Raw genomic sequence first — 144,179 nt, 5'->3', positions numbered from 1 at the left:
CCTAGGACCGATCCCTGCAGTACTCCATTGACAACCTCCTTTTCTTCAGAGCAAGCTCCATTGACCACCACCCTCTGTCTCCTACCATTCAACCAATTTTTTACCCAATCAGTTACTCTAGGTCCCACACCGAGGGCACTCAATTTATTTATCAGTTGCCTGTGCGGAACCGTGTCAAAGGCTTTGCTGAAATCCAACTATACCACATCAAGCACCCCTCCCACATCCAACTGTTTGGTCACCCAGTCGAAAAAGACAGATTTGTCTGACACGACCTGCCACTAGTGAAGCCATGCTGCCTCGGGTCTCGCATTCCATGTAGTTCAAGAAATGTCACAATCCTCCTTTTTAGAGGTGTTTCCATTAGCTTACTCACCACCAAGGTCAGACTGATAGGTCTGTAATTCCCAACCTCCTTCTTACTTCCACTCTTGTGCAAGGGAACCACATCCGCTCTTCTCCAGTCCACCGGGGCCACTCCAGTTTCTAAGGAATAAGTGAAGAGGTCCATCAGCTCAAATCTAATGTAGACGTTATATATATAGAGAATCACAGCACCTGCTTTGGAGGCTATCAATGGTTGGACTAAAGTTGAACCATAATGCCATAGTTTACCAGACTCACTCAATCCTATGGTGGTTATTTAAAGTCCATAGATAAAAGATTTCTCACATTCGTTTGAGGACTTATGTTAATGAAAATACAAACACAAAGGTCAAAAATGTCAGTAGTACCATGTCTTTACCACGACCAACTTTCTATGGGATGGCTGAAACAATGTTAACTGGCCTAACTATGACCAAACCTAATCAGATTGCTAATTGTGATCAAACTATTCCAGAAATGGGGTTCTATATGCTGTTTGTCATCAGGAACTGGGTTTTTCAGGAACTATTTCTTAAAAATATTCAAGATTTTGGGTTAAGTAGAGAGAAGAGTTGCCACAATAGGTACTTGATACTGTGTGCTCCTGCTTGGTGCTAAGATAATGGTTTGTTAATGGATAATGGAGAAGAAGAGGACCATATCATTGTATACTAGCATTTCTTGGCTGCAGTTTGGGAGAAGCACAAAGGCAAGTAGTTTCGGTGGCAGTACCCCTTGCTGCTTCCAACTGCTTGGAACACTGCAGCAGCATTTGTAATGGAGGACCCTGATGGAGGGACCAATGATGCATTGCCAGTGACTTCATCTGTGATAGAAATCTCCGGTGTGTTGGTAGCACCAGCTGCTGCTGTGGATGCAAACTTGCAGCAGTCCTCAAATCCCAGGTCAGCAGTCTAGGGTGAATATGAGCCCTGAGGAATCCAGGGGGTGTCTTATTGAAACTGACTGATAGCAGATTATAGTGAGAGATAATTCTACTCAGAAAAATACGGTTCTCTCGGTTTGAAGAGGTGACTCATGCCAGTGACTGTTTCTTCTCAGACAAGCAGGGGAGATGCAGGCACACTTGATGATGTCATCCTGTGGAGCCAACGGGCCAGAGCTCTCTCCTAGCAAATTCAAATTTTGCAGTTCTGGGTATCTGCAGTAGTTGCCTGCTGGCGTAGAATGAGGTCAGTTTACCTCATCCTCACTTCCACACTGGTCTCGGCTCTCCCTTTGCCCATCATGGTACCTAACTTTCTGAGGAAAAAAATCCACCTTCGCAACTGCTAGCAACCTGCCAAGCAATTTTCAACAGCTCCAGTACAAATCCTCCCAATGCACACCGATCCACCATTCAGTAGCAATTCTCCCAACACCTCTGACACCTCCCCCCACCCCATGGCTGCTCTGTGGCCCAACCCTACCTCTCTGTATTCCCCTGCTGTCTATAGAAAAACTTCATTACAGTAAGCAGCTTCACTTTCTCCACTTTGACCAAGCAGGAACCTCCTTGTCTGTTCCTAAGAGCATTACTCTGGTAGATGTATGGAGAGTGATCACTTAAACTGAAAACATTTTACTTAACGTAATTACCCAGTTTTGTCCATTCTCTAAGGCTACAGCAGCCAAGCTAGAAGATCACTAAGAGACTGAGTGAAGTGGAGGACCTTGTACTACTATGGGAAAAGAGGTATCAGTCGTACAATCATTAGGGATAGTCTGTTAATCGAGAAATTTTCTAAATCTCATTCTCAACTAGATGTATGTCCAGCCACACTCATGAGGTGTGTTTCTCCTAAATTCAAACATATGATTTATAAGAGGTTAACAAGTTCCCTGCCTGGGGCCTTTTCCCATCTTCATTGGGGAATATTGTTCTTACCCCCCACTACCAAAAAATGAGCAAGAATCTTGGGCCAAGGTGAATAACTATTGACCTGTGGCCTCCATACCCTTTTAGACGAAGTTAATGGAAGGTTTGGTTACCATACAGTTAACGGAATATTTGGAGAAGTCTGATATTCTACACTGCTGTCAGGGTTTCCACTTTGTGTGCTTTAATATACAAGATAAACATACTACTGGCTGAAGGCAAAAAAGGCACTTATCAGTGCTTTTTTTGTAGAAAAAAAGGTGCCGGTACTCATTATGGGCGGGGTCACCACATATGGCTCCACCCCTATGATAGCCACACCCACATTAACCACACCCCCTATACCAGACATGGCGCATATAAACAGACATCATTGAAAATATTATAGTACTATAGGAGAAAAAATAACGTGATTTTTTTTCATGATAAATAATCTCTGTAAGCTCTTACAGCTCCAGTATACCCAGTGCAAAATAAGACAGCCAATGTAAATTCTCAAATTGGACATATTACAAACACTAAAATGAAAATAAAATGATTTTTTTCTACCTTTGTTATCTGGTGACTGTTTTTCTTTCCATATTGGTCCCAGTCTGTGATTCTGCTTTCCTTTGTTTTCGCTTAACTCTTCTGTGCCATTTGTCATTTTTGTCTCCTTTTCTTTGCTTTCTTCAATATTTTTCAGGCTCTCTCTCTGTCCAGATTTAATTCATTCTTACTATCCATTCTTTAATTTACTTCATCTACCTGTGGCTTTTCATCTTTTCCTCACCCTTGTTCTCCCCATGCCCCTTCCTCTTATTCTCCAGTCTTTCTCTATTCCCCTTTTCCATCCAGCAGCTCTGCTTTCTCTCCCCATCCTTCCAGTGTCTCCCCTATTTCTTTCTGCATTCTTCCATCCAGCGTCTTCCCTCTTTCTCTCCCCATCCTTCCATCTGTTTTTCCCCCTCTCTCTCCCCATCCTTCCATCTGTTTTTCCCCCTCTCTCTCCCCATCCTTCCATCTGTGTTTTCCCTCTCTCTCCATCCTTCCATCTGTGTTTTCCCTCTCTCTCCATCCTTCCATCTGTTTTTCCCCTCTCTCCCCATCCTTCCATCTGTTTTCCCCTTTCTCTCCCCATCCTTCCCTCTGTTGGTTTCCCTCTCTCTCCCCAATCCTTCCCTCTGTTGGTTTCCCTCTCTCCCCAATCCTTCCCTCTGTTGGTTTCCCTCTTTCCCTCTCTCCCCAATCCTTCCCTCTGTTGGTTTCCCTCTTTCTCTCTCTCCCCAATCCTTCCCCTCCCCCCCCCCCCCCCGCGACACTCCGGGCGAGTCCTGCACTTAGTTTTTTTTTTTTTTTAAGACTCAGAACGTGCGAACGATGCAGCCGGCAGCGATTGAAAGAGGCTGTCTGGGCTGGCGTCTGCGTCGGAGCTTCCCTCACCCTCTGCGAGTCCCGCGAAACAGGAAGTTGTAACAACGAAGGCGGGACTCGCAGAGGGTGAGGGAAGCTCCGACGCAGACGCCAGCCCAGACAGCCTCTTTCAATCGCTGCAGGCTGCATCGTTCGCACGTTCTGAGTCTTAAAAAAAAAAAAACTAAGTGCAGGACTCACCCGGAGTGTCGCGGGGGGGGGGGGGGGGGGGGCGGGCAAAAAAAGGTGCCGGTACGCCGTACCGTTGCGTACCGGCACAAAAAAGCACTGCTTATCATACAATTCAATCTCTCAGGTGCCTTTGATTCAGTAGATCATAAGCTATTAATAACAATTTTCAATAATATTGGCTTAACAGGCCATGTTTTGAATTAGCTTTGAGGTTTCCTCAGAACCAGATCTTATTTTGTAAAAATGAATGGGATCATATTCAGAGAGATGGACAGTGGATAGTGGGTTTCCACCATAGGCGGTCGGTGGCCCAACTGTTTGGGGAGGCTAAAGGGGGTGGGGTTAGGGGTGGGGCCAGGGGTGGAGCTTAAATCCATAATTGTCTGATAACACACAGAAAAAAAAAATAAAAATAAAAGTCACAATTAATACCTTTTATTAAATTTAGATATTAGATATGTATCATATGTCAAAGAATAAAGTGGCTGCTCAAAGCATATTCTAACCACAATTGCTCAACTGCAAAACACTATGCACAACTTTGTGCAAAAACACACTCAGAACCTTACTGTACCATAAATATTACACTGGGCAGAACCTAATACACCAATATACCACCCATACGGAAAATGCAGACCGTCAACAATATGAAACAAGGGATCATATCATCACAGTTCTCAGGTAGAGCCACAAAACACCCTAATTCATGTTTAATGTGGGATAAAATGCCATAAATAAGTAAATAAATATAAACTTTTAATGTTGAGCACCTGATTCTCAAAGTGGGCATATTCCAAACACTATAATGAAAATAAAATGATCTTTTCTACCTTTGTTGTCTGGTTGTCCGATTCTGCTGCTATCTGTTCTCAGTGCAGGTCAGGAAGTCATCCTCGTTAAATATCTCCCTGGCAACCCAGCCAACCCCCCCTCCCCCTGCTCTCCCAGCAGTAAGGTAAACAAACCATAAACCAATTTCTACAATTGGTTACACAAGGCTAGAGGGCTTTCACTGCAGCTCCTGCTGTGAGGATGGAGGTAAATCAACAATTTAAACCTCTCAGAGCACAGCAGGGGAGGCTTAGCCTGTCCAAGCTTCTTATACCGGGCGCCTATGGGTTCCACAGGGTTCTCCACTTTCCCCTTTTCTTTTCAGTGTACTCATGGCCTTGTTGGGTTATACTTTGGAAGCTGTGGGTTTCCATGTTTTTTATATGTGGACTAGCCGTTGATGGGGGGGTTTCCGAGCCCTCCCCCCCCCGGAGTCGCCGCCGCCGCTCCTCCACCCGGCCCGAGCAGCACTGTAAACTTACATTAGCACGCAGCAGCAGGCACATCAGCAAAGCTGCCGTCGGGCTTCCTTCTCTGCCTGTGTCCCGCCCTCGTGTGACGTAACATCGGCGAGGGCGAGACAAAGGCAGAGAAGGAAGCCCGACGGCAGCTTTGCTGATGTGCCTGCTGCTGCGTGGGGATGTAAGTTCACAGTGCTCGGGCCAGATGGAGGGGCGGCGGCGACTCCGGGGGAGGGGGGAGGGGAGCGGTTCTGACGTCTGCAGCATGCCAGTAGAGACTTCCCTCTCTGTCCCGCCCCCATCACACGTATTGAAGCGGGGGCGGGGCAGAGAGGGAAGTCTCTACTGCGCATTTGCGAGTGAGTATGGTCACTCGCCGTTTATATGTTTGATATTACGGTCTTAATTCTAACTCGAGACGGTATTCATACAATAAAACACCGAATAGAAGACTGTATTTCTCAAATCACCAGTTGGATGGTTGACAATTGCCTAAAATTAAATTGTGAGAAGATAACATTTCTTCTGATAGGGCAAATGCAAGTCAGAATTGCTCCTTTGTAGTAAATGGTTTACCTTACAAACTAGAATCCTCTTTGAAAATTGTGAGTATTACAATAGATCAGACTCTATCTTGGGAACCTCAGATGAATGGAATTGTAGTAAAATGTTTCTTTTTATTGTATAATCTCAGATGACTAAGGAAGTATTTTTCACAGGAACATTTTAGATTGATAGTTCAGGCCCTGATTTTAACTAAACTGGATTATTGTAATAAAATTTACTTGGGTTGCCCTAAAAACAGGGCCATGTTTACTAAAGCAGTGCTATAGGTGTGCTAGTGTTTTTAGCGCGTGATAAAAATTAGCACGTGCTAACACTAGGAACACCCATAGGAATATATGGATGTCTATAGCATTTAGCGTGCAGTAAAAATGCTAGCGCACCTTAGTAAACAGGGCCTTTATTGTGGAAATTACAGACAATACAGAATAACGGCTATAAGGCTTATCTGTGGCCTGAAAAAGTTCAACAGGGTTTCTCATTTATACATTCAGTTTCATTGGCTGCCCATAGAGGCACAAATTATTTATAAGCTTCACTGTTTTGTTTTTAAAATTGTTGAGGGATTTCTTCCATCTTTTATGTGCTCTTTAATTTCAGTTCTAGATTCAGGTCATGGCACAAGAAACGCTTTCAAATTACCTTTTTCATCTTTTAAAGGATTTCGTTCAAAGAGGGGTTTTTTTTTCCCAGCTTATTCCCTTACCAAGCTGCCAAGATCTGGAATATTCTGCCAGCATTTGTGTTTAACATGACCTGCTATGCTCAGTGTTGTAAAGCCATAAAGGGAAGCATGCCATGTCATAATCTGGAAATTGGTTTTATATTGTTAGACCAGACTCCCGTGTTAAGTTTGCTCTACTTTGTATTTTTTCCCAATTTATTGTTACTGGCTTTTTATCAAAATTACTAATTAGGGGATAACTCTTTTAATTCCAGAGTCACTTTTAATATCTATTACACAAAGACTCCAGTATTTTTTTTGTATCACAAAAACATTTTATTGTATTGCAATGCCCACTAACCTCACTAGCACTGCTACCTAATGTTAAAACCTCACACATTCATTCCTCCACTCACCTTGCACCACCTGTATTTGAATACAAACCAACTGTTTTTACATTTTAAACTGCATACTTATGCTGTTTCTTATTTTACATATGTTTTACAATACTTATACATTATATCATGCACAAAGGATCAGAACTCAGTCCTGCCAGCTAGATAGTCCTTTTCCTACAGACGCCACGCCTTCCGCTTGGTCGCTGTAAACGTGTTTACACGTAAACGCTGGATGACTGCTCTTCGATGGAAAAACACTGTGTGTCTATTGACCCTCCATTGGCTGGTTAAATACACCACCTCCAATCATCTGTATGCATCAAAATACAAGTGCTGTGTGCTCGATGATTAACTCAACAGTCCACCATATCTGTTTCATATTTGTGCCGATTCCCCAATGCAGGACCGCATTTCACAACTCTCCCTCAGGAGGAACCACCATCACATTTCTTCTACGCATCAAATGGCTGCATGCCAGATTGAAACTCCCTCAGGGCTGAGCCACAGACGCCGCTTTTTATACCATAATCCACTTTGAACCTTTTCAGGTGTGAGTGGAACATAAATCCTAAGTAAAAGTAAGCTTGAATTGCTGAAGAATTTAGTTAGGGCAGGGAATATGTGCATCTAGGGTATTATCTTCCCCTGAGTACCTGACAGAGGTGTTAAGTGTTGTCAGTTAAATAATATTTAGGTTTCTAAGCTGTGAGAAGGGAGGAAAATGTGGTGGAAAGTGCTTTTGATTCTGTTATATCTGACTGTTTGCACCTGTTGATATTTTTGGAATCTTGCCAAGATGGCGTGTCACGTATTCCTGAACCCTGCAAACTCTAGGTTCTTGTGTTTCCAAAATGGATATGGATTTAGAGTTCAAACTTGACTTTAAATATGAAGGTGTTCCCTGATGGGGCATAATCTACCCAGCTCTGAAGGAGGCTTTTCTTAGCATGTCATCACCATTGTGATTCTTCTTTTTATGAAGTTCCCCTGTAAGTGCATTATAATGCATCAGTGGAATAAATTCACCTTTATTGATCCTTTTCACTTAATCACACATTCCTCAAAAGATTCTATGTCACTCTGATAGGGCAAACTCTGCTGTTTTGTTTGGGGTTCATGTTGTTCAAGTATTTCCATTGTTAATTTATTTTTTTGTGTATTCTCTGTGTAATAATTTGTGCTCTCTATATTATGGTTCTGTTAATAGGCAAAATTTTCAATTAAAAACAAAAGTAGAGAGTTGTTAAGAAATTGTTGAAAGCATGAGGTACTACATAGAGGAGTACTTTCCTGTCTGTGGGCTTGAGTCGTAGCACAGACTATCAGTGAAGATCGCTGAGTCGACGGAATGCTGGAAAACAGGGTAGAACTGGTGATGAGGTTGTGGTATAGTGAGTGATCATAATGGAAGGCCATCTCAACAACTTTGCCCCAGAGTGTTGGGAATAATAGTATCGGACAGCATTAAAGAAAGTAACCACCTTCCCCTCCCCCCAAAAATTGTATCCTTCATTGGCATTAAAATGGAAACAAGCCTATATTCTTTCGCCATTATTTATATTAGCAGAAGCTATGTGTTCATGGCTCCAGCCATATGACTATCATGATGTTCTGAGTATGATGTGTCTCGTGAAAGCCTGCCCCTGCCAAAAATTCTGCGGTAGAGACTAGACTACATAGGATCTCTGAATAGCCTGGATCTAAGAGACAATATGCACAGGCCCTTATTTTTATGGATATGTAATAGCATCATTGGCTAGGGCTTGCACCTAGGAAAAGATCAGTTCAGTGTAAAATCTGAATCCCTATGCACTGTTGAAGTCATAATAGTGTTTGTACCGGTCAGCATATTGTGTCTGTGGATGAGAGTGAAATTAAGCCAGCTGGGGAGCTGGGTTCAATTCCCACTGCAGCTCGTTGAGACCCTGGGCAAATCACTCAACCCTCCATTAGCCCAGGTACAAAAGCTTAAGACTATGAGCCTATCAGAGACAAAATACCTGCATATAAACAACTTTGATTGGACCACTGAAAGGCAGTATAACAAAGCCTTTATCCTCACTTGTGCAGGCTATTCTACAACACCAGTCAACTTTGCACTTTTAATGTGATGAGTGTGCCCTGAGGGGTCCTTTAACAAAGGTACGCTAGCTTTTTTAGCGCAGCTAAGAATAAGCAAGCAAGCGCTAAACATTAACAAAGCTCATATAGTTCTATGGATGTTGTTAGTGTTTAATGCATGATAACCAGCACACACTAAAAATGGTAGCGCACCTTTGTAAAAGACCCCCTGAGTGTTTTTAAAAATTTTTTTAGTTTGCTACATTTTGTGTATTTAAAAATGAAAATAAAGGCTGGGAAGAATGAGGAGAAGGCCTGGTAGAGTGAGGTTTTTTTTCTTTTTTTTTTTTTTTTTTTCAGGGGGTGGGTGGCGCTAGAGGGGTCGGGACATGTGCAAGAGTATTGGACCCCCCCCCCCCCTCAAGTTTTAGGTACCCAGACTGTCGGCTCCCCCACCCAGGATTTTAATAATTAAACTTTATAATCATGATTATTCTACAACTGTTCTATAAAAATGTTTAAGTGGGCATCATACTTTTAAATGTTAAACTTTGTTTTGCTGATAAAATTAGGCGTTGATGGTTCTTTGTGTGGCTATCAGGACTTGTTTAGCTTTGACTGCAGCTGCCGCTTGCTTCCCCCTCCCCTCCCACCCGCGAAGTTGCAACCCCAGGTGACTGCTAATGGGTAGGTGGTAGGCTAGCCCTGGGAGGGGCCAAATTCTGAAGCTAAATGTTTCATTTCGTAATTAAAATGAAATGCTTGGATACTGCTCCTGGCTGGCCACCCAATTGTTCGGTCAAAAAGCCAAATACAATAGGAACATCATTAGATGGAATATGCGATCAGTGATTAAGGCCAGAGAAATGCATCATCCTCCTAAGCAAAACATTCAAAAAATACAGCATTGAGGTTGTAGCACCACATCTGCCAAGTTACCCAGTTCAAAGAGTGAGATTGTAAACCAGGCCTGGTTTTCTGACAACTGCATCCTGGTGCATTATGCGCTGTGCTGATTTGAATAGGTAGAATCAGTGCTTCAGCTATGGAGATGCCAAGTCTCACTCATTAGAGTGTGTGTATCATGCTCATTTGAAAACTCGTGCTGTCTCACACTCTTTGAGCCCCTTTTTTTTGTACTTATTAGCATGTCAGAACAAGAACCCTTGTCCCCCTATCACTACTTTCGTTAGAGGTAAGCTTAAGAGGAGAAAAGCCTGATGCCTGAACCAACAGGAAGAAATCTGATGCTGCGCCAGCCCTCCCCCCTCCGGCACCCATGCTTGGTTTTTGTGAAACTGAGCATGTTTGGAGACTTGCTTCCCATGCATTCACGAAAACTGAGCATGGGCAGGCGACAGGTCTCTCCTCTGTATGCTCAGTTTTATGAAAACTTGCATGGAGGCAAAAACACCATCAACCGCTAGGCTTTGGCTGAAAGAAGGCTTTCACTGGCAAGGCCTGAGGCCCCCCGCCAGCTCAGGTATGTGGGGTTGCAGGGGACGGAAAGCAGGGCAACATTTTGTGCCCCCTCAACTTTAGGGTCAGCCCCACCTGGCCATGCACCTGGTCCAGAGAAATTGCAATGTAAATTTGCTGCAGAGCTGAGCTTCAATTTCACAGTTTGACTATGAATAAACACAGCATGGAAAAATAATTTTTGTGGTGTCACCTGCTCTGCAAGTGCTAATGTTCTTGACTGTGTCAAAATGAAATATCAGGATTCACTGGATCAAATTGGCATTGAGACAGCTGAAGTTCTACATAAGGTTAGGAACTATAGACCGGTACCATTAATCTGACCTCTATGGTAAGTAAATTAATGGAAACATTTTAAGAGCGAGGGTGGTGAGTTTTCTGTATTGTAGGACCTGAAGCACCATGCTTTTTACTAGAGGTAGGTCTTGTCAGACGAATCTGATTAATTTCTTTGACTTGGTGACCAGACAGTTGGATCGAGGGATAGTGCAAGATATGGTGTATTTAGATTTTATCAAAGCCTTTGAGACAGTTCCACATAAGTAACTTATAAATAAACTGAGTTCCTTTGGTATTGGCTCTAAAGTGACTGACTGAATTAGAAACTGGTTGGGAGATGAGACAGGGTACTGGTAAATGGAGTTCATTCTGAGGAAAAGGAAGTTACCAGTAGTGTGGCACAAGGATTGTTTTTTACTTCTTGGTCCAGTTCTTTTTAACATTGTTGTGAGCAATACTGCAGAAGGGCTGTTTGGTAATGTTTTCCTTTTTTGTGGAAGATACCAAAATCTGCAACAGGGTGGACACTTCTGATGGTGTGAATAACATGAGGCGTGATCTAGTGAAACTTGAAGACTGGTCTAGAATTTGGCAGGTAAGAATACTAAAAAATGCATGGTTATACATTTGGGCTGCAACAATCTGAGGGAATGGTACAGTACTAATGTGCATGAATAAAGAATGGCACTTCAGGGCAGTGGTACCTGATGATCTTAAGGTGGCCAAACGGAGCAAAAGCCAGAAGGATGCTTGGATATATAGGGAGAGGAATGGCCAGCAGGAAAAAGGAGGTGATAGTACCTCTGAATAAATCTCTGGTGAGGCCCCATTTAGAGTATGGTGTACAATTCTGAAGACCACACCTTCAAAAAGATATAAACAGGATGAAGTCTATCCAGAGGGCGATTACTAAAATGGTCAGTGGTCTTCGTCATAAAGTGTATGGGGACAGACTTAAAGATCTCAATATGTATTCAGTATTCAGTCAAACTCCGAAGCAACCTTAACTTCCAGCTTCTGTTATTCCCAGGGGGAACACATTTGCCACTATCCTCTTCAGGTGTTTCTATAGGGGAATTCTCATTCAGGGCTATTTACATATATACAGCTTCTCCAGTCCATCCCACCTTTGGTCCACCTGGTTCTGGGATGAGCTTTCCCTGCCTCTGGTTCCCTGCTCCTGGACTGGGTCTTCTTCTATCCACCCGTAGCTAGGGTTACCATACGTCCGGATTTCCCCGGACATGTCCTCTTTTTGAGGGCATGTCCGGGGCGTCCGGCGGATTTTGCCCCCGCCCACGTTTGTCCGGATTTCTGGACAAACGTGGGCGCGGGTGCGGGCAGGCGCGTGCGTGCGGTGGGCGGGCGATCGGCGCCGTGGGTCTGGTGACCTGGTCTCCCGTCCCCTCCCCTCCCCTTCCTTACCATGTTCCCTGGTGGTCTAGTGACATCTTCGGGGCAGGAAAGAGCCCCCTCTTTCCTGCCCGGAGCGCTGCCTCCCCTGTCTATCATCCTTCTCGGTCTGGCTGGGGATTCAAAATGGCCGCCGAGAGTTGAACTCTCGCGAGGCCGCTTCAACTCTCGGTGGCCATTTTGAATCCCCAGCCATACCGAGGAGGATGCAGCAGGCAAGGGCAGGCAGCGCTCCGGGCAGGAAAGAGGGGGCTCTTTCCTGCCCCGAAGAGAAGACGCTACTAGACCACCAGGGCTAGACAGTAAGTGAGGGGGGGGTATGTGATGGGGGGGAGGGGACTATGTGACGGGGGGGGGAATAGGGGCGGAACCCGGACCTGAAGGGGGCGTGGCAGGGGCGGGGCCTGAGGCGTGGCGGGGGCGGGGTAGGGGGGCGTGACGTGTCCTCTTTTTCAGAGGACACAAAATGGTAACCCTACCCGTAGCACACTGCAACCTACCTCTCACAGCCAGTGGATGCCTCCAATTTTCAGGACTTCCCCTCTTTCTCCTCCTGGTCATTGGCAGGGGATCTGAAGGCAACCAAAGCTCTCCCCTCCCCCTCTGTACACGACTCCTCCTCCCTGTCACTCTTCAGTACCAGGGCACTATCTCTCTGCATTCTGTTTCAAAACTATGCCCCATGGGCTGGGTTTCCTCCAACCCAGGGACATCCTACCACTCCAGCCCTGTAGCAGGGACCTTCCTCCCCCCAGGGCTCTGGAAAAATTTCACTTTAGTAATACCCATTCCACGTGTTAAGCAGCTAGTGTGGGTTTTGTCTGGCATTGTTGGTTTTCACGTGTGACAGTTGCTAGGGTGGGTCTGCGCTAAAGTTTAGCACACAGTAAAACCTGCACTAGGTGTTTTTCAGTAGTAGCTCAAGGTGAGTTACATTCAGGTACACTGGATATTTCTCTGTCCCAGGAGGGCTCACAATCTAAGTTTGTACCTGAGGCAATGGAGGGTGACATGTAGCAGCAACAGGATTTGAACCGGCCACCTCTGGATTGCAAGACCAGTACTCTAACCACTAGGCCACTCCTCAGCTTACTGAAAGAGCCTCACAATCACACTAGAATACAGGGCCTTCCTTTAAAGGCTCCAGGCTTCACTAATTTTTAGGTCCAGGCCACTTTGGATCCAAATAAGCTGAATCAGAGGCTCCAAATATCTTCCTAGTGGGGGCCGCAACACTGTTGACCAGCATGCATCAATGAAATCCATCCCCACCAGCCCAATTCAGACTTTTCAAAGGGGGTATCCTCAAAGAGGTGAACATTTCCAAATGCATTCTTTTTGTCTATTGAGAAATTGTCTTGTCCTTCAAGCATGTGCCTCTTTCCCCATCCTCTCCCCCCCCCTTTTGTCATGAACTTTGTTAGAGAGGCAGACTGCAAAAAAGAAACAGAAAGATGAGGGGTGTGCCCTAGAGGCCTCCAGGGGCTGCCATTGCCCCCCCTCCCCGGGCTTTGCATTGAAAAATACTGCTTTAGGAGATAAAACATACAATAGCACAGATTCCAGCAAGGAGCAGATAGTGTTAAAAACTTGAAAGAGCCATTTTTTCCACCCTCAAGAAAGTGATGAAAGATCAGCCTCTAGCCTGAGTCATCTAGGTAGATTTCTACAATTGTGCTATTACTGAGAAAGCCTGATTCTGGGTAGCTGCTAGCTTCATGTGTTCAGCTAGTGAAGTCAACTGGAAATTCTCTTGAACTCAAATGCCCTGGATCATGCAATACTAAACAATTTTGCAAATACTCTGGCTATAAATGTTAAGTTGACAGGAGAATTTAACTGGCAGCCAGTGCAACTGGAGTAATGTGATCTCTAAATTTCGTATTACTAAGGCATCTGCTGCATTCTAATTCTAACACCTATCCCAAAGAATTCCAAGGCTAGAGAAAGCGAAGCATCTAATTATAGACCTGTGGCCTCTATTCCTTTATTGGTAAAAGTGATAGAAGGTTTAGTAGCCAGTCAGCTTATGGAGTTCCTACAGGCCTTTTCCATCCTTCACAGTACACAATCAAGATTTCAACCATCCTTTAGCACTGAGACAGTACTCACCACCCTTATTGCAAATTTCAGAAAAGAGCTGAGCACGGACAGAAAAACCATAATTTTACAATTTGATTTGTACAGTGCCTTCAACACCGTTGACCATAATATATTGTTGTACGTAAACCACTTTGGTATTAGTGGGACTGTCTTAAAGTGGTTCCACGGTTTCAAAGTATCAAGATCCTACCAAGTAAAACAATCAGGTCATATATCCTCACCCTGGGACTCTATATGTGGGGTTCCACAGGGCGCTCCTTTGTCACCCATATTATTCAGTATCATGATGGAACCACTGGGTTACATACTGGAGGCTCATGGATTTAATTCCTTCATTTCTGCTTATGATGTATTTATATTCCCTTCAAAAGTGAATTACTAGAAATTATAATGAGATTAAAACCAGTTTAGATCTGATGGAATCTTGGGCATCCAGTTTCAAACTCTAATTAAATTGGGAAAAGACCAAATTCTTCATATTTACCAACCCCTATCAACCCATTTTATTAAAAAAAACTTCATTATTGACAACACATCATATGCCTTAGATTGATCGATGAAAATCCTGGGCATCACCATTGACCAGCATTTAACATATGAAACTCAGGTCTCAAAGGTGGTCTTGAGTGTCTTCCATACACTATGGAAATTTAAAAGTTTGCGGCTTTTCTTCCCAAGCTCTACACTTTGTACTATCACCCAATCTTTGGTGCTATCCAAATTTGATTATTGTAAAGCCATATATGCGGGTATTAAAATCTCACTCCTTAAAAAATTATAAACAGCACAAAATACCTCTGCCCACCTTGTATGCAGTGCTCCTCGCTTTGAGAAGGCTTCCCCTCTCTTAATAAAACTTCACTGGCTTCCCATAAATGCAAGGATCACCTTTAAAATATATGTGACTGTTTACCAAATCATATATTGTTTATCACCCTCCTACGTGCAACAACTCATTGATTTACCTTCACGTAATACAGTAAAAACCTCTAGAGAATACCTCATGCGCCATTATCTAAACTGCAAAGGTCTTTCTTACAAATCGATCCTTGTCACAGGCTTCACATATCAGAGTACCAAACTTTGGAATTCGCTACCCAAGCAATTAAGGTACTTAGAAGATTATCTGAGATTCCATAAATTACTAAAGGCTTTTCAATTAAGTACATATCTTATCAAAAGACAATAAGCTAATGTTCCCTTCTCTCTCTTATATGTTTCCACATATCCTAACTTCATAACAAACACACAATTATTCCTAATATGTGAAATGTTATAATTATCTGACTGTATCAATATTGTCTCTGTTTCTCTTGATGTAAGCCACATTGAACCTGAGCTTGTTCGGGATAATGTGGGATACAAAAGTAATCAATAAATAAAGTCATTCATTCAATCTGAACTCACTATAAACATAACTTCCTTTGTGGAAGATCCACATACAGAGCATTGCAACAATCTTTAAGTGATACAGTGCCTTCATTACGGTGGCCACATCAACTGGATATAAAAGGTGACTTTGTTTTAATAACTATCTGAAAGCTTTCTTTACCGCCCTTGAGCTTTGCCCATCCATTGTTAACATTGTATACTAATGTCAATGTAATAAACATTTTAAAAACTGTTCTATTTGCATTTCTAATTAGAATGGGGCCCTTTGACTAAAGCTTAGCACGTGCTAACAGAATTAGCATGTGCTAAATGATACACGTCCAATGTTATACCTATGGGCCCACATGGCACTTAACGTACACTAAGCTTTAATAAAAGGCCCCATTCTTAGGTATAATACCTTGAAAAAGGAAACTTAGATCATTTAGGGGCCCTTTTACAAATGCGTGCTGAAAAATGGCATGCGGTAGTGTAGACGAGTGTTTTGGGTGCATGTAGAATCATTTTTCAGTGCACCTGTAAAAAAATGCCTTTTTAAAACTTTTGCCGAAAATGGACGTGTGGCAAAATGAAAATTGCTGCACATCCATTTTGGGTCTGAGACCTTACCGCCAGCCATTGACCTGGCAGTAAGGTCTCACACAGTAACCGGGCGATAATGGTCTATGCGCGTAAAATGCCCATTACCGCCCATATGCCAGAAAATAAAAATATTTTCCAGAGTGCATAGCAGACTCGCATCAAAAATGAAATTACCGCAAGGGCCGCAAGGTAGCGGGGTGGTAACTCAAAATTGATGCACGTTGGGCACGTGTAGATGCCTATGCGGCTTAGTAAAGGGGCCCCTATAACAGGAAACAGTAAACCCAACTTGGGAGATATAACAAAAAATAGTCCACGAATGAGAGGATCAAGAGTCACAATCCAATGAAAGTTGGAAATTAAAGGAAAAGAAAACAAATGATATTCCTGTTACATTAATTAAGTCTTGAAATAACTAAATGCACAAATGGGTTGCCATAACATTATAAGCTAATAGCCTTATAATGGGGCCCCTTTACCTTTCAAAAAGAATCTTAATTATGACATCATAAAACTGCAGAAATTCACATGTTTGCTGCACACTGGAGAGCTCCAGGCATTATATACAATGTCCAGAGATGTTTGTATCCCCTGAAGAGGCTGTTGGTGAAACAGAGATCCCTGTTGGGATGAAGTTGCAAATTTTGGGCTCCTTTTACCAAGCAGCGATAAAAGGGGCCTTGCGGTGGCAGCATGTTCAGTCTGCTGCAGAGGCCCCCTTTTACTGCCAGGGGTAAAATGATTTTTCGGTGAAGGGGAAGGAAATGACCATGTGCTAATCAAAGGCATTGGCATGTGGCCATTTCCTGAGGGACCCCATACCACCTCCTGTTTAGGAGGCCCAGGCACATCCCCAGCACTAGAAAATAGAAAACTTTTCCAGCACATAAATGGCGTGTGGTGGGAGCCAGAAGGAGGGAAAGCTTTGTTTTTGAAACTCTGATTATCAAGAATTTGTGCAGCAGCTGAGAGCAATTCCTTGCTACTAGACGCTAACCACTGCTAGGTGTTTGTGCCCATAGGGTCCCTAGTAGTGTAAAGTAAATCCCCTGGTGCATCCTTTTGGAGTTGTATTCTAATTAAGTTTGCAATGGATTGACATGTTCTGTTGTAGCAGGTGGAAGGGGTAAGCATGCATGGTTGAGCTGTCTCTAAAGCTCTCTTCTTAAGCATTGGGGAAGAATTCCTACCTGAGGTTTCATCAGATGGCATCGCCCATATGTAAGGACTTATGTCCTGCTGTTCTTGAAGAACACTTGCTACTGGCAAGTAACTGTGTTTTCTGATATAACCCGTTGCCTTCAAAAACACACGCCAAGTGAACTAGCACTATTTGTGTTAAATTGTACTGATTCACATGATGACAGGTTAAATTCAGCAGTATCTCTTGGTTCCCTCTGCTGGGCAGTGCATTTCAAAGCAAACACCCAACCATGAATACCAAAGGCTGGCAAAAGAACTCTAGGACAAAGTTGTGAAAAGGCATGAGTCGAAGGATAGATAAAAGTCCTTGAATATCTCTCAAAGCATGGTCAGAAAGATTATTACGAAGTGAAAGGTATGTAATACTGCCAAATCCCTACCTGGATCAAGCTGACCCTCTAAACTAGACAACCGAGTAAGGAGATTGATCAGGGAGGCAACCAAGAAAGAAAAGTGAATTTAGACAAAGCTACAAGCTTACAAAACCAAGACTAATTAAAGTGTATATGTTACAATAATCCACTGCACTGCATAAAACTGGCCTGTATGATAGGGTGACAAGAAGGAATCTATTACTTGAGAAAGCCCACCATGACTCCCATTTGAAGAATGGAAAGGAACACTCAGGAGATACTGTAGCCACATGACAAAAGACTTTGTGGTCTGATAAAACTAAAATACAGTAGAACCTTTTGGCCTGAATGCAAAGCATTACAGTTTATGCAAATTCAACACAGTACATCACCTAGAGAGCACCATCCCTACCATGAAGCACAGTGGTAACTGCCTCATCATATGGGAATGTTTCTTGCTGGTAGGAACTGGAGTCATTTTCTGAATAGAAGAGACAATGAGTGGAGAAATGCACAAAAAACTCCTTGAGAAAATCTTGATACCCTCTGTAAGAAAACTGAAACTGGGACAGAAGTTCACCTTTAAGCACAGTTAACCCTATAGTAGAGTGGCAAAGAAAAAATAAAGTGAATCTTCTTGAGTGACCAGTTAGAGTCCTGACCTGAGCCTTGAGTCTTGACAAACAGGCCTGTAGTCTTCTGTTAGTGTTGCCTTCTGCATTGGACTAGATTGCTCCTCTGAAACCGTTCAAAGAACCGTTCCAAGTCCCCTCCTCCTTTAATTAAAAAAAACAAACTATGGTGTCATAGTGGCCTATGCTTACTAATGAGACAATTGAGTAAAGTTAAGTAGAGCTGGTTAAAAATGAGAGCTGAAGAGGATCTATCAGCTTTCAGACTTAAATTCAAAGATTATAATTTTAATTTGAGGAAGACTAAATCACTTTATTTTAAAAATTATATTAAGAAAGTCCCTAATCTATCCAGGGAACTCCCCCCCCCCCCCATCTTTCCCTAATATTAATAGGACTATTAATAGCACCCTCTGTCCCTCTGAGGAAGTTCTCTCTCAGTACTTCTCCTCTAAAGTTCAGGATTTGTTGAATACCTTACTTACTGCACTTTCTTCTCCTGCCCTGGTACCTCTATTATCAGATTCCTCCGTGAGTGCTTCAGATCCTCCTTCTTGTCCAGGCCTATCTTCATGGTTCTCTTTGAAGCTTCAGACTCTACACTCTCTATCTGAAACAATCTCAGGAATGCGGCTTACTTTTTGCTCCCTTGACCCAATTCCGTCCACTTGTTTAAAAATTCCTCAGCTGCTATTATTACCCAAGTTCCTATCAGTGATAAATACTAGTCTTTTATCTCGGCAAGTACCATCCTCCAGGAAATCTGCAATAGTGTGGCCCATTCTGAAGAAACCCTCACTCGATCCCCAAATTCCAGCCCACTATTGATCCATGTCTAATTTGTACTTTATCTCTAAAATACTGGAAAAAATAGTGTACGTTTAGATGTCCTCCTTTATCAATAAATCCCTTGCTTTCCATCCCTGACAATCTGGTTTTAGGGCTCATTTTATCACTGAAACCATTTTAACAACTCTTCTGAATGAGATTTATTTTCACCTTGATAAATATAATATTGTTCTTGCCATGTTTCTTGATCTCTCCACAGTGTTTGATTTGGTTAACCACAACATGTTATTATCTCATCTATCTTCCATCAACTTTACTGGCCTAATTCTTGCCTGGTTCACTTTCTTTCTCTCTAACTACTCATACTACATCAACTGCCTCTCCCTGCCCTTTGACCTGTGGGTTCCCACAGGGTTCAGTGCTGTATCCTTTTTTATTTAATTTATTCATGCCCTCTCACAACACTTATTCAATTGACTGGCATCTCTTTTCACTTTTATGCTGATGATATTCTACTACTTTTTCCCATGAATCCGTTTAATCCACTTATCGGCCCACTTCAAGATTGTCTTGATCTAGTCTCTAGCTGGCTCTCTGAACACAAACGGGTCTTGAACAAACAAAAAACAGTAGCCTAGTGGTTCACTGGAAGTTTCTCTATTCCTTCCATTGCTTTGAAACATTTTGGTTCCCCTAACTGTCCAGTTGATTCCTTTTGCTATTTGGGAGTTATTTTAGATTCCCATCTTACTTTCTTTCCTCAGGTTTCTAATTTATGCAAAAACATTTTTTTCCTTCGCCAACTCTGATTGGTCTGGCGATCTTGTGATCAGAATACGTTCCATTCCCTTTCCCTATTGGTTACCGGACTAGATTACTGTAACATCACATACTTGGGATGTTCTCATGCAAACTTTAAAAAACTTCAGTCAGTACAAAATATAGTTATTAAATTAATATGCCATGCTTAGAAGTTTGACTACATGTCTCCACTTTTCCACAAGCAGTGGATAATATTCAAATTACTTGTACGTACTTTCAAGGCCCATAGATTTGGCCTTCCCCACTACTTAGCCACTTTAACCATTCCATACTCCCCTTCCCGTCTTCTTCAGTCTATTAAAGACCATCATTTGGTCCTTCCTGGCCCTAAATCTACCCAATTGGAATTCACTAGGTGCCATGCTTTTTTCTTTTCTGCCCCCTTCTTTTGGAGTTCACTCTCTCTTGCTACTCGGGCTGAACCGTCTTTTAAAAACTTCAAAACAGTTATACAAACATGGCTTTTTCACCAAGCTTTCAATAATACATGAATTAAGCTTTTCACCAAGCATTCGATACTACTTGATTTATGCAGGAATTAGTGCACTCAGATTCACTGTTTTTCCTTTATTCTTCTACTGCTCTTCTCCCTCTTTTTCTCTTTTCTTCCTCTTTTATTGCTTTGGATGAGTCTGGTTTCCTTGGAATGTATGAAAGACCCTTTTCTGTCTTTTATTGCAGTTCTTTTCCTACTGTGCAATTATATTTTAGTTTTGTAAAACTGCCTAGATCTGCAAGTTAGCTTAGGCAGTATAGCAGGTTTTAATAAACTATAAACTAATCAAAAATTTGCGGCATGACTTGAAGTTTGCTATCAAACACCTCCCTAGAGAATTTGACAGAGTGTAAACAGATTTGTATAGAAGAATGTCTAATACTGACAAATCTAGATGTGCAAAGTTGATGTCCATGTATCCCAACAGACTCATGGCTGTAATTACTGCCAGAGGTGCTTCCATCAAGTGTTGACACAGGGGACTGCAGACTTTATCCAGTTGCGTTTCAGATTTGTTTTTTCAATATATGCTTTGTCCTCCAATAATGCAGGGTAACTCAGGAGTAACGCTGAGAAGTAATTTTCTCTATAGAAGCCCCCTTTTGTCTTGTATGTCTAGGCAGCTGTCTAGTGTAAGTGCGGGATGGTGGGAAGAAAGGGCACACAAATAATTTCTTTGGGACCAGGGCTAGGCTCAGGTATAACCTGGCAGGTCGATGCAAGCACAATACTTTATGTTCTATGAATAACTTTGGGGTTTCCAAAATTAATAGCAAAGTGGGAAATATAAAATGCTAGAAGTATTAGCAGAAAGGCAGACAACCAGACAGCCAAGTCTGTCTGGCAGGCTACAGTGATAAAATTAACTAGCAACTGATCTGTTTGTATAATGACACATAGAAGTACTAGCTTAAGAAGGAGCACAGAACTCCTGTGAAATAGTGTTCTGGCCTAATCCCTGACACATAGAAAACATTGAAGGGTTTGCTTGCATAAAAGACTGTGACCTGTCTGGAGCTGACTTGGAGAGGATTTGCAGTTGAGATCTGGCTGCCAGCCTGTGACCAGAGGTGTTGTGCCCTGGGAAAGAGAACCTGCAGGGCTGTTTTCTAAGGAGTTGGTGCATGATCACAAGAAAAGTGATTCCAATCTTTCCTTGGGTTCAAGGACCTATTGTAAGAGAGTGTATTTTGTGAAAAGGTGTTTTGTAGACTCATAGCTGAAGACAACAAAGGCCTGGAGAAGAGTTCAACACTGCAACCAAGTGTCTCAGCTTTCTAAGCTTTTCTGCTTTATATTCAGCAGGTGAACTTGGTTAAAAGTTAGATTCACACAGTAAAGACTATTTTTACCCAATAGACTACTTGAGTGGCATTGCCCTTCTTGAGACTGAGTGGCAGTCTGCCTGAAATAAAGGTTGAGAGACATGAGACTTGATGAGTGACCATCCAATGAACAAGGGCCTTAGAAAACATTCCTTGCCTCGCCCCTCAAGATTCTTAACCTAAAGTGAGGTAGGGTCTCTCCCTCTGTCTTTCTATGGGTCCTTGGATCTGCACCTCCCCAGTCCCATAAGAGATGGGTCACAGAAGGGAATGCAATACAAGAACAAAAACACTGCAATGAGAGAAGTAAGACTGGATTTACAACTTCATTCACCTGTATCACCTGTGGTCTCATTGTGAGTAAAGGGTTGGTTTTATATCACATCAACAAATTTAATAAGAGAGTTATGGAATGTTTCTGCTTCATTATTGATGAGAGGCTGAGAACAGAGCTTCACTCCTGTCTCTCACTTCAACAGCTTCTCCCTAGGACTTGTCAAACAGAGTTTCCCATGCTCTTTCACCCTTCCCACATGGAGGGGCATTTTTGAAACAACGTCCAAGTCAGAATTGGGGCTTCCTGCTCATAATGTCTAAAAAAAACCCATCTTGGAGAAAAGACGGCTGAGGGGAGATATGATAGAGGTCTATAAAATAATGAGTGGAGTAGAACGGGTAGACGTGAATCATTTGTTTACTCTTTCCAAAAATACTAGGACTAGGGGGCACGTAATGAAGCTACAAAGTAGTAAATTTAAAACGAATCGGAGAAAATAGTTCTTCACTCAACATGTAATTAAACTCTGGAGCTCGTTGCCAGAGAATGTGGTAAAGGCAGCTAGCTTAGCGGGGTTTAAAAAAGGTTTGGACGGCTTCCTAAAGGAAAAGACCATAGACCATTATTAAAATGACTTGGGGAAAATCCACCGCTTATTTCTGGGATAAGTAGCATAAAATGTATTGAACTTTTTTAGGATTTTGCCAGGTATTTGTGACCTGGATTGGCCACTGTTGGAAACAAGATGCTGGGCTTGATGGACCTTTGGTCTGTTCCAGTGTGGCAATACTTATGTACTTATTTCAGTCATTTTCGAACAGGAAAAACCTTGGGATTTCCTGTTTGAAAATATGTGAGAAGGATGTTTTTGTGCTGAAAATGTCCAAATTGAACAGCCATTTTCCAAAATGAAATGCTATTCTGCACTTATCCGGCTATGGGTTACCTCATAAAGATAGGACTGACTTTTATGCAGTCTTATTTATGCGATTAACTTGGTCAGTTAAATGTTGAATATCGGCACTTAACCGGCAAAGTGCTGACTCCACTCCCGAATGCCCCTAAAATAGCCAGTTTGCAGTTCAGTCTGTTAAATCACTTTGAAAACTAACCCCTTCATTTTCAGATCCATAAAGGTTGTTTTCATTGACGAAATACCTGCACCAAAAGCAGGTTCGCATGTTTGTGTGCACTTTGTACCCATAGCAAGTTTCAAAGTGAAAGTACATGGATACTTTTCCTTTGAAAATTAGTGCAAAATGCATGAGACAAATGCAAAGAGTTTGAAAATTGCCCCAATATGATTAGAATGAACCTCAAGAAGTCAGGTATAGCACTGGTGCTTAAACCAATTTTCAGATCTCCTGCCTCCGCCAGTGGGGTTTTTAGGATATATAATGAGTATGCATGATATAGATTTACATATATTAGAATATCTGTAAAGCTGACTTGCAGGGAAAAGAGTGGCCCAAGGACCAGGACCAGCACCACTGCAATAAGATAATAGAAGGATATTGTTGAAAGCGATATAAAAAGCCATGTACACAATCTCTTCCCTCCAGGTAGGAACCACTGTACCTAAACCATCTCAGATAGATGGACGTCCAACCTGCTCTTAAGCACCTCCATCTTATATGGTGAAACAGGGTAACCATGGTTCATGGGTTCAATGCTTAACTACTCTAACATTTCAAGGAGGGTATGAGTGAGGAAGCTTTTACTGCAGATATCTGTGCCGTACCTGTTCTTTGGTGAAGGTTGTCTGTTTGAGGGAAGTTTGCAGTGCTGCAAACCGTGCTGTGATGGGGCAACGTATGAGAGAAGTTTGTATTGCTGTGGTGGGATCAAGCTTTGTGTATGAGGGAGGCTTGCATTGCTGCTACCTGTCTGTACCTGTGCTGTGATGGAGCAGTGTGTGTGCATGCATGTGTGTGTCTCTGTATGTGTGCATGCGTGTGTACGTGTGTGTGTGTGTGAGAGAGAGAGAGAGAGGAAAGTGTGTACTGCTGCTACCTGTGCTGTGATGGAGCTGTGTGTGTTGAATGCCTGAGGTCACTCTGCCTCCCTGTCACTCTGCCACCTCTCACCAACTAGATACTGATCAGGAAGTGGAAAATGAAATGATAGAAGAAGCATTGCCACATGGTCAGCGGATTACAGTGGCTGATAACGGTGAGATGATATCGCAAGAAGATTTTCTCTGAAAGCCGGAAGAGTCCCCTCCAACTTTTCACCACCACTGTGGTGAGAAGGAATTGTGGCTGGGTGTAAGTTGTCTGACATAGGCTGTGTGCTACACTTTCAAAGGGGCAATGTGCCAGGCCTCTCCCCAGTCAGCACTGCCACCTGTGATTTTTCAGGGCGTGGTTTTAATAGAAAGCAGCTCCTTCTATACACTACTGAATCATGAGGAAAGACACAACATGAGCAGCTAACAGACACTTTCTATTCTCTCAAAGTTTTATCAGTGGCATTTTTGAAAATGATTTCAGCAGATTGTTCTCCTGAGTCACTGGTGAGAAGTGGGAGCCATACTTGTTCTGAACAGCATTATGGTACGGGGGATCTGATTGCCTGAGAAGAAGAGAGAATGGGCTTATTTGACATTATGGCCGACACAGGCCACGGGGACCCAGGCAGGCCTGAATTAAAGATTTTGGTGCCCATAGACAGGATATGGAGGAAGAAGAGGGGTAGAATGAAAAAGCAGCATCTTTTTGAAGCAGAGCTTATCAAAATTTAGTATACTCTAAGCTCCTGTACATAAATGCAGTCTCAAGGCCTAGGGAATGCATGTGATCACCCAGGATTTTTTCCAAGATGTTGATCTCTGTTCCATGAGAACTATAGGAGGAGAAACTCAAAAAGTTCCACTAAAAGCAGTAATATGCTGAACTGCCACAGCTGTTTATAGTCAGAAAATGCTACACAGATCCGGATTTAGAAACAGACAACATAAACAACTCTCTCACACACCACACCTTCATAAATGTTGGAGTGCCAGTGTTATTGCTGCCATGTGTCTGTCCAGGCTTGCCTCTGCAATGCCACTCATCTCAGAACTGCCAAGTTACCCACTTCTAGGAGGAGACATTTAGGCCAGGTCTGGCTTTGAACTTACATCATAAAGCATGATGGTATTTGGAGTTCCTGAATCTACCCATGGAAATCAGTGCTGTAGACCCCCATAATACATTGGGATGGGCATATCAGAAATCAACAGATATCTGAAAATCTCCCTTCTGGGACTGGGTAGCTTGGCAGCTTTGCTATCATGGATGGTCCAAGAAAACAGCAGGGTAATCGATCTGCAAACTCCAAGATGGACACCAAACGAAGCAGATACATATGTGGAAAACAATATTTAATTTTTTATTGATCCATATCAATTAAATATTGTTTTCCACATACGTATCTGCTTCGTTTGGTGTCCAGCTTTGCTATCATGTACAGAAGCATTGGTCCCACATTAGCAACAACTTCTGTTGGATAATTCAGTGTGGGGGGGGGGGGGTAATTCACTGCAGTAGCCCTGCCACCTTCTCTGTATGGGTTTCCAATTACCACGCAAATCTATGTGAGGGAGGACCTGTCAACACACATCAGCTTACAGGCTTCACACTGAATTATCTACCAGGAGATGCTACTGCTTCAGGGTTCATACCCTTCCAAAACAAGAGGCCTGTAACTTAGAGAGAGAATGAAATGCCAGGAGAGAGGAGGAGCTGGGAAGGGAGGGAGAAGGGGGGTCTATCCCTCATTTGATGATTATTTCTGGGGTCAAGGAGCCCCCACTTCCTATAGGCATCCTCATTTTAAATCCAGCTCTGAGAGTATAGCTTTCTGTTGAGTTTTGCTATCCATGGTCATTGATTCCTGCTGGGGTAAGATACAGGCTACAGTGAATGGCTGAAAGATATTATGTCATTGGTTCATTGGCATTAGGACTGGTGTTAAACATGCTGGGGCCTTAATCGGGGGCCTCAAAGCCCACCAACTGACCATATCTCCTTCAGCTTTAGGCAGGCATAGGGATCCCCTTAGCATGGGGGCCCAGGGCAGTTACCCCGTTTGCACTCCTCTAACACAAGTCCTGATTGGAGTTGCTTCAGATATCATATTCATATTGATAAGGTCATCGTTTGTATTACAGCACAAATGTCTTTAATAAAAGTTTCCTTTCCTAAGTCCTGCTCTTCAGCTGTCCGTGCTGTATTCTTGCTTTATATGTGTCAGTGAGGCCTGCATTGAGGTCTGATGAACAACAGTATTCATGATAGTGATGTCTGCTTGGGGAAAAAGAGAGAGAAATGATACTCTTTGTACTTGTATATGGAGAGAATGAGGCATCGATGTCGGGGGGGGGGGGGGGGGGGGAGAGGGAGAGAGAGAGAGACTGCAAGGGTAAATATTGTAGCTGGAGGAAGAAAACAACTTAGAGAGGGAAGAGAGGGATGAGGGCCCTGTGAGGTTTGCTTCCCCTCCTCTGTATTGCTCAGCCCTTCTCTGGATGTCAGAGATAAGGGGATGGGAGAGTTTTTTTCACAGAAGCTGCAGTGTGCTTCAGCTGAAGAGCAGGTCATGATCTGAATCACACCCAGCCTGCCATAGAACTGTGTCCCTGGGTGAGTGAAACAGCCCCATGTGTCAGCAGTTTGTGAGGAGTCAGAAACCCAGTGAGATAGAGAGAGGCAGAGACAGACAGAAAGCTAACAGCTTGACTTCGAAAAGCTATTTTCTTTAAAATAGATTCATGGTATTTGTAGAAGCATAGGCTAGCGTCAAACATGAATATTTGTAAGTCCTGGTTACAGTTTTTGATTCAAGCTAGAGAACATTAAACGTTTTCTTTAAAAATTAGGGCTTCTTTTACAAAGCCATGCTAGCGATTTCCGCACAGCAAATGAAAGGAAGCTGATAATGTCTTGGCATGAATATTGTATAATATTGTAATTTTTAAATATTTCAAAAGATATGCAAGTTTTTTTGTTATACATTATATAAAGGGATCTCATTAAAAACTACTAAAACAAAAATTAATGTCCAGATTATTACTTTCTTTCATGCTACGCACATCTCCCACACATCATTTTGATTCAAAAGTTTCAATGTTATTATGTACCAGGCTGCATAGCTGTTAACATGGCAATTAACCCAACACCGTAACCATTTAGGGACTGTTTCAAGAAGGACACCGAGATGATGTGTGTGAAGAGCGAGTTCTGTAATGGCAGTTCCTCAGAGAATACTAACACAAGTCTGATGTTTTGACGCAAGCACATAAACATTCAAAGTCTGAACATAAGAACAGCCATACTGGGTCAGATCAATGGTCCATCTAGCCCAGTATCCTGCTTCTAACAGTGGCCAATCCAGGTCCACCATCGGGCTGTTTCAAGGGCTAGACACTGCATCCAAATTTTCAAGCTTATCCTCAGTGTGTGGTGAATGTGATATGCTTGAAAATTTGGATGCAGTGTCTAGCCCTTGAAACAGCCCGATGGTGGCAAAACAGGGTCTCCTGTTGGGCTTTATGGACATCGAAGACTGTGAAAATTAAGGTGGACCAGTGGCATTATTACTATTCAAGCTAAGTTACAAATGAATGTTTGTTCACCAAATATATGTGGTTGAAATAATGCCTCTACCCTAGTGTATTGTAAAAGGTGTTTGTACAAGTATTTCATGAATGAAGAGTGGAGGTTTTTTTTTTGTGAAGACTAGTGATTGAAGAGGAGTTTCTCTGAATATTTGAAAAGGTTTTCCTTTAAGAGATTTCTCCATGGTTTCTGAAGTCTTTTTTTCTCCACATATTTTCATGATTAAATGGATTAAACACCTTCAATACACGGACATTTTCAGTAGAATTTGGTTGTGTTATTAGTTGATTTCAATTACCCCAATATTGACTGGGTAAATATAACAGGGCATGCTACGGAGGTAAAATTCCTTGACCAAATCAAGGACTGCTTTATGGAACAGCTGGTACAGGAGCCAACAAGAGGAGAAAAAATTCTAGACCTAGTCCTTAGTAGAGCACATGATCTAGTACAGGAGGTAATGGTGCTAGAGCCGCTTGATACATTTTTAAAAAAAAGAAAATACAGACAATTTTAGGAGGAGCTAATGTAAATCCTGCAAATATTTAGTAACTGAGATGTCCAGGTCGAAATGCTCTCATTTCTGGTTCTATTTTGGGAAAGGTTCCATGGGGTGCACATGATTTTGCCAGCATTTGCTGGGTGGGGAGGCAGCCATTTACAAGTATACATGTTTAAAAAATGGATGTCATGACCCGGCAGCTTCCATATGGAGGTGTCAGCACATATTGTGTAAAACTTGTGCATACCTTTGAGCAGGTGTAAAATCCAACCTGGAAATTTTTCCCCATATATTTATGTATCCCCTTTGTAAAATGGAAAATACACAATTAATTATTTGTTTGTTTGTTGCATTTGTATCCCACATTTTCCCACCTTATGGTAGGTTCAATGTGCTTTACGTGGAACAAAGTGAACGGTTACAAGATAATAACAAGTTAATAACTCGAATAGAACAATGGGAGAATTAGGGGTGTTTCTTGGCCAGAGAGGGTGGGGTTACTTCCTAGGAGGATCAGAGGGATTATAGGACAGTTGTAGATACATTATTGACGTGAATTGAGTGAGAACATAGCACATCAATAGGGCAGAATCATTGGTCAGATTCATTGGGTACATATTCAGTGGATAAGGTACATGGTGCGTAGGGTATAAGGGTTTGAGTCTTGGGGGGGAGAGTATATAGAAGTTCGCTTTGGATTGGTCGTGGAGCTTGGTCCTTGTCTGAGTTGTCGACTATGTGGGTATCGTAAGATTGGTCCGTTGGATGGTTAGGTCGACTATGTGGGTATCGTAAGATTGGTCCGTTGGATGGTTAGGTTGGCTCAACAAGGAAGTGTTTTCTGTAGAGGTGGGCCTTTAGGTGTTTATAAAAGGTTAGGTAGTTGTCTTTCAGTTTTAAGTCTTTTGGGAGTGAGTTCCATGTTTTGGTGCATATATAGGATAAGCTGGTAGGGAGAGTTGATTTGTATTTGATGTCCTTAAGTGATGGAAAGTGAAGGGTGAATAGGATCTTGCTGATTTGTTTGTGTTCCAGATTGGTAAGTCACTGCTTTTGGCTCCTAGCTACTACTCAATTGCCTCCCCTTGTTCCTTCTCACCCAATACTTCCCCTCGCCCTTAATTGTCTTGTCTGTATTATTTTTAGATTGTAAGTTCTATTGAGCAGGGACTGTCTCTCTATGTCAGGTGTTCAACGCTGCATGTGTCTGGTAGCGCTATACAAATGTTAATAATAATAATAATAAGTCTATTAAATTGGTCATGTAACTTGGTGAGAGGCTGAAGATTATTTTGTATGCCATTGAGCAGATCTTGAAGGTTATGCAGTCCTTAATGGGCTAAATAAGTAAAAAGGGTGGGTAAAGTGTACCAATGAAGAGAGGTGTGCAGGAACCATTGACATTTAGTAATCTTGGTAATGTGCACAACTGAAGACACTAAGAGATAAAAATTATTGAAATGAATGCTTGGACTTAAGAACAGAGGGATTGTGGGAGCAGACGCAATATATAAGTCCTTAATTGGCAGCCAGTGAAGTTTCAGTAATAGGGGTTTAACGCTGTCGAATGTAGATTTTAGGCCTGACCAAACCACTCTGCTTTGCATACTGTGGATCTCCACATGTTAACATTGACTTTCTGGTATTTAGACATGTGGGTGATATTCACATGTAAAAGCCGCTCTTTACATGTGGATATTCTAAACGAATAGCCAATGTGGAGTAGTTAATGCCACCTCATGAAATGTAGCTCACTGCATTGTGCATCCATTTATCATGTGATAGAGAAATTTCTGGTGCAGTCGCTGAAAGAAAAATGAAGAGGAAATGCCCCCAGCAGTTAATGCAGGGGCTTTGCAGTCACCACACATTAATTTTGGTGATCAATGAGTAGCACTTTAGTTAATAGGGCACTTAATATGGAATGTTATCAACATTTGGAAAATAACCCTTGAGCCATTTATTCTGTCTCTTTCGCATTTTGAATTGCCATGTTAAAAACAATTGCCAGGACAAGAAGGGTCTGATACTCAAAGGATTTATGCATCTAACTTTAAGAGTAATGCTCATAAATTGGCCACTCAAAATTTCACTTAACTCTTAAATTTAGGAGCATAAAAATGGGTTGCAACAGGGACGGATTTAGGGCGGAGAAAAGGAGCTTAGCCCTGTTTTTAGCACTAGGTTCATAAATTATGCTCATGAATGTAGGGCCAGTGATTCTCAACCAGTGTGTCCCCAAGTGGTAGGAGGTATGTCCCAAAAATTTGGTATAGACAGGAAGTCTGTAAGTTGGGGAGAGCAGAGATCCAGATTCTTGAAATCCCTATAAATGGTCCTTATTTCTGCTTCTCTGCTACCCCCAGTGATAACTGCTGCCACCAGCCTCAAGTGGAAATGCTGTAGATCTGCTGCCCAAGGGTTCTGTTTGCTACAGCATGTTTGCAGGTTTTTGTTTCAAGTATCATAAGAACATAAGAATAGTCATACTGGGTCAGACCAATGGTTCATGTAGCCCAGTATCCTGTTTCCAACAGTGGCCAAGCCAGGTCACAAGTACCTAGCAGAAACCCAAATAGTATCAAGATTTATGCCACCAATCCCAGGGCAAGCAGCGGCTTCCCCATGTCTATCTCAATAACAGATTGGGGACTTTTCCTCCAGGAACTTGTCCAAACTTTTTTTTAACCCAGATATGCTAACTGCTATTACTACATCCACCAGCAAAAGGTTCTAGAGCTTAATTATTCTTTCAGTGAAAAAATATTTTCTCCTATTTGTTTTAAAATTATTTCCATGAACTTCCTTGAGTGAACTTTTGGAACGAGTAAAAAATCGATTCACTTCTACTCGTTCTACACCACTCAGGATTTTGTAAACATCATTCGGCTGGATACGAATACCAAATACGAATAGAATAATAGGCATTGAACTTTAGCATTAAAAATAATAAAAGAAACTGTGAAATCAGAGATCAAGTGTAGTAGCATTTAAACTGTATTCATGTATACAAAAACATCAATGGCTATAAATTGTTTCTTAATTTTTTTAAAAGTAAATCTTGAACAGTTTTTGGCTGAATTTTGATCTCTGAAGGCAACACCTAAACAGATAACAAATGAAATATCCATGTAAAAGTAAAAGTAAATGTAAATCAGATTGAGGAAGCTTTTGAAAGTTTGGCAAGTTTCCTTTTCAAAAAAAACTAAACGTTCCAAATTTTCATGTGTCAAACAAGTTCTTCTTTCAGAAAACGTGGTCCCAGCATTACTGAAGAGCCTTCTACTCGGTATACTGGTTGGAGGAATGACCAAAAGGGCTGTAGCACATATGCTCAAGTTTGGTAAGTGTGTTCATGTTGTTTGCACCACAGAACTGGATCTTCAGTTCTTGGTAAGCAGGTTCTGCAAGGAATTTCTTCATTTCACTTTCAATCTCAGAAGTAGTTGAGCCGGTGCCAAGTAGCAACAATAAGTCTTCTTCATAAAGATGCGAAAAGCGATCATTCCAGATTTTACTGTATCTGACAGCATTTTCTTTATTCCATCATCAGACAAATTATTCAGGTAAAGGAGCAAAGACCTTACAGCAGGCAAAACTACAGAAAGTGTAGATGATGACTTGCTACTTCACGAGTTAGTTGTTCGAACGGCTTCAACAGAGATATTACACTGCTCATCAATGACCACTGCTGCACATTAGTCCCTTAACATCATCCATTTCAGAAGTGTAAAGTAATACAGCCCTTTTTTGTTCAAACAAATGTTCTAACATATAAAATATTGAGTTCAATCTAGTCACCACATCAGCTAGCAGCTGATGCTGAGGCAGACCCAATTCAACCTGAATGGCATGTAGACCAGATGTGGTACTGGAAGAATGTTTAAAGTGTCCAATCAGTTTTCTGGATGTATGAATTAATGAGGTGACAGAAGGCTGTGAGAATAAGGAATCATGAGTACCTAACTGGAGTGTATAAGCAAAACAACTGAGTCTACAGACCCCAGTGTCTTTCAGAGCTTTGGTTATGTTGACCCTATTGTCTCGTAAGACAACATGGACTCTGCTTTTCTCAGTGTTCCTCTTTGTGAGCATTTGCAACAGAGCTTCTGCTAGATGAGCTGCAGTGTGACTGCCATGAAAATACTCACGATGCAAGACAGCAAACTGTTGCTGGAAATCATTGCTAATCCAGGGAGCAGTAAGACTTACAAACGATTCAGTTGTGTTTTCCGATGTCCAACAATCAGTCGTGAGAGATATTTTGTTTTCTTTATCAACGTTACCTTAGATCTGTTCATACAATGACGGGATGACCTTTTCTGAAAAATACTTTCTTGATGGCAATTTATATCATTGGTTCTAAAGCCGCTACTAATTTCTGAAAGCCAGTGTCCTCAACTGTAGAGAAAGGCTGGACATCTACAACTATCATTTGACCCATAGCTTTGTGAATCTTTCGGGCCTCTGGGCTATCTATCATCCACTGTTTTTTGTTTAAAATCAAATCTCTTACGCTTTGTTTATTTTAATTTTTCCTGAGTGGGCTTTGGATGGGCATAGTATCATGCTTTGCCAACATCGATTTAAATTCCTCATGATGTTTCTGTTGTAAATGATTGTTTAAAGCAGAGGTTGAGAAACTTTTAGAATGACCGACACGCAAAATCATTGTTCCATGCATGCCCCAGATTGCTTTGCTCGGATCTTCATCCATAATCATAAAGTATTTCTATACTGGACTTCTTTTGTCCATTGCATTTAAACGCTTCTAAATAAAAACGCTTTGAGCCAATGGACCCATACAGCTGCGTATCCACACTCTGAGTCAAAGAAGGAGAAAGAAAAGAGAAGCAGGACTGCCCCCTCTAACTTTATTGGCAAGGCAGTTGTACATCATGAAGCTGTGTGACAATAATGTTGGAAGGGGCGGTCCTGTCTCGCTTGTTCATCAGCTCCGAGCATTGTGATGCACAGCTGTTTGGTGTTTGGGTCACGCAGCTGGGAGTGAAGGAGTAAGAGTTTCATATCTTGCAAAAGCAGAAGAAGTCTGTTGTCATCTTGGGTGGTGAGCCCTGGGACTGTAGCCGTGTACCTGACCATGGCAGGCAGGTCATCTCTGAAGGTGGTGGAGAGAATGCAAGACAGGAACCAGGAGACAAGAAGACTTGGCATGGCAAGCAGAAACCAGGAAAAAGGCGGATTTGGAAAGCAGGAACCAGGAGGCCAATGGACGGCAAGCAGGAAACAGGAGGCAAGCAGACTTGGCAAGAACCAGGAAATCAGCGGACTAAGCAGGAACCGGGAAACCAACGGACTTGGCAGGAACCAGAAAGCCAGTGGACTAGGCAGGAACCAGGAAGTCAGGACTTGGCAGGGTCCAGGAAACCAGCGGACTTGGCAGGAACCAGGAAGCAAGTTGAGAAGGCACTTGAGGTGGGGCTGGGCTCCCTTAAAAGCGCCCAGACCCCTGACATCACTCCGCCATGTCCCTCTGTCATCCTGTGCTGGCCCGATAATAGGCGGGCTGGCGTGCAGACACGGACCCTAAGGGGGAAATTCAGCACTTAACTGGCCAGAGTAAGCAGGTAAATAGGAACAAAGAAAAGTCAGTCCTATCTTTATGCGGTAACCCATATCCGGTTAAGTACTGAATATCGCACTTAACCAGCTACGTATTAGCTGGCTCCAGAAACCTGAAAATCCAATGCTGGTGCCTGGACATGGCCCAGCATTGAATTTCTGGGTATAATGCCAGCAAAACGCTGATCATCGCCACCTTTTAAATTAAGATGAATTATTGGATTCCTAAGTTTCGCTGAAAATAGGGTACAGTGGTGGAAATAAGTATTTGATCCCTTGCTGATTTTGTAAGTTTGCCCACTGACAAAGACATGAGCAGCCCATAATTGAAGGGTAGGTTATTGGTAACAGTGAGAGATAGCACATCACAAATTAAATCCGGAAAATCACATTGTGGAAAGTATATGAATTTATTTGCATTCTGCAGAGGGAAATAAGTATTTAATCCCTCTGGCAAACAAGACCTAATACTTGGTGGCAAAACCCTTGTTGGCAAGCACAGCGGTCAGACGTCTTCTGTAGTTGATGATGAGGTTTGCACACATGTCAGGAGGAATTTTGGTCCACTCCTCTTTGCAGATCATCTCTAAATCATTAAGAGTTCTGGGCTGTCGCTTGGCAACTCGCATCTTCAGCTCCCTCCATAAGTTTTCAATGGGATTAAGGTCTGGTGACTGGCTAGGCCACTCCATGACCCTAATGTGCTTCTTCCTGAGCCACTCCTTTGTTGCCTTGGCTGTATGTTTTGGGTCATTGTCGTGCTGGAAGACCCAGCCACGACCCATTTTTAAGGCCCTGGCGGAGGGAAGGAGGTTGTCACTCAGAATTGTACGGTACATGGCCCCATCCATTCTCCCATTGATGCGGTGAAGTAGTCCTGTGCCCTTAGCAGAGAAACACCCCCAAAACATAACATTTCCACCTCCATGCTTGACAGTGGGGACGGTGTTCTTTGGGTCATAGGCAGCATTTCTCTTCCTCCAAACACGGCGAGTTGAGTTCATGCCGAAGAGCTCAATTTTTGTCTCATCGGACCACAGCACCTTCTCCCAATCACTCTCGGCATCATCCAGGTGTTCACTGGCAAACTTCAGACGGGCCGTCACATGTGCCTTCCGGAGCAGGGGGACCTTGCGGGCACTGCAGGATTGCAATCCGTTATGTCGTAATGTGTTACCAATGGTTTTCGTGGTGACAGTGATCCCAGCTGCCTTGAGATCATTGACAAGTTCCCCCCTTGTAGTTGTAGGCTGATTTCTAACCTTCCTCATGATCAAGGATACCCCACGAGGTGAGATTTTGCGTGGAGCCCCAGATCTTTGTCGATTGACAGTCATTTTGTACTTCTTCCATTTTCTTACTATGGCACCAACAGTTGTCTCCTTCTCGCCCAGCGTCTTACTGATGGTTTTGTAGCCCATTCCAGCCTTGTGCAGGTGTATGATCTTGTCCCTGACATCCTTAGACAGCTCCTTGCTCTTGGCCATTTTGTAGAGGTTAGAGTCTGACTGATTCACTGAGTCTGTGGACAGGTGTCTTTCATACAGGTGACCATTGCCGACAGCTGTCTGTCATGCAGGTAACGAGTTGATTTAGAGCATCTACCTGGTCTGTAGGGGCCAGATCTCTTACTGGTTGGTGGGGGATCAAATACTTATTTCCCTCTGCAGAATGCAAATAAATTCATATACTTTCCACAATGTGATTTTCCGGATTTAATTTGTGATGTGCTATCTCTCACTGTTACCAATAACCTACCCTTCAATTATGTGCTGCTCATGTCTTTGTCAGTGGGCAAACTTACAAAATCAGCAAGGGATCAAATACTTATTTCCCCCACTGTATAAATTTAGGAGTTTAGCTTTTTTTGAATATCAGGCCTGAAATCTTTTCTTTTAGTAAACTATAAACCAACTATAAATCTTTTTTTTTAGCAAACTATCAATTAGCCAAGGTACCCACATAAATATCACCACATAACAACCAGTCCTATCTTTATGTGGTTCACCATAGCCAGTTAAGTGCTGAATATTGCACTTAACTGGCTATGTTTTCACCAGCTCCATAAACCTGGAAATTCAATGCTGAAGCCTGGACAAGGCCCAGAACTGATTTTCCAGGGATAATGCCAGTGGTGGTCAGCAAATCATTGATCGCTGCCAGATGAATATCAGGCCCTTAACCCCAGATTCTATTTAGAGTGCCTAGAGATCTGCGCCAAAATCCAAGTGGATTCTATAGCAACGCACGTAACTTAAGCGAAATAAGCTAATAAACGCTGATAGCAACACTTAACAAACAAAAAAAACAGCACCACGGGCCTTTAAAAATGGAACACAATTCTTTAATGAATGAGCCTTGACAAAAAGACCCGACACAGGCCGTGTTTCGGTGACTAGCACCTGTGTCAGGGGTCACAGTGATGACGTGGAAACTTGGGGAATAGCTCGAATATATTCCTCTACAATATATTATTCCTTACCCCACATCTCATATAGTAAAAGCTACAAAGCACCAAGGCACTTAACAAGCAATAATGAGCACTAATTGGCAATAATTAGAATGTATTTTCACAACTCATTAAGCATATTCTGTAACGCTGAACTTCTAACACACACAGGCAAAAGGGGTGTGGTTATGGGTGGGGAGATGGGCATTTTGTGGGCATTCTGGAATTTACGCTTGTAGTTATAGAATATGGCCTTCGTGCACATAAATCTATGAAATGGGATTTACGCCACATTTTTGTTGGTGTAAATGGATGCGTGTAGTTTTAGGCGCTGAGATATCAAGTAACGTATTTTACATACCACACCTAAATCTAGGCGCTGCTTATAGAATATGCTTAGTTGGCACTGATTTCGGCACTGATTTTTTAGGCACCATATATAGAATCTCCCCCTTAGTGTCCAAAACAGCCAATTTGCATTTATCATTTCCATTCCACTCATGATTTTATAGAGGGTGTGGCAAAAAAAAGTAACCCCTTACAGTTTTTGGCTGTTTGCTCAGCAACTGCTTGGAATTTCAATGTGAAATTTTACAGCTTTATTTTTGTTACTATCTATGTTTATGTGCTGAGTGAAATGAGATTATTTTTACAATTGGCGAAGATACACTGACCAATATTCAGCATGAGTTAACTGGCTGGGAATAGCCGTTGACTGGTTAATCTGCTTGTTAGCAGCTAACCGGTCATTTTCAGCAGAAATTAACTTGTTATTTTTGCTGAAAATGACTGCCGAAGTGCAAGCCAGCTATGTTGGGAGCTTTCTGGGGCCAGAGTCCGGTTAGCTCCCAATTTTCAGAGCTAACCAGCCAGTATTAGTGCATAAATGAGACAGCATAAATAGCTGTCCTATCTAAGGGGCCCTTTTACTAAGCTGTGATAAAAGGAGGCCTGCGCTAGGTCCTGGGTTTTTTACATGCGCTGAGTCACCCTTTTACCACAGCGGTAAAAAGTTGGCTATTTCAGTGGAGAGCCCCTACTGCCACTCATTTAGGTAGCAGTAGGGGCTCCCATGCTAACCCGGTGGTAACTAGGCATGCCCGATTACCGCCAGTTAAGTTCTGGCACTACAAAAATCCAAAAAATTCCCGTAGCGCTGGAAATGGCGCACGCTGGGGGTGGGAACTACCGCCGGGCTTTTGCAGTAGTTCTGGATTGGCGGGCTGCAAGCCCGTTGTCGCACACACCAACCCTTTAGTAAAAGGGCCCCTTTATGTGCTAACGCATGGCCGGTTAGCTGTGTATATTGAGTTAACTAGGCATATGCTAGCCATCTTTAAAAAACCCGGATATTCAATGCTGGTGGCCATATATGGCCTGGCTTTGATTATCTGGGTTTAACATGGGCGGCGGACATCAACAGCACAGCCCACTGCCTGCTGAATATCAGGGGGACAGATTTTTTAGCATGACCACCCAGTGATTTTCACATGTTCAAAAATGTTTGCATTGTAAAACTACCATTATTTGAAAAATAAAAAAAGGGGTACCAGCTTATTGTTATTGATGTCACAGTGACATAGACTTTTCAAACAATAATTTGAATTTGCATAAGTTGTATTTGATAATATGATCATTTACAGATAATTTATTTTTAGAAGCATTTTGGATTAGAACAGCAATCGTGGGCAAGGTGTCAGTAGCGGACAAAATGGGAATGCAGACACTGCATGAACAAGGTGTCAGAGCAAAGGTGATAGTGGCTGCGTATCATCTTAAGAACTTCCCAAAGCGACTGAAGGTCTGTGTTAAAGCTGGGGGGTGGACACTTTGAACATTCACAGTGACTGCAAAATTCTGACACATTGTTAATTGAATCGTTTGAAGGATGGTATTTTACTGTATTTTAGCTTGAACATTTTTAACTCGCAAAAATTGCTAGGTAGTAATGCTAAAATGTCAGTAACATCGACATAGCTTAAGATAATTAAATGTTGTTTAATAGTAATATGTAAGTATGATGACTACAAAAATACATACAATTTCTCATTGAAATTCAAAGCGGTTGCTCAGACAAGTGCATAAAACTGTAAGGGATTACCAGGTTTTGCCTCACCCTGTTGATGAGATATATGGAGCACACATCAAGGGTGGGGAGTAAGGCGGGGCGGGGTTTAGTTACAGCGAAAGGGGCTGCATGACTGAGAGATAGTGGGGGGAGAAGGTGTGGGAATGGAGGTAGAAGGTACTAGGAAGTGTGAGGGGATAGACAGAAAGGTATGAAAGAAGCAGTGTGGGAGTAAGAGGTACTAGCAGTAGATGTGAAAGGCATTAGATGGGGTAGTTTAAAATAGAAGTCATCATCGGGGGTTTGTGGGACATCAGTAGTTTTGGACTGGGACAGGTGTTGTCAGTGATTAGGGAGTGGGGTGGAGGATGAGAGATGTAAATAGTAGGGAGTTGGGGGTTGGAGAGAACAGAGACAGCATCAACAGGTACAGGAGCAGGAGTGGGGTTAAGGGTAAAGAGAGCCAAGAGAAAGGAGAAATGCTAGGTGACATAAATGTAGATTCTCTTCTTCATGCTGGTTCATGGCCAATCAAGGTCACATAGAAACTTATTCCATTAATTCAAAACAATACAATATACCCCTCTGATGAGGAGACAGTTTATTCATTTTACAACAAGAAGAAAGCTCCCTGTTGCTGTTTCTAAGGCATTTGCTTATTTTGAGGTGGAGCGTGCAGCAGATATTGACTGAGGGCACTATTTACATTCGATCTAAACCAGTGGCATCAAATAATAACGCTTGACGTTTTTCACTGCTCTTCCACTTTCAAGCTGTCCACCAATACTGGCGAAAATCTACTAATATGTTTGAAAATACACCACAAAAATAGTAGAACTTAAAGCAAGAGTGATACTAGTAGTTAATGTTATTCAACCAATCACTGGTTCACCAGATGTTGAAAGGGGAAGTATCATATGGTCACTGGGGTTTGATTCAATACCACCTGTACAAGTGGACCCCTATTCCGTGACAGTTGTAATCATCAACTAACCCCCAACTGTCCTATGTTTTTGATTTTTCTTATTTTTATATTAATGCAAGTTACGTTTTTATGGCTTTTCCATGTTGGTGGCGAGCTGGCATGAGGGGAGCAGATGGATAGGGGTGGAGACATCAGCTGCAGGAGGTAGAGGGCCCTGAGGAGGCAGCTGGGTGGGAGGGAGATGACTTGGCAAGCATGGGTGCAGCATTGGGAGAAGTTTTGGCAGTGTCAGAGGGGTAATCGTGTGTCATGGACAGAAAAGGAGGGGGCCATAAGGATTCAGGTAGGAAGGGAGCAGGTGCTGGAGGGCACAAAGAGACAGGTCTGCAAGGAGGGTCAGCATTAGGAAGTTGGTGTAAGTCTGGTACAGACATCTGTTAGGGGACAGAGTTGGAGATAGTGTCAGCAGCAGAAAGGGAGGTGAGGTGGTGGAGTGAGGGCAGTTGAGAGAAGCAGAAATGTACAGGTTGGAGTGGAAGTGGGAGGGTGATGGAGCAATGTTCAGTAAGAAGGTGTCAGGGAATCGATGTAGTGTAGGCCATCTGCAGGGCAGAACTGAGGCACAGTGATATTGGGAAGGTGGAATGATGATGGATGGAGAATGAGATAGTGGGGGAAGGGTACTTTTTATTTGGGTTGGATGAGGGGAAGGCAGAACAGTACTGGAGCTGGAAGGAGCTGGAGTGGTGCTGGTCAGCAGTGGGGAAAGAGAGAGGAGGGGTGATAGTGGTAATCAGGGAGTCAGAGGAAGTGTGTGCTGGCAGGTTGGAGAGCAGGTCATGTATGCTGGGGAGGATGCGAGGTTGGTGTGCATTAAGTGAAAGACCTGGAGATCCCATTTGTATGGAAAAGTCATACTTCTGTATATATGGCTGCAGTTAAGGTGGTGAAAATATACATTTTTATAGAAATGTATCAGGTAATCTCAAAACAAACCTAAGGAATTGTTTTCAATAGTGAAGAAATTAGGATCTTATTCTCCCAGACAAGCATACCTCGAGCACTCGGCTCATCATAATCCCATGCAGTTTTTGTCCACCTCCACAATGAAGCCATGTTAAAATTGTGGCCTCACTATTTAGGGGGAACTTATCCATGTGGGCTACTGTTAAGAAGTGTTATTTTAATGTTAACCATGGTTATTAGTAGCTAGTTCTCATTGCATAAAATGGGACTACGAGTTAGTGGTAAAATAACATGTCTTAATGATAGCCCACATCAATAACTACACTTCTTAATTGGCAGCATTTACAATACATGTGCAAGTTTGCAAACTGGACAGAAAAATCCAGAGAAGCAGATTGGTACAAACACCACAGTGGTAAAGGGATAATGGGAGTAAAACCAACCACTAAGAAAAACATAAAGAGAACTATTTCAATGAAATTTGAGTAGTCTAAAAACAGCATAAAACTTATTCACAGTAAACAGTTAAATATGACATGACCATGTTCCAGCTTTCGTCTGCATCAGGGAAAAAGCGAAAAATGAAGCCATCAAAAATCTATAAAATAAAAATACAAACAAAAATAAATTATTGCATTCCCATAACAGCCACCATGTGGAGGGGCATAATCGAACGGGGGTGCCCATCTATAAGGGTGCCCATCTCTAGGGACGGCCCCAGAAAGCGGCGTCTCTGACCATATTATCGAAACAAGATGGGCGGCCATCTTTCGTTTCGATAATACGGTCAGGGACTCCCATCTCAACATTTGGGCCGCCCTTAGAGATGGCCGACTTTGGTTTTTGCCGATAATGGAAACTAAAGGCGGCCATCTCAAACCGGCCAAATCCAAGCCATTTGGTCGTGGGAGGAGCCAGTATTTGTAGTGCACTGGTCCCCCTCACATGCCAGGACACCAACCAGGCACCCTAGGGGCACTGCAGTGGACTTCATTAATTGCTCCCAGGTGCATAGCTCCCTTCCCTTGGATGCTCAGCCCCCCCAAATCCCCCCCAAAACCCACTCCCCACAACTGTACACCACTACCATAGCCCTTATGGGTGAAGGGGGGCACTTACATGTGGGTACAGTGGGGTTTGAGTGGGTTTTGGAGGGCTCCCATTTACCACCACAAGTGTAACAGGTGGGGGAGGGGGGCTGGGCCTGCCTGCCTGAAGTGCACTGCACCCACTAGAACTGCTCCAGGGACCTGCATAGTGCTGTGATGGAGCTGGGTATGACATTTGAGGCTGGCATAGAGGCTGGCAAAAAATGTTTTTTAATTTTTTGTTTTGGGTGGGAGGGGTTGGTGACCACTGGGGGAGTAAGGGGAGGTCATCCTCCATTCCCTCCGGTGGTCATCTGGTCAGTTCGGGCACCTTTTCAAGGCTTGGTCATGAACAAAAAGGGACCAAGTAAAGTCGGCCAAATGCTCATCAGGGCCGCTCTTCTTTTTTCCGCCTTCGGTACACTGCCGACACACCCCCTTGAACTTTGGCCGTCCCCGCAACGGAAAGCAGTTGAAGCCAGCCAAAATCGGCTTTCGATTATACCGATTTGGCCGCCCTTAGGAGAAGGCCGCCCATCTCCCGATTTGTGTCAGAAGATGGCTGCCCTTCTCCTTTGAAAATAAGCTGGATAATGTCCATGCTGTACTTTCAAAACAATTTTTTTACTTGTTGATAAAATATAGTTGTGCTAAGATCATGTCTTAGCAATTTGATGTATCTAATACAAATTAACAGAATGATAAAATAACTGTTATGAATGGAGCTAAAAAATAACTGAAAAACTGAACTGAAAAAAATTGAAGAGAATGATTCCAATAAAAGGTTTTATATTTTCAAAGCTGTATTTATAAAAATATTTTCTCTCTCTCTCTCTCTCTATATATATATAAATTAAAAATACCTTGTCAGAAAGTAACACCACAAATCTTATCCAATTTCTCACACAAATAACATATAGAACAAGATCTTATGGTGGAGTTGGTAAGTAATTTGCCTACTGTGCCCAAAAACTGGTGAAGGCAATGGCAACCATCCCATTAACAGTTTGCCAAGAAACCATGTAGAAGTCCCCCTAAGTCCACCACAACTTGGCAGTTGCATAAAAGGGACCACCTTTACCTTTAATCAACAAGTAGAGGGCTAAAAAAAACTATTTGAGGATGCATAAACTTAATCCCCCAAACCCTGATGTGCTTTGATTCAGAAAAGCAGCAAATGTTGACCTCAGCCTACAGGTGACCTTGGTTGGCATTGTTTGACCTGTCAGCCTTGTGTCTGTAATTTGGGAATCTGATTTACATTCCAAACTAATGATGGAGTCTCAGATTACTGCACTTTCTCAGTCTACAACTGTGCAGCTATGCATAAGAAGAAGATTATCTTGTGACTGTAATTCAGGTTTTACATAATCTGACGATTGAGCTACTGGAATGTTCCGTATGCCGGTCCATTCACAATTTGTACCAGGAATCTGCAAATGATCCTCCAGCTATGAGGCAGATTTAAGTTTATGCAAGCAGGAATCAGTGCATATGTATTTTATAAAAGATATACACAGGTGCCAATCTAACCTTCATTGTGCCCATTATCTCCCCCCTCCTTGGAATACCTACACATAGATCACATGTAAGTAGGTTCTCTGTTTTCTGAGTGCCCATTTTATGCACGTGGACATCTGGGCGATGTTATAAATGCCTACTGAAGCACGGTAAAATACTGTGCACATGCTCAGATCACTTCTAAGATTAATTCCTTAAAGCCTTACCTGACTACTTGAGAATCTATTTAGATGGAGCATCTATAGCCCAGGCTGTAAGTTAAAACCAAGTGGGATACAGGTCATGCATTTGAGACACTATCTGTTTATTATATGCAAGTGTTTTCTCTGTCCCTAGTGGGCTCATAAATCATAATCTAAGTTTTTTTGTATCTGGGGCAATGAAGGGTTCAGTGGCCTGTCCAGGGGCTCAAGGAGCTGCAGTAGTGGGAATTGAGCCCTGGCACTCTTGGTGCTCAGCCCACTGCACTAACCATTAGGCTGCTCCTCTGTTCCCTTATTTTGTTGCCTCTCTGTCAGGGTTTAGGTTGAGGCCTAGATGTCTAGAGCAAATCACAGCTGCAGTCAAAGAAGAGGTATTGAAAACTGCACAAATTCAAAGAACCATCTGCCTGCATATTTACCTTTTGGAGAGAGGTTTCAAATAGTCCATTTATCCAAGTAAATTGCTGCCATTCCCCGGATTCTACCTATGGTGTCCAAATTTGGGCATGCTGAGATGTGCGTGGAAATGAATTGGTTATTGAGCTCTTCACCATCAATATTTGGGAGCCAACAACCAATTATCAATGTTAATCGACACTCATTCAAATTTGTGCATGCATCTGAGCACACGCTATTCTATAAGTCAGGGCACCTATCTCCTATTGCATATATCTCAAATTGGGTGGGGGGGGGGGGGGCATGGACATGTCAGGGCATTCCTAAACGTTATGTGCATAGTTACAGTATACTGGGTAAGTGCCCCTAACTTGGGTGCCAGCATTTATACCAGGTTTCAGCATGTGTAAATCTGGCACCTGAAGTTAGGTGCAGGAATCAGTGCTACTTATGATTCTGTAAAGAGCACACACACCCTTTATAGAATATTTTGTGGTATCCATTTTTGAGCGCCATTTACAGAATTCCCCCCCCCCCCCCCCATTATGCAGATAGGTGTACAAGACAGAGTTTAATATTTAAAAGTATGGCGGTGGATACTCAAAAGCACTTATGCAGACAATGAGGGTGCCTGTCTCAGGGTGTTGATCAGATGACTCTGGATAATCATTAGGGGGGAAATTCTCTAACGTGTGTGTCAACTTTCAGGTGCCGCTATTCTGGCTATGCACTCTTCTATAATAATGCACCTAAATGTGATGGTGTGTGGTTTGCAGTGGGCATTCCAGTGGCACATTCAATCAAGGTGTGTGTGTTGTGTATGCATCCCCGTCAGTCCCTCCCACTACTTCTCTCCCTTCCCATCCCATCCCATCCCTACAAAGATCTGCAATTCCTCTCCCCCCCCCCCAACGCTCCCTCCCCCCATGCCTTAAAATCAGTTCCAGTCTTCACTGGGCAGCGCACTCATAGGCTGCCTGCGGCCCACACAGGGCTCTCTCTCTCTGAACTGTCCTTCCCCGTTCTGATGCAACTTTCTGTGTTGTGTGAAGGGCCTGACAGTTCAGAGAGAAAGTCCTGATGCAGGCCACAGGCAGCCTATAAGTGCCACTGCCAAAGACTGGAGATGGTTTTAAGGTGGGGAGGGGGCGAAGAGAGCAGCAGGAGGAGGGAGCAAATTGCCAGGCCAGGCCGGGAAAAGGAGAGATGTGGCAGGAAGGAGAAGGAAGGGAAATACAGACGCACCCCCCTGTCAAAAAATCCTGACTATGCTACTGGGACATATGAATGGGCGGAGTCTGGTTGAAGCATAGGCAGAACACATAGTTAAGTGTAAATTATAAAGAATAATATTATTACCTTGCATGTTTCAGCCATTTAGGCATGAACATCTACACCAGCTTTATAGCTAATGTAACTGCTTCGGCCTAAATTATAGGCACAAATTTTACCTGTTACACTAGTATTCTATAGAAGGATGTAGACACCTACTTTCCTTTATAGAGTAGACACCACTTAGGTGCCATCTAGGCACCCAAATATTCCCTTCCATATGCCCAAAGTTATGAGAAGGCAAGATTTGGGCTGTTCTGCTTGTGGTGCCACTTTTACACATCTATGCAGCAGTGTTCAGTTGCTAAGGGTGTAGAGGCCTGCACAAACAGTAGGTATAACTTTAAACACCCAACTTGGAAGGTTCAGTGATACAACTTAGCATAACTAGAATTAAATAAATGCATAATTGGGCATCATGTGGTCAATGTTCAGCTGTGTAGTGAACAGAGAATTTGAAATGTGTAACTCAAATTATACCTAAAACAAGTAAGTTACACATTTCAAATTATATCTTCACAACACAGTGGACCATTGGCTGCATGATGTCCAATAAAGCATTTTTACAAGATTGCTCTGGGTAGGTTGGTGTTGGGGTAATCACGATTTTTTTATTTATTTTGAATGAATTGTTGTTCAGCACTCTGAGCATTTTATGGAAGGGCAATATATGAAAGGGAGCAAATAGGAGGGGTGCATAGGAGTCGGCTCTGTGGGTGCTTGAGCACCCCCAATATTGAGAGAACTCCTTGTACGTGTCCAGGGATGGGGTTATTTACATTAGGCTTAGCATCCCCAATAATTTTGAAAAGTTGGCTCCTAAGACCAGGAGAGGCATCAGCAGTGAGGGGCTGAGCTGCTGCTCATCTCCGTGCCCTGCTTCCATACATACTCGGCTCTGAGTGGCAAGAGTCAGAGACAGGCAGACAGTCTAGCAGGGCTGCTGAGAGGGGGGGCAAAATTTCCCAGGCCCAGACCTCCAAGGGGGGCCCGGCACCGGGGTCTCTCTCTCCTGCTCCTGAAGGGACCCAAGTGATCGTGTTTTGACAAGAGCAGGAGTGAAAAACCTCTGGCACCGGGCCCCCCTTGGAGGCTGGGGAGGACCCTCTTGTGATGGCATCCACGGTCCAGGGTCCCACATGGCGGGGCTGCCAGCTGCCGGCCGTGGCTTTATCTTCGCCGGCTCCTCCTCTGTCTGCTCCTTCTGGGTGAGGACGCCCTCACCTTTTGAGCAGCTGGACTGGTACTCGGGGCCTCAACTACTGGTTGTTCTTGGAGCTGGTGCGGTTCTTCTACATTTCTCCAGACATTCTACTAGTTGCCTGGACTGAAGCCTGAACCTGATGTGGCCTTTCTGCTTGCTGCCTGCCTGGACCTGAAGCATGAACCCTGACATTGCCTTACCTGAAACCTGAATCTCTTCTATCTGAGTCAGGAGTCTGAACCTCCTCTGTAGCTGCCTACCTGGACCTCAAGCCTGATCCTGGCATTGCCTTCCCCTAATCGTCTGCCAGGCTCATTAGCCACCCCTACCCTGGTTACTACCTAGTTTGTTCCTGCTGCTTGTTCCTGCTTAGCTCAGTCTGTTCCTGTCTCCTGCTTCGGTGTTTCCAAGTCCTGTCAGCAGCCAGAACCCATGGGCTAAGCCGCTGGGGAAAGGCGGTCACCAAAGGTGAAGAATCGGGCCTTTCCGACTGCCTTTCCTGGAACAGAGTTCCCCTTCAGTCGTTTACTCTTGATCTGGGGATTGCACAAGGGCTCACCCTTTTGGAGTACATGACATTTAGTAAATGGGCCCCCTAGGCTTTTCCCCATTTATGAAGAGCTTTCTTCCGTTGTGCCAGTGGTTGTACCATATCATAAAGATACCCTTGGTGTATGTTTATTTATGATGACACACTGTGTTTCAGTTTTAATGTATATATTTTGTTTATCATATAATGTTTCAACTGATGATATTAATAATATAATAATAATTGGGCGTGTGAAACAAATAATCCTGGAGGAAGCAAGAGAAACATTAGCAGCAGCAAAATACGTGGTTATCCCACCACTGGCACAAAAATGTCATTGGGCCCGAGATAATACTGAGCATTGACAGAGTCTGAGAATTGTCTTTGGTATTTCCCTTCTGTGCTGTGTCATTCTTTCCTTTTACCGCTTTCCGTTAATGTTTTTTTTATCCTTTATTTATAGAACAGTAAGCAACCATATAGTAAGCCAATAACAATAGTGCAACATGTTAAGCTATACAGCTTACTATATTTTACAGATTTTCAAAAGTTTAGATGGGATCTCTGTGCATAATGTAAGGGGTTAAATATGGACTAGATTCTATATATTGTGCCTTAATTTCTGTGCAGAAGTGTATTCCACAACAATGTGCCTAACTTAGGGGTCCTTTTACTAAGGCGTTCTGAAAAATGGTCTGCGCTAGTGTACACGCATGTTTTGGACATGCGCAGATCCATTTTTCAACGCATCTGTAAAGACTGCCTTTTTTAAATTTTGGCTGAAAATGGACGTGCTGGCATGCATCCATTTTGGGTCTGAGACCTTACCGCCAGCCATTGACTTAGCAGTAAAGTTTCACGCATTAACCGGGCGGTAATCGTCTATGCGCGTGCAATGCCTTTTACCACCCATGTAAAAAATGGAATTACCGCCCGGCTACTGCATAGGCGTCTATGCAGCTTAGTAAAAGTGCCCCTCAATTGGTAAACTAGCCAATCAATGCTGTCAATTGGATGCTAACAAGCAATTATCAGCACTAATTGGCATTAATCAAGATTTGTGCACACAACTTGTTAAGCGTATTCTGTAACGTGCTGCTCTTAAATTCTAAGTCACCTAGTTGAAAGGGGTATGTGGCTATGGGCAGGGTGTAGGAGTGTCTAAAATCTATGCGCGTTGTTATAGAATAAATCCGTTCTGTGCCCAATGTAGATGTCGGGATTTACAGCAAGTAAAGCATAGCGTAAATGGCCTCGACTATATTTAGTCATATGGAGAGGTGCTTGGCATATTCTATATACTGTGTAGAAATTTAAGTCTATTCTATAAAATATAGGCATACTTTAGAGAATATGCCTAGGCATATTTTTTTCCACGTGTAATTTTCGGGTGCCATATATGGAATCTAGCCCTATGTGGATGGATGGGTGTGAGTGGGTTTTCAGGTCTCTAATGCTATGAATGAACTTTCCAACACATAGGAAAGGGGAAAGGGAACAGGACTTGATATACTGTTTTTCTGTGGTTTTTGCAACTACATTCAAGGTGGTTTATTTATTTATTTTATTTTATTTTTATTTTTCTTACATTTGTACCCCGCGCTTTCCCACTCATAGCAGGTTCAATGCAGCTTACATATTATATACAGGTACTTATTTGTACTTGGGGCAATGGAGGGTTAAGTGACTTGCCCAGAGTCACAAGGACCTTATTTGTGCCTGGGGCAGTGGGGGATTGGGTGACTTGCCCAGGGTCACGGGGAGCTGCAGTGGGAATTGAGCCCAGTTCCCTGGGATCAGGGTCTGCTGTGCTGGCCACTGGGCTACCCCACTGGGAGGGGGGGCAGGGGGAGGGGATGGCATTACAGGATCTATTTTGAAAGTACAACCATCCATTTCATTTTCAAAAATGCATGTGCATAGTAGGTGTACCATAATTCAGCAATATTTTAAAAGAAAGCGCATTTTTATTTTACCTCTGTATTATTCATACTGTACAGTAAATGATGCTATTCTGGGCTTTGGGTGGCTGCAGAAAGGCAGAATATAAACATGTCCAAATTAATGCCACTAGGGTGTACATACTTAAGCCAGTCTTCAAAGACCATGTGTATGAGCATCTTGTGTCTGGGGTTTTGCAGGCTGAAGATCTCCCGCATAAGTTTGAAGTTAAGGGCTTCAGTGTAACTTTCTCCTTTTCTGTGTTACTTTAATTACACATGATCAATGTCCAGTCAATAAGAGCAGGATGCCAATGTACAGACAGCAGAAAATTGGGGGGAAATAACCCCCTAAAATAAGGAAAGGAGAATAGGAAATCAAACAAACAGAAGTGAAGCAGATCTGGTAAAGAGAGCAAGAAGATCACATTGGTGCATTTTTTGTCAGTCAAGGGGGTGGTTCCTAACGTGCATTAAGGAACAGCACATAGAGGATCTTTTACTAAAGCTTAGCTCGCGTTATCTGCAGCAGGGCCCATTTTATTCCTATGGGTCCTGGTGCAGATAACTCGAGCTAAGCTTTAGTAAAAGACCCTCATAATATTTAACTGCAACATCATGCATTATTTTACCATAATGCACGTAAGTTTAAGCAACTTCAGGCTACATAATAATGAGATTCCAAGCATGCAAATGCATGCAAAACACATCATTATTGTAGAAATCAAATTGTGCAGCTTGCATTGAATATGGAGTCCAATGCTCCTGGGTGCCATCTTGCCTATGGCATGTTTTTTGACCCTTATTCCTTCCTGTGTGAGAAATTCAACAAAAATATTTCAGCATAAAAGCTGGTATCTCCTCAGGAATGAGTAAAATGACCAACGGAACTATGCAAACTGCTTTCTGGTAAGATATTTAGTTTATTTATTATTTAGACATTTCTATGCTGCCTACTACTAAGCAGCTCATAATAAAACATACACAACAAAATCATCTTACATTAATCAAATACACAGTGAAAAGGCAATTACATAACTGCGCCTGTACTTATGCACCTGACATGTGTAAATGCAGCCAATCTTGCCACTTGCATGCACACTTAGGGGGGGATTGTATATATGGTGCCTAAAAAATCTGTGCGGGAAACATTTCCGTCTAACTATATTCTGTAAGCTGCGTCTAGGTTTAGGTGCGGTATATAGAATATGCTTAGTTGATATCCTACTGCCTAAAACTACGTGCGTCTATTTACGCCAATGAAAATTTGAGTAAATCCTGGTGCGTAGATTTAGGCGCACTGGGCCATATTCTATAACTATCTGCGTAAATTTCAGAACATCCACAATATGCCCATTTCCCCACCCGTAACCATGCCCCTTTTTGTTTGCACACGTTGGAAGTTAGGTGCATTGTGTTACAGAATACGCTTAGCGAGTTGTACATGTAAATTTCTAATTATAGTCAATTAGTGCTCATTATTGCTTGTTAAGTGCTGTTATCAACGCTAATTTGATTGTTAAGCCAATTAAGTTATGCATATTGTTATAGAATACGTTTGGATTTCAACGCGAATCTCTAGGCATACTATATAGGATCCGGGGGTTACAGAATAACACTTAGGATGCATGTGCATATAAGTGGCATACTACAGAATTCTATATAAGGTATTTCTGTGCATGGAAGCAAGGCGCTAAAACAGCCCCAAAACAGCAGATCCACACAGAACTACACTTATGTGCCCTACTATAGAATAACGCCTGTTTCCCCATGGATCTGAAAAGGGGCGTAAGAATGGGAGGAATGTGGGTGGGTCAGGGATGTTCCCTTAAAATGCACCAAAAGTTGGGTGTGGATTCCAGCGCTACGCATTATTCTATTAAGGGTGCCCTTTATAGAACACTGTTCCATGCTGACTTTTTTCAGTGCCATGTACTGAATCCAGCCCATAGTGTGTAACTGTCAGAGGCATAGCCACAGGTGAGCCTGAGTGGGCACAGGCCCACCCACTTTGAACTCAGCCCATCCAGCAGTGGCATAGCTGTGATGTAGCTGAAGACTTCTGGCATCTCTCTCTCTCCCTCTCCTCCCCATCAGGTGATTGGGGGCAGTGGCGTAGGAAGGGGGGGGCAGTGGGGAGGTCCACCCTGGGTGCATGCCGCTGGGGGGTGTCGGCTCCGCTGGTTCCCTGCTTCCTCTGCCCCGGAACAGGTTACTTCCTGTTCCGGGGCAGAGAGAGCAAGGAACCAGCGGAGCCGATGCAACTCCCAGCGACGTGCATTCGGGGGTGGATCGGCCCTCTCGCCCGCCCCTCGCTTCCTAATTGAAGTAAGAATGTGCTCTGGGGGGGAGGGTGCGTGCCGAGGGGGGGTGCCGTGCTGCACCCAGGGGGGGGGGGTGCGCAGTGGCGACCCGCCCCGGGTGTCAGCCACCCTCGCTACGGCACTGATTGGGGGTCTCTTAACTGCACTCTCCCACTCCTGGTACCTTTTAAGTCCTTTAGTTCTTCACTGCCAGGGAGCAGCGACTCATACTTGCTGCTCACACCGGTCCCAAGCCTTTTCTCTAACCCAACTTCCTGTTCATGGGACCAGGAAGTTGCCCCAGAAGGAAGGTTTAGGGCTGGCACGAGCAACGGCATAGGCGTAGACTGGGGGGGGGCGAGGGGGGGGGCAATGCCCCCCCAAATGACGATGAGGCGCCGCCGCGCCATTAGTTTAAAAAAAAAACAAACACATGCACGCACGCGCTCCTCTCCATCCGCTTGGCTTTCCTGCCCTCTCGGTCTGCGTCCCGCCTTCCTCTGAGGAAGGCGGGACGCAGACCGAGAGGGCAGGGAAGCCAAGCGGAGTAGCGGACGGAGAGGAGCGTGTCCGTCTACCCTCTCTTCCTCCCTCCCTCAGCCGCAGGCAGCAGTCTTTTCCAGCGTTCCTGGCAGCGGTAGCGTTGTACACGCTGCCTTTGGCTCTGCCCCGGAAGCCTTCTCTTCAAGTTCCTGTTCCCGCATAGGTGGGAACAGGAACTTGAAGAGAAGGCTTCCGGGGCAGACCGAAGGCAGCGTGTACATCGCTACCGCTGCCAGGAACGCTGAAAAAGCTGAAGACTGTTGCCTGCGGCGGAGGGAGGGAGGAAGAGAGGGGGTAAACGGAGTCACCATCTTGGACCTCGCGGGGGGGGGGCAGGGCAGAGGGAAGATGGATGGGACTGGGAGGGGTGGGAAGCAGAGGGAAGGAGCAGGAGATGGATGGGACTGGGAGGGGTGGGAAGCAGAGGGAAGGAGCAAGAGATGGATGGGACTGGGAGGGGTGGGAAGCAGAGGGAAGGAGCAAGAGATGGATGGGACTGGGAGGGGTGGGAAGCAGAGGGAAGGAGCAAGAGATGGATGGGACTGGGAGGGGTGGGGAGCAGAGGGAAGGAGCAACAGATGGATGGGACTGGGAGGGGTGGGGAGCAGAAGGAAGGAGCAAGAGATGGATGGGACTGGGAGGGGTGGGAAGGAGCAGGAGATGGATGGGACTGGGTGGGGTGGGAAGCAGAGGGAAGGAGCAAGAGATGGATGGGACTGGGAGGGGTGGGAAGGAGCAAGAGATGGATGGGACTGGGAGGGGTGGGAAGCAGAGGGAAGGAGCAAGAGATGGATGGGACTGGGAGGGGTGGGGAGCAGAGGGAAGGAGCAACAGATGGATGGGACTGGGAGGGGTGGGGAGCAGAAGGAAGGAGCAAGAGATGGATGGGACTGGGAGGGGTGGGAAGGAGCAGGAGATGGATGGGACTGGGTGGGGTGGGAAGCAGAGGGAAGGAGCAGGAGATGGATGGGACTGGGTGGGGTGGGAAGCAGAGGGAAGGAGCAAGAGATGGATGGGACTGCGAGGGGTGGGGAGCAGAGGGAAGCCTACTGGAAAGAAGACACTGAATAAAACAGAAGACACTGGGACCAAAGCGAATAGAAAAACTAAATGATCAGACAACAAAGGTAGATAAAAGTATTTTATTCATAATTTATTAATTGAAATGTGTCAGCTTTTTGAAATGTGCATCTGTGATATTTTGCCTGTAAATTCAATTCCTTCCTCCACATTAGCATATTCATTTGCATATGTATATGTGCAAATGATATGCTAATATGCTCCGCCCGTTCTTTGCCCCCCCAAATGAAACAGTCAAACTACGCCTATGAGCAACGGGTATGAGGGAGGAGGGGAGGGAGAGAAGAGGGGGCATGGTTCTCATGCCCATCCACTTCAGGCTCAGGCTTGCCTAAAATTGGGTGTCTGGCTATGCCCCTGATGTGGACAGAGCATGGGTGAAACATGAGTGCGTCTCACTATGAACTATTTATAGACTACTGTAAGTTGCATGTGTTGCATGCACAGGCACACACATTTTTGCCTGCCACAGAACTGGTGCAAGTAGGCATGCTTACATTTAGACATGCCAATGCAGGTTTACACTAGTATTCTATAACAGAATCAGGGTACCTGGATGCCATTATAGAGTGGTACAAGTAAAGAGGTTTACATATATTACATACAGACACTTATTCTGAAGAGAGTTACACAGGGACAGAAATTTCACCCATCCCCAATGGAATCTAACCCATACCTATCCATACTTGTTAAGATCCATTCCATCCCCACAGTTAATCTCCTCCATACCTGCTATTAGTTACTTGCTTGAAGCCCTCTTTTCCTCCCAACCCAACAACTTCTTGTGGTTTTGTGGATGGTATTATTTACCATTCAACTAATGAGTGTTCCAAGCCTCATTCTGGTGCTCCAATTGCCTCTCTTCGTATGCTCCAAGCCTCATTCTGGAGAAACCAGCGATTTGGACTACATTCCTGTGGGGATCCCTCAACAACTTCTTCCATCCCCATAAGAATCCCATGGTAACTTCTTCCACCCCCGCGGGAATTCCATAGCAACTTCTTCCTTATCCACAGGAATCCCATAGGTTCCACAGGATTCCCACAATCCCCATTCTCGTGCAGCTCTCTATTTCTCTGTCCCTAGTGGGCTCACAATCTAAGTTATACACAACATGCTGCATTAAGACACCTACATCAAGCACCCCTTTATAGAATTGCCCCCTAAATGTTGGCAGATAAGTACATAAGTACATAAGTATTGCCATACTGGGAAAGACCAAAGGTCCATCGAGCCCAGCATCCTGTTTCCAACAGTGGCCAATTCAGGTCACAAATACCCGGCAAGATCCCCAAAATGTACAAAACATTTTGTACTGCTTATCCCAGAAATAGTGGATTTTCCCCAAGTCCATTTAATAACGGTCTATGGACTTTTCCTTTAGGAAGCCGTCCAAATCTTTTTTAAACTCTGCTAAACTAACCGCCTTTACCACATTCTCTGGCAATGAATTCCAGGGTTTAATTACACGTTGAGTGAAGAAAGATTTTCTCCGATTCGTTTTAAATTTACTACATTGTAGATTCATCGCATGCCCCCTAGTCCTAGTATTTTTGGAAAGCGTGAACAGACGCTTCACATCTACCCATTCAACTCCACTCATTATTTTTTAGACCTCTATCATATCTCCCGTCAGCACAATTGGCCAGGCTGCCCCATTGTCCTTCTCTCCATCCCATACTCAAACCTACACTAGCTTGTCCTTCCTCTCCATGCCTTTCCCCAGTCTTCTGTATCCCTGTTCCTGTTCCTGCCCTCTCTATCTGTTACAAGCATGTATGCTGATGTTAAGGTTGTAACTATGGCTTATCTGTATGGTTTACAGCAGCCTCCACAGAAAATGTCACCATACTGGTGATATTCGGATTCTAATCAGCACAACTGCATTCCACGGTACTGCTGCTGCTACAAAAGTCAACTTTACAGGCAGATGTAAACTATGTGCATGCTTTGATCTGCAAGTTTTGCAGCAGTTCTCAAAGGGAAGGTTTGTGCCTGAGTACCTTAGCTGCTGTGTGCAATCTCATTCCTTAAGGGCCACAACCTAGTTGGGTTTTCAGGATTTCCCCAATGAATATGCATGAAAGCTTATTTGTATACAATGGATGCAGTGCTTGCAAATAGATCTCATGCCTATTCATTAGGGAAATCCTGAAAACCCAACTGGGCTGCAGCCCTTGACCACCCCTGTTCCATCCCTTCCCCAGTGGAGATACAGAATCTCCTACCACTGACCTCACTCTCATCCCTTCGTATATTTGAAGATTGCTATATCAAGTCATATCTCAATCTTTTCTAGGTTACATAAACACAAATGCTTATGGTTTGCAATACAGGATTAGATTTCGATCTGACACAGAGATATGTTGCACTATTGGTAGGGTTATTAGGTGATTCCAGGTCAGAATGAGCCAGTCCTGGTTTAAACACTAATAGATATAGTGGGGGTAAAACTAGAACTGACTTAGCAGTCCTTTTACAAAGCTGCAGAAGAAAGCAGCCTTAGTGAGCCCTTACATGGTTTTTCCCACATGCTAAGGATATTTGTACAGCAGAAGTAAAATGGCTGATTTCCTATTTTCAGTATTAATGGCCATGCGCTAATGTTACAAAGAAACAGAGAGGCGATGAGCTGCAAACAGTCACAGTAGAAGGAGCGTAGAGCAGTTTGCTCTGTGCTGTTTTCACATGTGCTAATGTCGCCACTAGCCATTAAAAATAATTACTGCATGAGCAGTTACCACCACCCATTTTGTAGGCGGTAAGGGCTCACGCGGTGATCCTGCTGTAATCATTTAGCACATGGGAATGTAGGCTCCACTCTCTGCTCCCCCCCCCCCAAGACATGCCCCCTCAACCATAAAATAACATTTTTTTTTAGTATGCGCACATTTGGAACGTAATCATTTTTGATATGACGTCCAAGTCCAACTGTGAACATTTTGCTAAAAATGTCCAAACATTCAAGTGGCTATTTACTAAATGTTTTGTGTTCTGTGCATTTATCTTTTTGGTCCATTTTTGAAAAAAAAAAAAAAAAAAAAAGTCCAAGTGAAAAACAGACAAAATCCAGCCATTGGAATGTAGAAGGAGCCAGCATTCTTAGTAGACTGGCCGCACAGACATCCCAGGAGAGCAATGGGGCACCCTAGGGGGCACTGCTGTGGACTTCAAATAAATGCTCCAAGGTACATGTCACCATTTATTTATTTATTACATTTGTACCCCGCGCTTTCTCACACATAGCAGGTTCAATGCGGCTTACATAATAATAATAAATAGAATTACAAAGTTTTGTAAGGAGAATATGGGCATGGTGTAGGCAGGGATGTGCTGGTAAATTGTTAACAGGGGGCTCTCTCTCGCCAGGAAAGTAAAAGAGAATTCAGGAGGGGCCCAAGCCCACATTTTGGGATCCATTTGTTAAAGTAGCCATGGAGAACCGGCTCCCAAAATTCTTAAAAACTTAACAAATGGCTCTCGAGAGCCTGTGAGAGCCTGCTCCAGCACACCACTGGGTGTAGGGAAGATGCTAACTTATCTTGTCTGCTGAGCCCCACCGGGACCCACCCAAGGTCCACCACCCCCAACTGTACACCACTACAATAGCTCTGATGGGTGAAGCTCTTGTGGGTACAGTGGGTTTCTGGTGAGTTTTGGAGGGCTCACAGTTTCCACCACAAGTGAAACAGGTAGGGGAAGTTATGGGCCTGGGTCCATCTGTCTGCAGTACACCCACCACTAGACTACTCCAGGGACCTGCAATCTGATCTAATAGATCTGAATATAACATCTGAGGCTGGTAAGTAGTGTTATTAATCATATTTGGGGGGGGGGGGGGGAAGGAGGCTAGTGACCACTGGGGGAGTAAGAGGAGGTCATCCCTGATTCTCTCCAGTGGTCATTTAGGGCACTTTTTTGTGACTTATTCGTTAATAAAACAGGTCTAGACCAAGACATCCAACTTATAGCCCTGGATGTTTTTGTTTTGTTGCATTATGGCAGAAAAACGTCCAAGTGTTAGGAATGTCCAGATCCCACCCTTAACACACTCCTGAGATGCCCCCTTGTGATCTGAACGCACTTCTGATGGACTTCATAGAAAAACGTCTAATAATTGGTTTTGAAAATACCAATTTGGATGTTTTTTGTGAGAAAAACATCCAAATGCACTTTTTGGACATTTTTCTCTGTTGAAAATGAGCCCCGTGGAGGGGCATAATCGAACAGTGCCGGCCATCTATATGGCCGGCGCCGCAAAGAGCAGTCCTGAACCGTATTATTGAAAAAGATGGCCGGTCATCTTTCGTTTCGATAATACGGTTGGGGCCGGCCAAATGTCAGAGGTGGCTGGGTTTTGAGATGGCTGGCATCGGTTTTCTCCAATAATGGAAACTAATGCCGGGGATCTCAAACCCGGCCAAATCCAAGGCATTTGGTCATGGGAGGAGCCAGCATATGTAGTGCACTGGTCCCCCTCACATGCCAGGACACCAACCGGGCACCCTAGGGGGCACTGCAGTGGACTTCAAAAATTGCTCCCAAGTACATAACTCCCTTACCCCCCCCCCCCAAAACCCACTCCCCACAACTGTACACCACTACCATAGCCCTTAGGGATTAAGGGGGGGCACCTACATGTGGGTACAGTGGGTTTGGGGAGGAGGTTGGAGGGCTTAACATTTACCACCACAAGTGTAACAGGTGGGGGGGATGGGCCTGGGTCCACCTGCCTGAAGTGCACTGCAACCACTAAATACTGCTCCAGGGACCTGCATACTGCTGTCAGGGAGCTGGGTATGACATTTGAGGCTGGCATAGAGGCTGGCAAAAAAGTATATATATATTTCTTTGGGTGGGAGGGGGTTGGTGACCAGTGGGGGAGTAAGGGGAGGCCATCCCCGATTCCCTCCGGTGGTCATTTGGGGCACCTTTTTGAAGCTTGGTCCTGAAAAAAAATGGACCAAGTGAAGCCGGCGAAATGCTCGTCAAGGCCGGCTTTCTTTTTTCCATTATCGGGCGAAGCCGGCCATCTCGTGACCACGCCCCCATCCCGCCCCCACCCTGCATTCGCTACCCTACCAACACGCCCCCTTGAAGTTTGGCCGGCTCCGCGACGGAAAGCAGTTGGCGCTGACCAAAATCGGCTTTCGATTATACCGATTTGGCCTGGTTCAGGAGATCGCCGGCCATCTCCCGATTTGTGTCGGAAGATGGCCGGCAATCTCCTTCGAAAATAAGCAGGATAGTAACATAGTATGTGATGGCAGATAAAGACTTGAGTGGTCCATCCAGTCTGCCCAACAGTCACATTCATTATCAATTCAAAATTAAATCGACAATGAATATGAGATAATATACTTGATTATGGTCTTTCTTTGGTGTTTCTGGAACATAGACTGTAGATGTTCTCCCGGCTCTGTCCTTTATGTTCCAACTACTGAATGCATCCAATGGTAAGCCCTTTTAAGCTGGGGTAAGCATATGCTAGTGTTTTTTTGCAGCTTTGTAAAAGGCCTCCTTATTCTGCTCTGATGATCTGAAGCATGTTAGCACCTTTGTTTTCATTATGAGAAGTGTGGAACAGAACAGAAGTGATACATGTAGTAACTGAAAAGCTGAAGCAACACGGAGACTTATCTTAAGCAAACAAAAAATTTAAAAAACATTGAAGGCACACATTATGATTATTACACTACAGGGCGGATCTATGCAGCTTTCATGCCTTACTAGATCCTGTCTGAGTCAATGCAAACTTCTGTCACTGAGAAACCCTGGGACAGCCAACAGCCAACAGCCATCACCCATCATCAGATAAGCTATTATCAGTAGCTTCCAGCCCTCAGCTTGAAGGGAGCAAAATATAGAAGTTGTAGCAATAGCTGAGAGCATCCTTTCTTCTGTAAGGGAAACTATACTAAAGCTTGCAACGAAGAGGTGTCCGAAGAAATGGGCCTGACTCCGGCTATCCACCTCAAGGCTTGGTTCACACCAGCCTCACTGAATCCTGGGCCCTGTAGTCCGGTTATTTGAAACAGTGGGCAAGCAGAAATCTTACTCATGAAGCATAGTAAACCGCATTTTCTGGGACTCATATAAATACTTGGAGACCAATATTCAGCTTGTTCTACAGGCCCTGTAGTGATCAGAGGTTTTTAAGCCACGGGATAAATTAAGACCAGATATTTAATGCTGAGCCACGTCCAGCTTCTGGCATTGATATCCGGGTCAGTTAACTGGGCAAAAGCTGATATTCAGACCCATGCCTGGTTAGCGTGGCTAGCAGACTGAGTACCTCTGCTATACAGTAAAGTGTTGGCTTCTGTCCAAGCTCCATCCCCAGACTGCCCCATCACTAATTGGGCTCTGCTTTGCTGGTCAGAGCCGATATTCAGATACACTGCCTAGTTAAATGTTGCTTAATATTGGTGACTGGCCTGCTCAGCATATTTGAAGCTTCTACCCACTTAAATTACACTGAATATTGATACCTTGGGCACTTAGGGCTGGACACACAGAATGGGAGAAACCCTAGAATGCATAACTCAGAACCCAGCACGCTACATTCACAAGTTCCAATTTCTCTAAACTTTCCTAGTCTTTAAAAAAAGGGTGTAAGTTCATCAATGCATAACTTAAAATGCAAAACCCTTTGTGCAGTAGATAAAATCCGCAGCAAATTGATCCCAAGAGGGGTGCAAACAAGATCCTTACAAAAATTGGGGAGCGGCTCAAGGGATACAGAATTTCAAGGCAGTGTCTGGGTCTAAGATCTTTGGGGTTCTGGTACGATGTTTTTTGTTGGCATCTTACTGGCTTGGCTTGCACATTGATATAGACACTTTTTGTGACAAAACCTGGACTGCGTCAGATTCTCCTGTTTTGCTTTGAGATTCTGGCAATCTCCAGCTGCTCCCAAACCTTTGCCTGTAATGGAGAGCTTGTCGAGATGCTTATTCAAAAGTTTTGATTACCCCTCAAAATACTTTGCAGTTTCAAATATGTAATGATATGCTTTCCATTTTTATTTATTACAAAAGAATAATTTGTAAAAATTGGGACCTATAATTACAGAGCATTGGGATTTGAATTATGTGTGCAGTTCCCAAGTAAATATCTGAGACTCTCTAAAAATTGATTTTCTATTGTTTAATGAATAAAATATTTACTTCACCTCTGCTCTTTCTGATGTCTAGCAGGTGGTTATATTTCTTCTCTATGGATTTTGATATGCTATGTTTTTTTGCACAAGGAATTGTCCGAGAATGCCTTTGAGAAATAGTTTTTTTTTGATGACTTAAAAATAACCCCAGGCTGAACTGGATCAGGTGATATTACTGTACTTTCAAAACAGCATTTTCAGCTAATTTTCCACCTTTGTTTTCAATTTCTGCTCAGGGTCATTCAGTTTTAATCCACCTGGCCTCTTCCTCCGATCAGTTACTTTTGGCCCTGCTGTTGCAAGGCAATAGGAAAAGCTTAAACCGGAGGGGGTCATGTTTGACCTTCGTTCACTGCCACCTACGATTTTGGTTGCCTATTTCCATCTTTAATTCTATTTGAGGCTGAGGCCAAGGGCACAAATAGGAGTTTTGGAGCTCTTCCTATTTTGTCAACTGAAACATATCAATTCATAACAAATGCTTACATGATACTCACTAAGCCTTAGCTGGCTGACACCTAATCTAGAATAACACCTGAAATGAGAGGTTGCAAATCAGTGTTCTTTACTGTAAGGCCTGGGAGCCAATAACAGCTCTCACCAGGAGGGGCTCTTTTACAAAGGCACGTAAGGGCCTATGCGTGCCTAGTGGGCGCCAAATCGGTATTACCGCCCGGCTACTGCTTGCCCTGGGCGGTAATTCTGAATTTGGCACATGCTGAAAACACGCAGTAGAAACTATTTTCTATTTTCTACCATGTGGGGCACTTACCCGGCGGTAAATGGCAGTTGGTATGTGCTACATGTCTACCGCCGGGTAGCGCATGAGACCTTACCACAAAGTCAGCAGGTGGCGGTAAGGTCTCAGGACAAAAATGGACTCACACTAGTTTTTATTTTGCCGCACGTACATTTTCCGGCCCCTTAAAAAAAGGCCCTTTTTCCAGGATGCGGTAAACGGCGCGCAATCAAAGGATACACTCGCACTGCCACTGGCCACTTTTTGTGGCAGCTTAGTGAAAAGTAACATACAGAGAGGGGCATAATCGACCAGAAACGCCTATCTCCATGGGCGTTAATCTCCGAGAACGGGTCCGTGAAGGGGCGGAGTGAACCGTATTTTTTAAAAAAAATAGACGCCCATGCTTTATTCGCCAAGGTGTGAGCTGGGCGTTTTTGCTTTTCACCGATAATGGAAAATGAAATCGCCCAGCTCAAAAACGAATAAATGCAAGGCATTTGTTCGTGGGAGGGGCCAGGATTCATAGTGCACTGGTCCCCCTCACATGCCAGGACACCAACCGGGCACCCTAGGGGGCACTTTTACAAAACAAAAAAAAAGGTAAAAGAGCTCCCAGGTGCATAGCACCCTTCCCTTGGGTGTTGAGCCCCCCAAATCCCCCTCAAAACCCACTGCCCACAAGTCTACACCAGTACTATAGCCCTAAGCGGTGAAGGGGGGCACCTACATGTGGGTACAGGGGGTTTGGGGGGGGGTTGGACGACTAGTAGCATTAAGCAGCACAATTGTAACAGGTAGGGGGGGGATGGGCCTGGGTCCACCTGCCTGACGTCCACTGCACCCCCTAACAACTGTTCCAGGGACCTGCATACTGCTGCTTGGGAGGAGGGTATGACATTTGAGGGTGAAAGTAAAAAGTTGTGAAACATCATTTGTTGTGGTGGGAGGGGGTTAGTGACCACTGGGGGAGTCAGGGGAGGTCATCCCCGACTCCCTCTGGGGGTCATCTGGTCATTTAGGGCACTTTTTGGGGCCTTATTCGTCAAAAAACAGGGTCCAGGAAAAGTGCCCTAAATTCTAGCTACAAACGCATCCATTATCGGCGAAGGGCGCCCATCTCTGTTCGGGTGATAACCACGCCCCAGTTCCGCCTTCACCACGCCTCCGACACTCCCCCGTCAACTTTGTCCGCATCCGCGACGGAGTGCAGTTGAAAGCGTCCAAAGTTCGGCTTTCGATTATGCCGCTTTATTTGTTTTTGTGAGAAGAACGCCCATCTCCCGATTTAGGTCGGAACTTGGGCGTTATTCTCGTTCGATTATAAGCAGGATAGTAACATAGTAGATGACAGCAGAAAAAGACCTGCATGGTCCATCCAGTCTGCCCAACAAGATAAACTCATATGTGTATACCTTACCTTGATTTGTACCTGCCTTTTTCAGGGCACAGACCGTACAAGTCTGCCCAGCAGTATTTCCCGCCTCCCAACCACCAGTCCCGCCTCCCATCACCGGCTCTGGTACAGACCGTATAAGTCTGCCCTCCACTATCCTCGCCTCCCAACTACCAACCTCTCTTCCCCCACCTGCTCCCTGACTCTCTTGCCCTAATATTCACTCCCCCCTCCCGTCTTCTTCAGGTACTGTGTAACTTAAGCTCCCATAGTATTCTTGTGAGACAATGGGAACAGCATGGCAATTTGGGTACTGTATGCTCAGACTCACTAATAAGAGCCATACAGTGCCAGGAAAAAAAAATAACAATAGCTCTTTCAGAGGCTTGAAGGGGATGGTGAGGGGCCAGAATGGTGGAAGCTGGTACGAAAGGTGGGTTGGGATTGGGATTGAGACTGGATGAGATGAAGTTTGAGGAAAAGGCTATAGTGAGGACGAGAGGATATGTGGCAAGGGAAAGAGAATGAACTGAGGGAAGACTGTGTGAGAGATGATGGGAAGAAGGGAATAGGGTGGACATGGATTGAAGGAATGAGAAATAGACTTTGTTGTAGTTACACAAATTGCTTTGAGTGCACCTGAGCAGCTGAGGTGGCACCTTTGTTGGAGAGGGACTCCCCAACTCCTTGCTCAAGGCAGGACTGCTTTGTCCAGTGACATTCCTGGCTCTCACAATGATGTTATTTTGTCAAAGTGGCTCCCGCTTGAAAAATAGCAAAGATCAGTGCCCTGTGGCTCTCCTTACAGCTTGGCTACGACTGCACCAGAAACCTTGCCACTCTGTGGCTATGAGTAGAGTAACCCACCTGACCCATGTTGACCCAAAGGGGTTCATATATTTTCAGGTTTGTCCCACTGCATGCATGTAAATACATCCCTGTGTTTTACTCAGGGAAATCAGAACTGTCTGTAGATGAACGACATGGATAAAATGATAAAAGAAACCTAGATAAGCTTTGTTGGGTCGGTCTAGAAAATGGTGTAACCCTTTACCCAGCTGTAAGAGGAAGCTTGGCGGTATCCCGAGCTTCAGCTAGTCCAAGAACTAAGAACTCAACCTACAGTAGGTGACCCCTTAGTCCCAGAAGAGTCCATCTTACTCCCGTCACATGCTGGTATTTTGCTTTCTTCACTGAAATAATAGGAGTTCAAAGCCCATCACATAATTGAGAAATCTTTGGCAAAAAGTAGCCAATCTTGATTTGCTGTTTTGCCATTTTGCAGTCAAAAAGATTCACAGGCTTCCAAATGTCAAGAATTAGCCAATACCGTTATGCAAGCTTTTCATTGCTATATGAAAATGTGGGTAGGTTTTGACTTTTTTTTTTTATCTGGAAGACATGATACCAAACTCCATGGTCCAAATATCAGAACAAAAAAATAAATAAATAAAAAATAAATAAAGAAGGACAGATTTCTTATGAAGTTATTTGAAAAAATCTTTTGGCTAAGCCAGTGATTTCCAAACCTATCTTGAGGGAAACCCAGCTAGTAGGTTTTCGGGATATCCACAATGAATATTCATGAGATCAATTTGCATACGCTGCATCCTTGTTATGTGCATCTATCTCACGGCTATTCATTGTGGATATCCTGAAACCTGACTCGCTGGGGTTCCCCTGGACTAAGCAATAGCACTGTCACACCATGACTGACCATTCCCAAGTAACCAGAGTCACAGTAGAATCATACCATGGCCTGGCATTCCCAACCATGATGAGTAACCTGAGTTGCAGGACTGTCACCTGTGGGCGGCTATTCCCAACCACGGTCAAGGCCTACAGTCAGTGTTACTATACTATGGTCAGCCTTTCCTAAACACAGTCAACAAACAGAATCACAGTATTTATAGTCAGTCATTCTGAACCCTGATCAACAACGCTAGTCCGAGTACTCGCACACCAGGGCCAACAAGCCCTCTGGTTAAACATGAAATTTTGGGCTGCAGCAGTTAACTGAATTTCAAGTCAGAAATGAAGATAACAAAATATTACAGCACTGTTTTCCGTCACTCTTCCCCAATTGATGTCTTCCTTCCCTCCCCCAACACCCAAATACATACACATATCTTAAGATTTTTGTGTTTGTGTGATAAGGAGTAGGTGGAGTCTTGACAAGTTTGCCTGATGTGTCATTTTTGAGTCCCTCCCCTTCTCTCTTTCTACCAGCTCCAAAGACAGTAACTGAGCCTGGACCAGAGGAATAGTCTTTAAGACAGAGAGCAAAAGAGTACTCAACAGCAAGGGCGAAGGAGAGATGCCAAGAAGCAAAGTGTGAGAGTAAGAGAAGATGAGACACCAAAAGACAGGGAAAGAGAGGGAGAGAATATGCCTTATAAAGCAGGGAAGAGCCAGACAGAGGATAAAACAAGACTGAAATAAGAAAAATAAAACAGAGAAAGAAAGAGGCAGAGATAGAAAGAGACACCAAGAAGCAGAGACAGACAGCGTGGGAGAAAGAACAAGTGATAGAAGAAAAGAAGAGACTAAGAAAGAGACAACTTGAACTGTGGACCAACAGCAGCCAGAGGGTCTTGGCGAAGACTTTTGGACCTGCTGTCATTGGAGGTTATCAGGTAGGTATGTGTCAGTCTGTGTCTTCCTTCTATTGCTTTCTCCGGAGCGATCTCCATTTTGAGGCAGCCTGCAATGTCTACCCATTGCAAGGACACATCACTACAGTATTGTATTCTATGTTTTCCTGGGGAGGCGAGAGGTTTATGGACGGGAGCAGGCAAATCTGAATTCTGCCACTGAAGTTTGTGGTAGTCAAAATGGCTGAGAGACTGACTCGTTAGCCAATTCTGTCTATGGACTTGTTCACCAAAATCTTGGATCTGGATTTCAAATACAAACTTTGCAGGGACACATAAAGTTGAAGTGAAGCTGTCCCCAGAATATTACTCAGTTTCCCATACCAGGTGAGCTGAACATTATCGATCTATTTTATTATTCCATTTTTGATCCACCAGTTTTTCTTGCACCTTTTTGCTTCCAGCTCAGTCTCTTTGGCTAAAGTGAAATGATCGTTCTTTCTCTTTTACCTAGAGTATTTCTCCTATTTTGTATGTGCTCCCCCTGCCCCAGCCCAGCCTACTGCACTGACAGTCCTTGGCTAGGGGCTGACCAGGCTCCCTCCAGAATTCAGCTATGTGGATGCCAATCTGGCCACCAGGGGTGTGATTGTGTCTTCTGAAGCATCCCTAGCCCTGTTCAACTCAGGAATGGAAGAAATGACCCTGAAATAGAGCCCCTCCACATGTCAGGGTGCAGCTCTACCACACAGCTACCAGGCCAACCCAGCAGAAAGTTATTTTAAACTCTTTTCACACTGGACAGCAATAACTGCAGTTTAGTCCAGGAAGACAGAATTGACTAATTTTGCTCTGTTTTAGTGTCAATTCTGTGTAGTTGTTAGTGTGCTGCATACAGCAACATGTAAGGGGAAAGAGATGAAAGCAGAGAAAATGAACACGTTTCATTTGAAATCTGACCGGGATCCTACCCCCATGAGCTTATAAGCAAGACTGTATTTTCCTTATTTACTGTATGACATATGTAGGTCAAACCATGTCCTCAGAACTAAACTTGGTCCCTTCCTGCAAGTTTGAAATTTTGTGAAGGAGACAAAAATTACTTTAAAACACAAGAAAGTTTTCAATTGCCAGATCTGTACAAATCTGTAGTAAGATGAGAAATCTGAAGGAGCAGATTTGTCAAAGTTGGAGCGAGGAGTATTTTGGAGCTGATTAGATATATTTATTGGGTCAGGCTTGGGTTGGGACTGAGAATGCTGGGGATGGCCAACACCTAGTGAAGATCATCAGTGAACATGTTGATGTCCCTTGCCCCAACCATAGGAACCAACTCTGTGGGTGTTGTGGTGCTTGAACACCAACAATATTGAGAAAATTCCTTGTATGTGTCCAAGGAAGGGTTATTTCCACTGAGCTTAGCACCCCAAATAATTTTGAAAAGTTGGCTTCTTTGGCCCCAATCAATAACCAGCTCTCTCAGCCCTGACCCAAGCCCAACCTAATCAATCTGCCCCCTGTCTCCCTCCTATCCCTCTTACGCCCTCCAGTCGTTCCTACACCATACAGTTCAGCAGCCTTATGGACCACTAGTCATTCCTGCATCCCAAGAACAGCTATCTCTGCCTAAATATTTGTGGTGAGCTGCCCATGAGCTCCCCACTGGCAGGCAACAGATAGACTCCAAGAGGGTTTTAAACACATTATATAGACAAAATTTATAACCTCAAATTATTTTGTGTAGCCAATGAATCACTCTGATAAAGAGCTGCCATCTCTCCTTCATAGAAATAGTTTATGATGGGGCCAACCTTAAGAGTTTGGGGGAGAGGGAGAAAAAGAGCCTGAAAATGAGACCGAGACAAAGACACATGGAGACACAAAGAAATCAAGAGACAAATGGAAAGAGAGAGGTACAAAGAGTGATATAGATGGACAAAAAGCTGGCAAGTAAGGAGAAATAATATTTTTATATGTATTAGTAAATTCTCCTTTTAGATACTATAATCAGTATTCTTATATATTTTTAAGTTCACTAGTAGGAAATATTTCTGGACAAAGCTAGTACTCTAGGAAAGAAGTATATTAACATTTTAATTTATTGTAGAGTTAAGCAGAAAGACAAGAGAAAAAGAGAGGCAGAAACAGAGATAGAAACTTCAAAAGAGAAAAAGCAGACAGAGACAAAGAGAAAAGAATATTTAGATTTTTTCACTTCTTTACATTACCTTTGTGTGGAAATAAAGGTTAACAAAAAATAACAAGGTGATACCTTTTGGTAGGGAGGAGCTACCTTAGACATTTGCTAAGTAGTTTCTGGAAGTTTTACACTCCTTTCACTGGATCAAATAGAATGCAGCACGGTTCCTGACAGCTAGTCAAGAAATAATTTAACTTAGTCCAGTAAGAAGATACCACAGAAAATATTTTTTGGGTGGACCCTTTATTTTCATGCATGCGAGCGAACAAAACACAGCCAAAGTATTGTTATTTTTTTTTTTTTTTTGTTAAATCCAAAACATCATCTAATGTAAAGGAAACAAATTCCATTCGTGAGAGTGTATGAAAATACTACCTTCAGTGTGTGAGAAATACCAGCTTTTTTTTAATTTCAGTAATATCTGTGTGAACTTTTTACACACATGTTCACATGGCTGACAGAACAGCCAGCCGCATGATCAGTCAAATTCAGGCAAAGGGTTTGTTGAGAAAAGTCAAAACCACCAAACTGGTGACGCATTCTCCAGAAATTTCTGTAGAAAATGGTCAGAGTGGTGAAAACTGGGGACTTTTTTTCTCTTTGCTTTATTTTGTTGCGAAACATTCATGGGTCCTTTTACTAAGGTGAACTAATGGATTTAGCACACGCTAATGATTTACATGTGCTAAATAATAAGACACCAATTATATTCCTATGGGCATCTTATCGATGCTAACAGTTAGCATACGCTAAATGATAAGATGCCCATAGGAATATAATTGGCATCTTATTATTTAGCACATGTAAATCATTAGTGCACTTTAGTAAAATGACCCCCCAGTGATTTTCTCCATTTTTGCTTTCGCCACAAACATTTTCATATCTAACACAGTAATGGTTTCAGTACAAAATTTTTTTAAACTTTAGCTGAGGTGGCAACGACGGCAAAATAAATGTGAAGGGTAGCGTATGAAGCAAATGCATAGTTTATTTTAAGATTTTCTCTGCACCTTTCTTTTATTGTCCAGAACAAATCCTGCTTTTTATTGGCAAGGGCTTATGGACGCAGTTTTACTGTCCTTGAAGTTGTCCCTGTTTGTGTTTTTATTATGTGTGTTTTTGTATGTCCACTTTGGATAAAGGCAGTGTATAAATTAAAATTCTAATTCTAAGGCATAGGAAAAGATCTTATAAATTAATAAAATTAAAAATATAAAGTGGAGCTGTTAAACTTACGCTAGAGGGGAAGTTATCAATGTGGGACACCAATAAGACCTGTTATTAATATCTAGAGGCCCTTTTACAAAACCACAGTAAACTTTGTACTTACTGCAGCTTAACTTGGGAATTTACCACATCATAGCTGCACATTTTGGGTAGAACCAGCATTTTCTACTGTTGGTCCTGTGTTAAAGTGACAATTAGCACACAGTACCTGGTCACAGTTAGTGCTTCCTATTTAGGAAGCACTAAGGGGTCCTTTTATTAAGCTGTGCTAAAAATTGGCTGGCAGTGTGTGGCTCTCCCGCACGCTCCGGCCACTTTTTAAAGTGGCTCTGAAATGGCTGAATTTCAATTTCTTCCATTAATGGCCATGTGCTAATTTCCAAATTACCGCCTGAGCCCTTACCGCTTCCTATTTAGCAAGTGGTAAAGACTCATACACAACTTGTGCGGTAATCGGGCCGTGCATGGCATTGTGCCCATGCTTCCCAATGACCACCAGGAACACCTACTCCCCACCCCCTGCACTAGAAAATAAAAATGATTTTCTAGCACGGAAATGGCCTGCGGCAAGCCCAGAACTACCACAAGGCACCTGGATGTGCCCAGTGGCAATGCTGTTTTGCTGAGTGTTACCCACGTGGTAGCGTTACCGCGGCTTCGAAAAAGGGCCCCTAAGTATTCCCAAGTTACATGTATGTTAATCACTTAGCATATGGTAAGTGCAACGCACTAAGGGGCCATTTTAATAAGCAGCAATGAGGCTAATGTGCAGGTATACTAAGGTGCACTAGCATTTCTAGCGCATGCTAACACTAGAGACACAGGTGTCTCTAGCATTAGCGCGTGCTAATTTTTAGCACATACTAAAAACGCGAATGTGTCTATAATGCGGCTTAATAAAAAGGGCCCTAAATTTTCAGCTGAAAATTTACCTCTGCTTTTAAACTTAGGCCTTGGATAAAGTCAGGGCTTTTTTGAGGGGGTACTCGGGGGTACTGAGTACCGGCACCTTTTCCATTGTCTGCTAAAATTGACCTATAGACCCCAAGTTTTAAAAGAAAGGTTCTACACACCAATTCTGCCTTGTCATAGATTCTGTGACTGGTTGCAGGGGACCTGGCTATTGTGGGGTGGGTCCCTCAGCGATCACCCCACTCCTGAAGGGTGGCCTAGCATTTGAGTACCGGTACCTTTTTTGCTAGAAAAAGGCACTGGATAAGTTACCTGGTTGCTGTGTTAGCCCACTTTAAAGGTTGATAATAAAACAAAACAAAATAGATGATACCTTTTTGTGACCTGCTTCTGAATGCCAGAATCTTCTTGCTCAGGCCAGAGCAGTATGAGCAAAAGATGCAAATATCAGATCTGTTAGCCTAGGCACAGCCTTCATTTGACCCGGTAATCGAGAGTATTTATCCAAATTGCAGCAGCCACTAAATGGATAAGTGCACTATCTAGATAGTGCCACTGAGAATTCTTACAGATTACTCTGGCCAATTTCTGGACAGTACCAGGTTGAAGCATGGGAAGAGCAAAAAAAGTTTTCCTAAATTAAACTGCATAACTATATGAACAGCAGCTGAATATCACCATTATTCTTGTAGCAGGAGCTGGGCAGCAGTAAGAACATAAGTTTTTGCCATACTGGGAGAGACCAAAAGTCCATCAAGCCCAGAATCCTTCTTCCAACAGTGGCCAATCCAAGTCACAACTACCAGGCAAGATCCCAGAAGAATAAAACAGATTTTATGCTGTTTATCCTAGAAATAAACAGTGGATTGGCCCAAGTCCATCTTAATAATGGCTTAAGGACTTTTCTTTTAGGAAATTATCCAACCTTTTTAAACCTTGTTAAGTTAACTGCTTTTACCACATTCTCTGGCAACCACTTCCAAAGTTTAATTACACGTTGAGTGGAGATATATTTTCTCTGATTTCTTTCAAATTTACTACTTTGTAGCTTCATTGCGTGCCCCCTAGTCCTAGTATTTTTGGAAACAGTAAACAAGTGATTCACGTTTACCCACTTCACTCCATTCATTACTTTAAAAACCTCTATCATAACTCCGCTTAGCCGTCTCTTCTCCAAGCTGAAGAGCCCTAGCTGCTTTAGCCTTTCCTCATAGGAAAGTTGTCTCATCCCCTTAATTTTTGTCATTGCCCTTCTCTGTACCTTTTCTAATTCCACTATATCTTTACACAGAGTCTCTATGTATGTTCAGCACTGCCATGGACTGGATTGGTGATGGCTGCCCTAGGCCAATGTTTCCCAAGTCCAGTCCTTGAGTACCACTTGTCAGTCAGGTTTCAGGATACCCATAATAAATATGCATGAAAGAGATTTGCATATAATGGAGGCAGTGTATTCAAATCAAATTCATACCTATTCATTGTGGATATCCTGAAAACCAGTCATTTGAAAATTACCCATCTTTCCTGCAGATAAAAGTATGCATTGATGCTTCTTTGAGTTTCTGTGGCTGTCAGGATCTATTGTTTTGCTTAGACTACAGCTGCAACTCCAGACGACTTTCTGGTCTTGCCTAATGGTTGAGTTGGCCCTGATTGTAATCTTGGATATCCAGGTTCTAAGTACTGTCCAGGAAGACTTCAGATTGTGTCTTTTGGAAGTCCTTCCTAAAAAGGCTTTCAGCCTTACACACCAGCAGGATCTACTGAGGTACAAAATTTCCTTTTTTTCTCAAAACCATACTTCAGACCAGTCTGCCCTTAGGAAAGAAGGCAAGGGTTTTACTCCAGATACTTTCTGTCCTCAAGGAAGCAAGGGAATTTACGCCTGTCCTAAATCCAAGAGATCTGACGTCTACCTGAAGGAGGAAGAGTTTAGGATAGTTTCTGTAGAGGCGCCTGGAAATAGATCATTTCAGAACTTCCACAATGAAAATTAATGAGCTGGCGTATTTACAAACATTTCACCCAAGAACCTGGATCATTTGTATAATCAGAGTAGCCTAAAATCCTTACCCGTTTGCCATCACTGTTTCTTCCCTTTCTTTTTTTTTTTTTTTTTTTTTTTGAAATATTTTTATTGATGTATGGTGCCATTAACATTACAACTTGTTCCATTTACACGAACATAACACTTTCATGAAACAACGTCTTCAAATACAGCTTGCCTCCTTCCCAGAAAAAACCACAATGACCTCCATAACAATTTTATGTTATATCCCCTCCCCCCCTCTCCTCCCGCCCCCTATCCTCCCCTCTCCCCCCCAAATGGATGTTTCTCTTATTTACACGCTTACTCTAGGAACCTAGACCAGGACTCTTCTGGCAGAGCAAGGTACGAGTTCTCCCCCACAGATCTCGGTATTGGCGATTCCTCAGGAAACAGCAGATTTAAGTGATATGCCTACCCAATAACACATATCTAACATGCAGTTCTTCCACATTGCTAGATCCGGGGGCTCCTCATCGACCCATTTTTTTAATATGCATTTCTTCAGTATGATCATGGTCAACAGTACAAATTGGGACTGAGCACTTCCCAACCCTTGTTCTCGGAGAGAATCCCCGCAGCCCATCAAAGTAACCGAATACTTCCACTCCACTGTACGTTGCAAAATTTCTTCTACCAATCCCAGCACCCCGACCCACAGAGCATGCAGTGAAGGACATTCCATAAAGGAGTGTAGAAAAGTGCCCGCACTCCCCTTACACTTATTACACATGTCATCTTGCCACAACCCCAACACCTTCCCTCTGGATTTAGTGATATGTACCCTATGGAGGATTCTATACTGTATGTCCTGGAGGGAAGCGTTCGGGGTGATCCTTCTCAAATTATTAAAGACTGCTCCCAGGCGTTCCACTGTGATGTCTTCTACTACCTCCCTGCTCCATGTCTCCGCTAAATGTGTCATATGTGATGCTTTCTGATGATCTCTAATCATTTGATGCCACCTTGCCAGCCCATTACATGGCGAACTTGTTTGTAAAAAAAGGTGATCTAATTTAGTAAACCGAACTACCGTCCCACTCCTGCGCTCCTCACTCAACACATAATCTCGCACCTGTAGGTATGCAAAGAATTGGGAGCCAGCAAGCTGCAGTTCATTTTTAACTGTTTCAAACGTTTGGAAAACTCCATCCTCCTCTCTTCTAAGTTGGCCTATAAATCTACAGCCTTTTTCCCGCCACCTGGTAAATACCGACATTTCCCATTCCTGCCGGGAAGTCCATGTCCCCACTAATGGCATAAATGGGCTAGTCCCCTTGTCGTCATCCTCATGCCCTCTCCACCATCTCCAGCCCGTTGTAACGCAGCCACATATGGGTTTTCCACTAACCTTCCTCGCCCCCCGCAATGACCAAGACTTCTAAGACCGCAAAAGGATTCGTTCGGCCTACACCAACTCTCCCAGAAACCTTGTAAGGCATAGTGTCCCTCTCCCGACATCAGTTCATGTATCCACCGCATTAACGCTGCTACGTTATATCTCCTTAAATCCGGAAGTCTAAGTCCTCCTTGTGCTCTGCCATGTTCAACTTAGCAAAGGCAATCCTAGGGCATTTGGCATGCCAGATAAAAGTACCAACAATACTGCGATACTTTTTCTCCTCTCCCCTTCGCACCCACAGCGGGAGCATTTGTAATGGGTATAAAAGCTTAGGCAGTAGCACCCATCTTAACCAGCGCTATCCTTCCCATGAAATTTAAAGGCAAGTCTCTCCATTTTTGGCATAATTTTTCTAGTTCTTCCAGCCGGCTTACCAGATTCTTTTATACACCCAGGCCTGATCCGCACTAAGATATACCCCTAATATTTAATTACCATCCGTGGCCCAGCGTAATGGGAAGTTCTGCGAGTCTCTACACCGACATCGGACCGCTTACGGGAAGCGCTTCTGATTTCTCAAAGTTGATGCTGAGACCCGAAAAGGTCCCAAAGGCCCGGATAAGTTGCATCGCCAAAGGTAGAGTTCTAGTCGCCTCATCCATTAATAAGCATATCGTCTGCAAATAATTTATTTTGTATTCCTCTCCTCCCACTCTTATGCCTTTGAGACTCGCCTCTTGTCTAATTCTAGCTGCCAGAGGCTCCAGCGTTAAAATGAATAATAACGGTGACAACGGGCATCCCTGCCTGGTTCCGCCCCCCAAAGAGAAAACCTCTGTCAAAGAGCCATTTATAAGAATTTGAGCTGTCGGTGAGCTATACATACTCGGACCCAAGCCAGAAACTCCCCCTGGATGCCGAAGCGCTCCAAAATCCAGAACATATATTTCCACACCACCTTATCAAATGCTTTCTCGGCATCCAGGCTGGCCAAAACCGCGTCCCCCGTCCGTCCTTTCCCCTCCATTAGAATCCGACTCACTTTCAATATGTTTGCCGACGCAAATCTACCCTTAACAAAGCCCACCTGATCTGGATGAACCAGACAGGGGACCACCCGTCCCAATCGGTCCGCCAACAACGATGCCAAAAATCTTTTACATCTTGGTTCAAGAGGGAGATTGGTCTGTACGAGCCCACCAACTCCCCGTCTTTCCCTGGCTTGGGGAGTACCACTATGTGTGCATGATTCAACACTGGTCCCAGACTACTCTGCTCTCTGATGTCCTCACACATAGCAATAAATGGATCTACTATCATATCCTGAAGGATTTTATAATATTCCACTCCCAGCCCGTCTGGACCCGGAGCCTTTGCCAACGGGATGCGCTTGATTACAATCTGAACTTCCTTCCCTCGTATTGGAGCGCTCCAGCATCCTCTGTTGCTTCTCTGATACAGTAGGCAGTCCCACCCCCTCCAGGAATTCCCTACATTTATCCTCAGAGAATGACCCTTCCTTGTATAGCGCTGAGAAAAATTTACAAACTCCCTTTTAATAGCCGGAAGTGTAGCACAAATCTGCCCATTCTTGTCTCTAATTTTACTGATAAATTTCCTGGCAGGCCTCTGGTTTACTAGAGACGCTAACATCTTACCCGTTTTGTTGCCCCACCGATGTAACTTGTATTTATACAAATTGACATTGTAAATCGCCTCCTCGTCCAGGACCTCCTGTATTTCTTTCCTACACTCCATGTAAGCCTGCCGTTTACCTATAGAGGAGCAACCAATAAGGGCCCTTGCGCCTCCCGCAGCTTCATGGTTAGATCTTTAAGTTTCATCCCTCGTTTTTTATTTTTCGAGGCCATGTATGAAATAATTTTCCCTCGCAACACGGCCTTCGCCGCCTCCCAGAATATCCTCGGGCTCACAGACTGCTCTTCATTATTGGTTTTATATTCCAGCAGCTCTTCCTTAAATAAGAGCAAAATTCCCTACTCTGATATAAAGCCGGGTTCAACCTCCAGCGGGCTGGCCCCTCCCTGCTCCCCATGCCCCACTCTGCCCAAACGGGGCATGATCAGACACATCTGGCTCTCCAATTCCCGACCTCACCGATGCCAAACCTACCGAGTGGGAGACAAGCAGGTAGTCAAGACGGGAGTGGGCTCCATGAGGGTGGGGAAAAAAAATGTGTAATCAGTATCATCTAAGTGTTGTTGCCTCCAAACATCCACCAAATCTAATTCTCTCATGAGAAAGTTCACCCCTTTATCTTCGTAATCCTTTTCTGCTTTCCTTGGGGGTTTGCAATCTATTGAGGGTCACTGGTAATGTTAAAGTCCCCCCCTACAACAAGTTGGTAATTGTCTAGAGACATCAACCTAGCTGCCAACAAGGTGAAAAATTTATGACAATACACATTTGGAGCATATACATTACAAAGCCCCACCTTAATCCCCTGTAGCACTCCTGCCACTATCAAAATCGCCCTTCTGGATCCTGATACATTGTATGTAAGTCAAAAGCAATAGATTTTCTGATTAGGAATAGCCATCCCCCGCTTCGCCCATTGTATGATGCATAATATATGTCCCCAACCCAGTCCTTCTTCAATTTCAGGTGTTCTAACCTGCTGAGGTGAGTCTCTTGAATCATGGCCACGTCAGCTTTCTGACGTTTCAGAGCCTGCAAAATTTTTGTTCTCTTTACTGGGGAGTGTACTCCATCTACATTCAATGATATAATTTTAATGTTAGCCATGCATCTCCCTTTGTCTCCACGCAGCGTGAGAGTGTATTCCTCGTGTGGCCCAAGGGCTTCCCAGCTGAGCCCTCGGTAACCAGAGGACTTTGCTCTTGCCCCTCTCCCCCCCCCCCCCCCCCGTGCCTCATACCATCCTCGTACCTCTCATACATTTGCCACTCCCTCAGTCCCTAGAGTTAACCAAAGAAACATCCAGTAATAACCCGCCCCTCCCACCCTCTCCCCCCTTCCCCCCCCTGCTCAATCCTCCCCTACCCGACTCCCTACCCCTTTCTCCAACCCCGAAACCCCTCTTCCCTCCCTCCCTGCCCTCCCTCTGCACACATCATATTCCATTGTTCCATCATCCAGACCCACAGCCATGCACCTCTTTCCCCCCAACCCATCATTACCAACTCTATGACCCCGCATCCACCTCCCCCTTCCCGTTAGAGTATGTACCCCTCTTCTGACACTACACTATGTGTGCCCTTACTCTTCCTTACCTCATGCTCTAAAACTACTGAATAGCTCAAATAGACCACAACCATTTGCAATACATCAAAAGAAGATAGAAAATGAGAAAAAGAAAGAGACAAAGAAAAGAAAAAAAAAAAAGGGAATATTAATCAGAATTGTAACATTGCATACAGAACAACTAACGCAACTTTAACAGTATGGAGCTTTGTCTGTGTAACCTCTGCTGGGACCGATTTGAGATCATAGCTTATGAATGCTATCTCCAGCAGTCCCACCCGGTCTTCTGCATCCACCTTCTGGTGTCCATACTCCATTCTGTACTCAGGGTCCACCATCTCTTTCAACAACAACATCCCCGATCTTTCTGATCCTTTAACCTATGCGCGTTTCCTCTTCTTCACTTGTACACGTTTATACACCTCAGGCGCCTCACACTTACAAAGGTCCACAGTCCCACCTCATGCACTGATCAAATCCTCTGCTTTTATAGCTTCTCCACGAACTCTGCCAGCTCTTTGGGGTCAGTAAAGAAGAGTACTTTATTATCCTGTACAATCCGCACTTTAGCAGGAAACATCAAGGCAAATTTCACCCCTCTGTCAAAGAGCCTTTTGCAGTGCTGTCCCATCTTCTTTCTCTGTTCCGAGACTGCTGCTGAGTAGTCCTGAAAAAGCATCAATTTATGCCCCTCATACTCCAAGCTTTCTTCTTTCTAAAAGCCTGCAGGATCAGTTCTTTCTCTGCATAATAAGTACCTTCACATCACTGTCCTGGGCCGCTTTTCTCCTTCCTTCAACACACCTATTCTGTGAACCCTCTCAATCTTCAGAGCACCCTCAGCCATTTGAAGCTCCAGCTGCTCCGGTAGCCATTGTTCCACTAATTGCCTTAAATCTCTGTCCTTAACTGATTCAGGGATGCCAACAATGCGAATGTTGCTACTCCTGCTTCTATTTTCTTGGTCATCTACCTGCTGTGCCAGCCTCAGGCATTTCTGTTCCAGTACAGCAATTCGGGCCTCCGCGGTCTCCATCTTGTCCTCTTGCAGGGACACTCTTTCTTCAGCCTGCTGCAGCCTCGTGCTTTGCCGCTCCACCGACTCACGAATCTGCTCCACTGAGGCTTGAAACTTGGAAAGCTTCTCTTCCAGTATAGCCGTGACCTGTTGGATGAGCCCCTGCATTGTATCTGCAGATTGGCTCGTCACCCCCGCGATCTCTTTCGCCGCCGCCATCTTGGGGCTTCCGTCCAACACACGTGGTTTTTGTGGGCGCTGATTTTTCACTGGCATACCAGCCATCTACCTGCACACTGGAATTGCAACCACCGCAGACAAGAGCCCTTGGTTTCCGCTACTGTTACAAGTATTTTCTGTGCCAGCTGACGGGGTCTATGCGGGTTAACTTTCAAAACTTAGAAGGAGGCTGGAGCGGAGTCGACCTTCAGAAGTCCGCTCAGCAGCGCTGCATCACGTGACCTCCTGTTTCTTCCCTTTCTAACTGAACAAGGTTGGTGATGCTCTCTAGACCTCAAGAAGACTTACACACACATGGAGATCCATCCAGTTACAGGAAATTTCAGATTCACAGCAAGAGGAGATTTACCTGCTCGACCAAAGCCAACTCTTTAGATTCTATAAAAAAACCATTTGAGTTCCTGCTCCATCTCTTCGATTCTGATTTAAAGGCCAAGTCTCTTAAGATGGATTTCATTCTAGTTGATGCTCATGATCAGAAAAGAGCCTGATTCGAGTTCAGCTCTTCCTAGTTAGATTTATGCAGGGCCTTCTTAATTCAAAGTCCTGCATAAAGGATTCCGAGGTGGATTCAAATGAGCTCAGGTGCCTAATCTGGAAGGTAACAGTACTTCAGCCCATAAAGTCAGGCAGATCCAGGCCTTAATAACATATCCATCTTACACTACATTTAATTAGAATAAGGTTTCGAGACTAGCTGGGCAACTCAGTGGCAGTGCGGTGCTCTGCCATGCTGGAAAAGTGAGTTCAGTTTTTGAATCAGACTTCTGCTCCCTAAGCCAGCCAATACTGATAATTCTTGAAAGACAACAGTCACAGTCCCTGTGGAGAAGAAGTTTCAGCTGATACTCAGTAGTAACACTTCCTGGTCATACTTATGTGCACTGTGTCTGGGAATGCACTGTGATCTGCAGCCTCTGGACTGCCACTGCAGGGGAAGAAATCTTGGGCAGTTACAAAGGCTCAGCAAATCCTAGCTCAAGAGAGGTCTAGTCTAGCAGAACTGGTAAATCCAAAGGAACAAAAGGAAATTGCTGTATTAAAAAAAAAGTAGAAGGGGTGCCAAAATCCACCCAATTTTCTTGAGAAAGGTGGTGTAGGACCTCCATTTTAAGTAATACATTACCTTTCCAATGTTTTTCAGCCAGATACTTATTCCTACTTCACACACAGACTAGCAGGAGAGTAGAGTGGACTGAAGCAGTGCTTCTCAAACCTGTCCTGAGAGACTTCCGGTCAGTCAGGGTATCCTGAAAACCCAACTGGCTGCTGGTCCCTCCAGGACGGGTTTGAGAACCACTACCCAAGCTCTTATAAGAGTGATCATTTCCAGTCCTTAAGGACTGCAAATGGCTTGAGATTTCAGGATAGCCCAAATTAATATGCATAAGATAGATTTCCATATAATAGGAGTGGCAAATCTATCATATGTATACTCAATGCATATATCCTGAAAACCTGACCTGCTTGCAGCCCTCGAAGACCATGAGTGAATACCAGTATCTTTGAAAGTTCACCCAGTGTTGATACCAACAGACATGGAGTTTCAGTGGGAAAATGGTCCATTTGTAATTAGGGAGTGAGCTCTAATCATGACATTCCAGTGCTTCTCATCCCATACTCGGGACATACCTAGCCAGTCAAGTTTTTAAGATATCCACAATGCATATGCACGAGAGAGATTTGTATATAATAGAGACAGTACAAGCAAATCTCTTTCATGCATATGCATTGTAGATATCCTGAAAACTTGATTGGCTGGGTGTTTCCTATGGACTGGGAGAACCATTTAACAAAACAATGTGGTCTGTAGTTCCCAATTCTACCCATTGAAATCAGCGATACAGGTCCCATGATGCAACTGGAAAGATTGTCTGCAATACAAGAGCTGCCTAAAATCTCCCTCCTGGAGCACAGTAACTTGGCAGCTCTCTCCGTCTCCTGGTGCATTTCCAAGGAGTTACAGATGCATTCACGTCACTGCCCCATCATATTCCTACAAATCTGCAAATTTTGCACTGGTTTGTGACAAAGAAACAAGAGAAGAGAGATGCCCCAGCAGGTCTGACCTTAGAAGGGGATATAAAGGACCATGCTGTGAGGCTCATGGTAATGCCAGCTAAGGCTGCCAATTGGATCCAGAGTCACAGGTTGGGGTTGGTCGAGTCCTGGGTTTACCCTGTTGCATGCAGGGTTGTAGTTCTGATTTCTCCATCACATTCCCTAAAAGAAGCAAGACTACACGTCCCAGCATGCACTGGCTAAACCTGTCCTATGAATCTGGATCCAGTTGCCACCTTACTCAGCTCTACTTGGACAAATTGATCCTGTCTTGGTTTTACCACAGTACATGCATGACTACGTAGCTTCAATTCCCCCCCCCCCCCCCCCCCCCAAAAAAAAAAATAGGACTACATCTCCATGCATGCAATGAAGCAAAAGCTGGTCTGGATCAGCACATTGAGCCTGACCTGGGTGAGAGAGTGACTCCAATCAGAGGTCTAACTCCTTAGATAAAATTTGAAAGACTGCAGCATTCACTGCCACTACTATCAAAAAGATGCAGTGTCTCATCAGGGTGCGTGGTTCATTCTATTGATACTACAAAGCTTTTTCTCAGGATAAAACCTGGGTTGTCTTCTTCTCTTCTGTTCAACATTCTCACTTTAGTTTTGATTCAGTTCTTGATTCTTGGTGGTTTCCTCCTGCTCCTTTTAGCTTCCAGCTCAGTTGGAACCATCTTCTACTCGGTTGTGCAGTGCCATGAGCCTTTATTTGGAAACGCCCACGCATTTCTCCTTAACTTTAGTCCAGTCATCTCAGTGACAGCCCTGGGCTCCTTCCACAACTGAGCAATTATGGGCTGTGCATTGGGCCACTAGTTGTCACTGTTGAGCTGAGGAATGGCTAAGAATTCCTCTCCTCCTGGGGTGTGAACACTGCCTCTGTAGCCTCCCCTGACCTGGCTGGCCCAGGGAACAGAAAATATGACCTGGCAATCAAACCCAGTTCCATCGCATGTCAATGCATAGCACAGAAACATACATGGAGAGGGTCAAAGTATACAACACAAGCAGTCCAAAAAAGAAGTGCCAAGGGCTTCCAAGAATGGTACAAGTGTGCTTTTATTGAACACCCGACATGGGCCGTGTTTCAGCGTAAAACGACACCTGCCTCAGGGGTCAATTCAGCCAATCAACACTAACTACATAAGCTGATGCTCAAGACATAGTGCTCAGCATAGTAACACTCCTCTCCGGCACTTGATGGGACAAAGCAGAAGAGAGTCAACAGCTGTGCTAACTCCTGGAGGACACCGGCAGCCCTGAGGCAGGCGTTATTTATGCCGAAACACAGCCCGTGTCAGGTCTTGAATAAAAGCACACTTGTACCATTCTTGAAAGCCCTCGGTGCTTCTTTTTGGACTGCATAGCACAGAGCCACCATTCTCCTCCAATTCCCATTGCCATATCACTGTTTTTTGTCACTTGAAGACAACTATTATTTATATAGCCCCACATAAGTGGCTCTGGAGAAGCCCTGGTTTTATCTCCATGGAATCAATAGACTTGTTTTTGCTTTTTCATGGAGATACTACACATCCATATGAGCCATTAGGGTAAAATCTGGGCTGGCTCAGCCTGTTGCAGATGATCGGGAGTAATCTGATCATGTTATCTCATTATCTGTCTGAACATCTCCATTGGTATGTACCTCAATGAACCCTTCGCTCCGAGGATAAGTTTATGCAGCTAGTACCTTCTTTCCGGCAAACTCGACTGGAATATATGTTTTTATTATTTATGTGTTTTATACTCCGCCTTGGTCAAAGGTGGATTATAAATTGTAATAAATGAAACGTTATACATTGTGTTGTTCAGGGCTTCTCAACACAGTTCTCAGGGCACATCCAGCAAGTCAGGTTTTCAGGATATCCACAATGAATATGGGAGATAGATTTGCATATCAAGAAAGCAGTGCATGCAATTCTACAGTATTTCATGCATATTCATTATGGATATCCTGTGCCTCGAAGAATGGGCTGAAAAGAACCAGCGTAGACGTCGGTTTTTACCAGTCTATCCCTAGAACAGAGTTAGCATATGGCTCCAGATCATCAGGGACAGGCTGAGCCCGCTCTGGATTTACACCCCACTGCAGTTAAGAACTTGCATTCCCTGCTTTTCTTAGAAATATTGGAACTTCAACCCCAGTAAGCAATGGAAGTAAGAGCAGTACTGGATCCACTGAGCCTATCTTTTACGACATGGTGCTGGATCATATCCCGAAACTTGTCTCTAAATACAGAAGAAGGAAGCTGAACATACATAGTGCAGGGGAAGAGAGACCAGAGTGAAGGATGAGATATCAAAACCCCAGGCCTGTTAGTAGCAACTGCAAAAGTTTTGAGATCTTCCAAAGATAGAGGGAAAGGAAACTGGCCTCCTTCGTTTCTCTGAACCACGGGTACAGTCTCTTTCAGCAAAACTAGAGATGTGTAAGATTGGCAAAAGTTCTAATAGCTTGATGGGTACAATGTCCATCAATGCTAGATTTGTCTTTATTTGGGTCAAAGTCATTGCCTTTTTTTCATCTCCTTCCAAATTGCAAATGCTACTGTGTTGCGGGTCTCTCTTTTTCTCATCTAGTCTACCTCTGCTGTAAAAAGTACTGCTAAATTAAGGATCCCAGTGTGTGCTTCTGCCCTGTGATGCCTGGCTCAGTCTACTGGTTACACATCACTTTTTCTCTTTTTACTGCAGAACAGCAGTGGATGAGGAAACACAGACTGTGTTCTGTGCAAGCATTAGTTTTCATCCAATGTTAAAAATCTTATGGAGCAATGATCCCTTTGGGTGGTGTCTGTATGTCTAGGTTCACATCTGTCATAAGTTTTTTTTTTTTTTAATTATTTATTGAGTTTTCTTTGCAGAAAAAAGAACAGAACCAACAAAAACAGATAGTACATTACAATATCATACATATTATTATGCACATGGAAGGATTTTACATTATGATATAATATGAGTCACTAAAGCAAGTATTGTTGTTGTAATGAGTGGATATATTCTTTGAGAGGAGACCAAATCAAAGTCTTCTTATTGAGAGTGCCGGAGAGATATGCAGACGCTAGTTCAAGTTTGTGATAAAGCAGGACAGACTGCCACCAAAATGTTCATTTAATAATGAAGAACATTTCCAGTTCGTTAGTATCATTTGATGTCCTATAGTGATTAATATATCAAATAATACCTTACATTTATCTGGTAAATGAGCAACAGGTGAACAACATTTGAATATTATTACTGAAATAGATATCAGTATATTTATTTAGATATTGTTCACACGTTTTTTAGTAGTAGTTCAAGGTGAGTTACATTCTTCAGGTAGACTAGATATTTCTCTGTCCCAGGAGAGCTCACAATCTAAATTTGTACCTGAGGCAATGGAGAGTTAAGTGACTTGCCCAAGATCACAAGGAGCAGCAGTGGGATTTGAACTGAATTACAAGACCCGTGTTCTAAACACTAAGCCACTCCTCCACTCCTAATTTTAAACATAGAAGAAATGATTTTACATATGGATGTCCAGAAAGGTTTAATCTTTTCCCATTCAAAAATCTTATGTACCAAAGTTCCTATATGTGTGTGGCAGTGCCAACATTGATTCGAGTGCGCTAATTTTGCATTATGCATTTTTCGTGGGGTCCATACAGCTCTATGGTATAAGAAGTACATTGATTGCATAGAATTAGCTGCTGATAATGGTCTAATCAATGATAACCATAACTTATTTTGTGCAGAACCCAAAATCTGCTGATTGGTGTCTTTTTCCCAGATCTCTTGTAGTATAGAATTATTTTGATATTGAAACTCTTAATAACCTCTTATCTATATTGGACGCCATATGACCATTATTTATCAAATATAAAGCAAGTTGATACATAGATGGTTCAAGAGGGCTTGCTGTTGTCAATATATCTACTTTATTTATACAGTGTGTTAATTGCAACCAACAAAAATATTGTGTAGTAGGTAAGTGGAATTGTGCCAGGAGTTCTTGAAACAACAATAATTTGTTTCGGGCTTCATTGTATAAGTCTTTAACAGTCCAGATTCCACAACTGGCCCAAGCCTTCCAAAAAAAGGGATTTTTGTTAATGAGGAATTTAGGATTGTTCCATATACTTATCTGCATAGAGGAAAAAATAGGCATATCTGTTATTTTATCTAAACTTTGTAAACATGCTTTGGTACAGTTAATTACAGGATTATCATTTTTAATAGGGTCAAAAGACATATATGTAAGTAAGTGCAATGGTATTGGAGAATATATATGCTGTTCAAGCTGTAACCTTACAGGTACGTATTCCTTTTCCCTAGGAAACCAATAACAACCTTGTTGTGTTATGATGCTTTATGATAAAATAAAAAATCAGGGAATGAAACTCCAAATTTATTCTTTGGAGCTTTAAGCTTTTTTAATGAAATTCTAGGTATTTTGGATTTCCATTAAAGTGGCCAATAGTTTTTCTATTTGCTTATAAAATGGGGCTTGAAAAGGACTGGGATCATACTTAGTATATAGTTTATTTTGGGAGACACCATCATTTTAATGGTTTCAAGCCTTCCCCACCAAGAAATGTGTAGTGGATGCCATTTTAGTAGAAGGTCTTTGAGAAATTTAATTATATTGTCACCATTTTGCTTAATAGTATCATGTATTGTGCAGTGCAGGTCTATGCCAAGATATCTAAGTTTTTCAGAAGACCATACTAGATTGTAGGGTTGAATTAAACTGGGAACTGCATGAATGTTCAGCGGTAAAACTTCTGTTTTGGATTGATTAATTTTATAACCAGAGATTGTTGAGAAGTTTTGTATAAGAGAAAGAAGGGAGGAAATAGAGGTTGTGGGGTTAGAGATATATAACAGAATATCATCTGCATATGCGGAGACTTTAAACTGCATATTGTGAAACATTAACATAGTAACATAGTAGATGATGGCAGAAAAAGACCTACACGGTCCATCCAGTCTGCCCAACAAGATAAACTCATATGTGCTACTTTTTGTGTATACCCTACTTTGATTTGTACCTGTCCTCTTCAGGGCACAGACCGTATAAGTCTGCCCAGCACTATCCCCGCCTCCCAACCACCAGCCCTGCCTCCCACCACAGGCTCTGGCACAGATCGTATAAGTCTGCCCAGCACTATCCCCGCCTCCCAACCACCAGTCCCGCCTCCCATTATTCCTGTTATATTGGTTTGAGAGTTACTGGCCAATAAAAGGGGTTCTAATGCTAAATTAAACAGATAAGGGGACAGAGGACAACCTTGTCTTGTGCCTCTGTGTAAAAGTATGACATCTGACAAATGATTATTGGCAATAATTCTAGCTGTAGGTTGTGTGTAAGAACTTTAATTTTGGTTATAAAATCTGTCGAAGCTCCAAACCATTCCAGTATAGAAAATAAGTAGTGCCATTCTACCCTATCAAAGGCCTTTTCTGCATCAAGTGACATAGCTATTATAGGGTGGCTCTGGGATTTAGCAATGTGTGATAATTGAAAAAATAGTCTTGAGTTATCTGAGATTAATCTATTTGGCATAAAACCTATTTGATTTGGGGCTATGACTCTACCTATTACCTTCTTTATTCTGTTTGCTATCAGTTTTGCATATATTTTGTATTCTGAGTTAAGAAGAGAGATGGGTCTGTAATTTGTACAATCTGAGAATCCTTATTGGGATTAGGTATACTGTAATAATGGCTTTTGTGAATCTACTATTTGACACGTTTGAGGGATCTAACTCATTAAATAGATGGGTGAGTATTGTTGAGACAGAATGTTGAAATACTTTATAAAACTCAATAGACATGCCATCTGGGCCAGGGGCTTTACAAGACGGGAGATCTTTAAGAGCTTGAAGAACTTCCTCTGTGCTGAACGAGTTTATAAGAATTTCCATTGTCTTCCGCAGTCCAGTGCGGATGTTTAAGTTGAGACAGAAAATCCCTTATTTTTGTAGAGTCATCTACTGCTTCAGAAGTATAGAGTGACTTATAATATTGATGAAATGATTTTAATATACTGGGGGTTGAAATGACAATTTTATTTTTATTATTTCTAATGGACGGAATTTGAGTTCTGTTTTTTTTTTTTTTTGCTATTGAGATAATTAGCCAATAATTTACAACTTTTGTTGCCTTCAACATAATATTGTGTTTTGGTTTGAAATATTTATTGTGTGGCAACTTCACTAGCTATTTTATTGTAGTGATATTTAAACTTATACATATCGGTTAAAAAATTATCTTGAGAAGACAAGAAATTAGTTTCACACTCTTATTTGTTTTTCTAAATTATCTAGTACATGTTTGGTGAAATGAGGCTAAGTGTATGGAAATAGGGGCATGATCAGAAATTACAATAGGATGTATGGTGGCTCCTGTGACTAATTGAAAGTGGGAGGTGGAAATCAAAAAGTAATCAATTCTTGAGAAACTGTTATCTGATGATGAGAAATGTGTGTAATCTCTTGTATTAGGATATTTTATTCTCCAAGGATCTAGTAAATTAAATTGTTAATGACTGCAGTGTAATTGAAGCCTTGGAGATGGGTTTAGCAATAGAGGAGCTTCTATCTAGCCATATGTCAGACGGGAGATTGAAATCCCCAGACATTATTATAGGTGGCAATGGAAAAGATGATATGGCTTGAAACGGTGAAAGAAAAAAGTCTGGTGCATCGATATTGGGTGCATATATATTTACCAGCAGAAGCTGTTGTGCGGAGATATCTACCTTAACAATTAACCAGCGACCCTCATTATCTGACAATTGTTCGAGAATTTTGACTGGGAGATCTTTATGCCAAAGTACGGATACTCCATTTCTTCCACCAATCGAGGCTGCATCTATAGATTGTGATAACCATTTGTAGGGAGAGATTATTTGTTTAAATTAGTAATGTGAGTCTCCTGAAGAAAATAATAGAAGGGTTACATTTTTTAAGATGAGTAAATATTTTCTTACGCTTAACGGGATGTTTTAGCCCATTCACATTCCATGACACAATTTTAGAGCTGATTAGGGAGTAAATTGGCAGCCATGGTGGGCGGTATAAGGATAGATTCAGATTCATGAAGGATATGACACCTCTCAAGTTACAATCAGTAATGTGAAAAACACGAAAATCCATCCATTGCATAACAGAACCTAAAGACATGCAGAGCTAGTATTATATTAGCTCAGTCAATGAAAAGGAACTATATTATATGGTGCTGGTGTCTGTGACAAAGGAAGAACAAGAACTTAACAGTCTATCCAACCCACAAAGGCATTAATTCAACTTTTGTTGAAATTTAAGCTGCAAGACTGCAAAAATATAGATATATATCCCAAATAGGGTGAAAGATATAAAGCTTTGCTATATCAAATGGTCACATAAAAATATTTCAAAAATCAGCAGTTTAGAATAAGACAATCTGAATAAGTCTATCTGTGAGTGTGAACACTATCAGGTTATTTTTGAAAAGAAGGGCGCCCATCTTCCGACACAAATCGGGAGATGAGCGTCCTTCTTTCAGGGGCACCCAAATCGTCATAATTGAAAGCTGATTTTGGGCGCCCTCAACTGCTTTCCATCGCGTGTCGGCAGCGTAGCGAAGGCGGGACTGGGGCATGCCTAACCATGGGCGTCCTCGGCCAATAATGGAAAAAAAAGGGTGTCCCTGATGAGCACTTGGCCGACTTTACTTGGTCCATTTTTCTTATGACCAAGCCTCAAAAAGGGTGCCCGAACTGACCAGATGACCACCGGAGGGAATCGGGAATGACCTCCCCTTACTCCCTCAGTGGTCACCAACCCCCTCCCACCCTAAAAAACACTTAAAAAATGTTTTTGCCAGCCTCTATGCCAGCCTTAAATGTTATACCCAGCTCCATGACAGCAGTATGCAGGTCCCTGGAGCAGTTTTAGTGAGTGCAGTGCACTTCAGGCAGGCGGACCCAGGCCCATCCCCCCTACCTTTTACACTTGTGGTGGTAAACGTGAGCCCTTCAAACCCCACCAGAAACCTACTGTACCCACATGTAGGTGCCCCCCTTCACCCCTTAGGGCTTTGGTAGTGGTGTACAGTTGTGGGGAGTGGGTTTTTGTGGGCTCAGCACCCAAGGTAAGGGAGCTATGCACCTGGGAGCAATTTGTGAAGTCCACTGCAGTGCCCTCTAGGGTGCCCGGTTGGTGTCCTGGCATATGAGGGGACCAGTGCACTATGAATGCTGGCTCCTCCCATGGACCAAATGGCTTGGATTTGGTCATTTCTGAGATGGGAGTCCTCGGTTTCCATTATCGCCGAAAATCAGGGATGACCATCTCTACGGTCGACCTAAATGTGAGATTTGTGCTTCCCCGACCGTATTATCGAAACGAAAGATGGCTGCCCATCTTGTTCGATAATACAGGTTTCCCCGCTCCTTCGCGGGGACGTCCTGTAAGGACGGCCCCAGGAAAACTTGGGCACCCCGTTCGATTATGCCCTTCCATGTTACATAGCATAGCATTTATATCTAACAATCGATTTTACACAAAAAAGGATATTCAATCTCATCATGACATTCCATGAGAATGAAGCTGATCCAAGTGAGCCTGTAGCTGCTCTGGAGATTCAAACATTTTGGTGTTGTTATTCAGCGTAACAGTCATTCAGACAGGATATTGTAATCCATATCTCGCCCCCAGCGATTTGAGCTTTGCCTCATCTCCAGGAAAACTTTCCTCTTCCTTGCAGTTGTTTTGGCCAAGTCGGGAACGATCAGAATAGTTTTACCATCTATAGCTATGGCAGGATGAGTGTGGACGGTTGTTAAAATCTGCAGAGCATGCTGGAATCTCAATAACTTTGCCACAATGGGCCTAGGATGTGTCAAAGGTAGTGTACAGTACAGAAGGAATCCATTTGTTGAGAAATCTAACATGTTTGATCCTTCCAATCCTTCTTTAAGGCCCATTATCCTGATATTGTTCCATCTGGCTAGATCTTCAATGTCCATTTTCAGTTTTTTAAATTGCGACAATGATATTCTTGCAATCAAGTGATTTGCAGAGCCACAAGATCTGAACGCTTTTCTAATTCCTCCACTCAGATCTGAAAAGCGGTTCGTGTATTAGTAATGTTTGTGATTTCCATCTTCAACTCACATGTAGTTTCGTAGTGCTTGGAGGATAGTTCTTTGAGTGCCCGTAGTTCCTCCAGAACTGAGTCGGATAATGTAGAGGTAGCCTTTCCCGGCGCCATTTTTTCTGGTGCTGGAGGATCTAATTTTGATCTTTTAGATCCAGGCGCGGTGGAAGCACTGAGGTCATTTAGATATTTTAGAGTTTGACATGAGTTAGTATATAATATCCGTTCATTAATTCAGTGAATATTGTGTATATGATGCAGCTCCAGACGATTTTCTAACCTTATTGGCGGGAGTCGGGATGTCAAGCGTCCATCTTTGTCAAGTGCTCACCAGCGCCCCCTCTGTCATAGTTTCTAGAACATCCCTTAACAATTATTATCCTTCAGTAACATATTTTTATTTATTTGGATTTAGTTCACTAGGAGCTCAAGTTGAGTTACATTTCAGGTACAGGGGGTAATTCTCTGTCCCCACTGAACTTACAAGCTAAAGTATGTAGATGAGGTAACAGAAGGGGAAGTGACTTACCCAACACCATAAGGAACATTTGCAGGATTGGAAAACCAGCTTGCCTGGTTTGTAGCTTGCTGCAGTAACCACTAAGCTCTACCACTAGTCATAGCACATGATGAGAAAAAAAGACCAGTTTTGGCCCATCCTATCTACCTAAGAGCCTAAATTTGGCTTCCAGAACCTCCCTCCCACATTTTCCTATGTCATTGGGACCCATATGTACAAAGACAGCCGGCTCCTCTCCAGCCTTTGCATTGATGAGGGAATGAGAATCAGAGGAATATAGATGAGGGTTTGGGAGGGGCTAAGTAAAGACAATTGAAATAGGAGATAATGGAGTGGGTGTAACACAGAGAGGGAATAGGAAGATAGGAAAAGAGAGAGACAGGACAAAAGGATAGCTGCAGAGGGGACAAGAATGGTAAAGAGCTGGTGGGTAGGAGAGAGAGGAAAAGAAGGAGAATGAAAAGTCAGGGTGAGAGAAAAGCAGAATGAGGGGTAAAATCTAGCTTGAGTGGAGAACAGAGAAATAGAAAAAAGATGAAAGTTAAAGAGAAATGTCAAATGTAAAGAAAGAAGTAGAGAGGAGATGGAAAGGAGACACTGGAAATGGACTTAGGAGAAGATCAACACAAGAAAGTGAACAAGAAAGACTAGGATCAACTGCTCAGAAAATAAAATACCCAGACAACAAAAGGAAGAAAAATTAGTTTACATTTTTTGGGATTCCACTATCCAGCTCATTTTCGAAAGTGATCGCCGGCCATTTTCTGACATAAATCGGGAGATGGCCGGCGATCTCAGAAAAAAGCGGCCAAATCGGTATAATCAAAAGCCGCTTTTTTGCCAACATTGCCGCTTTCCCGTCGCCGGCCAAAGTTCAAAGGGGCGTGTCGGCGGCAAAGCGAAAGCGGAACATGGGCAGGCATGGGTGTGGCTACCAGATGGCTGGCTTTCGGCGATAATGGAAAAAAATGGCGATAAGCAGTATATCGCCAGGTTTACTTGGTCCTTTTATGTTCACGACCAAGCCTCAAAAAGGTGCCCCAAATGACCAGATGACTACTGGAGGGAATGGGGGATGACCTCCCATACTCCCCCAGTGGTCACCAACCCCCTCCCATACTAAAAAAAATAAACTAAAAACCTTTTTTGCCAGCCTGTATGCCAGCCTCAAATGCCGTACCCACCTCCATGACAGCAGAATGTGTTGTATCCTCCGACAGCCCTTCCCTGTTGCGATGTGGCTCTTGGGTGAGTGTGACACCTTTTCTGTTAGGTGCCCTGCAGAGTCACATCAGCAATGCATTGTGGTGGGTATAGGGTACCGGGCTCTACTCCCATGGTGCTTTTCCCCCCTGCTAACTGGGTTCAGAGTGTGCCCTGTTTTGTTTCTGGTAGTCCATGAGGTAGTAGCCATTTTTGTAAGCCAGTTTTAGATCCCTTTCACGTGTCACCCATGTTAGAGAACGTTATTACCTTAAATGTGGCTGAAAGAGGGCATTGTACACCATTCTGCCAGCTCTGACCTACTGCTAATCTCAGTACCAGGGAGACTCTTTGCCAGTGGGGCAGAACTCTGATCTGCAGTTAACTGTGAGTAAACGTGCTTATTCAAATAAAGGACTTTTTCAAAGAGATTAGTCTTCAGGTGTCAGCTGGTGTGCCAAGGTTATACAGCAGCAACAAGTCCTAGAGGCCTGCATGTATGCAGGTCCCTGGAGCACTTTTAGTGGGTACCGCAGTGCACTTAAGGCAGGTGGATCCAGGCCCATCCCCCCTACCTGTAACACTTGTGCTAGTAATGGAAGCCCTCCAAAACCACTGTACCCACGTGTAGTTGCCCCCTTCACCCCTAAGAGCTTTGGTAGTGTTGTACATTTTTGGGTAGTGGGTTTTGGGGGGGGGAGTTGGGGGGCTCAGCACCCAAAGATAAGGGAGCTATACATGTGGGAGGTTTTATGAAGTCCACCGCACTGACCCCTAGGGTGCCCAGCAGGTGTCCTGGCATGTCAGGGGGGACCAGTGTGCTACAAATGTTTGCTCCTCCCACGACCAAATGCCTTGGATTTCGCCGGGTTGGAGATGGCCGGCATTTTTTTCCATTATCGCTGAAAACAAACCCGGCTATCTCAAACCCGGCGAACTCCAAGGCATTTGGCCATTTTTTTCGATAATACGGTTCCGGCCAGCTGTAGCGCCGCCACCAACATAGATCGCCGGCGATCTATTTGGCCAGCGACATTTGATTATGCCCCTCCACGTCAGCTTTTGGAAAAGTACATCTCTTCTATTTTATATTTCACAAACTAAAGTAGGAAATGTGTTTCAGGGGTCGATATTCAGCATGGTTTAAATCATTGCACAAATTAATCTTATTCACCTTAACAAGACATTGATTATGCAAAAATTAGTAGGAAGGAGGTTTTTGACCAGTGATTGAATTATTACTAAAAGATCATTACCCAACCTGTGACACACAGGGACTTCTGAGGTCTTTTCCTCCTGCCATAAAATTAAGACTATTCAAATGAATCAATTTTGTCCACTTGTGGTTGGAGTATCTCTTAATTTGTGGACTAGTTTGCCATTTGTTAGCCATTAGCACATGGCCATTTTTTTAATTACCGCATGATCACTTATCGCCATCCATTTTGTAGGTGGTAAGGGCTCACATGGTATCTGTGCATGGTACTGTAGATGTGCTAACTGGTTAATGCAAAAATGCTCGCTCTCTGCCCCCTCAAAAAATTTCGAAAAATGTTTAACATGCACAGATTCAAAGTTACTGCAGGTCACCTGAGTGCATCCCATGGTACTCCATTTGTTGTTGAATTAGGGATGTATTAGCACTAATGCATCTTAGTAAAAGGGCCCCTTAGAGATGTAGGGTTTATATTGAGATTCTATTCTATCCTGTACAGACTCCAGATTTCACTCACATAGAGAAAAACTGGTTGAACGATGCTATCAAATAATTTTAATTTTACTAAGTGGCTGAACTTGTCTGGGGTTTTATTTATGTATAGAAAGCTCTTGAAACTTTCTTTTGTATTGTATTTTATAGATAATTTAAAAGGCAAAGGGATGTGCAGATGTGATTTGATGCCAAAATGTCACTTTGGACTTCTCCCATTCTTATATCTGGCTTGAACCCTGGAAAGGGGATATTAGTGGTATACAAGAATTGATTTGAATTGTCCCTCCCACCTTTTCCCCAATACTGTCTGTCGGAGGACGCCACTATTTCCACTCCAGAAGTCTGTAGGTAGTAAAAATGCACCTTCAAAAATTCTTAGGCACCTCTCACTTTCTCTGTTTTCTTCTGGTAAGGGTTTGATGAATCTAGGGTGGTTCCAGTCTGGCAATCACCCCAAAATTCCATCTTAGGAGAGCACCCAAACTCTTTAATGTACTTACACACTTTGGGTTCTTTTTCTCCAAAGACAGTTACCTGGCAATCACTGTCTGTGAACTCCCACTCTACTTTCTTTCCCAGGGAGAAAGGAGAGAAAACCCAACTGCTCATTTCCTTTACTCCAAAGCCCTAGCACTTAAAGGCCCACCCTCCATATGACCTGAGGCTCTTTCTCTTTTTTTTTTTTTTGTTACATTTGTACCCTGCGCTTTCCCACTCATGGCAGGCTCAATGTGGCTTACATGGGGCAATGGAGAGTTAAGTGACTTGCCCAGAGTCACAAGGAGCTGCCTGTGCTTGAAGTGGGAATCAAACTCAGTTCCTCAGGACCAAAGTCCACCACCCTAACCACTAGGCCACTCCTCCTCACAGAAAACTGAAAAACACCTCTGCTTATAGACTTGCTGATTTACCATGCTTCCCTTGGCCAATGTTTCCGTGGGGATCCCCAAATTACCAATTCACTTCTCTTTCCATTTCATCACACCTACCTGGCAGGTAGTAACTCTGCTTAGGAAATCACATCGAACAGGTCAAAAACATTTAAAACTCTTAAGCTATTACAGAGTCACTGGATCACATCATGCCCTGAGTCATACAGTTGAACTATAGGGTGCCACTGTCCTGAGGCAGCAGGTATTGCTAATAGTTACTACTACTAATCACTTCTATAGCACTACTAGACATACACACTTTATATGCAGGTCCTTTCTCTGTTCCTAGAGGGTTCACAATCTAAGTTTTGTACCTGGGGCAATGCAGGGTTAAGTGACCTGCTCAAGGTCACAAGGAGCTGCAGTGGGAATGGAACCCATGTCACTAGGATCAAAGCCCGCTGCACTTTACTGTGCTTCTCCACCAGTATATAGCAGTACACATAGCAATCTGTTGCAATTTACAGGTTTCAGTTATTAGGCAGCATAGTAGAATTTACTATAAAGAAAGTGAAATGCACACTAAATCACTAAGATCAGCCCAGCAGAGGCAGGGGGAGGTAGCAGAGGTGTGGGTAGTTGGGAAAGCATGCAGAGCCTGATTTGCATAGTGATTCCCTCTCCATATGTGTGTATGTGTATCTGTATGTCTGTGTGTGTACAGAGTATATGCACGTTTGTATGTATGCCTATGCGTATATCAGTGTATACTTTATGGTCTGTGTGCATTTCTTTTATCTATGCATATGTTCTGTGTCTCTGTCAGTCTTTGTGGAATATGTATCTGTATGTTTGTGTGTGGAGGTGAGTGGGTGTCTGTGACTGGTGAGGTGAGGGGCACTTTGAGAAGGAGCAAGTTCCCAACCACTATGCTTTACCGTATTACGTTGCTATGCTGCAGCTGCTGAACAGTCTCTCCAACAGAAATGTATTAGGCCATTTTCGGGGACTTTACTTTTCTCTGGAACACCTGGTGTGATCTGACTCATTTTTGAACTGGATGTGTCTCCCTCCCCCCCCCCCCCCCCCCCCCCCCAACACATTGTAATCTGCTTAGGCACAGGTGGGTTTAAATGTAGAAAATAAATAAACACCAAATTTGGTCCCATTTCATTAAGTTTTTGCACAGTTACTTTGCAGAGAGAGATACTCTCAACCCCTTGTGTATAATTTCTTTCCAACATTCATAGGACAGGGCCAGCAGAGCCATTAGCCAGTTGCCTAGATTGGAAGCTTCTGGGGTGTGGCAAAAAGTAGCTGCAAAAGCAGAGCGATAGATCCTGACACTCACACCAATACAATGAACCATCGGTGTCTATTTTAGCCACAGGTCAATGGCCTTTGGAAATTGCTCTCATTATGGATATATACAAGAAACAAAATTTGATATTTACAAGTATGATGCCAATTATGTGTTTTTACCAGGGGCATAGCTACGTGGGGCCACGGGGGCATGGGCCCCTGTAGATTTATAAAAAATCTCAAAATCAGCAGTGCAGCGCCTTCTGTGTGAAAACGGCAGATCGCCTGGGGCGGGCCTTCCCTCACTGTGTCCCGCCCTTGCGGAAATAGGAAGTTATATCAGAGGAGGCGGTACACAGTGAGGGAAGGCCCGCCCCAGGCGATCTGCCGCTTTTGCACAGACGGTGCTGCGCTGCCGATTTCGAGATTTTTTTTTTTTTTTAAATGAAGGGGGTCAGATGGCAGACAGAAGGGATCTGAGGGTAGGTAGGTGGAGACGGGAGACTGCGGCTCCGGTGGCCTGGGAGCAGGAGAGGGAGGCGACAGCGATTGGGGAAGGTGGGGGCGGGGCAGGGGCGGGGCAGCTGCGATCCTTGGATGGGGCTGGGGGGGCCTTGCCCCGGGTCTGGCTCAGTCTCTCGGCGGCCCTGCTTACCCTACATCTTCTCCCCCTCACTCCCCCAAGGTTGTAAATCACTTATTGGGCCAGCAACAATCATTTTCAACCAGTGCCAGCTGGTTTAGCGATCACAGTATTCAGCAATGAATGAAAGACTTACGGTGATCAGAGAAAACACGGTGCAAATGTATGCAAATTCGCTGGTTCGCATTCAAATGATTGCAACTCACAATGCACAACCATCTATGGGCGATGTATACAAAGGACTGCACATCTTTAACGTGATAAATTTTATGGGTGGTCAGTAGCTGTTGGTAGCTTCGAGGAGCTGTCATCTGCCATCAACATAAGCATAAAGTGTGTGCAGATTACAATAGTAGTTTGTCGATTGAAGAAGCCTTTTAAAATACATAAATAAATCCCTGATGCCTCACTTGAAATCTTAAGTCCTGAGTAGGGGCCCACCAAACTGTCCGCACAGGGTCCCGCAATTGTTAAGGCCAACCCTGGCATTGTTTGGTTTATTCGGGGTGGTGTCCTATCAAAAACCCACATATGTTGCAGGGTTATTAAAAGATCCCTCTGTTTTTCCCTGCATGTATTATTAAAGTTAATGTTCCCCATGAACTTACATGTGTTAAACAGAAAGCATTTGTTTATTTTGGGCCACAGCTATGAAATTTGTTACCCTTAGCCATTTGGGCAGAGGTAGACTACATGAAATTCTGGAAATTGGTCAAACAAGGCTTTTAACTGAATGTTTACTATTGGATTAAAGATCACACTGGCGTTGTTTGTATGGGGTTGAGGGTGATTTAAATTTGGTTTCATATGTGATTGTAATTGGGTTGGGATAATCAGGATACCTTAAATTTATAGGAAGGAGATATGCGATCGGGTCGTGTTATAAAGAAGTTTGAAGGGCATAGTTATCAACATGAGCTACCATTACAATGTGTTATTTTACCACTAGCTCGTGCCATTTTATGCAATCAGACCTAGATATTAATAACTGGTGTTAACAGTAAAATGACATGTCTTAATAGGTAACCCACATTGATAACTCTTACCCTGAACTGATGTACTTTTAAATGGTATTTTGTTAGGTATATCACACTTTGAATGGATTAGGGGGGAATTCATCAAGGGTCTTAACACTCGTTAAGGGAATTGGCACACACTAAATGCTAAAAGCCTATTTTATACCTATGGGCTTTTAGCATTTAACACCCGTTAAGGTGTGTTAAGGCCTTAATGCTGCTTGATGAATTCCCCCTTTAGTGTTATTCAACTGAATATATAAATAGAAAAAAAAAATAGATAATACCCTTGCACCAGCCCTGCTGTAGGAACTTCAGATATTGGATTTCAGTAACTGGATGCCACTCCATAGTTAAAGTTCCCACTTCAATGACAAACTCTGCCCCTTTCTTCCAGAGAAAAAGTCTTCTTTTTCCACATGCAGGATGTATTTACTCAGAAGACTATGGATGCAAAGATCACCATCTGGCAAATCATGCAAGTAAATAAATATCTACCAATACAGTGTAGGAGTAGCTTAACGGGTAGTACAATGGCCTGAGACCCAAGAGAACTGGGTTCAGTTCCAACTGCAGCTTCTTGTAACTCTGGGCAAGCCAATTAACCCTACATTGCCTCAGATACAAAATAAGTACCTAATTGTCAATTAATAAGATGTACACTGGACTTTCACAATATCTAATGCTTTATTTTCTATTGCTCAGACTAATTTTGAAGTTAATAGTCATGATGGTTTAAGCTAAGTTAGCCCGATTTTTATTATAAGATGAACTTTCCTTCCTGAATACCTACTCCATTCTGTCTACTCTACCTTAACTATGTATTTCTTTTTTTCCGGCACTGGTAAGCACCATTTCAGAACTATGTAAGCCACATTGAGCCTGCAAATAGGTGGTGAAATGTGGGATACAAATGGTGTAAATAAATAAATATATAACAGTTAAACTGCTTTGAGTGTAACTACAGTTTATCAATAGAAATCAACAAAATAAAACATGAGAAAGAAAATAAGATGATACCTTTTTTATTGGACATACTTAATACATTCTTGATTAGCTTTCGAAGGTTGCCCTTCTTCGTCAGATCGGAATAAGCAAATGTGTAACTACAGAAAGGCAGTATATCGCAATCCGATCCCCTTTTCCTTTAGATAAATCTCCAGCGCTGGGTGGCCTATGTGGTTTTATAGAAACACGACAGCAGATAAAGGCCACAGGGCCCATCCACACAAGATATTTGCATTGTAGCTGAATCCGTTCCTTTCCCACAATCCATTGTGTGGTAGGATATCTATTTGCTACAAACAGGGGGGAGATAAGTTTGGCTCATATAGGCCAATTTCATTACTCAATACAAAAATAAAAATGTTGGGTGAGCAGGTTAGCTAGGGCATTGTTTGAAGTGATAAATGTTTATAAGACTGGCTTTGTGCCAAAACTGGCAGACAGTAGACAATGTCAAATGCACAATAATCTAGTGTATAGGTGGCAAGGGAGCAGAGAGCATCAGATATGTTGCTAGCTGTCAACACTGAGCAGACCTTTGACAGAGTACATTCACACAGCTTTTGATAATGGTAAAATTGTTCTCTTAATGTCACTTGGAGGGGCATAATCAAAACGGGGCCGGCCATCTATATGGCCGGCCATCTCTAAGGCCGGCCCCGTAAAAGCGCCATACCCACCGCATTATCGAAACAAGATGGCCGGCCATCTTTCGTTTCGATAATACGGTCGGGGCCGGCCAATCTCAACATTTCAGCCGGCATTACTGATCGCCGCCATTGTTTTTTGCCGATAATGGAAACTAATGGCGGCCATCTCAGACCTGGCCAAATCCAAGCCATTGGTCGTGGGAGGAGCCAGCATTTGTAGTGCACTGGTCCCCTCACATGCCAGGACAAGCAACCGGGCACCCTAGGGGGCACTGCAGTGGACTTCACAAATTGCTCCCAGGTGCATAGCTCCCTTACCTTGGGTGCTGAGCCCCAAAACCCACTACCCACAACACTACCATAGCCCTTAAAAGGTGAAGGGGGGCACCTATATGTGGGTACAGTGGGTTTCGGGTGGGTTTTGGAGGACTCCCATTTACCACCAAAAGGCAGCGCTGCGTATGCCTTGTAGCGCTATAGAAATGCTAAATAGGTAGTAGTAGTAGTAACAGGTAGGGGGGGATGGGCCTGGGTCTGCCTGCCTGAAGTGCACTGCACCCACTAAAAACTGCTCCAGGGACCTGCATATTGCTGTCATGGAGCTGTGTATGACATTTGAGGCTGGCATAGAGGCTGGCCACAAAAATGTTTAATTTTTTGGGGGGTGGGAGGGGGGTTGGTGACCACTGGGGGGAGTAAGGGGAGGTGATCCCTGATTCCCTCCTGTGGTCATCTGGTCAGTTGGGCACTTTTTTTGAGGCTTGGTCCTAAAAATAAATGGACCAAGTAAAGCCGGCCAAGTGCTCATCAGAGCCAACCTTCTTTTTTCCATTATCGGCCAAAGCCGGCCATCTCGTAGCCACGCCCCCATCTCGCCTTTGGTACCCTGCCAACACGCCCCCTTGAACTTTGGCCGGCCCTGCGACAGAAAACAGTTGAAGCCGGCCAAAATCGGCTTTCGATTATACCAATTTGGCCGGGTTTAGGAGAAGGCTAGCCATCTCCCGATTTGTGTCAGAAGATGGCCGACCTTCTCCTTCGAAAATAAGCAGGTTGATCTCACAGCAGCCTTTGATCTGGTTAGTTGATCTCCTCTGTCTTCTTGGGTATTTCTGATACTGTTCTCGTCTTGTTTTCATCTTTCCTTGCTGGCAGTAAGTATGTTGTTAAATTATCCCAGGATACTTCAACCTCTTGTTCTCTGTCATTCCCCAGGGTTCCATTCTCTCCCTTCTTCTGTTTAATATCTTCCTATCCCACTGGTTTGCGGTTTTACATATACACAGACGATATACTTTTGGTCTCAACTCATACTCCTACATCACCCAATCTTACACACATGCAATCTTCTCTCGAGTCTATTGATCTCTGGTTTACATCCAATCGATTGGTCCTTAACCCTCTAAAAACTTCATGGCCTTCTGCTACACCTTCAGACTTTAATGTTCCTATCCAAGTTGTCAATTCATTTAGATATTTAGGTGTCATTCTGGATCCTCAGCTTTCTTTCGCTCCTCAGATCTCAGCAGCAGTCCATTCTTGTTTTTGTTCACTGCAGTCTATATGTACTATTTGTCCTTTTCTTGATCCAGATGCATGCTCTATACTTCTTCATGCTCTAATGATATCTAAGATTGACTATTGTAATATTTCTTATGCAGGTCTTTCTTCCGTTCTTCTTAAAAAAAAACCTCCAGTCTGTACAAAATACCACAATTTGTTTTCTGTTAGGGGCACGTTACTTTGACCATATCACTTCTCAAACAATATCAATGGTTACTCATTTCATTTTGCACCCAATATAAGATTCTGCCTCTGACTTGTAAGGTTCTTTTTCTCAGATTCCATCATATTTATCGGTTTTAATTGTCCCTTATACCCCTTTGCGTACCTTATGTTCTTCCAGTAGTCGTCAACTGGCCATCCCTTCACTTGCTCACTCCAGACTCCAATCCACCCGCCATTCTGCCTTCTTTTTTCTTAGCCCCTCTCTTTGGAATTCTCTCCCGTTTACGCTCCGTTCAGAACGCTCTTACCAACACTTTAAAACAGACCTGAAGACTCACATGTTTACAAAGGCCTTTCCTGAAACCTCTTAGTAGTATGGGCACCCTGACTTTGGCTCAGTGCAGTTGGACCACTGCAGCTGTTTCTTTTATCTCTCTTAGGGCTCTTTTTATTAAGCTACACTAGAGGCACGTTAGCATTTTTAGCATGCGCTAAGCATTAGTGTGTACTAACCATGTAGATGCCCATAATATTCCTATGGTTGTCTGCACAGTTAGTGCGCGCTAATTTTTAGCACATTATAAAAATGCTAGTGCACCTTAGTAAACAGGGCCCTTAGTTTCTTTCTTTTCTGTCAACTCTCCTTTTTTTTATTGGTTGTAGTTCCTTTTCCTAGTTAGTTCTATTGTTCTTTTTATTGTAAACCACCTTTTCCATTGTAAAGGTGGTATATTAAATTTTAATAAACTAACTAAAGTTTTCTGAAATAATCCCAGTGGTGTGCAAGAACAGAGAATGATATCATAAATTAAATGTTTTACTAAATCAAATATTGTAATAATAAGTGGTACATAATACCATGGCTACACAGCCCTCAGTCATCAATACATAATGAATAAGCCTGCATACAAGTTATCATTTTAGCTCCTACACTCATCCTTGAGCAAACCACCATGAATTTAATGTGTCAACATCAACAAAAATTGTGAATAATAGTGATACTTCATTCTAACTGTACTACGTGCAACTGTGTCCCAAAATCAGTCTCCGGTAGTTGACAAATGTACTAGAAAAATTCCCCAAAAGGTGTGTTCACAATAGACCACAGTTCTCTGGTTCCACCATTTTTGCAAGCGTACTCATTTTGTAAGTGCATTGGATTATAAATATTGGACATAGTATCTCCTTCCATTCAGCACACTGAGCGTTTGGGGTTACTGAGAAAGGATCAATCCAAAATGGAGCTTGTTTATAGTGGAGTCAGTGGTTATATGGTCCCGTCTGATAATCACCTAGTCCCAGAGAAAGCTATAATAGGTGGTAATTCTTTCTCTGATCCTTTTGCTTACCATAAGAAATATACCAATAGGATTTCTGCCTTCTTACACCCACCCCAAGATGTGGGGTGACAGAAAAGACCGAAGCTATGTTTCTTCCAAGTAGAAAGTTTTTATTACTTACCAATCCAGATAATAACAAAGCAATCAGCCCAATTATGAGAGGGAAAGAGAGAGCAATGCAGTAAAGACCTACTCACTGTTGATCATCTCAGCCTCTGTCTAATACAGTACAACAGTGCCTTATATAGAGTGGACTGGGCATCATTTCCCCTCCCAAATCATACAGTTTGCAATTTCAGCTAAATTCTGTGTTACATCAGCTAATTTCTGTCTTACTTTATTGTTTACATAGAATGGAACACACTATCTGAATGTTATGGAACACAGCAAGTCCAAGGTTTCTTTCACAGGAGATTATAGTGCTATTTTGCTACAGGAATTTCTCCTGGACCCAGGTCTTTATCATTGTTTTGTCTAAAAAACCTCAACACGTCTTCTCCTTCAAACTGTGTATATTCTTTGTGTCCTTGCTGAGCTAGAGTCAGTGGCACCAATTCTGTCAGGGAGGGGATGAGCACTCCTTGCTGTTTCAGCATGACCTCGAATCCACAGCGTTTAGCAGAAAGCCCTGAAAAATGCAGCTCTTAGGCATTTTAAGTTTAAGCTGTGTAGTTCATGGGTCATAGGCCTGTAAATGGTCAGAAAAGTGCAAATCAATTCAGGCTCTGTAGAATCTCTCTGCTCAAGATGAAATGATGTTGAAGATAAGCGATACACCAATTATATATATGAGACTTTGGACTATTATGAATGCATTTTGGGGGAATTTTTGATTACATGCACAGAGGCCCTTTTACTAAGGCGCGGGAGGGCTAACGCACGGGTAGCGTATGCCAAATGTGGACTACCGCTGGGCTAGCACATGCGCCTGGTGGTAATTCTGAGTTTGGCGCATGCCAAATCCCATGGTACAAAATAATTTTCTACTTTCTACCACAGGGGTGCTCCCGGTAGTAATCAGCAGTTGGCGTGCATTGCATAGTTACTGTATGGGTAGCATGTGAGCCCTTACTGCTAAGTCAGTGGGTGGTGGTAAGGACTCAGGCCGTAAATAGGTACGCGCTAGTTAATTTCAGTGCACTCCCATTTCCCGACCCATTAAAAAAAGCCCCTTTTCCCCAAATATTGTAATTAATAAGTGGTAGCTCTCAGTACATAATACCGTGGCTGCACAGCCCTCAGTCAATCAGAGCATCAATAAATAATGATTGAGCCTACAAATAGGCTATCATTTTAGCTCCTGCACTCATCCTTGAGCTAAGCACCGTGAATTTAAAATGTCAACATCAAGAAAAATTGTGAATAATAGCAATATTTCATTTTAACTATACTACATAGAACAGTGTCCCCAAATCATTCTCTGGTAGTTGACAAATGTGTTAAAACACTGTAGAGTCCTTTTACTAAGCCACGGTAAAAAGTGGCCTGAGAAAGTGTGGGTGTGTGCTGGGCCATTTTTTACCGCAGCTTAGTTAAAGGACCCCACAGTGTTTTAACACATTTGGCAACTACCAGAGAATGATTTGGGGACACTGTTGTGCTTAGTACAGTTAGAGTGAAATGTCACTGTTAGTCACAATTTTTGTTGATGTTGACACATTAAATTCACAGTGGTTAGCTCAAGGATGAGTGTAGGAGCTAAAATGATAGCCTATTTGTAGGCTCAATCATTATTTATTGATGCTCTGATTGAACGAGGGCTGTGTAGCCAAGGTATTATTTACTGAGAGCTACTACTTATTAATTACAATATTTGATTTAATATAACATTTAATTTATGATATCATTCTCTGTGCTTGCACACAGTGGGATTATTTCAGAAAAGTTTTCTAAGTCATGAAAAATGTGAGCAAGAGTGGTCTGCGTTGATGATATATTTGAAGGAGAAGTGATCGTAATCATCTCATACAGGACAAAGCAATGGATGGAGTGGGGAAGGGGAGTTGGAGCGAAGGAATGTACAATTAAACAAATGACAGAAACACAAGGTTATGCGTATGAAGATTATGTTTATTGTAATGGAATATGACAATTGGGCATCATACGTCCTTAATTAGGGCTCCTTTTTACAAAATTATGGTAGTGATAACCGCTCGCCAAATGTGACAAAGTCCATAGGAATTGAATGGGCTTGGTCGCATTTGCCACACTGCTAATCACTAGCCTGGCTTTGTGAATCAGCCCTTAGTTATTGCTTATCCTTGATAAATGCAAATAAAAAAAGTCCATCTTAGTACATTTAGTCCTAAATTTGTACCTGAGGTAATGGAAGTTGACGAGTCAGCAGAATTTAAACTCTGGCATGCACACAGATTAATCCATATCTCAACTTTGTTGTGTCTGCATCTGTATATTTATACAGTATGGGCCGGATTCAGTAAATGCACCCAAATAAGGTGGATCAGGTGAAAATTCCGCCATAGGCGGACAAACACCGAAATCCCATGAAGAGAATAACAGTGCAAAGACAGTGGGAAGTGGGCCAATGACTCAAGAGTCCAGGACCACAGTCTGTTGTCTAAAATAATTTATTATTAAAGACACAGATCTGTGTTTCAGCCACAGGCCTGCCTCAGGAGTCTTATCAGCTTGGGTAAATGAATGAATCTTCAAAAGATAGCATTCCTTGAGTACTGTATTACAGAATTGGTCTTTAGAAAGACCTTTGGTGAGCATCAGCATAAAAGTTAAAACCATGTATTCTGGTAAAGCGACAAAATGCTAAGGCTATGGTTACAGACGTCATATGTCACTGTACGATTTGGACGTCATTCCGTTTTTTAAATAGTAGCGTCTCTCACATAGCCGATTTCTATTGACTATAGAGTCCACGCTTCGCTTGGATAGCACTATGAGATTGTCTCAATTTGTGAGAACCTTTGGAAGAATAACTGTATATGCCAATCTGTAGACCCCTGAAGAAGGCCTTTTTTGGCCGAAACACGGACCGTGTAGGGTCATAATAAATTACTTTGGCTTTTCTACACCCGTGATTTTAGTTTGGTCTTTCTGGATTTCTTCCGCTTGTTTTTGTTGTTTTCCAAATATGGTGGTCCAGGATGAGTGCTCTTTATAGGATAGCTTTGGTTGCTGAATTCTGCACCCAACTTTGGGCATGAGGACTTATACCAACTGAAACCAGGTATAAATCCTGGCATGCAAGTTGGACGTGCATCTGTGGTATTCTATAATACTGTGCACAATTTTCTATAATGACCCACCTATGCCCTCCCCCCCCATGAGAACGCCCTCTTTGCAGTTGTGCATGAATACACTTAGGTTCTATATAATAACTGGGCACGTAAGTATATTTCTGCACTCATCTGCTGCTTTAGCCCCATTTTGGCACCATACATCTGTTAGAACGCGCTTCCATGCTGAAAGTTGAGTGCAGAATTAGAACCTAAATTTAGGTGACATTGACAGAATTCCCCGGTATATCTGTATGTGTATCTTAGCCTATGTATATGTGTGTTTAAATCTGTACCTCTGTGTTTGTGTGTTGATCAGAATGTTTTTGTGTACAGTTTGTGTGTATATATCAAGGGTGTTACATAGAAACATAGGGCTCAATATTTAAACCCCACAGTTAACTTTTGTTTTAAGCAACAGCCATGATATGAAAATATAAATATAAATAAATATTATTTATTCTGATTTAGCTCACACCTTTCAGTTGTAGCTCAACTGTGTGTATGTACTGTATGTATATATGTGTTGGGGGGTAGGGGGTATATGTGTATGTACACACACAAGTAAACAGATAAACACCCTTAAACTGTTCTTTCAGTTATAATGTTAAATTAATCCTTGGCTGGTTCTCTCTCTGAACTTTCTGCAGATTGCTTCCTGTTCACCTTGGGAAGAGAAGCCACCCAGGCCCACCATCTTCCTACGACTTTGTGCTGAAACCTAGACAGCCATGGACTACACAGCCTTAGGTGGACAGGAGCATATTCCCCACTTTTCAGACCCAGCCCTCCTCCAACCCACCGATGAATCAGATCTATTCTTTCACAGCCAGGAGACTGATGGCACCCCTATATCTACCTACTATAGCAGAGCAGCAGGAACCTACCGGCACTCCCCAGGTACGTATTCCCCATTCAGCCCTTCTGTCCCCCCACAAGGGTCTTAGGTTGGAGTTAATACTCCAAGTTATTGGGGACAGGCAGGTTTTAACCTTATTGCGTCTATGGGATTTGTATTTTCCAATTCCTCCATAAAAAGCAAGAATTGAACATCAGTTGAAGAAATAGGAGGCAATACCAGAACTGGTTTAGCCTTTTCCTAATGTGCTTAATTTAGATGACTCAGGAGGTAGGTTGTTGTTGTTGATGTTCAGGTGAGGGTATATGTGCAGGTGGTTGGGTGGGGATGGAGGAAGCATGAGAGGGAGATCTTAGCATTGTCAGTGTTGCTGATCATGCTACTTAGTCTTAACTTTCTAAGATTTCTAAGATTCTAAGGTTGGGAGGCAGGGATAGTGCTGGACAGACTTATACGGTCTGTGCCAGAGCCGGTGGTGGGAGGCAGGAATAGTGCTGGGCAGACTTATACGGTCTGTGCCAGAGCCAGTGGTGGGAGGCGGGACTGGTGGTTGGGAGGCGGGGATAGTGCTGGGCAGACTTTTACGGTCTGTGCCCTGAAGAGGACAGGTACAAATCAAGGTAGGGTATACACAGAAAGTAGCACATATGAGTTTATCTTGTTGGGCAGACTGGATGGACCGTGCAGGTCTTTTTCTGCCGTCATCTACTATGTTACTATCCTGCTTATAATCGAAATAGAAAAACGCCTATATTGTGACCCAAATCGGGAGATAGACGTTTATCTCAAAAAAACGAATAAAGCGGTATAATCAAAAGCCGAATTTGGACGTTTTCAACTGCACTTCGTCGCAGATGCGGACAAAGTTGATGGGGGCGTGTCGAAGGCGTGGTGAAGCCGGAACTGGGGCGTGGTTATCGGCCGATCAGAGATGGGTGCCTTTCGCTGATAATGGAAAAAAAATATGCGTTTGTAGCGAGAATTTAGGGCACTTTTCCTGGACCCTGTTTTTCCACGAATAAGGCCCCAATAAGTGCCCTAAATGACCAAATGACCACTGGAGGGAATCGGGGATGACCTCCCCTGACTCCCCCAGTGGTCACAAACCCCCTCCCACCACAAAATATGCCGTTTCACAACTTTTTATTTTCACCCTCAAATGTCATACCCACCTCCCTAGCAGCAGTATGCAGGTCACTGGAGCAGTTATTAGGGGGTGCAGTGGACTTCAGGCAGGTGGACCCAGGCCCATCCCCCCCCCACCTGTTACATTTGTGCTGGTAAATGGGAGCCCTCCTAACCGCCCCCCCCCAAACCCACTGTACCCACATGTAGGTGCCCCCCTTCACCCCTTAGGGCTATAGTAATGGTGTAGACTTGTGGGCAGTGGGTTTTGAGGGGGATTTGGGGGGCTCAACACACAAGGGAAGGGTGCTATGCACCTGGGAGCTCTTTTACCTTTTTTTTTGTTTTTGTAGAAGTGTCCCCTAGGGTGCCCGGTTGGTGTCCTGGCATGTGAGGGGGACCAGTGCACTACGAATCCTGGCCCCTCCCACGAATAAATGTCTTGGAGTTATTCGTTTTTGAGCTGGGCGCTTTCATTTTCCGTTATCGCTGAAAAACAAAAACGCCCACCTCACAAACTGTCGAATAAAACATGGACGTCTATTTTTTGCGAAAATACAGTTCAGTCCGCCCCTTCACGTACCCGTTCTCGGAGATAAACGCCCATGGAGATAGACGTTTCCGTTCGATTATGCCCCTTTATGTATTTCAAATTACCGAATGCATTTGGCACCCTTAAAATTCTAGAAGAAAGCCAGAATTCATGTATTGCAGGAATGGTGTACAGGTTACAGTAAGCTTACTGAACAGATTCAGATCATGCTAAGCCAGTCCTGGTTTTGCCCTACTGTAAAAGACTTCAGATTCCAGTTTCTCAAGAAAAGCAGGTATTCTAAGCTCATGGATGCAATGGAAGACAAAACCAAGGCTGACTCAGCTTGACCCTGATGACCTATTGTCATCTGGTTACCTCAGATTATAGTCCTGACCAGTGTGTAAGGTCAAGAACAGAAATGTGGGTTTTCAACTCAGTTTGTGAAAAAGTACTGTAGCAAACATTAATATTGCAATAACCAAATACAAACCATTGAAAGTGGCAGAAATTTCTGTAGTAGGCTGTCATTCACTCATGTTTGTCACCTTCTGTCTCACCCTAGTTCGTCAGGGTTTTCCACTGTTCAACCACCTTCAGTGGATGGAGAATGGGCACAGCCTGAGCCAGGCATACAGCGGATGGTCCATGGGCACCTACAACAAGGCACCTCAGTCCCACAGCAGCCTGCCTTTCTATCCTTCCACTTCTGCTTCTCACCTTCTTGGACCAGTCCCTGTCTCACCTAAGGACTCACCACCAACCTCTGGTCAGGAGGAAAAGGAGAGCCCCAAATTTCTGGAGACCTTGAAAACAGAGAGAATGAGCCCTCTGACCTCTGATCTATTGACCCTGGGGACAGTGACTCCCAGTGGCCTCAGCCAACCTTACCCTCCTTATGTGGCAGGATGTCAAGATTTTAGCAGTGGTGCATTCCAGAGCTCAGGTAATGAGAGTCCTCATTTTCCACATCAAGAGCTTCTCATGTCACCCCCAATAAGTATGAGGGTGAGTCCCTCTCTTGCCTCACAAGGGTGCAGTAGCTGCTCTCTGGTTGATTGATAAAGTAGTAAGGGGGGGATCCATCAACTATTACAGGGTGGTAGATACCTGGAATACCCTCCCGCGGGAGGTGGTGGAGATGAAAACAGTAACAGAATTCAAAAATGCATGGGATAAACACCAAGTAATCCTGTATGGAAGGCATGGAACCAAACAAGCTTAGCGGTGATTAGATGGGAACACCAGTAATTGAGAAGCAAAGTCAGTGTTAGGCAGACTTCTATGGTCTGTGCCTTAATCATGGTTGGACATATTCAGCTTCAGTAGTTAGAGAACAAGGCCAGTGCCAGGCAGACTTCTACGGTCTGTGCCTCGATCATAGCTGGAGAGATTTGGATGAACTTGAGTGGGCTTCGATGACAGCTTCAGTAGTTCCAGAATAAGGCTAATGCCAGGCAGACTTCTACGGTCTGTGCCCTGAAATTGGCAAGGACAAATCAACTATGCATATGTAGAATCACATCTTACCTTATACTATGAGTTTATCTTGTTGGGCAGACTGGAGGGACCGTACAGGTCTTTCTCTGCCATCATCTACTATGTTATTATGTTATATTAGAGCTATTTTTCATAACACAGGGTAGCCTCAGTTCAAGACTGGATATTTGATGTGGGAGCTTCTCTAATGATCACCATATTTTGTGCTCTGGATATTTGAAGTTGATCTCATGCTAATCACTGTTTTTGTCCATTCTCCCACAATAGACTTTGCCACTGCACTCTGGAGAAAATCTAAAGAAAAGTTGATCAGCTGTAACACTGCATTTTGGATAGGGACTTATGAAGGACAATTTTATAACAGGGTGCATAAGTTTAGCAAGCAAGAAGGAAGCTAGTTTGATCCCATTTTATAAAGATATATATATATATATATATATATATATATATATATATATATGATTTATTTGCCACCTTTTTGAATGAATTCACTCAAGGCGGTGTACAGTAAGAATAAATCAAACATAAGCAATAGACAATTACAGTAGTAAAAATATTAAAATAACAATACAAAGTATGGCATTGTATACTACTTACAATGTCAGCAGAACATTTTAATAGGGTATAAACAAAGATGGAACATATAGATAGGTAAGAGAGTAAGAGGAGTTAGAAAATAAGGTGACTAATTTAAAGAAAGTTGCACATGAGGCCAGAGAGATGATTAAATGTTATCTCAGCTAGGGTAGGAGTGGATAAACATGTCCTGCTGCAGTGTGTGCAGCTTGTGTTACTCCTTGTGTGTGTGTGTGTGTGTGAGGCCTGGTTGAAGAGCCAAGCTTTCACCTGCTTCAAATTATCAAAGTGGTGTACATTCAGGTACAAAAGGTATTTTTCTGTCCCTGGAGGACTCATAATCTGGATTCAGACCCGGTTATGGAACAGAAACGGTCCTCGTATCCCTACTAGATGATTTTCACAGAAACCGAGACAGGGGATTCGCCTTGGTGTTAGTACTGCTAGATTTCTCAGCAGCTTTTGACACTGTGGATCATGATATCATGCAGCACAACTGACAGAAACAGGTATCAGTTGAACAGTACTTGCTTGGTTCAGATCCTTTCTATCAGACAGCCAACAATCTATAATGTTAGGCAGCAACTCATCGCCACCATGGGCACTGATCTGTGGGGTACCACAAGAATCGATACTGTCACCTATTCTGTTCAATATCTACCTCAAGCCACTAGCTGAGCTGATACGGTCAATGGACACTCAGTTCTACATCTACACAGATGATGTGCAGCTACTCATACCCACTGAACCTGACTTACCTACTGCCTTGAATAAACTGATTACCTAACATCAATTCAAGAATGGGCTAAACACAACAAACTTTGTCTGAACCCAAGTAAAACTGAGCATCTCTGGGTCCCTAACACAAATGGATACATATCTGACATCAAAATCTCTTTTGGAAAGTACGAACTTCCTCTCAAATCACATCAGGAACCTTGGAATACAGTTAGATTCAACACTTACTCTGATTCTCCACATCCAAGCAACCTTCAAGAGCTGCTTCTACTATTTGCAACAGCTATGCTGCCTCTCTTCTTACATCAAGAAGGTAAATCTTATCCCAGTTGTGCATGCCATGATAACATCAAGATTGGATTATTGTAATGCACTCTACAATGGTCTGCACCAGCTCCAATTGATTCAGAATGCTGCATCAAGACTAATAGAAGGTTGCAAGCGATGTGACCACATCACACCATTTTTGCAAAAACTTCACTGGCTACCATTACTGTAGAGGGCTAAATTTAAAACTCTATGTCTGATCTTCAAGGCCCTTAAAGAAAATGGCCCTGAGTACCTGAAGAACAGAATGATCCTCTATACATCTCCATGGACACTAAGGTCCTCTCAAGGACTATTACTAACCAAACCTCTCCAAAAGACATTACACAATGTGATACCCACAAGCGAGCCTTCTCCAGAGTAGCCCCATACTCTGGAATGCACTCCCTGAAAGGCTTTGCTTAACACAAGACTGTCTGTACTTCTGGAAACAGGTGAAAGCTTGGCTCTTCAACCAGGCCTTTAATGGAAGAAGTAACTAACTTGTTAGCCTTACTCACACACACAAGGAGTGACTCGGGCTGCACATACTGCAGCAGGCAGGGGCGTAGCTATGTGGGGCCACAGGGGCATGGGCTCACACAGATTAAGCCCTGGCCCCCTCTACTTTTGACACCCCATGCTGACCCTCCCCCGCCACTTTGGACCCGCCCTCCTGCCGCCACCGCCACTGACCCTCCAGGTACCTTTGCTGGCGGGGGTCCCCAACCCCCACCAGCCGAAATCTTCTTCAGCACCAGTCGACTCCGGCGCCTTTGCTGATGATCTGTTTCTAACTCCTGATGTCCTGCATGCACGTCCTGCACGGGGCTACATACAGGACGTGCACACAGGACGTCAGGAGTTAGAAACAGATCATCAGCGAAGGTGCCAGAGTCGAACGGCGCTGAAGAAGACTTCGGCTGGCAGGGGTTGGGGACCCCCGCCAGCAAAGGTACCTGGCAGAGGCATCGACAGGGGAGGGTTGGTGGTGGCTGGGGGGGGGGGGGGGGTCGGCGGCGGGAGGGGGGTCCAAAGTGGCAGGGGGGGTCGGTGGCTGGGAGAGGCGGGCTAAACTGTGCCCCCCACCTCGGGCCGAGGTCTGGCTACGCCCCTGGCAGCAGGACATGTTTATTCACTCCTACCCTAGCTGAGATAATATTTAACCATCTCTCTGACCTCATGTGCACCTTCTTTAAATTAGTCACTTTATTCTCTAACTTGTCTTACTCTCGTATCTAGCTATGTGTTAACCATCTCTCTGACCTCATGTGCAACTTTCCTTAAATTAGTCACCTTATTTACTAAGTCCTCTTCCTCTCTTACCTCTCTATATGTTCCATATTTGCTTATGACCTACAGTGTCAATTAAAATGTTCTATTACAAATTATGTTGACATTGTAAGTAGCATACTATGCCATACTTTGTATTGTTATCTGAATATTTTTACTGCTGTAATTGTCTATAGCTCATGTTTGATTTATTCTTACTGTACACCGCCTTGAGTGAATTCCTTCAAAAAGGTGGTAAATAAAGAAATAATTAAATAATCTAAGTTTATATCTGAAGTAGTGGAGGGTTAAATGACTTGCCCAAGATCACAAGGAACTACAGTGGGAATTTGAACTGGATTCCCCTGGTTTTCAGCCTGCTGCTCTATTAGATGAATCTTCCACTTGTTCTCTGAGAGGTCACTTATATTTAAGTGGAGCAACAAGGTGAAGCCAAAATTGTAGAGGAAGCAATGTATTCACAATCTCATTCAAAGACTCGACACAGCCTGTGTTTCAGCAGATGCCTGCGTCAGGGGTCAGAATGATGGTAAACATGTGAAATCCTCTTATAGAGGTATACAGTCACAAATAGCAATGTGTCAACATACCCTTTCCGGCATACTCTGCCTCACAACTCTCTCGTGTCCATTCACAGGGGAGGGGCATGGGTAGGGCTGCTATTTACGCAGACAAATTGCAAGGTTACACACGTAAATGTCGTATTTGTGTGCTGACAAAGGACAAATCACCACCGGAGATGTAAATCCAACAATCTTTATTACTATACAAAAAAGGAGGACCCGACAGTCATTGTAAGAAGCTAGTCCGCTTGCTTTGATTGCAACAGTATTTGTGTACGGTCTACAGCTTTAAACTTTAGCAGGACTGCGATCCTGTGCTCCGTTCTAGAGTTTACTGTTTGACCCCTGATGTAGATGTTTACATGCATCGAAACACGGCCCGTGTTGGGTCCTCCTTTTTTGTATAGTAATAAAGACTGTTGGATTTACATCTCCGGTGGTGATTCGTCCTTTGTCAGCCTCTACTTTTGACTACTGTGTTTCCTCATCGTAGAGGTATTTCTCCTGTTGTGCACTTTGGTATTTATGTGCTAACATTTACGCGAACCATAGATCTATTGTAAATGTGTGTGCCTACTTTTAGGCACGTTGATGCAAGTTTTATGCCAGTTTTCTCTACGGACAGTTATGCATGTAAGTGTTCTTATAGAAAAGGCTCACTAATCTCAGCAATGTGGCACTTAAATGTCGTTGCCTTCTTATAGAATCGCCTCCTTACTGGCTCACTCATTTCTAACCTTCCCAGTGCGTTTTTTTCTAGCAAAAAAGGTGCCGGTACTCAAATGCTAGGCCACCCTTCAGGGGTGGGGTGATCACTGAGGGACCCACCCCACAGTAGCCAGGACCCTGCAACCAATCACAGAATCTATGGCAAGGCAAAAGTGGTGTGTAGAGCCTGAGCTCTTTCATTAAAACTTGGGGTCCATGGGTCAATTTTATCAGACAATGAAAAAGGTGCCAGTACTCAGTACCCCCAAATACCCCCCTCAAAAAAAACCCTGAACCTTCCTCACACCAAAAGCATTCCTGCCTACCTCCCAGTCACTGCTGGCAGAGATGGCCTTAGGTTTAGTGCAAATCCAGCAGCAATAGTGCCTACGCTGAAAGCATGGATAATACGCATGTTTGAGAGCAGGTATAAATATCTGCACATACAGTATACAGGTATGCACATCCATTAGCTTATTTTATAATCCATGCATGTACTTTGCTACTCTGGCTATGCTGTGCCCAATCTACACCTCTGGCAATGTGTACAGTAAAAAGTACACCTATTTGTACCAACATGTTAATTTACACCTGACCTAATTTGATAAAAGTCACATTACATAGGTATTTTTTTTCTTACATTTGTACCCTGCACTTTACCAATCATAGCAGGCTCAATGCAGCTTATATATTATATACAGGTACTTATTTGTACCTGGGGCAATGGAGGGTTAAGTGACTTGCCCAGAGTCACAAGGAGCTGCCTGTGCCTGTAGTGGGCATTGAACCCAGTTCCCCAGGACCAAAGTCCAGCACTCTAACCACTAGGCCACTCCTCCACATGCCAAAATAATTTTATAAAATAACCCACATGGAGTATTCTGCTGTTTTGTGCATTGCTGAACTCTAGAGGGTCCATGAATTCTGGATGACTTATGAACTGTACTTCTTCTAATACACTCTAGATTGTCATGATTACTTTTCACTTTGAACTCAAAACGAATCTGCTTGCCATAACAGCTTGCTGAATAACTCTCTCTTCTCAGAGGCCCGGGAATGTGTTAACTGTGGTGCCACAGCCACACCCTTGTGGAGGAGAGATGGGACTGGTCATTATCTGTGCAATGCCTGTGGACTGTACCACAAGATGAATGGACAAAACAGGCCCCTCATCCGGCCAAAGAAACGCTTGGTAGGTCATGTGATTCCACGAAGCATTCTGTCCTAGGTGAAGGTGGGGCATTGGGGGGGGGGGAGGGAAGAGGAAGAAGTGAGGGAGAGGGGTCAGTCAAAAACCAATGGAAGGACATCATCAACCATAGCACTCCAAATGCAGAGTATTACCATAAGAATACAACATAACCATGAGGCGTATTTTCAAAGCACTTAGGGGGTCTGTTTACAAAGCAATATTAGCAGCTGTCAACATAAGAGTAGCCATACTGGGTCAGACCAATGGTCCATCTAGCCCAGTATTCTCTTTTCCAAACAGTGGCCAAGCCAGGTCACAAGTACCTGGCAGAAACCCAATCTTTAGCATCATATCTCTGTTAGTTGAATGTTCTAATGCATGCTTATTACTACTACCATTTCTATATCACTACTAGATGTACACAGTGCTGTATACATTAAAGACAGGTACTTTCTCTGTCCCTAGGGAGCTCACAATCTGCTTTGGGGTTTTTTTCATTTGTACCTGGGGCAATGGAAGGCTAATTGACTTACCCAAGGTCACAAGGAGCTGCAGTGGGAATTGAACCCAAGTTATTAGGATCAAAGCCTGCTGCACTAACCACTAGGCTACTCTTCCAGGTGTATCATTGGTATTATCCTAACATTGTATTATATCTCTAGTATTTGAATTCCATTGCTGGTAATTGTGTATATTTTTGATACTGTTTCATGGTAGTTCTATTATCAGGTTTCAATTTACTGTTTTCAAGTTTACCTCATTTATTATATTTAGTTGTTTCTTGGTTATTTTACTATTGTTAGGCTGTTAACAAAATTGTAAGTTTTATGTTAAACTGTACCTGCTGTACACCACCTTGGGGGAATCTCCTCATAAAGGTGGTTAATAAATCCCAATCAATCAATCAAATGGCAAAGTGAATGGGCCATGTTGGCACTAGCACATGGACAGCTGCTAGCGCTGCTTAGTAAAAGAGCATTAGACTTTCAAAGTTACATAGTAATCTATGGAATTTGGAACCTTGTAAGTCCAAGAGCTTTGAAAATGAGCCCCAATGTGCCAAGTCCAAAGTGTTAATCACAAGAATACTAGAACTAAAAATATAAATGTCCTTCATGTTATCTTGCCAGTGCTTCCTGTCACTTGAGGCTCGCCTACATTATGGCTTCTTTTCCAGTGTGTAACTTTGTTTCAGGGAGAGTTGTTGGACAGGTAGGGGAAGGCTTACTTTGATGGGGCTTTAACTTCTTTTAGCTGCTGTATAACTCTGTAGAGAGGTTAATGCATGACTGATTGCACCTTTTTTCCCCTGACTGCAGATCGTGAGTAAAAGAGCTGGGACACAGTGCACCAACTGCCACACCACAACCACCACGCTGTGGAGACGCAATACCAGCGGGGAGCCTGTTTGCAATGCTTGCGGCCTCTATTACAAATTGCACAATGTAAGTGTGTGTGTGTGGTCATCTCTATGTATAGATATTTGCATGTTGAATGTGTGTGTGTGTGCGAGTGTGTGTGTGTATGTTTGTGTGCACACATGTGTTTCTGTTATTGATCTGGATAGAAGAGGAAAGAAGAGAGATGTTCTGTAAGTCCTAAAAAATTATGTCTAGAGTTGACGAGATTGTAAGACAGGTAAGAATGTTTATGAAAGTCCTGATAATGGTTGTATAGAGATATAGAGATGAACAGGATGGTGGTTTGCAAACAAAGTTCAGTGGTTGTGTTTCTACTTTTTTATTTTTATATTGGCCTACCTAATAATCCTATTGCTTCTTCTGCCTTCATTTCCTGGTTGCAGATCAATCGCCCCTTAGCCATGAAGAAGGATGGGATCCAAACTCGCAACCGCAAGGTCTCCAGTAAGTCCAAGAAAAAGAAGATGCCCGACGGCGCTTATGATATGTCTAAATCATTATCAGATGACCCTTCATGTTACCCCATGGTGCTCTCAGGTCATGTGACTTCCATGAGCCACATTGTACCTTTCACTCATTCATCTCACCTTCTGGCAGCACCAACTGCCCTCCATCCTCAATCTGGCCTAACCTATGGGCATTATGGTCCCTCTGGGATTGTGTCTGCTTTAGGCTAAGGAAACCATATGCTCTAGTGGCATAACTGATTAGCCACAAAGCTTGAGTCATCTCTGGTGTGCAATGAGATGTTGTCTTTGTTGAATCTTCTGTTGGTTGGCTCTCTTCATGACAAAGACCCTTTACCTCCAACACAGCTCCCAGTGGAACTCACTAAACCTCTGACATGTATTAAGGCCAAAATCAAGGATACAACCCTTCAGTTTGGCGTGTCAGTTAGAAACACAAATGATAATAACAGACAAACCTTTCCATGATGGAGGATCCATTTCTTTCACTTTAAGACTACTCCAGCTCAAACATCACCATCTACTGATGACAATATGTATTAAGAAATTGTGGGGCACCAAGACCTGTGTGACAGGCTTTCTATATGACCTGAAATCAGGGACATCTCAAAGTGAATGACTGCTGAGAAGTCACTGAATGTTTCCTGAGACAGACCCCTATTACAAGCCATCAACATAACCTTTCCCTCCCTGCAGCTTATGATTTTGGACATCAAGAACTATCCAACAATATACAATGTTCATTATCTGCTCATCTTAGAACATATGGGAATGATGTCACACAAAAATGGGAGGATCTTAGCTTCTTTTTATGCTTTCCTTTGAAATATTGCTTCAGGAAGGAATATACTGATGCAGGACTTGGAGACAGTCATGTGTTTTAGAATCTTGCTTCTGTTTGGTTAGCAAGGTTCTCCTTGAGGGTCGTGCTTGCTTGTCCTTCCACAGGACTCCACACTTTAACAGCTGCCACACTTCATTATTATAGCCAAGAGAGAACTCACAACATTATATCGTTTGGCATTTTTATTTTATAATAAATTGATTATAAAGAAACACAATGAGGAACCCTACCATCTTTTCCTTTTTTATTTTCCATGGCTCTTGCAATGTGGTAAACTGTTCAGTACCATCTTGACACCCCTGCCCCCCCCCCCCCCCCCCCCCCCCCCCCCCCCACCTCTCTGGGAGTTTCAGTTAATTTTATGCCTTTAAAAACTGCTCAAAATGAGCAGAATTTTAAAGATGGCGGAAAGGAGGGCCCAGACCTGTATTTTTTTCATAAGTACGCTCACGTTAAACAATGAGGCCCCAACACTCAAACCTAATCAGGCTTGCAATGTTTCTTTTAGACTAGTTTTAGCCAGTTTAGTCTGCACGTTATTGTGCGCCTAATGCACAAAAGCTTTTGGCGCTGCATTTACCATTCACGGAAGCAGTGACCATAGATTCTATGCAAACAAGCTCATTAGTATTAAAATGTGATGTAAACGATGCCATTAGCAATTCCCTCTAATGCTCAGAGAAACGGCATACTGCCGACAGCTCTAAGCAGGCGTTAGGGTGAGTGTGCAGAGTTACAGAGAAGTCCCTGGGAGCAAAGGGAGGGATGAGGGAAACTGATCTTTACTTAATCTCAGGATCCTCTGCTGATCTCTAGTTCCTGATGCGTGAGGTTGCAGGTACAGGAAAGCTGTAGCTCTATGAGCAGCTCTGCAGCGTTATGGGTTATTTAAACTGTTTTTACTTGTATATTTTTACATTTTTGCTGTCTGGTTTACTTTGTGCCCAGGGTTCTGCTCCAGAGACCACAGCCGTTCCCTCTTAACTGAGCATTTGCACAAGAGTCGTGTGCCTACTGCACAGCTAATGTGGGCATGCATCAGGCACGTTCCTATCCCTTTAACTCCAATGCTCAATGCTAACAGAGTGCCAATATCCAATACTTAACCAGCTAGGATAACCGCATAAAGAGGACCACATTGAACACGGACCTCTTTTTAAGTGGTTCATTGTAGCCAGTTAAGGGGCTGAATATCGCATTTAACCAGCTATCTTTTATCTGCCATGTGTGCCCAGATATTCGATGCTGATGCCTGAACATGGCCTGGCATTGAAAATCTGGGAACTAAATATCAAGCCCAGAATTTCACTCAACTCCTTAATTTAGAAGCATAAAAAGTGCATGGGAGTGGGGTAGATTTAGGGCAGGGGAAAAAGTTAGGAGCTTAGCACTGATTTTCAGCATTAGGCTCATAAATCTATGCAAATGAATAGCAGGGCTACATTTATAAGCAGAACTTTCATCTGAAAACTTATCACCTGAAATTCAGCTTGCAGTGGTCAGTGGTTTTAATGCTGTTGACCGCCATCGGCTGACTCTACCCAGATATTCAGTGCCAGGGCTATATCCGGGCACTGGCATTGAATATCTGAGTTAGCTGCTGACCTGGAAGATATGTGGGTGCCTTTTGTGCAGTCCTATCTGCCCACTTGGCTATGCTGGCACTGGTGCTAACCAGTGGTGTAGCCATGGGGGGGCCTGGTCCCTCCATATTGGATTTAGGCCCCAAAGGTCTGCTGGTTTGGCTGACAGGGGTCCCCATGCCCCACCAGCAGAAGCCTCCCTCCGGCATTGTTCACCATCATGCTGCCCACTCTGCTTCCCCACCCCCATGCACATGCTCAGGTTTAGTGAAGTTAAGCACGCGCGAGGCTTCATGCATGCTCAATTTCATTAAAACCGAGCATGCACGACACTGGGGGTGGGGGGGAGCAAGGTAGGCAGTGTGTGGCAGCAGTGTTGGAGAAAGGTTTCTGCTGGCAGGGCTTGGGAACCCCCAGCAGCCCAGGTATGTGGGGTTGTGGTGGGGGGAGGAGAGCAGTGGGGAGGTGGGGCAAAATGTGCCCCCCCCCCACTTTGGGCTCAGCCCCCCCTCCCTCCAAAAAATGGAGGTCTGGCTATGTGCCTGGTGACTAACTATGGTCAATGCTTGCATAACTTCTGGCTCCTCTCCGACTCCACCCACAGACCGCCCAGACACTAACCGCACTGTGCCACGGCAGTCAGAGGGGATGTTCAGCAGCATTGTGTTTCTCAGTATTTGAAGATGGTCTGCTGAGCAGGGTTTAAGCGAACAGGAGCCATTAAATATTGATCCCTTATGCTTCTGACTGCAAAAAAGGGTATACAGAATTTAGCTTAACTTAGAGACATAAATGTAGGAGCTCAGCTTTTTTTGGATATTGAACACTAGATTGTAGCACACAGAGGAAATGGAAACACTTGGGACATGCTAAGGTCTCCAGCTGATCATCCATCAATCAAGTCAAAGTCTTGATGTGGCCTTAGTAATCACAGTTTTCAAGGTGACCCCATTTTCATGCGCCACCACACATCTAATACACATAATTATATTTTCTTGTTTTCAATATGACCAATGATGTATGAAAGGATTTCTGTTTGTTTTCTCATGCTGTAGAATTAGTAATAGTTGCATCGAAATACTATCTTTTCAATGAGGCAAAGGCCAGAAAAATTCAATTATTTTGCATTTCAGCTCCATAGTCTCTTTTAAGATAGATATTGACATGAAGAAATAAGGCATAAGACCATAAAGTATTTAAAAACCCAAATCTATGCTTAAGAAAATAAAATAATGTGCACAGTCCCTGAAAGAAGAGAGTCATAGCCAGTAAACCATAGTGACACCCAACTGTTGGACATAGGACCCACAATTAAAGAGTTCTGGATGTAGCGCTGGTGTATGACTGCTGGCTGAGGAGGACCATCTCTGCTAAGTGATGTGGGGGAAGGAATTAAAACAAGAGAATATTTCCCATATGGTTGTGAGCACAGGCTCCTGGTATGTAATCTTATCTTATTTAGGGCCTCTTTTATCAAGCCACACTAGCGGCTCCTGGTGCAGTAATGCCAGCAAAGCTCATTCACATTGAATGGGCTCCGTCAGTACTGCCACATGGGAACCACTAGCATGGCTTGACAACAGAGGCCTTTGGTTCTTAGGGCCCGCAGAATACCTGTTCAGCTCTCTGTGGATAATAAACTAAGAGGAACTAGGACCAAAACAGTCCTGAAAATTACAACATTCAATAAACCAAAAGCAGATCAAGACTTTGAGAACAGATGCTCCTGAAATAAAATAGTTTTTACTGGGTTGGAAACCAGTCCTGGATTAACCATTAAGCAAAATAAGCATGTGCTTAGGACACCAAGGGAAGGGGGCAACATAGAGTTTTTTTTCCCCTAGCTATCATATTCTTAACTATTTCACTGCTGTCTGCCACACCCATTATCCAACATGAATTTCATTGGGTTTTTTTTGTCATTAATTATATGATGTTTTATTTTGTACAATAATGATATTTCTCAGCACTTATTGAGTCTTAATGCTTTGTCAGTTAAGCAATGGAAAGGCAGAGGGACATCACTGTTGGGCTGTGCTTAGGGCTTCAGCTGGCCTTAATCTGGCCCTGCTGGAAGAGGGTGAGACTTCAGGGCCAAGAAATAGTATAAAGTGACCAACTTCTGCATTCACCCAGATTTATCGTAGATGAGAAGAGCCACCATGTTAGTCTGGGAGCTGAACAGCCAGCAGTGCAGAACCTACACAATTCCCCTGCTCTGTCTCCCGTTATTTATTTATTTACCAACTTTATTTACCAGACATGCTGCCGCAGGCTAGAGGGGCAGTAGAAGCAAACTGAGCAGGGCCTCTGTCAGCAGTGACCAGGCAGGTAAACTGGAATGCTTTTGATGTAAAGATTAGAAAGGAGTGAGCCTGTGAATGATTTTGCAGATGGGATTAAGTTACAGTGGGGGAGGGGTGCAGTGAAATGCAAAAGGAGATAACAGGTGTTATGCTGTGGGAGAGAGAGAAAAGGAATGTGTGTGCAGGATGAATGCCACAATGAATAAGATTGCCAAATGAATTGAGATGTGTAGGACAGGGATGATCCAGGCCTGGGTTTACCCCAGTGCATTCTGGGACTTGTAGTCTTGCTTTTTCTTAGGGAATGCAATGGGGAAATCAGAACGAAAATTTCCTGCATGCAACAGGTTAAACCCTGGATCAACCCTGTCCTGTGAAACTGGATCCAGTTGGCAGCATTAGCAAGGGAAGATGCTGCAAGTAAAGGTTTGGGAAGAAAGGGTGAAAGGTTTGGGAAGAAAGGGTGAATGGAGACCTGAATGCTACATATGGAGAGAGAAAAGAGAGGGTGAATTCTTCAGGTAAAGAGAAAACCAAGAGGGTAAATGCTACGGGAGAAGATAGTGGACAGTTAATACTGCATGGGGGCAGGGCTGCCGAGAGAGAGGGGGCAGGGGGGCAAAATTCCCAGGGCCCGGACCTCCAAGGGGGGCCTGGCGCTGGGGTCTCTCTCTCTCTCTCTCTCCTGCTCCTGATGGGACCCGAGTAATCGTATCCCGACAGGAGGAAAGAGAAAACTCCGGTGCTGCCCACACCCTTGGAGGCTGGGGAGAACCCAGAGCTTCCTTTAGCGCTGATCTTCTGCCCATTGCTGAGTGGCTGCTTTTCCTCTCAGGTAAGCATGCTCAGTTTTGAAACAGCATGCCCTGAGAGGAAAAGCAGCTGCAGGGGCAGGCAGGCAGTATTTTAATCCTTTTGCAGCAGCAGCAGTGATGGGAGGAGGGCAGCACCAATCTGGGGGGCGGGAATGGCAGCGATCAGAGGGGGGACGGCAGCGGACGACGACTTGGGGAGGGCAGAGGTGGCCCTGCCTCGGTCCCGACGGTAGCCCCGCTTTGGGCCCAGTTCAGTCTCAGCAGCCCTGCATGGGGGAGGAAGAAGGTGATGCAGGTGAGAATGGAGAAGGTGTACTGTGGGTGAATAATGTGGGGTAAACCTGTAAAAAAAAAGTGCATTTTAAAATATGTTTAATTTCAAATGATCCATTCCATTCGAACAATAATTTAACATTAGCATTATTTCACTTCTTCCTTTTGCCACATTTCATGCAGGGGAGAAGGTTGGTCATGCTTCTCTAGACAAGATGACACCTTAGGAGAAGGGCAGACGTGTTCAGCCAGTGGTGTTATCTGATTGGCTGGCTGGGTCATCCCACTCTGCTCTAAGATGCAGTGACTGTCTTAAAGACTTATTTAATGCTCCAGCCTAGGTGTGAATTTTCTGTAAATAGTATTTGATGTGCTATTTAAAACTACAGCTTTGGCTCAATGCTGGGCTAAACTTTTTCTATGCCAAGGGCAAAATATTCAGGACTGCATCTCCCCCCCCCCCCCTGCTTTGGCTTACTAGTGGCTATCCCAGAAGCAGTACTATTCCTTTGGTGGTGGCTCCAGCCCTGCAGCCTACTCTCTCACCCCTCCTGTCCAGTATCCCCTTTTTCACTCCCATTTGCCAGGCATTCCCTTCTTCCCCTCAGTTTCTCTTTTTCTCTCCCACTCTATTTAAGAGCATAAGAGTAGCCATACTGGATCAGACCAATGGTCCATCTAGCCCAGTATCCTGCTTTCAGCGGTGGCCAATTCAGGTCACAAGTACCTGACACAAACCCAATGAGCAGCAACATTCCATGCTACTAATCCCGAGGCAAGCAGTAGCTTCCCCTATGTCCATCTCAATAGCAGACTGGACTTTTCCTACAGGAACTTGTCCAAACCTTTTTAAAACTCAAATACGCTAACATCCTCTGGCAACAAGTTCCAGAGCTTAACTATTCTTTGAGTGAAAAATATTTCCATGTAATTTCATTGTGTGTCCCATGGTGTTCGTACTTTTTAAAAGAGTGAAAAATCTATTCACTTTCCTAATCCACAGAAGAACATTACTTCCCATCCTATGACTTTTTTCTCAGGAGTCTCTCTAGATACACTACATCAACCGACTCACCTTTATCCACATGTTTGTTCACACCTTCAAATAAATGAAGCAAATTGGTGAGGCAAGATTTCCCTTGGCTGAACCCATGCTGTCTCTGTCCCATTAAATCATATTTCTCTATGTGTTCTGTAATTTTATTCTTTATAATAGTTTCCACTATTTTGCCCAGCACTGAAGTCAGGCTTACTGGTCTGTAATTTCCCGGATCACTCCAGGACAAAATGAATAACAGTGCAGTCCTGTGGAGACTGAGCGACTACCCATCAGGTGATGAATACTACAGAGTTAAGTGTCTGCTTACAGTGACTTTAGTTATATGGCCCAAATGTGAAGATTTTGTGGAACATTAGACACTTCTTCCTTTTTTGATAGCACATTTGATTTTGGATTTCAAATCGAAGCACAGGGAGGTTTTTATGACCTATAATTACTATTTTTAACTGTGTGCATGTGAATTCGCTGATTCCTTATTTTATGACATCTGCCACAGTCGTATGAGGTCTTTTTCCTCCCTTATTCTAAACCTTAATAAGAATTAAGTGAGAGTGTTTGCATTGAGGTTCACTGGTCTGTTGAGGTTACCCTACATTTTTAAGTAGTTAATCAGATCTGAGATTGACTATTAGGTTGAGCCTCGTACTGGCCCATCAAAAACAAGTGTTATTTTTCTGGCCCTTGTTTTTATATTACTAGCCTTTTTACCACCTCCCCAAATTAGTAACTAACCACCTACAATTAGAGAGATAAAAGACTAGGAAGGCCACGCGTATGAGAAAAGCAATTCTTTAATTACTTACCAAGAGAAAGTTACAATTTACAAATGCTAGTTTCTCATGTGGAGAGTAGGGGACACAAACATGTGGTCTGCCACTGCCTCTCCAACATAATGCTCTGGTTCAATTGTTTATATACCTTTTGTGTTAAGCAATGCTTCACATTTCTTCAGCGCTTATCTTCCTCAGAGATCATTCTGTTCTCACCATCTATTTTCCCTTAAGTTGCTAAATCACATTCTTCTGTCCATCCATAATTGCACCTTTCCCACACCGGCTTGCCCATAAGGGTATCATAATAGATCATAAATTCCTGAGTTTACACAGGCTCATGTTCTTTAATAAATTACAGGCTTTTCAATCTCTGATAGATTCCAGAGTCGCACCAGCTTGTCAGCTTCTGCCCTTTTTTACCTGTGCTGGGGATGCTTACCTGTGCTCATGATTCTACACCCTATAGACTATAATGGTGCCAAGAAGCAATGGATTTTGGGTTCATTCAGGACCTATGTACATGTGGTTGATTTAAAGGTACGCAAACTGAAAATGCCTTCTTTTATTAAGAAATGAATGCTCATCCTTTGAAGTAAGGGCTTTGCACTATGAACAGGGTCAGGGCAAACAGGCACAGCAGAATATCTTTTTGGTTGGAAAGGAGAAATAAACCAACTTCCATCACTCTCACCCCCTGCCCCAATCTCTCTGATTGTTGATGCTGAGTTGGACAAATTATTGGTGGGATCCTTTTGGCTTAACCCATTCCACTGCCTATGAGTGCCAGGATATTAGGCATCCTAGGTTATTGGTTTCCTAGCGAGTCAGGTTTTCAGAATATCCACAATAAACATACATGAGATAGATTTGAATGTAATGCCATGGGTTTAGCTGAGTCAGAACCACTGACAGTTGGAATCATTAAGAGGTATAATCATTGAGCAGCCATGCACCTAGCAGAACTAAACCCACTGGTAATGGAAACCCCTTCCCAGTGCTGTAACGGGTCCTTTTACAAAGGCATGCTGAAAAATGGCTTGTGATAGTGTAGAAGCGGGTTTTGGGCGCGCACTGATCCATTTTTTAGCACACCTGTAAAAAAGGCCTTTTTAATTTTTTTGCCGAAAATGGGCATGCGGCAAAATCAAAATTGCCGCGCATCCATTTTGGGTCCGAGACCTTACCGCCAGCCATTGAACTAGCAGTAAAGAATCCAGGCAGTAATGACCTACGCGCATCAAATGCCAATTGGCGCATGTCCATTACGCGTGTCTGAAAATAAAAAATATTTTTCAGATGCACGTATCGGACGTGCTAAAAATTAAATTACCACAAGATCCACGCAGTAGTCGGGCGGTAACTCCAGTTTGACACACGCTGGGCATGCATAGATGCTTATGCAGCTTAGTAAAAGGACCCCTAAGAGTATTAACTCTCCATGAGAATGAGGGTTCCAACAGCTAAGAGACAGTGTAACTATGGTCTGTCAGAAAAAGTGGACTTGGAGGCAGAGATGGAGCTTTGGGAACTAATACCAGAGTGGAGGAGACAATGGAGAGAGACATAGAAGCATAGAAAAATGAAAGCAGATAAAGACCATATGGTCCAGCTATACCATCTATTACCCCTTCCTCTCCCTTAGAGATGCTGCGTACTTATCCCAAGCTTTCTTGAATTCATATACAGTCTTTGTCTCCACCACCTCCACTAGGAGGCTGTTCCATGCATTCTCCACCCTTTCTATGAAGAAACATGATAGATCCTCCCCTCCCATACAGCTCATAACATCTACCAATCTAGCTGCAGTTTTTCATATGGATGAGACTCAAGTTACAGTGGGAAGGGAAATAAGGAGAATATGTGTTGTGGAACATGAGGAAAACACAAGGTTATTTCCTATAACTAGAAAGCAGTACCGTGTGGGGATTAGTACCTTAGTTATTCAAATGACTATCCAGTAGCTTGTGGAAATGCATAGAATATTCTTTCTTTTCTTTGCCTAGTTATGCATCATGGAGATTAATACCCCACGTATTTAAATACCCTGTTGATACTTTCTATGAACCTTTAGTTGTATAATTCAGTAAAATTTTTAAATACTGTCAGCTAGCCCTGTTTGGTTTTCTTGAAGGGAAGGGAGGAACATCTCCCTCTGCTAATACCCTTCTTCCTGAGCTGGAGGCATTAGACATCAAGAATTTTTTCCTGACCTGCTGTTGAGCACGACATATAGGATGCAATGCGTACATTGAAATGAATGACACCATCCATGGGAATCAGTAAATGTCAAAGCACAGCCCCTGAGGAAGCCATAGAAGTGAAACGAAGCTGGCCACCGTCGGGTGTTAGCTAAGTGCTCCACTTTTTTTCTTTTAGAAATAAGACTAACATAAGTGTTTTTGGAATAAACAATGAATAAAAGTTATTTGCAGTAAGAAACTGAAACAAATATATGTTTTAAACTAAGGACTAAAATTTAATAAATAAAAAAAATAAAAAATGGATTAAAAAAATTGAAAAAATATACTACGAGGTTTTAACACCAATGATGATCACCACAACCCCAGTAAAAGGCGCTAGAACTTAAGTCGGTATTCGGGTGTATTGAGGTCTTTTCCTCATGTTAGTAAGATTAGTAATATATATCTTGCAACAATACTGGACTCTTCAACATTTTTGTCTATTTATTTTATTGAGGCACTGCAAGAAATGGGGGAAATCCAGAAACAACTTTGCTATATATAAGTTCAACTTTCAATATATTCCATAAATTAAAAGATAAATTGCTTTCTGTTTGTGTTTTGCTTCTTCTTTTTTTTTTTTTTTTGGGGGGGGGGGTAGTACTTCCTCCTTTCTCCATTTTTTCCAACTCCTTTGGATTCTGGCACTATGAGTCCTTCATTCACAATTGCCCTGAAGTTTTTCCCTTATTTATAAATAGGCTCTGCCTTGCACTGCTCCTATTCTAGTCACTGTAGCAATGATCCTAAGGCTGAGGCTCTACACTAGGGGTTCCTTCTGGAAACCTGTATCATGGGCTCTAAATCCAAACATTAAAGGCCAGATGCAGTCAAAGGCGCTCAAAAAGTGGCACTCAGTGGGATTCTATAAAGGACGCTCCTGACTGAATTTAACACCGATTCCCGCACCCAACTTTGGGCGTGAGGACGTAAGCCTGTTGAAACTAGGCAGAACTCTTAGTGTACAAGTTGGGTGCATCCCCAGTATTCTATAACACTGCACCCAAATGTGAGGAATGCCCTTGGCCCGCCTATGCCCCTCCCATGGCTGCGCCCCATTTGGGGTTCCGCACTATGGGATTTGGGCCGTCACTGTTATAGAATAGTGCACAAGTAGATGCCTGCACCACTCCTAATTGGTGCCAATGAATGTCAAAAATTGACTGTAAGTGTCCAATTATTGCTTGTTAATGGCTGATTAACCAATCAAGTTGCACGCGCATTTATAAAATTTGGGTGTGTTACCCAAAAGATGACCATGACTTGCTGACTCCTTTCTACAGGCTGTGACACTGTCCCTGCAAGCTACTTCGGCCCCAGCTGATCCATGGTGCCAAAGACCTAATCTAAGAACTGAACCAGGTTGGCACTTCCTGTCTTTTTCTTTTATTTCTCACACTTTTCTCTGCGTTTAGCTTGTTTTCCACCTGAATTCTGTCTTTTCCTTTTTCCATCTCATCCTACCCTCCATTTGTCTCTCAAAAATGTACTCTTTTTCCTGTGTTTTATCTCTCCACTTTTCTTCTCCAATCATCAGCTGCTCATTTCTTTCCCTCTATTTTTTCTCCCATCTTTCACATCACCCCATAGTTTTTTTCCACCATCTCCCCCTCTGTCTCACCACTTCCATAGCTCCCCTTCATCTCTGTCTCTTCAAGATTTCCTCTCTGTCTTACCTCTGTCTCCCATCATCCTCTTCTCCTCTTTTGTCCCCAATCTTCATTTTCTGTTTCCACAAAGGTTATCTCCCTCCTGCCCTATCCTCTACCATCCAGCCTTCCAGAACACTGGAGTAAGGAAAGAAGTTGCTGCCCTGGGACCTCAGGAAGAGAAGCTGCAATATCATCACTGCCCTCTTCTGCAGCCACTGGAATGTGTCCTGCAGGAGTAATAGCTGTGGGGACCATGATGCAGAGCATGCTCATCTCTATTCCCAGAGCACCTACTGTTGATACAATCCTGGGGACTATGGGAGAGGCTAAGGAGGACATAGCAGCTGGCCTTCCTTTGGCAGTTAATTGAAGTTGGGGCTCCTGTGATTAGGGGAATTTGAGGCTTTGGACAGAACTCCATAGCCCTTCCTCCTTCAGGCATCCACCACTCCTTCTCATTTGTCTCTGTTCCTTCCCCTTGGCATCTTCTCTCTCTCTCTCATCACCTCCCGTGGGTATGCATTCTCTATGGTTCACACTAGCCCATGTTATAATGTGCTAATTGCAGCCATGGCCCAAGAAGAGGGAAGTAGCAGCCAGTGACCATCAAGTAAGAGACCTCAACATTATTTTTCACTGGTCTGCTCCTCTCTCTCCCCTCCCCCACCCCCTGTTCCTTTTCTCTTGTCCTTGAATACCCAATCTTCTTGGCACATAGACTTCCCTTAAAGAGAGCATGGACAAAGATGGACATGGGAGCACAGGTTAGAGTCTCTCATTTTGTGCCCCACAACAGGCTGATCTTACTCCCACCGCTGCAGTGCATACTGTGGCACCATACTGAAGCTATGGGAGATAATAGCTAGGGTAGGAAGGAGTACAGGTGAGCGGAGAGAGGAAGGAAGGAAGGAAGGAAGGAAGAAGTGGAGGTTTCTGCTAGGTTCTTCTCTAACCCTGGGAGATTTAGGGGCTTGATTTAGAACCTGAAGATGGGTAGTTGAAAAACAGAAGCTCTGGGTCAGAGCTGGAGAGGTGGTAGCCCTAGTCATAGGAGCCAACTTTTCAAAATTATTGGGGGTGCTAAGCCCAGTGGAAATAACCCCTCCCTGGATACATGCAAGGAATTTTCTCAATTATTGGGGGTGCTCAAGCACCCACAGAGTCAGCTCCTATGGCCCTAGTACTCTTACATAATTCACATGACTTCTAAACTATTCAATCTCCTCTTTAATGGATATAGCAGAAAATCATTTTGAGCCAAGAATCCTGACATACGTACTTTGTCCTCTTCCAGTTGTTAATAGACATGATACGGGTTTTTCTGGAGTCCTTCTAGCATACTGGACTTTAGGTAAGCTTTGAGAAATAAGCTGAAAGTATCTCTTATAGGTGCTATTTATTTATACTCCCCTTTTGTCATAACAAGCAGATCTGGAAACACTGCCAGTTCAGTTTTTTGGAGACTTACTGTGAACATACAGTATAAACAACAAGCAGCAGGAAAATAAAAAGGGGCTCGTTTATGATTGATAGATGGTTATCCCTTGGTCCAGTGAGCGGTTAAGAGACTTATCTACACAACTCCAGGCTCCACCAGCGGGGGGAAACGGAGATGAATGAGTACATGAGATTAGTGACCACAGCATAGGGTGGTGGAGTACTGCTTGGATGCCCCTTCTCATCCATGCCAGACTCTCCTCCAACCCCTCCCATTCTCTTCTCATCTTCCGATGAGATAACATTTCTACTCCCTGTTAATATGTTATCTTGACACAGTGAATTTCCTCTGGTGAGGTCTTTTTTTTTTTAATCATATGAGGAAAAATATCTTACCAAAATATTGTACATAGTTAAAGGCCACAGTATTTTCCAATAAGGGGTTGGTTATCTTTTCCAAGGAATGTTCCTCTTCTGCCATCTTGCTGCAGGTTTCATTTTCCTCACTGGATGGTTATAAAACAAAAGTTTGAGGCAATAATGAAATGCCATCTAAGCAAATGACACTTGTTTTCCAGTTTTTGCATTTAATGGTAGAGTTTAGAGTTGTGACATGTGGGCAGCCATTTTGTATGTCAGTGATGTCATTACTGATATATGGTCATTGCACAGTTGGGTAGGGGTAGATGTGGGACCCCTTTTGGATGTCTGGTGGGGAGTGTGCCCCTGTGGCAGGATCATGCTGTGCACTGTACGATAGAGGAATATACTATCTCTGCCACAAGACCCCCAGAGTGTAACTGTTTCTTTTTATTTTAAATATTGGGATTTAGTTCATGCCTGTTCAGTAGTAGCTCACCTGCACTCCTTCCTACCTACCCTAGCTATTATCTCCCATATTTTCAGGTATACTAGGTATTTCCCTATCCCCAGAGGGCTCATAATCAAAGTTTGAACTTGAGGTAATGGAGACTTATGTGACTTGCCCAAGATCACATGAAGCAGCAGCAACATTTGAACAGGGCTTCCCTGGTTACCAGACCCATGCTCTAATCACTAGAGCTACTCCTCCACTCTTGCTTGGAAGGACATTTTATCTACCCTTCCTTTCCACAAAAGACAGACTGAGAGTAACCAAGACCTGTAAGAAGACCTCAGTTCCTAAGAGGACTTGTCTCTTGCAAGCAGGACACTGTTATCATTTTGGTTTTAGAAGCAAAGGGTTCATAAGTATTTAAGTACATAAACATTCGCATACTGGGACAGACCAAAAGTTCATCAAGCCCGGAATCCTTTTTCTAACAGTGACCAATCCTAGTCACAAATACCTCACAGGATCCCTGAAGAGTAAAATAGATTTTATTTAAAACTCTATGTCTGATCTTCAAGGCCCTTAAAGGAAATGGCCCTGAGTACCTGAAGAATAGGATGATCCTATAAACACTGACAAGGACACTAAGGTCCTCTCAAGGACTATCACTAACCACACCCTCTCCAAAACACATTACACGATGTGATACCCGCAAGCAAGCCTTCTCCGGAGTAGCCCCCACACTCTGAAATACACTCCCTGAAAGGCTCTGCTTAACACAAGACTATTTCTGCTTCTGGAAGTAGGTGAAAGCTTGGCTCCTCAACCAGGCATTTAATGGAAGTAACTAACTTCTTAATCTCACTCACACACACAAGGAGTGACATGGGCTTCACATACTGCAGCAGGCCGTGTTTATCCCAGGGGCGTAGCTATGGGTGGGCCTGGGTGGGCCCAGGCCCACCCAATCATGGCTCAGGCCCACCCAGTTTCGCTTCTCTCGCCCCAACGCCGATCGTCAGTCAGGTGCCTGCCTTGCTTTCCTTACCCCCATTCCCCGCGGCATGCAGATCGGTGCCACAAGGAAATTTCTGCTGCCAGTGTTGCAGCTCGGCTGGAGGAGGACACCCAGTGGTTTTTGCTTGCACCAGTTCGCGGCGCTCGCCAGAGCCGTTTGTTATTTTTTAAAGAATTTTGGGAGCCGGTTGTTAAACTTTAACAACCGGCTCCCAAAATTTGGGCTAGGGTGGCTCAGGTCCCTTCCTGGCAGCGTCTGAGGGTCAGCTCCAGCTACCCTGTGGCGGGACGTCTCACTCTGAATCCGACCTTCGCAGCAAAACAAAAAATAGCATGAAACCGTGCACGGGGCCCGTAGCCCTGCACGCGCCGCTGCCGGCTCCCTTCCTCCTCCCTCTCCAAAACGGGAACTTACATCCTGAGGGGAGGGAGGAGGAAGGAAGCCGGCAGCGGCGCGTGCAGGGCTACGGGCCCCGCGCACGGTTTCATACTGTTTTTAGTTTTGCCTGCCACAAGCATGAGGATCGCAGGCAGCTTGTTTTTCTTCTCATCCTATAGTGGTTAGGTCCTCCAGAAGCGATTGAGATGTTCAGTGCTAAGAAGATACAGCTTGGGCCACCTCAGTTCTATGAGCTGAGCCGAATATGTCATTTTTCTTCCCTGAGTGAGCTGCACAGGTTTAGCCTTGAACGTGCTTTAGAAGGATGTGAATTCCGGATGCCTGTTCTCTTGATCACATCAGATGGTGGCGTAGTGCTTTTACCAGGTATGTTCGCGATGAGAAACTCATTCTTTACAGTGGCATGAAGCAAATCAAAACACTGTTTTGCTGTTTCAGTGAATACTGAAGATTTTTCTTTTCAGGTGCCAGCAGGGAGGGGTGGGGCAGATGCCTAGTTATCAGATGGATGGTGGGGAAGGGAAGGACTGATGCTGGGCTATGGGAATGGATAGTGGGGGTAGAATAGAAGGGCTGGATGCTGGGATAGGGAAGGGAAAGGCCGATGCCAGGCTACAAGAATGGATAGGGGGGGTAAGGAAGGGAAGGACTGATGACAGACTACAAGACAATTTCTGATTTTTGGTCCTTAATTCTATAATTGATGAGGGTTGGTCTGTGTTCTGCATGTGATCCAGCAGGTGAGAGATTTTGCTGGCATGTAGTTTGTGTGGGGGATCTAGGAGTCTGACTTGTCTGGCCTTTCCAATGAGATGCGTATTGCTGTTGTGTGTATTCACTGCTGCCTTTTTAAAGGTACTGTTATTGGCAGTTGTATTCAGAATTGGTTAAGGTTTGCAACATAGACTCTAAGAAGCTTCTTTGCAGGATTTTCTGTTACTTCACAAAGTACCTGGAGGTGAAGGGATTTTGTGTTGCTATTATTGAGGTGCTACCTGAATTTAAATACATTTTTCCTACGGAAAGCTATAAGAGGAAACATTCTAGCTATGTTCTCTATATGCGACAAATTTCATAGTAGGTAGAAAAGGAAGAAGTCTTCAAAGGTATATTTACCAAATTTTAAATGTTTGATTAATACAGTTAGTAAGGCATATATATTTATTATAATGTAAAGTTGAAGGACATGTACCGAACCGTGGTCATTTTATTTTGTCAGCATCAGAAGGGCCACCTTTAAATCTAGACTGAAAGCCCACCTCTTTAACATTGCTTTTGACTCGTAACCACTTGTAACCACTCGCCTCCACCTACCCTCCTCTCTTCCTTCCCGTCCACACTAATTGATTTGATTTGCTTACTTTATTTATTTTTTGTCTATTAGATTGTAAGCTCTTTGAGCAGGGACTGTCTTTCTTCTATGTTTGTGCAGCGCTGCGTATGCCTTGTAGCGCTATAGAAATGCTAAATAGTAGTAGTAGTAGTAGTAACTAGAGGAAGTGAAAAAGACTTCAACGTTTACTTAATCAGGCATTTGTTATAAAGCAAAGTTTGAAGGATATATGCTATTGCTGTAATTATATTGCAGGATCCTGTCATGTGTATTGAGATGTTTGCCATTATTGCAGACTTATGTCTGGTCAAGTTTAAGATATGGGATAATGTAACTGTATTACAAATATCTGTTTTTCTATGAAGTATATATGTGGTTTACATTGATGCAGGGCTGCTGTTGGGCAGACTACTTAGAAATCCATCATTAAATGCTACTCATACTTACATACATAGTGCCCACCCATATTAGCTCCAGGCCCACCCAAAATGTCAGGTCTGGCTACGCCACTGGTTTATCCACTCCTACCCTAGCTGAGATAATATCTAACCATCTCTCTGACCCCATGTGCAACTTTCTTTAAATTAGTCACCTTACTTTCTAACTCTTCTTACTCTCTTACCTATCTATATGTTCCATCTTTGCTTTACCTTTCACTATCAATTAAAATGTTCTATTACTTATGGTGTTGACATTGTAAGTAGTATACTATGCCACTCTTTGTATTGTTATTTGAATATTTTTACTGCTGCAATTGCCTATTGCTCATGTTTGATCTATTCTTACTGTACACCGCCTTGAGTAAATTTCTTCAAAAAGGTGGTAAATAAATCCTAATAAAGAAATCCTAATAAAGAAATAAAATAAAATGATGCTTACCACAGGAATATGCAGTGGATTTTCCCAAATCCACCTTAATAATGGTTAATGGACTTTTCTTGCAGGAAAGTGGCCAAACCTTTCTTTAAACCCTGCTATGCTAACCGCTTTTACTACATTCCCTGGCAATTATATGTTGTGTGAAGAAATATTTTCTCTCATTTGTTTCTAAATGTACTACTTAGTAACTTCATAGTATGCCCCCTAGCCCTTGTACTTTTAGAAAGCGTAATCAACAATTCATATCTACCCATTCCACTCATTATTTTATAGACCTCTATCATATCTCCCCTCAGCCGTCTCTTCTCCAAGCTGAAGAGCCCTAACTTCTTTAGTGTTTCCTCAAAGGGGAGTTGTTTTATCCCCTTTGACGTTTTGGTCACTTTTCTCTATACCTTTTCTAATTCAGCTGTATCGTTCTTGATATGCATTGACTAGAATTGCACACGATATTCAAGGTACAGTCACACACCATGGAGCAATACAAAAGCATTATAACATTCTCTGTTTCATTCTCCGTTTCTTTCCTGATTCCTAGCATTCTATTTGCTTCCTTAGCTGCTGCTGCTGTACACCGAGCAGAAGATGTCAATACATCATCAACAATACAATATAATACAATATTTATTCTTACATTCTACAATATTCCTATTTGGTTCTATGCGAATCACAATAAAAGAAGCTAGCCATTGCTAGGAAATATAATGAAACGCAAACCACAACAAATTTCTAATGTCCGAATTAGAATTTTTCCAAACAAATATGTCTTCAATTTCTTGCGGAAATGCAATTCCATTCTAGTTTAATAGACAAAGGAAGCAAATTCCACATTAATGCAGTTTGATAAGAATATCAAATTCACATATCTCCTCTATTTTATGTAACCTGGTCCTGCTATCCCGGGTTAGAAAGAAGGCTCAAGAGACACTGTTGATAGTCACTTTCTCACTCTGGTCCTGCCAGTTCATTCACTCAGGAACCACATGACACCCAGAGGATCAAAAGAACTGGAACATTTATTAACTACTTTACTGATGGTTTCAATGCATTGATCTTCATAGAGTCAGATGTAAATTATAATTGCTTTTAAGCAGGGGCGTAGCCAGCCTTCCGTGGGTGAGGGGTCCAGAGCCCGGGGGGAGGGGGCACATTTTAGCCCTCCCCCGGCGCCGCCCCCCCACCGCCGAAATTGCCGCCCCCCTCCCACCGCGACCCCGCCGCCGCTGCAGCCTACCTTTACTTTTGCTGGCGGGGGATCCCACTCCCCGCCAGCCGACGTCTTCTTCTTAGTCGCTTCCCGCTCTTCAATTTGTTTGCTGACGTCCTGCACGTACAATTACGTGCAGGACGTCAGCAAACAAATTGAAGAGCAGGAAGGACTGAGAAGACGTCGGCTGGCGGGGAGTGGGATCCCCCGCCAGCAAAAGTAAAGGTAGGCGGCGGCGGGGGCGGGTTCGCCGGGAGGGGGGTCCTGGGGTGAATCTGCGGGGGCCCCGGCCCCCTCAGGCCCCACGTAGCTACGCCACTGCTTTTAAGATGATCACAGCAATAATTAATTACTGGGTTGGCACATGTACATAACCCTCATGCCTGTCCTGCAGTCCAATTGCAACCCAGAACAGATTTCACTGTCCTGATGTACTTCAATACCATCCGGGCTAGACTTAATGTAACTGTCTTCTCCCTTCGGTCTGCCACTCCAAAGGTCTCACCTCAGCCAGGGGTAGACCACACTCCACCTGAGCTCTGGTTACGGCTGGACTCCCCAATCCGCCGAGTTTCTGGCTCCTCAAATGGCTGGTGCAATGTAACAGTTCACTGTCTATGACTTCAATCCATCAGTTACAGCATTGCAGGACCCCCCTTAATTACACTGGGTCACCTGGCAGGGGGCTATAAGTAACACAGGCACCCAAGGACCTAGTTACTCTGTCAAGAGGCAGAACCAGGGACAAATCCTTTCCTCTAGGTTTCCCTTTTATAATTCCTGAGCTCCTCCAGGGCCCTCCAGCCACTCCAATGACCTGCCACCGGGGCTCACTCCACCATGATTCCCAAACATCCATGGGTTACATTTTACATAAGACACAGGTGGAAAATGGTATTTCAATTGACTAGTAGCACATAATAACCTGGCACCCTTGGAAAACAATGCAAAATGACTAACATATCTGTCCAAACTGGGATGTAAAGACCAAAGTGCAAAGTTTAATATGATTGCGTGCTTGCACTGGAAGCCAATGTAGTGTCTTTATGTGCATTTTTTTCTTTATGTGCAGGAGCAAACTTAGTGATACATGCCTCTTCCCTGATGAAGACTTTCGAAACCTGGCCATGTTGGCGGAGGTTTGGTCTGGAAAAAATATCACTGCTGAAAGTTTTATAAGCTAAGTACTAAATACTAAATAGTACTTGATAGTAGTTGTTTGATTTAACATATATATAAGTAGATTTGGATATAAAACTATATAAAAAAAGAAAACAAATAGTAAAAAAATATTGAATAGTATATTCGGGTTGATCAATGAAGAACGGGGTGTCACCTATGGAATACTGGGGAACTCCCCAGATGGTAGTGGTGATCAAAGTAATCTGATGATCCCCATTGAAGATAGGATGTGCAGCCATGTATAAATGTGTATGCTGCGATTGATATCATCGTTAAAAGTGGGAAATTGTTTAGTGTTTGAGATATGCTTTAGATTTTGAATTGATCTCCACACTATAAATATAAGGTCTCCTTCATTTGTTTAATAAAGGAGTAGCACTATCAAACTTCTTAGCATGACGTCAACTGAGCAGCACTATTTTGCAAGGTTTGAAGTCACCTTTCCAAATTCACAGAACAACTTGCAAATGCAAGATTGCAATACTCTATAATAGGCAGAAACAATATCTGAACTACCAACTTATAATGGTCATTTAAGAAATTCATCCTAATACTTAAAATATTTTTTTAAAACCCTTCTGTGACAGTAATTTAACATATGCCTCCATACTGAGGCCTGAGTCCAATATCATACCTAACACCTGCAAAGAGGATTCAAATTTTAAAATATTATTCTGAACAGTGAAATCACTCCCCGTGGGGCTCAGAGAAGGAGTACCTAACACAAGTACTTTAGTTTTGTCTAGATTTAACTTAGTCCAAAAAGAGTCGAAAAGGTCCACTCACGAATACCAAAATACAACAAAAAAGTGGACCCAGACTTTCACCACCAAAATGCTGAAAAGGAGGAAAAGGTCTCAGATGTTATTGGATCTATACGCCCTGTGCATTCACATCAGGTCAAACAAAAAGATCCAATTGGTAACTACTATAATCATTGACCAAAAAACCCCTCCTGCCTCTTCATATTTCTAATATTTTGACATTATCATTCCATATCATATTTTTTGCATTTGTTTTGCATTTTTCAATATTTTTCATAAAAATGAACAAGAGCAACTAGCAATTGGCAAATGCTATAGAATGACACTTATCTATGACCCTGCCGCTTTCTCAAGGGATGTGGGCCAGTGGTCACCTAAAAGAAGTGATAACAGCAAGTCACTCAGCTGAAAAAAGGTGAACAGAAACATCTTACTTGGCTAGCACATACATCATAGAACCATGCAATGCGCCTCTGCCGCCAGACTGGAAAACATGGTGGCGGCATCTTAAAAACCTGGCAGTTGGAAACACCAGAAAAAAAACAAATATGACATCAGTAATGTTGAAAAAAACAGCAATCTTATAGAAAAAAAACAGTTTTATAAATAGCAGCCCCAATTTGCACTGGTGTTCAAGCCTGTAGGTTCCAGTGACTGCAAATGATAGATCCAAAACAACTCCCTCTGTAATAAAATTCTATTAATGTTGCCCCTATGTTTTGAACAAAGCCATTGAAACTATGTGTTTAAGCCAGGCAAGTACGATTTTTCTGTTCACCTTTTTTCAGCTGACTGACTTGCTGTTATCACTTCTTTTAGGTGACCACAGGCCCATATCCCTTGAGAAAGCGGCAGCAAACCGACCATAAGCCGGGATGTAGCGGGTCACATATAAGTGTCATTCTATAGAGTTTGCCAATTGCCAGCAACTCTTGTTCATTTTTATGAAAAAGAGTGAAAATTGCAACAACAAAAAGCAAAAAATATGAAATGATAATGATAATGTCAAAATGTTTAAAAAAAAGAAGAGGCAGGAGGGGTTTTTTGGTCAATGATTATGGTAGTTACCAACTGGATCTTTTTGTTTGACCTGATGTGAATACACAGGGTGTATAGATCCGGTAACATCTGAGACCTTTTTCTCCTTTTCAACATTTTGTGGTGAAAGTCTGGGTCCACTTTTTTGTTGTATTTTACATTTAACTTAAAACAGTGTAACTGCACCCAGTTGTCCACTGCCAAAAAAAAGAGGGTAACAGAGAATACCACAGCAGTCCTAGAGGATGAGACTGGAAGCTGAAGGATTATATCATCCACAGAAATATCAAAACTTGCCCCTAGGTCTGAGACCACAACCAAAAGTGCACATCACGCAACTGAACAGACCTGGAAAGAGTGGAGAACCCTGAAGGATAGCACCAGGCATCAAACAGGAGAGTAACAAAGAAGAGGATCCTCTCGTAGATGGTGTCCAGGAAACATTCTTTATTTACCAACAGTCTTCAAAAATAAAATAGGGGATGGGGACCCTATTTTAATGTAAACCCCCTGGTGGCAGAGCAAGGTATTACAATGATGGTACCAAATATGTCACAGTGTTTCCCCAAAATGACTCAACACGAACCAGGGAGTTTAACAATAAAAAGAAAATATTTTTTTTTATTAGTGAATTATATTTAAATGCTAATGAAAATTTATCAACTTGCAAATTTAACATATGTATTCCAATTACAGGTTAGAAACACAAATCAGTTTAATCTCTAGAAACATTGAGAGCATCCTCAGATAAGTATAAATATTAGTTACATAAATCATTTAAGTACATTCAATTCCACAAAACTCTTCAAAGTCTCCCCTCTCCTGTCCCTCAGACCCCTGGAGACCCCCAAGGATCCCAACATGTAAGTTTTCCTCTACTCATTTTTTTCTTCTTTTAGTTATCTCTCACTTATTGTTCAGGCTTCCTTTACTATTTTCTCTTACGTGCACTTTTTAAAATAGTTTCAGTCACTTAGCTGCTCTCTTTGTTTTCTCTTTCTAGCTCTCTTGAACGGTGGGCACCTTTTCTTGTAGGTGATGATCTCCAGCATCAACTTTCTTCCAGACTTTCCCTAGTAACATGTTCTCAGTAATAGAGCTCTCTCCCAACTGCCAGCCTGAGCTGTTTGTCACTCTCCTGAGAGTTCCATCAGCATGCGGAACACTCAGCACATGCACACAGACCACTCAGTTTCACTGCACTGCTCACTGTCTCCACACCAGAACCAGAATGAGCCAGGTAATCTTTTAACATTTAACCCATAGGGTTACATTAAGATTGTTGGTAAATAAAGAATCTTTTCTGGACACCATCTGCAAGAGGATCGTCTTCTTTGTTTCTCTACTGTTTGATGCCCGGTGCTTTCCCTCAGTGGAGGTCTTTTCTTCTGTTTTTGTTTGACCCCTGAAGGTGTTTGACCCCTGAAGGATCATAAGTACATAAGTACATAAGTAGTGCCATACTGGGAAAGACCAAAGGTCCATCTAGCCCAGCATCCTGTCACCGACAGTGGCCAATCCAGGTCAAGGGCACCTGGCCCGCTCCCCAAACGTAAAAACATTCCAGACAAGTTATACCTAAAAATGCGGAATTTTTCCAAGTCCATTTAATAGCGGTCTATGGACTTGTCCTTTAGGAATCTATCTAACCCCTTTTTAAACTCCGTCAAGCTAACCGCCCGTACCACGTTCTCCGGCAACGAATTCCAGAGTCTAATTACACGTTGGGTGAAGAAAAATTTTCTCCGATTCGTTTTAAATTTACCACACTGTAGCTTCAACTCATGCCCTCTAGTCCTAGTATTTTTGGATAGCGTGAACAGTCGCTTCACATCCACCCGATCCATTCCACTCATTATTTTATACACTTCTATCATATCTCCCCTCAGCCGTCTCTTCTCCAAGCTAAAAAGCCCTAGCCTTCTCAGCCTCTCTTCATAGGAAAGTCGTCCCATCCCCACTATCATTTTCGTCGCCCTTCGCTGTACCTTTTCCAATTCTACTATATCTTTTTTGAGATACGGAGACCAGTACTGAACACAATACTCCAGGTGCGGTCGCACCATGGAGCGATACAATGGCATTATAACATCCGCACACCTGGACTCCATACCCTTCCTAATAACACCCAACATTCTATTCGCTTTCCTAGCCGCAGCAGCACACTGAGCAGAAGGTTTCAGCGTATCATCGACGACGACACCCAGATCCCTTTCTTGATCCGTAACTCCTAACGCGGAACCTTGCAAGACGTAGCTATAATTCGGGTTCCTCTTACCCACATGCATCACTTTGCACTTGTCAACATTGAACTTCATCTGCCACTTGCACGCCCAATCTCCCAGTCTCGCAAGGTCCTCCTGTAATCGTTCACATTCCTCCTGCGACTTGACGACCCTGAATAATTTTGTGTCATCGGCGAATTTAATTACCTCACTAGTTATTCCCATCTCTAGGTCATTTATAAATACATTAAAAAGCAACGGACCCAGCACAGACCCCTGCGGGACCCCACTAACTACCCTCCTCCACTGAGAATACTGGCCACGCAATCCTACTCTCTGCTTCCTATCTTTCAACCAGTTCTTAATCCATAATAATACCCTACCTCCGATTCCATGACTCTGCAATTTCTTCAGGAGTCTTTCGTGCGGCACTTTGTCAAACGCCTTCTGAAAATCCAGATATACAATATCAACCGGCTCCCCATTGTCCACATGTTTGCTTACCCCCTCAAAAAAAATGCATTAGATTGGTGAGGCAAGACTTCCCTTCATTAAATCCGTGCTGACTTTGTCTCATCAGTCCATGTTTTTGTATATGCTCTGCAATTTATTCTTAATAATAGCCTCCACCATCTTGCCCGGCACCGACGTCAGACTCACCGGTCTATAATTTCCCGGATCTCCTCTGGAACCCTTCTTAAAAATCGGAGTAACATTGGCTACCCTCCAGTCTTCCGGTACTACACTCGATTTTAGGGACAGATTGCATATTTCTAACAGTAGCTCCGCAAGTTCATTTTTTAGTTCTATTAATACTCTGGGATGAATACCATCAGGTCCCGGTGATTTACTACTCTTCAGCTTGCTGAACTGACCCATTACATCCTCCAAGGTTACAGAGAATTCGTTTAGTTTCTCCGACTCCCCCGCTTCAAATATTCTTTCCGGCACCGGTGTCCCCCCCAAATCCTCCTCGGTGAAGACCGAAGCAAAGAATTCATTTAATTTCTCCGCTATAAGTCATGCTCCAAGGAGCTGAAATCTCACCTGACATCCTTATCATATAATTTTGACAAGTTAAAATACCCACAAACCCAGTTAAGAACCTTTCCAGATATTCCTATTTGGTTCTAGTCTATAGAAAAAACAGTCATGGTCCATTAAGTCAAGCTGTATCATAAATACTCGTTATCCAGAAGAGAGAAACTCATGAATTTCAGCCAACAAAGACCCTCTCTGTACTGAAAACTCTAAGAAAACCTATCAGAAAGAAGATCATGCATTTCTAAACAGGCCAATAATTGTTCCGCAACCCAGTGCTATTTTCTCAGATAGTGGGATATTAGCAATAGTTCTATAGTTTGACGCTTGACTTATATCCTGAGATGGGTTTTTTTAAATGGGTGTGAGTAGAATGTCCCCCACCATAGTAGGAAATTGGTCCAACCCAAACAGTCCTAGACACCTAAATCCTTTTGCTGGGTGGTAACTCCTAATGAGGAGCCTTGCATCATATAGCTATAGTTTCGGTTGCTCTTCCCTACGTGCATCATTTCGCACTTTCTCACCTTAAATTTTCATCTGCAGCATGGATGCCCAATCTCATAGGGTCCTCTTGCAATTTCTCACAATTCTCTTATTATTTAATAAATTTGACTTACTTTGGGTTCCTTTTGCTAAGCTGTGCAAAAATGTGGCCTTAGCGCGCCCTTATGTGGGTTATTCCTGCATGCTAAGGCCATTTTTAGTGCAGGAGCACCAGTGGCGTAGCTACTTGGGGCCACGGGGGCCTGGGCCCCCTCAAATTTCCTCTGGGCCCCTGGGTTTGCTGGCGGGGTCCCCAACCCCCGCCCGCTGAAGCCTTGGCCAGCGCTGGTCTCCGGCGCTGCCGCATTGCCTGCCCTGCTCTGTCTTCCCCTCACGTCCTCCAGCCAAATTATTTGCTGCAGCAGTAGGTGGGGAGCGGCAGGACGGCAGCGGGATGGCAGACCAAAATGTGCCCCCCACCTCGAGCTCTGGCCCCCTCCCACCGCAAGGTCTGGGTACGCCCCTGAGGAGCACTTAGTAACACCTATTTTGTAGGCAGGTAAGGACTTACGTGCTAATCGTGCGCTAATCAGTTAGCATATGGTAATACAGGCATGCTAACTGATTAGCGCAGAAACACCCACTCTCTGCCCCTAGACAGGTCCCCTTTGCGGAAAATTATTTTTTAGCATGTGGTTTCCACGTGCACATTGCAAAATGACTGTGGAATACCACAGCATGTCCTGCAGTAAATCCTTTTTAGCTGTAGTAAGCACTCACTAATGCATACTGCAGCTTAGTAAAAGGAGCCCATTGTGTCATCTGCAAATCTGATCACTTCACTCACTCATTATTCCCTCACAGGGCTGCTGGGGGGGATGCGAGGGGGGGGGGGGAGGGAAGCTTCCTAATACCTGCCTGCCTACTTCTGGGTCTGTCTCTTCTGCTCCTGCTGCATACTACCCAGGACCAGGATGATTACATCAATGCAATATTCAGGTTCCCAACTCCTGACACACAGGAGCGGGCGAGGACAGCAACAGTCACTGAAGCAGAAAGGTAAGGGGGCAGGCAAGTGGTGGTCTGAGTGTGGGGGGTAGCCCAAGTTGGGGGAGGGCAGTGTGGCAGTGTGGCAGTTGCCTGAGTGGGGGGGGGGGGGGGGGGGAGGGGAGGGGAGCAGCAGCAGCAGCCCAGGTGGGGGGGGGGGGGGGGTGGTCTGGTCCTACCCTAAACCTGGCTGGGTCTCTCAGCAGACCTGATTCTGCTTCTAGATCTTTTATAAATATGTTAAAAGGGAAGGGAGGGAGGGATGCAGAAGGTTTAATCAATTTTGGAGCTTCTTATGTGATGTTGATTATGTTAAAGAATATTATTTTAGCATGAGATTTTGCTGTATTCATTGGTTTGATGGATATTTTCTTTCCATTACTGTATTTTTTTTTAATGTGGTTGTTGGCATGATTAATAAAATTTGAATAAAAATTAAGAATTAAAAAAAAGCAGTAGTCCCAGAACAGACCCCTGGGGAACTCCACTATATACCCTTCTCCACTGAAAATATTGACCATTTAACTATACTTTGAGACATATTTCAAAGCACTTAGACTGAAAAAGTTGCATAGAGGGGCAAAACAGAAAAACGTCTATTTTTTTTCTACAAGATGTTTTGTGCTCAAAATGTTTATATTTATACTCCATTTTTGAAAAAAAAAAAAATACATCCAAGTGAAAAACATAGAAAATCAAGCCATTGGGATGTAGGAGGGGTTAGAATTTTTAGCTGACTGGTCCCCCACACATCCCGGGGGAGCAATAGGGCACCTTAAGGGGCACTGCAGTGGACTTCATATAAATGCTCACCGGTAAACAAATCATTGTTGCTGCCTTATTTTGTCTGCTGAGCCTTCCAAAACCCCACTGCACCAGTGGTGTGCTGGAGGGGGCTCTAACGGGCTTGCGAGAGCCATTTCTTAAGTTTTTAAAACTTTTGGGTGCTGGTTACTATACTAGGCACAAAAAGGGGCATGAGAAAAGCAACTGCTGGAGGCATGTGAAAGATACCTTCAAGGAGTATCCCTGAACCAGGGGCGTAGCCACGGGGGGGCCTGGACGGGCCCAGGCCCACCCATTTTCCCTCCAGGCCCGCCCATCCAGAACCTTTGCGCGCTGTCGCTGCTCTTTTGTCCCGCGGAGGCAGCGTTTCCTTCCTGCCCTGTCTTCTCCCCAGGCTCCGCTGCATCGTCCCTGCAAGTGGAATCCTTTTCGGCCGTCGCGCTGCGCTGCCATACACACAGGCAGCTTCGCTCCTCCCTGCCGCGTCCATTCTGGCCCTCTATGATGCACTTCCTGTTTAGGGCCGGATGAACGCGGTGGGGGAGAGCGAAGCTGCCTGTGTGTATGGCAGCGCAGCGCAACGGCCAAAAAGGATTCCACCAGTGGCGTAGCCAGACTGCCAATTTTAATAAATTGGCCTGAACCTAAAGTGGGTGGGCACAAACTTTTCTCTCTACCCCCCTTCCCCAGCAAAATTTAGTCACACTAATCAGATGCATTTGTTACACAGGGGTAAAGTGCTGCTTTTCAGTGCATCAGGTTTCAGAAAATAATTTAATAGCCTAACACCCTTTTCAATGAGCTTTCAGAGGCCAAAACCTCCTGCCTCAGGTCAATATAATGCTGTTATGGTATCCTCTCCTGACCTAAGGAAGGAAGTATTGGTCTCTGAAACTTTATTAACACAGGTACCATATTACTTTATCCTAAATTAAAAATAACATTATTTTCTTTACCTTTGTTGTATGGCCATTTACTTTTTCTCATTGTGTTGCTCCCAGTCTCTAGATTCTGCTTTCCTTCGTCTTTCTCTTGCCAGGGTTTCCTGTCCATTCATCACCTATGGCTTTTCATCTTTTCCTCACCCTTGTTCTCCACATGCCCCTTCCTCTTATTCTCCAGTCTTACTACTACTACTACTACTACTTAACATTTCTAGAGCGCTACTAGGGTTACACAGCGCTGTACAAATTAACAAATAAGGACAGTACCTGCTCAGAAGAGCTTACAATCTTCCCTACTCTGTCCTCTCCCTCTTTCCATCCAGCAGCTCCCCTCTTTCTATCCCCATCCTTCCAGTGTCTCCCCTCTTTCTTTTGCATCCAGCGTCTCCTTTTTCTCCCTACCCTTCCATCCAGTGTCTTCCCTTTTTCTCTCCTCATCCTTCCACCCATCTACCCTCTCTCCTGATCCTTCCAACTAGTGTCTCTATCTCCCCTCTCCTTATATCCAGTGTCTCTCTATCTCTCTACCCTTTTCTGTTCAGTCTCCCCTCTCTCTCCACACCCTTCCAGTCTCTCCCCTTTCTCTCTGCATCCTTTCATCCATCCCCCATCTTTCTCTCCCTATCCTCCCATTTCCAGCAGCTCTCTCCCTCCAGTCCCTTCTTCCTCTCCCTCCCATGTCCAGTAGCTCTCTCCCTTCGTCCTCTCCCTCCCATGTCCCAGCAGCTCTCTCCCTTCCCTCCAGTCCCTTCTTCCTCTCCCTCCCATGTCCCAGTAGCTCTCTCCCTTCCCTTCATTCCCTTCTTCCTCTCCCTCCCATGTCCCAGCAGCTCTCTCCCTTCCCTCCAGTCCCTTATTCCTCTCCCTCCCATGTCCAGTAGCTCTCTCCCTTCCTTCTCCCCCTCCCATGTCCCAGCAGCTCTCTCCCTTCCCGCCAATCTCTTCTTCCTCTCCCTCCCATGTCCCAGCAGCTCTCTCCCTTCCCTCCAGTCCCTTCTACCTCTCCCTCCCATGTCCAGTAGCTCTCTCCCTTCCCTCCAGTCCCTTCTTCCTCTCCCTCCCATGTCCAGTAGCTCTCTCCATTCCCTCCAGTTCCTTCTTCCTCTCCCTCCCATGTCCCAGCAGCTCTCACCCTTCCCTCCAGTCCCTTCTTCCTCACCCTCCCATGTCCAGTAGCTCTCTCCCTTCCTCCTCTCCCTCCCATGTCCCAGCAGCTCTCTCCCTTCCCTCCAGTCCCTTCCTCCTCTCCCTCCCATGTCCCAGCAGCTCTCTCCCTTCCCTCCAGTCCCTTCATCCTCTCCCTCTCATGCCCCAGCAGCTCTCTCCCTTCCCTCCAGTCCCTTCTTCCTCTCCCTCCCATGTCCCAGCAGCTGTCTCCCTTCCCTCCAGTCCCTGCTTCCTCTCCCTCCCATGTCCCAGTAGCTCTCTCCATTCCCTCCAGTCCCTTCTACCTCTCCCTCCCATGTCCAGTAGCTCTCTCCCTTCCTCCTCTCCCTCCCATGTCCCAGCAGCTCTCTCCCTTCCCTCCAGTCCCTTCCTCCTCTCTCTCTCATGCCCCAGCAGCTCTCTCCCTTCCCTCAAGTCCCTTCCATCTCTCTCCCTCCCATGTCCCAGCAGCTCAGCCATTTTCCCTCCAGGCCCGCCCATCCACAACCTTTGCGCGCTGTCGCTGCCCTTTTGTCCCGCGGAGGCAGCGATCAGCGTTTCCTTCCTGCCCTGTCTTCTCCCCAGGCTCCGCAATGAAGCCGCAATTCAAGTGTTGTCGGATGCTGACCTGCATAGCTGAGAGAGGGTCAGGAGACAAGATGCCTCCTTTTCCAAGCCTTCATTCGGGACTTATACCATAGATGCAACAAACGGTCTGCAAGTCAGCATGAGACACGCCTTGTGCAGACTCAACAGCATAAAGATATCAGCATACGTAAAGATATCCACGTGAGAAAGGGCACTGCTGGAGGCATTTGGAAGATACCTTCCACGGAGTATCCCCGAACATGCTCTCTCCAAAAGACATCACTCGAGGTGACACCCGCAAA

At 43.6% G+C, this 144,179-nt stretch overlaps 1 protein-coding gene across 2 annotated transcripts; it reads left to right on the top strand.

Moving 5' to 3' along the window:
- The first annotated feature begins 63,712 nt into the window (after nucleotides 1-63,712).
- On the top strand, nucleotides 63,713-115,073 carry LOC115463435 (GATA-binding factor 1-B-like). Of its 2 annotated transcripts, none has more exons than XM_030193928.1 (6): nucleotides 63,713-64,118; nucleotides 103,371-103,620; nucleotides 105,802-106,182; nucleotides 111,967-112,112; nucleotides 113,432-113,557; nucleotides 113,917-115,073. In XM_030193928.1, the coding sequence occupies exons 2-6, from the start codon at nucleotides 103,452-103,454 to the stop codon at nucleotides 114,208-114,210; spliced, it is 1,116 nt and encodes a 371-aa protein (XP_030049788.1). In that variant the 5' UTR covers nucleotides 63,713-64,118; nucleotides 103,371-103,451; the 3' UTR covers nucleotides 114,211-115,073. The 2 variants fall into 2 exon arrangements, with proteins under 2 accessions (XP_030049788.1, XP_030049789.1); XM_030193929.1 differs by having other exon boundaries at nucleotides 63,713-64,122.
- Nucleotides 115,074-144,179: the final 29,106 nt, after the last annotated feature.

Source organism: Microcaecilia unicolor, chromosome 2, assembly GCF_901765095.1.
Source record: "Microcaecilia unicolor chromosome 2, aMicUni1.1, whole genome shotgun sequence".
Lineage (NCBI taxonomy): Eukaryota > Metazoa > Chordata > Amphibia > Gymnophiona > Siphonopidae > Microcaecilia > Microcaecilia unicolor.
This window is presented reverse-complemented; position numbering and strand designations above follow the sequence as displayed.

Bases quoted from the DNA above. Each gene is read 5' to 3' on its own strand.
- LOC115463435 (XM_030193928.1), top strand. From the start codon at position 103,452: ATGGACTACACAGCCTTAGGTGGACAGGAGCATATTCCCCACTTTTCA. The intron at 103,621-105,801 runs GTACGTATTCCC...GTCTCACCCTAG, and splicing joins AACCTACCGGCACTCCCCAG to TTCGTCAGGGTTTTCCACTG. The intron at 106,183-111,966 runs GTAATGAGAGTC...CTCTCTTCTCAG, and splicing joins TGGTGCATTCCAGAGCTCAG to AGGCCCGGGAATGTGTTAAC.